This window comes from Cheilinus undulatus, linkage group 20 (assembly GCF_018320785.1).
Source record: "Cheilinus undulatus linkage group 20, ASM1832078v1, whole genome shotgun sequence".
NCBI lineage: Eukaryota > Metazoa > Chordata > Actinopteri > Labriformes > Labridae > Cheilinus > Cheilinus undulatus.
Genome location: NC_054884.1, coordinates 21,814,205 through 21,938,496, shown reverse-complemented (window position 1 = coordinate 21,938,496; position 124,292 = coordinate 21,814,205). Strand labels below are relative to the sequence as shown.

Here is a 124,292-nt window from a genome sequence, read left to right as displayed (position 1 = left end):
TTCAGGCCCAAGTCTTCAACTTTTAGTCCAAGTGGCTGAAATTAAAAAAAAAAACATTAAATAAAATGCAAAAATACAAAGAAGTTATTGCTAGAACAACCTCCTGGCGGTTTTATGCCTCCATAAGGCAAGGCTGCCCATAAGGGGGGATAAAGGGGAGAGCTTTCTGGGGCCCAGCCAAATGGGGGGCCCATGGAGGTCAGCAAAATCTCAATCCAAAGTTAAGCTGTGATAACCATATTTCATTTTTTTACCTGAAGAATAGCCACTCTTATTAAAGCAACAAATTCTTTATTTGTTTATTTATTTTTTTATTTATGTAATATATACGTATATCCTTCCAAAGTAAACCCCCATTCCAAAACAAAATAACCTTTCCTTGGTAATGTTAACAATGTGGATGGGCACATTAGATTAAACCATCTGGGGTAAAGTCAAGCTTCATAGCTAAGCCATAATGTACACAATTGTCAGGATGCAAGAAAATAAACAGGAGAAACTGAGTAAGCTTTAAGGGAAAAATACTAAATATTTGTGACAAAAAGGCAAAACTGGGTTAAATGGGGCAAAATGGCTTGAAAAAGGGTTACGAGTGGCATAGATGGGTTTAAAGTGGTAAAAACTGACATAACAAGAAGTGAAAAAAGTGGTAAAAATGAAATGAGCATTAAAATTGATAAAAAGGCTCAAGTGTCGGAAATGGTTTCGAAGTAGCAAAAATAGGTGGAAAATGTGGTGTGATTAGAGTTGAAATAGTCAAAAATCAACTGTATAGCATTAGTTCAGGTAAGCCAAGGAGTCAAGTGCTGTTATAAAATTGCTATCAGCTGATCTCACGCAAACTTGTCAGCTGATGGCCAGCTGGTTTGCTCTAAGCATGCTGTTGGCAAATTTCACTCATGCTACCATATTTAAACTGCTCTAGCCTGGCTACGCTTTGCGGCTCCCTCTGCAAGCCACTTTTGCAGCCCTCCTCCACCCCAGCTCCTCCCTTATTCTGCTTATCACTGAATTAGCTCTGCACTGGGTTTTTGCTGCTTCTCTCCCTGCCTCAGGCTTTTCTTTTTTACAGGAAAGGCTTGAACGTGTGCTGTCCCAGCTTGATTCTTTCCAGGTTGGCTCGTGGAAGGGCACAGGGCTCCCAGAACAGCAACACTGCCAAACATGAATAACAACAATTAGTGCAAATTAATAACTGAAAACATAATTCTTCAAGCTTCAGCTACTGCTAGCCAAGAAACATAAAAAGTTGAGTGTTGAACAGGTTAAATTGTCCAGAGACAGCATGTCATACCATGAGTGCAAAAATCTTTGAAATCCCATCATTCGTTGTTCTTCTATATTGAACTAGACTCAGTCTTTTGGCACATGAAACATAAAAAAATACACACAAAGCCTCCCACGTTAGGAGGAGCCATCAGTCAGCACACCTGAGGTGATGGAGTAAAAACACTTCATAGATAAAGCTGTCACTGATCTGCATTTCTCTTGCTGTCAGCAAACCCAATGAAACAGCAGAGCTATGTTATACCGTCCGTCAACATTGTCTTACCCTCATGCCCTGTCTGTAGCACTCAGCCCCGAGCTAATTCCTTTCCACTGAAGTAGTAAATGTTTTAAGGTAATGCATTTCAGTCTATAAATCCAACCATTACTAACCAAAGCCATTATTATCCTGCTGGAGGTTACAGGAAGGCTGGAGCTGGGGTATTATGTATATGTTGTTAAACAATTCCTTAGGACTTTCAGAAAATATCACACAGGAAGTCACTGTCTCACAAAATAATCTGTTTGTCACAATTATGTAACTTGTATGAGGCACAGCTCTATGGAACAGAAATAATACAAAAGAACACCAAAAGCTAAATTTCCAATTCAGTCCTGTATTATAATTTAATTCAACTTCGTGTTAAAGGGGCTTTGCTGAATTTAAAAATAAAAGCACAGTTTCAATCATAATGGGCCATTACAGTACTGCAGTCAACTTTCCTGTAAATAAATCTAGATGATTCTGTTCTCTATGAAGTAATTTGAATGTTGTACTTATTAATGGTGCTTTATATATCACATCAGCTAAACACCTAAGCTTGTTTTATTAGCAACAGCCAACATATTTAGGATGAAAGCAGCACCTCTTGTTAGCATCGTTAGTCGGTGTCAGTATTTCAAAGCTTCAGTTTGAAATGGTTTTGCTAGTTCCAAAAACTGACCTGACCAATCGGCATCATTTAAGGAGGTGATAGCTACAGGTGCGGTTTAGTTGTACTGGGAGCAAGTAGAGGGGATAAAGGAGGTCAGCAAAATCATGGTCAAAGTGAATCTGTGATAACCATATTTTATTTTTAACCCCCTGTCTTGTGTTTGTGTGTATGGACCCTGAGTCTGAAATAAAATATATCTATTTTTAACCTGAATGATTACCTCCCCTTTTGAATAAAAAATGAGTTTTATTTATTTATGCTGTAGTGCAATATAGCCTTTTTCAAAATATAAAGCCCCTTTCTTAAAACAGATTTTTTATTTGGTTTTATTGGTAATGTTAACAATGTGGATGGGCATAAACCTTTAGGAAAGCAATGTGCAGAATTCCTAGCTAGCTCCTAGCAACATTAGGATGCCAGGAAATAAAGTAGAAGAAACTAAGACAACTTTAATTGAAAGAATTGAATGACTGTGATAAAAGAACAAAAATGGATGAAAAGTAGCAAAAATGTGTTAAACTGGCACACAAGAAGTGTCAAAAAGGATCGCAAAAATGGGCAAAAAGAGGGGAGAAATGGTTTAAAGTGGCATAAAAGGGCAAGAGGTGGCAAAATGGGTTTCAAGTGAAGAAAAGTAGCAAAAGAAAGGGCAGATTCTTGGTTAGATGACTCTTCCCTGGCCCTTAGACAGTGCTGTAGGCAGGCAGAACGACGCTGGGAAAAGGACAAATTACATGTTTCCTTGGAGATGCTGAGGGACAGTCTTACTCAGTATAAGAGGGCCGTGAAAGAGGCAACATCTAAATATCCGTCCAATATTATTTCTAGCAATGGACATTGCCCATGTGTGCTGTTCAGTACTATTAATTCTGTCTTAAATCCTCACAGCTCTCTACTGACTGATGCCACTGTTTCCACCTGTGAGGATTTTCTGCACTTTTTTGTTGATAAGGTGGTGTTTGTGCAGCAACTCACCGGCTGCAGCATCAGCCCGGATCTGCCTGATGCTGCCGCACACTCTGCAGTGTTTGACCACTTGGAACCAGTCTCACTTCTGTTCCTCACGTATATGGTCAAACATATGAGAGCAACAAACTGCCCCTTGGACATTGTTCCCACAAAATTATTGAAACAAGTGTTTACCACAGTAGGGCCTTCGATCCTGGTTTTAATTAATGCTTCTTTAACCTCTGGACGTGTCCCAGATGCTTTTAAACATGCAGTAGTGAGAAAAACAAATCTTGATTTTACTGTTTTATCCAATTTTAGACCTGTTTCTTATTTGTCTTTTATTTCCAAAGTTCTTGAAAAAAATTGTTTTTACACAACTACAGGTGTTTTTAGAATATAACTCTTTTCTTGAGAAATTCCAGTCCGGGACATAGCACAGAGTCCGCACTGTTAAAGTCCACAATGATATTGCCCTATCTGTTGATGCCAAGCGCCCTATTCTTTTAGTGCTGCTAGACCTAACTGCGGCGTTTGATACAGTCGACGACTCTGTCCTTTCATCCCACCTAAGAGTCTATGTTGGCGTTTTTGGGACTGCACTTAAATGGCTTGAATCATATTTGAACAACAGAGCTTTCTCTGTGATGATTGGTGACCTCTCCTCTTCTGCTGCCTCGCTGTTCTGTGGAGTGCCCCAGGGCTCCATTCTGGGACCTATGTTGTTTTCTTTGTATATGTTGCCACTGGGATCAATCATTGCAAGGCACAACTTAGCATTTCACTGCAATGCAGACGATCTGCAGATTTATCTGTCATTCGGTCTTGACACATTACTCGTATTTGTTTTATTGTAGTTTTTATTGGTTTTATATTGTTTTATATTGTTTTATTATTCCTACTCATATGTTTTGATTTTATTGGAAAGCACTTTGGTCACTTCATGTGTTGTAAAGGGCTCTACAAATAAAAGTTGATTGATTGAAAATGGGCAAAAAGCAGCAACAATTGGTTTATAGTGGCAACAATTTGGCAGAAATTCACAAAAAATATGGCAACAATGGGGTAAATGTTGCAAAAAGAAGCGGCAAAAATGGCTAAAAGCAACAGAAATTGGTTAAAAGTTGAAAAAATTGGTTTAAGTGGCCAAATGAAGTGGCAATGATGGCAAACAAGTAGTAAAAATAGACAAAATGCATTGATCATTGCAAATAGAAGTGGCAAAGATGCGTGGCAAAGTTTTGAAACAGGTTAAAAAGTAGCAAGAACAAATAATTTCTTCATCAGAACCCAATAATAGCTTCACCTAATTTACAGCTGCAGAGTTACGAAACCATTAGCCAGGGTGCTAGCGTCAATGCTAATGATCCAACACACATGTATTGATATCATCAACAAATCACAACTGGGGAGGGCCACTTCTCTGGTTTCTTTAAGGACCCAGACAATTCTGTGGGCAGGCCTACTTGGAGAGGGTAGCAATGGCTGCCATTGGTCTTGTATAGCAGCAGTTTTATCAGAACTGGACCACAATTCTTTATTAAAGAGCAAAAAACTGAACTGAAAGCCATTCATGAAAGAAAAGATGTTTTCGCTCTTCTTCCGAAGAAGAGCTTCACCCATGCCGAAGCAGGCATCCCGCTTCTCCAAAGTGACCCGCTTTGGCATGGGTTTGTGATTTTACAAGCAGGTTTTAGTTTTACTGTAGGCCAGTGTATACAATGGCTGCCACTGGTTTAGCGATTAGCTAAAGAGCAGTAGCTTAATCAGAACCAGGACCCATTTCTTTATTTAAACAAGAGCAACACCAAAATCTTTTGGCACTTCTATTGACTGGCTTCGGCATGAGTTAATCAACAAGCTCCACTGTTCATAAACTACAGCAGCGCTTGTCTGAATAGGCCGAGGTATGAAATTTAGCCACCGACAAGCTTCCCCATTCAAACGCTGTGGTAGCGTTAGCCTGTCTGTTGAGCTCAGGTTACATCAAGAGACAGATTTTACTCATTATTTGAAAAATGTCTGCATAAAATTAGGGAAATATAAAATAAAACCATAGTCATTATGTGAGATTTATGCTGAAATCAAAGCAAAAGATTAAAAATTTTCTTAAAATATAAGTCTGCACATGATTAGTCTTGTCTGTGTGTAACTATGCTTAACTAACCTTCAGGGACAATGGGGGTCCTCAGTCTCTGAGATGGTTATTTTTAGGGTCATGGGCTGAAAAGTTTGGGAATACCTGCATTACAATCTCTCTTCAGTAGCAGCATAGGATATTGGCTAAGGAAATGGTAAATTCATAATGTTAGCATACCTTGAAATACGAGATTTTTGCTACCCATCTTCTTCGTAGTTATTGATCTATCAGGGTGCAGTGAAATGACTCTGAGATTCCTAACTGTTGCTGTGAATATAATGAGTTTTTTACTTCTCGAAGGCTTTATGCAATCTTGTGCATAGTACTGTGTATGAATCCAGAGCAGTACTTCCCAACTGCATCTCTATATCTTGGCATTTTTTTCACAAACTTTGATAAATTGTTAAAGTCTTCAACTTTGTGGCTAGGGATGAGATAATCAGTTTTTTAAGTCATTACTGGCTCACTCCTCTTTTTTCGTCTTGTATCTGTGCCTGCTGTCATTCCTCTGTCCTGTCCGCTGCTCCCCTCGCTGTCGCTCTGACGGCATCATTAACCCTGTGTGATTCTGGCTGCTGTCTTTGCTGCCATAGGCCATTCATGCACATAAACAAAGTCTCACTCAGCTGGAGCCCACTGAAGAAATCACAAGGGAGGTCTATACACCAGCAGATTTCTGTTAATTCACAGGTTAGGGCTGTTATCAGCTGGTATCCACCCCACCAGTCGACTCCTGTGGCGGCCTATAGTCATATGACACATTAAAGTAAGTCCAGGTTTAAAAGTTTGCAAACCTCTCAAGTTAGCCACGAGGATTTTTCGTCAGATTGATCTGATAAGAGCAACCATGGGTACACAGCTTGTTTTAGCAGCACAAAAAGGCTTATATAAGCTTTCTTGGGGGCTTTTATTACTCTTATGACACTCATATGATGCGTAAAAACTTGTTGGTTAATTGTTGCTGACCTCTAAAAAGTACCAGCACTAAGAGGTCTGCCTTTTGACTGGTTATGTAATGATGTAGCACAGGGCTGAATTCAGTTAAAATCATAAGGAGGTTTAGCAATGAGGAGAATCAGTTTTTACATGTTTAATTGAAGAAACATTTGTTCACTTTTACTCCGGCTGACAGGGCTCCATTTAGAGATAAATGATTAATCCCTTGTATTTCCAGCATGCATGACAGTGAGGTAGGAATGTTAAAAAGCTCATGAAGCAGGAACAAAAAGTTTTACTAGGTGTACCTTCCCCACTTAACCTGAACACAGCACGCTGGTATCTGGTGCTGTTTCTGCAGACACTTTTAAAAACGAACTTTGACTTTTGACTCAAAGCTGGTGTTGACACAAGAGGTCAAGCTGCTCAGTCAAGCCCAACCTGCTTTACTTCCCTTTATTCTGACACACGAAACTTGCATAAAGATATGTGGGAGGTAGCTGCTGTTCAGTGTTCAAGAGCTCTTTTGGTTCAAATCATTTTTCTGAAAGTGGGGGAGCAATTGTACAAAAATGTGGAAATTTGAAGAGGTGCACACGCTATAAATGTAGCCTGCAAGAGAAATCAATACACCAGGAGAGTTGAGAATGAGTTGTGAGGGTTTGAGAGCAATTTTTCTGAGGTTACAGCTTTTTAAAATGCAGTGCTTGACATCCATCAGCCAAAAAGAATCACCTGGTATCCGTCCCTGTCGGTAGTCTTTGGTATATTTGTATAGATTTTTAGATTTTTGCAGTTAAAATACACTTTACAGCAACCTATAACCTCACATTAAGAGTTTTTATTTGTACTTTTTATCTAGATAGACATCTGGCAGACATCAGCAGGGCAGGAGCCAGGGTTTTAGGAAAACTTATGTCACAAGACCAAGTACTCTCAGGCCAGACACAAAAATAAGGCTGTGATTAATTTCCCACAGAGCCAGGGACAAGCTGTGATAGGCAAACACAGAACCATGCTTAGTTACTTTTTTGAAAATTAACAATAAAAACCCACAGTATATACTGAACCTACTTAGACTCAGGCTGTTTCCGTAATCACACCATAGTATACTATGTAGTGCAGTGTAAAAGTCTTATGCCACTTTGTAGTTTTGTCTGAATTCTGAGTATTCTCTTACCTTACATAACGGCCCTAATGTATTCCAGAATATATTTCTACAAAAAGAAAAACGTCAAGTATCATATTGACATAAGCTTTCGCAACAACACTTGAAATTAGCTCAGCTGCCTCCCATTTCTCTTGATCTTCGCTGACATGTTTCTACACTTTGATTGGAGTCCACCTGTGCCGAATAAAAATGATTGGAAATGCAGAGCTGCAGAGCTCAAAGACAGGATTGTTGCAAGGCACAGATCTGGGGAAGACTATGAACAGCTCTGCTTCACTGAAGGTTCCCAAGAGCACAGTGGCTACCATAATTCTCCTATGGAAGAAGTTTGGCACAACCAGGACTCTTCCAAGAGCCGGTCGCCCGGCCAAACTGAGCAATCAGGGGAGCAGGGCCTCAGTAACAGTGGTGACCAAGAACCCAATGATCACTTAGACTGAGCTCCAGAGATCCTGTGCGAGGATGGGACAAAGTTCCAGAAGGACAACCATCACTGCAGCGATCCACTGATCTGGGCTTTGTGGCAGAGTGACTAGACGGAAGCCTTTCAGTGTAAAACACATTAAAGCCTGCTTGGAGTTTTCAAAAGAGCACCTGAAGGATTCTCTGACTGTAAGAAACTAGATTTTCTGGTCTGAGGAAACCAGATTGAACGGTTTGGCCTCAGTTCTAAACATTATGACCAGAGGAAACCAGGCACTGTTCATCACCTGCCCAGTACCATCCCATCACAGCACCATGCTGTGGGGGTGCTTTTCGGCAGCAGGGACTGTGAGACTTGTCAGGGTTGAGGAAAACTGAATGCCGCAAAGTACAGCGATATCCTCAATAAGAACATGTTCTGCAGTGCTCAGGCCCTCAGACTGGGTCAACAGTCCCCATTCAACCTGATTGAGCTAGAGAGGTTTTGCAAAGAAGGGCAAGGAATCCCCCAAACCAGGTGTGCAAAGTTAGCTGTGGATATAAAAATACTCGGGGTCTGAATACTTATGTCAATGTGATATTTCTTTTTTTTTTTCTTTTCAATAAATTTCCCAAAATATGTTCTAAAATTCCTTTTTCACTTTGCCATGATGTGGTTCTGAATGTAGATTAATGAGAGAAAAAATGAATTCAAAAGAATTGAAGAATCAGGCTGCAACACAACAAAACTGAAACAGGGGAAGGGGGTCTGAATACCTAGATAAATAAATTTGCCTTTTCAGACATTAATGTAGCCTTTTTTCTTTAATCATACAAAGCATCTTAACCTAGAGTGGATTGGTTTTACTAAAGGTGAGGTTTCATTGTAGCCCAGTCACCCTTATGTTTCTCAGTATGTGGCCCTCTGTGAGAATATTTTGGACTATACCTTTTATATTCTAGAAATATGCAAAAGGTACCAGCTCACATAGTATCTTAAGAAATGATAGCCCAGAGCACTGAGAATTGAGGATTAAAAACAATGTAATCAGTATTTAATACAAAATGCTCTTTGCTGATGAGTGGTTGTATTGCACAAAGTAATGCACATAAAGCTCAGTGAAGTTTTTATTATCCATTTTTCATCCCTGAAATATTGCACAAATTGTAACTCTACTATCTGCAATCCACGTTTTGAACAGTTTGCACATTTCAAGTCATATCAAACAGTGAAGAAGTGTTTGGTAGTTGCATGTGAAATAAAATCACAGTCACACTAAATTAATTTCAAAGGGAGATGTTGTAGAGTTTGATCGCCACAGGCAGGAACAGCCTCCTGTGGTGCTCGGTGCGCTCCTGTGTTTTGCCAGCATGCCATTGAAAGGGTGGGAAGTTAGTTTATTCAAAGTTTTCTAGTGTATAGAAGGCATTAGTTGTGCATCAGCAATAACTTCATTAATGGTAGCCAGGAATACAGCGAGTAGTGTCCAAGAGAAAACCCTATGTGGGAGGAAGAAGGAGGAATGAATGTGTTGTTTCAGGCACAACTTTGGACTCTTACATAATCAGACAGTGCTCAGTGTTCTCTTTTGCACAATGGAAATCTAGTCAGGTTGCTAAAACATGACTTTACTTTGCTGATGTTTTTAGAATATGTACAGTAAATTTACATACTGTTTCACTGTTAACCCTATCCATGACATTCAATGTATTTCACATTCATTTGGGTAACAGTCCGTACACTGGCAGAAAGCTTTAGAAGGCCTAGGCTGCCCAAGCCTTACATTCCTGCCAACCCTGAGTGTGGTTCTTTTGAAATACAGTACAGTTCCAGTAAAACTGCATCCAAGCTAATCTTTTCACAGGCCGTTGTTTACAGGCTTGCAAAACAACGAAACCAAACCCATAGCTAGTGCCACTCTCTTCAAATGACACAGATTGGCCTGTTCCATTTGACTAGGAATAATCATATCAGCTTGAAGCTCGGCAAGATGGATCCACTGAAAGTGGAAATGGAATCTTGCCAATTCATCAGCTTTGCATGGTTTGCATTTTTAGTCCAATTTAAAAACTCTGGTGTGGAGGGCTTTAAAAAAAATGAAAGGTAGAGCACCTTTATGATGTATGGGTTTCAGATGAGACTTTTTAAAAATGTCCCTGCCAAAGATTAATTGTGGGTTTTATGTTAGACATTTAAAAGAAACTGTCAGAAAACAAAATGGTAGTACTTTATTTTTTGGGGGGCTAGTTACCCAGTTATTTCATCAAGAATGAAGTGTAGTAACGAAGTAATAAGTTGACATTTGGGTAATTACTTCCAATATTGTGGCAATTCTCTGGTAATGAAGTGGTATTTTACCCTAACCCTTAATGGGGCTGTTTGCTATGACTTTTGCCTGCACCGATGAAAACCATGCTGTACTGATTTATTTTTCCATCAACACTTTGGCCATGCTGAGCTGCACAGAGCTGCGCCCAGAATGGTCCTGCTCTGGAGCAAGGTAAGATAATCTCACCAAATTCTTGAGAAATTATTAAATAATTCAACGTATTACTACAAAATTAAAAGGTAACTAGGACTAGATCAGCAAAGAAGTAAATTTTCCCGTTTCCACTGTGTTTACCTTGAGAGGAAGCTTCTTTTTTTTTTTTTAAATCTAGCAACAAAACATTAAGTATTAAAATTAGTCTTATTGATTATTAATTATTTACGGTTTGATTGCTTCAGATCAACAACCTTTTACCTCCACAAGTATGAGAGTGTTACAGAGAACTCCCTGAAGCTTGGTTATGAGGCAGCATCATCTTTTTTTAGTTGTTTGACTTGTAGGTGACTGACTCCCTGAGGTCTAACTCCATGTTACGCTGCTGTTTACACTGAGACTGGTTTTGTTATGTCGGGTCAGGTCGTGTCATGGCTGTTAGCGTTAGGTCATCAAGTTCAATAACAGGTTTGTTTATCGGCACAGAGAGAAAAAAACAAAGATATTTGGCTGTGACTGCGTATGCACTCTGTGTGTCACAAAGACGGTAAAAGCTCTTTCACTTAACTGACAATCAAGATTTGTGTCCTTGAGTTCAGATTTGAAAGGCTTGCATCTCACTCAGAGGGGCTTTTTGGAATTGATGTAGAAATGAAGGCAGCTGGCTTTTCAACATATTTTTTTAAATGAATGACTGAAAGGTCCATGTGCCCTTTTCTTTATACCTCATGTTCTTCCATCTCCCTCCCCGTTCTTTTTTTCTGTTTTGTAGAATTTGAAATGCCACATTTGGTGCTCTATACCTGTTAAAAGGACTTTGTCTTTCACAGTTACTTGGTGCTTTCTCAGCTTGGATTATTGTTGGGTTCCTAAAAATATATATATAACAAAGAATACTGTCCAGACCTGAGGTTGAGGTTTCTTTCCAGATAGTTTACGAAGAATTTAAAAATCCGCAGCTGACCTGATCTCTTTGTTCCTATAAAATTGCTCATAATGAATGCTTTGGCTGTCGATCAATAATTAATTTCAGATGTTTCATGTAATCCAGCAGCAGATCTGTGGTCTGCCCTGACCTCATGGCCCTGGAATGTATTCTTTGTGATAAAAATATAAAGCGGACAAGTGGAATAACAAATCTTGTTTGTGATGGCAAGTGATGAAAACTGGGAAATCCCTGTAGTTCATGATGCTATGGTGGTTTTTTGGATTTCCATATTTGGCCTGTCATGTTCTCAAAGACTGGCACAATAGACAATATCAACCATCAGATTCAGGAGGAAGCTGGATGTGTTGTTTTTGAGATGATATAAGGAGGGTAACTAATCTAAAAGTTGTCAACTAAAAGCAAAAGGCTTGCACACATGCTCCATGCATTACCAATATATTTAAAGGGCATTATGGTTTGACACCACCTAGGTCCTGAGATCCTCACGTGTTAATAACGGAGTGAGGCGCTACATAGGCTGATGTGCCCTCTACTCCCTGCCCAAAGAATGATCCATCTAGTGCATTTTGGCAACATTTCTCACAATTCATTGCCTACCAGTTCAAACAAGATGGCAGACTATCAAGCTGTCATGTAATTATTTATATTTATGCCTTTATTTTATAGAGGAGGACAGTGGATAGAGTTGGAAACAGGTATAAGGGAGCAGGGGAGAGACATGTGGGCAAGGAGCCACAGGCTGGAGCTGAACCTGGACTACCTTACATAGGGTGCAACCTAATCACTGGGCCATCTGTACAATTTTAAATGTAAGTCAAATTATATATGAAATAACTGGGTAAGTATGCTAGGTCTGATGCAACTTTTCAGGTTGCTTTGAGATGAAAGGGACAGCTGGTGTCACAACTGTAGACCGGGCTGTCTTATTTCAGGTGGGTATAAGGGGAACTGAGCAGGCTACAAAAGCTGGCTCCTTCAAAGGATGCTACCCCTGAATTGAGACACAGCAATGGATAACCATCTATATCAGGGAAATAAACTTCTGAACAAAATGTATTAATCACACTATACAATAAATGTACTACAGAAAATAGCAAACAAAAAAGTTTTAATAAAGAACCCCCAGCTTTTAACATCATTAAAAAACTAACACTACATGAAGAACTATGGAGTGTGAAAACTATTCTACATAAAAGAGAAAGTTTGGGAAGAGAAGCAGTCATCATATTAAATTGAGAACAAATACATCATTCTCAGCAGTCATAAAAGCTTATAAGACTGATGTTTTTTTAATGAGGCATTTTTCTTTTAATACTCCATAAATTTGTGTGTCAAAAGCAGACTTAATGAAATACCTGCCAAAGAGTTCTTTCAACTTTAATTGTTATTCATGTTTAACTTGTAAATCTTTGAAGTCCCAGGTGCAGTGTGCCTCATCAGCTTCATTGTTGGGACTTTGCTGAGCGGCGTTGATTGGTCCTGAGAGCTCTGATGTCACCGCCTGCTCTGATGTCCCAGCCAGTGCAGCAGCTCGCGCAGGCTTAGACAGAGATAGAGGAGCTCCAGGTGGAGTTGGAGCGCGAGAGCTGTGGCTCGTGCAGTCAGGAAAAAGGCTGCCTTGCACTTGCCTGGATGAACCCGACCTGGTCCTACACCCAGCGCAGCAGCCCGTCATGGGGGACGGTGGCGCGTCCTCTCCGGTGAACTTCCAGAATGACTCGTTGGACGCGTTGGACGCACCGGACTCTGCTTCCTCCGCGTCCGAGCAGTGGATGGTGGGGATGAGCCTGGTGATGGGTTTTATCGTCCTGTTCATCGTATTTGGGAATATTCTAGTGATTGTAGCCATAGCCAGGACGCAGAGGCTGCAGACGCTCACTAATGTCTTTATTGTGTCTCTGGCGAGCGCGGACCTCATCATGGGACTGCTCGTGGTGCCGTTTGGCGCCGCGCTCGAGGTGCGCGGCTCGTGGCAGTACGGCTCCTTTTTCTGTGAGTTCTGGATCTCTGTGGATGTCCTCTGCGTCACAGCCAGCATCGAGACCCTGTGCGTTATCGCAATAGACAGATACGTGGCCATCACGTCGCCTTTCCGCTACCAATGCTTGTTAACCAAAGCTCGCGCCAAAGCGGTGGTGTGCATAGTGTGGGCCATTTCTGCGCTCGTGTCATTTCTCCCCATTCTCATGCACTGGTCTCGGGACAGCGTGGACACAACCTGCTACGAGGACCCGGAATGTTGCGACTTTGTCACGAACAGAGCTTACGCCATCTCCTCATCCATCATTTCGTTTTACATTCCTCTTCTGGTCATGATTTTTGTTTACGCCCGCGTGTACAGGGAGGCGAAAAAGCAACTAAGGAAGATTGACAAGTGCGAAGGCAGGTTTCACAACACCTTAACGGGACTGACCTCCAAGTGCAAGAAGAAGCCGTCTAAAATCCTCGCGCTCAGGGAGCAGAAGGCGCTAAAAACCCTGGGCATCATTATGGGGACGTTCACTCTGTGCTGGCTGCCTTTCTTTATTGTGAACGTGGTGCGGGTGTTTAGCGCAGAGGTGGTGGACAAGAACCTTTTCGTGTTCTTAAACTGGTTGGGGTACGTGAACTCAGCCTTTAACCCCATTATATACTGCCGAAGCCCGGACTTCAGGAAAGCGTTTAAGAGGCTGCTGTGCTGTCCGAGGCAGGCAGACCGCAGGCTGCACATCAGCTCCTGCGACCTGTCCCGATGCTCCGGCGGGTTCGTCACGGCTCTGGAGCCCGGGGCGCTGGGGATGTGGTCGGACTGTGGAGTCTTGGACAACAGTGACAGCAGCCTGGTGGGGGGCGTAAAGCTATCTAACCCTGAATCACAGCTGTGAAGGAAAAAAAACAGAACTTTTTTTTTAAGGATTACTGAAGGAAGGGGCGCGCGAGCCGTACCTTGTAGTTTTATTGGTATTATTTTTGTCTTTTATTTTTTAAAGCCATATTTATTGATAAGGAGTCGGACAAATTGATTTAATCCCCCAAACTAGGCCATTAGATATTCCAAAATCTAATTCAGCAGAATTATTAAACAGCCCAAAATGGATGGGCTTAATGCACCAAAAGGACTCCTGCAGTTAGTTTTTCTTAAGTTCATGCTGCATTTAAAAGACAGTATATTTAAGCGATTTAAGTATCCTTAAACGAGCAATTTCCCCTAAAAATGACCCCTCAGGCGCACCGTAACAAACTATTCTATTTATTTATAAGCTTGGACGAGCGCGAGGCATTTGTCAGTGTACTCCTGTAATGTTAACTAAGTGTTTCACCGTTTTACCTCACGACCATCGACAAGTGCAATTCGTACGGCAGGTATTTGTTTATATTAAACATAAATGTAAAATAAAAATGTATTTATTTCGCGCTCTCCTTTTACAATCAAGAAAAGTGCGCGTGGGGCTGATATTCCTGCGCTCTTTGTACATATTTAAAACAAACAAACTGGTGTTTAGTACTGAAGTGAGGATTTGAGCCTTTCTCTTTGTCTTTCTCATTTTAGCTTTACATGCTGTTGTCAGGTGGTGTGTTTACTCCTGTGAAATAAAAGGAAGTACCATTGTTAATTAGGCTGTTCGAGCTTCATTTGAATTTAATTTGATCATTTATTTGAGCTTGACAAAACCCCTGAACAGACAAATATATTTTTTTGCATCACATTCATTTACATATAATGTCGAATGAAAGTAGAAGCAGAGGTAAACAAGTTTTATAGGATTCGTGCCAGTTGTAGTAAAGTTTAAAGGCCTGTGATTGCTGGACTGCTGAGAACAGCTGGAAACTGATTGGCCCCTGTGGAGGGATGAGTCACAAAAGTATGATTTTTTAACACTGGATATCATACACAGTCATTCGCCTGCTTTTTGGAGTGTTGACATATAAAATCTATTTTCAGCCATGGTTAGAAAGCAGCATTCACTCTGTATTTTTAAATAAAACAATTGTATTGTTGTTGGTGTTTGGTGAAAAACATTCAAATATTCACTGAAAAAACATGATTGTATCTTTAAAAATGTTTATTTTACCATTGCACATTGAGACTGGACTCTGAGTTGAATTAGTTTGTGTTTTAGCTGGTTATAAAAAAAGACTCAGATTAAAGCAGTGATCTCATTAAGACCTGCAAATGTGAATGAGTCCACCATCATAGAGACTGACTCTTTCTAAAGTTATTCTTTATGTCTGAAAGGCCAGGGGGTAGGTGTCAGCGGCATTTATCTGTATGTTTAAACATTTTTCCACTGTAAATATTGTGTCTAGAATTTGCAAAAGCCTTTTTAGTGTTGTGTACTTGCACTTGAGTTTAAGTAATTTAAAATATTTTGTAATTAAAACTTGATAAATTAAGTGAGATTTACAAATAACTAAGGAAGGAGCACAAGTAAATCCATTTCATAGTAGATGGCAATCTTTAAGTAAAATCATCTACTTGATGCCAGTAATTAGCACCTTCAAGTTATATCATCTCAATTTTACTCTTACATTTAAGTCAGTTTAAGGACTTTTTGGCTGACTGCTGAGGTCAGCCCTACATATGGCTCTGTCCGTATACTGACTGACTGTCTCAGTGACTGAGTGAGTGATGATTTTGTATGAGCCATATAATACAGAGATGCATTTGCTTGTACTGAATGCTGTCACTAATGGCTGCCTCCACTTTGTTAACTAGAGCCATACATACAGAGTTGCACTATGGGTGGGGTTTACTTGCACTGAAAGTCCTCTAATGGCTGCCTCCACTGCTTTAAGGCCCTGTTCACACGGAACCGAAAACGCTATACTGCCGTTTCGTTTTGGAAAAGTTTTCCGTAAAGACAGAAACATTTCAGGAAATATCCATGTAAAAGCGAAACCACCGAAAACGAATGAAAACAATGCAGTGCTTATGCCAAGCCAGTAAGTGGCGCTGTAACCCTGCCCCAGAAATGCACCAAAAGACAGAAGAAGAGTACAGAGCATGCGTATAAAGGTTGCACGAACACAACCATGTAATCAGCCATTATTGTTTTGGCCAGACCCGTCCAGCGTGTTAAGAGAGCTACAGGGCATAGCGTAGCGTGTGACGTAATCGTTTCAAGAAATATGCGGATACACACCCACACAGAGACGAAACGGCAGTCGTATACGGATTTATGCACTCTGGGACCCGGTTTTAAAAAGTATCGTTTACAGTCACCCGAAACGCTGTTTCCGAGTGGATGAAACGCCGATCCGACAAAAAACTTTTGTGTATACACCTGAATTCGGTTCCATGTGAATGGGGCCAAAATACTTTAGCCTTTATTTCACCAGAACTGGGCCACATTTATGTATGACAAAGAATAAAAACAACCCTATAAGCTTTTCATGTTGGGAAAGATGTTTTTTACTCCCCTGCTGACCTGCTTTGGTATGATTGCCATGTGATAGCTGAGGGGGAAAAGGTAACTTCTTGTGTCAATGCTTGTGGACAACGGCTGCTCATGTAGCGATTAGCTCTGACTAAGTCACAGCAGCACTTTGTCAAAACTGGACATTTCTTTATTTAAACAAGTGAAGACAGCAACACTAAAAGCTTTCTATAACAGAAAGGGTGTTTTTGCTCTTCTGCCAACCTGCTTCAACGTGAGTGTGTGATAACTAAAGGGGGAAAGGGGTACTTGTATTTACGGCTGCTAGCTGAATGTTAGCATGGCCTTAGCCAGGCCAACAGATTTCTTAATCACAGTCAGACCCCCCCCCCCCCCCCACACACACACACACACACACACACACACGTGATTACGAGAAAGTTACAGGAAGGGGGTAGTTTTTTCAAACAGCTAATGAGTTGTTGTGTCCCAACTAATGACTCTAGCAGTCCTGCTAGTCATTAGCTGGGATTGAGCCACAATGGTGCTTCTGTCTCAACCATACGTTGTGTCTCATCCAAAAAAGCACAGAGAGCAACACTGAAAGCTTTATGTGACAGAAAAAAATGTTCTTAGTCTACTCTCGGTCTGTTTCGGCATGGCTTTCCGATCGTGGCGATGGGCTTGTCCATGTTGTCCGCCGTTTGCTGCAGCTGTTAGCTTAGATGTTGCTGTAAGACCGCTGCTGTTTACTCTGACCTGGACCACTGTTGTTGAATCCAGAGCACAGCAGCACTCCTCTCCCCCTTGTCTGCTTTCAAGTGACACACACAAACGCACATGTTGGTAGTGTAGACTTCAGGATTCTATCTGTTGAGGGAAAAAGTTTCACAGTACTGGAGGATAAACTGCAGAACTTTCTCCTCTTAAAGCTCCTCTTTGACCATGGAGGACCAGCACGTCAGCGGTGTGTGTGTTCGCTTCAGCTGTGTGTATCTCTGTCGCCTGCGTGAGCCGTGTGTGCAGGAGTGTAAATATTTCGTAAATATTTCCTTAATACTATATGTTTATGGGGAACAAATAAATGTTAAAACCTCTTCATTTGCATTGTTAAGAGAACGTAACTTTAATGTTTGGCTCTTCTTTATTGGCAGGTAATATGATAAATGTGCTGTTTATAGATTACAAATATAAAAAAGGACAGGAACACTAAAGTAGAAATTCACCTTAATTTTACACATATTAAGACCCTTACACACCTGTCTGAGGAGAATTAGGAATGTTCATGAAACCTGCTGCAGTTTTCATTTCATTTTAGAATAAACACTTCAATAACAGTTAATGATTTAATTTCAGTATAAACTTACTAAAGACTTATATCTGACAAAAAAAATTAATGTTGAGTGACCAGGTCTCTATCAGTGAAGTCTGACATGTGTCTCTGTAGTGTTTCATATGTACACAGAGAAAAGCTTTCTTAAGAGGAGAAACAGAGAGAGAGAGGACATCATGTAGCTAGGTATATTTAGGTGGCCACAATAAATTTGGCTCAAAAAATAACAATGAGGACAAAATCACTCTGCCAGCCAGGCATTTCAACGGACATCCCAGATAGTTGCAGTCAGCCATATACTAGGTTTTTACCTGTCTTGTTTAAAGTTAAACTACACTGTTGAAATTTTACTACATTTTAAAAAATCAGTTTAATTCCATCTCCAATTGACAGTTTTTCTTTATAAAGCTACATGTTCCTCACTGCACTTACACAGCAGTTTTCCTTTATTTCTGTCATATAATTGAATCTTGATTACTTATGCCACTCAAGCTAGGCCAACGTATGTGACCAAGCAACAGCTGCAGAAAAGGGCACACTGAACCAAGAAGTCTTCTTCCATGATGCTCACTATCCTATTCAGTGGGTATGATAGTTGCTTTTCACAAACAGGAGTTATCTTACTGAGTCAGCAACTTCACTCATGGTGCAAAAGTGTCTATGTCCAAAGGCATTCTGGGAAAACGATGCAGATTGAGGGATGATTGTCAAAAAATTGTGTATAATCATCTCAGAAAAATAGAACTGAAATTGTCATTTCCAAATTTTAAGTTATTGCAACTGATTTTTTTCTTTTTAACAACCTTCAACTGTTTGGTCTTACAGTGTTTAAGCTTGCTAGCTAATGATAGCATCTGTAACTAGCTAACGCTAGCTACTTGCAACAGCAGCACATTTCAATAATCACCTATCATCAGTTAAAAGGGGCTGATAAACCATCATTGCAAGTAAATGCCCTCTTGCAAACCCTGAATGGAACAAGGGGTTTGGATAATGGTTGGATAGATCTACAGCAATCTTAATGTGCACTTTAACACTGGTGGTGACAGAAAAGATGGTAAAAATTTATGAAAGCTGAGTCATTCTTAATCTACATACTTAGAAAGCTTTAAAAAACTATGTAAATTAAACTTCAGTACAATGTCCTTGTCTTCTGCTCTTAAAATTGTAAATTTATGGCAGGCTTTCTTTAAAAGAAAATATCCACAAAAAGATGAAAAAATAGCAAGGCTTGCCCTCCATCACACACTGCACTGTATTGGCCTAGGTGTTTTCAAAGCTTATGAGGCATAAAAGTTGCACATTTTCACTTTTTGAGCTTTGAGTTTGGTCTCATCAGCGTATTAAGTCCTCTTGAGTTCTGTAGGCTCTTTGAATTTTTTTCATTTTCCACTGACCTTGCTCTAAAAGCATACAGAAAATGTTTCCATAAATATCATGGCAGCTGGTGTTATCAAGTAGCTCTTGCAAGAGTTTCTTCTCAGGAATATAAATTAGCTGTTAAGCCTGACATCTTTAAAATGCATAAGCATGATGTGCTGTGCTAATGATGCTCTCCCAGCGGGGCCAAGCTGCACATCCCGATTAGACAGAAAAAAAACTGAATGAAACTGAGCTCAGCTGTTTTGGATGATGAGAACAGTTTTGACGTGATTGGCTGAAGCAATGCGTATGAATGAGACTCAGTGTTTAAGAATAAAAACAACAGTGCAGAAAGAATCATGGATGGCCCCCTGCTGGCAGAGAGCATTCATTATTAAGCTTTGTTTGGTAGGATGTTTGTCTGAGATGATCAGCAGTATAAGCACAGATGGAGCAGCTTATCAGTAACTTTGAGATGTACTGCTGCAAAGTGCATGTATACGAGATAATATGGCTGCTCTGTGGCGAAGAAGATGAATGGATATTAACAGTATCTTTTCAGAAACAGATGTTATTGTGTCAGATAGTAACACTGGAGTATTTGACTATCAATATTATAAACCATTCTTTAAACTTAAATAGGCAAAGAAATGTCTCAAATGATGTTTTGACACTGAATTACATTCATACATGTTTTTATTTACTTTATTATTTTTGATATGAAATAAAATATATCATTTATTTTCTTAGGTAAAGGTAAAGGTTTTTTTCCCTGTCAGGGAAAAATATCAACAAATTCGTATTCTCAAAGTTAAAAGCAGGAACATAATACAGTTTACAGGAAAACAATTTTTGTGCCGTAGTACAACGCACTTAAAAATTGCTATATGCAGTTAAAAGCGTTTGTTTAAGATCTCTTTTGAAGGCAAAAATAGAAGTGTGACTGCGGAGTGAGGCAGAAAATCTGTTCCAAATTACTGGGCCTCTGAACCTGGTTGAAAACTGTCCAAGGCTGGTTCTATAGAATGGACTATGGAAAAGATCAATAGATCTGGTATCATACTGGTGGATATCAGACCTAGTCACAAAAAAGCCATTGAAAGATTCAGGAAGTAAATTATGAAGGTACTGAAAAACAATAGTGCCTATTTGCATAATATTTATATCAAATATATTTAATATTAGTAGGCTTTGAAATAATTGAGCAGTATGAGCATTCCACTCTGAGTAGGTGACGATTCTAACAAATTTTTTTTGCAATAGAAAAATGGAATGAAGATTAGTTTTGTATGTATTGGCCCATACTATATTACCATAAAAAAAGGAAAGGATGAACCATAGTATAATACAGATCCATTAGATTTTTCCTTGACAAGATGTGTCTTACACGCCGTAAAATCCCAATATTTTTTGCCAATTTATTGGATACAAATGATATATGATTTTTCCAATTTAGCTTGTCATCGATAAGATATATCTAAAATGATATCTAAAATGTAGGCCTGTGAAAAAGTGCATGTACCTCTAAAGCCAAGGGTTTAACCCCCTTTCTGAGTTCCCATATCTATCAATCTATCTAAACTTATTTTACCTTAAGAGCCCTTTCCTTGATTAAAATCTGCACATAAGTTAGCAAGCAGATGCTAATGTTAGCTTGCACACAAGCCTGCTAACCACATAATATCCACTACACAATCAATATGGCTTTCACTGAGGATGCAAATTCATGGACAGTTGTATATGTGCAAACATTTTTCTCTTTGTACTGTACACTTCACACACTTGCACTCAAAATGTTAAGTATTTAGTACTTAAATGTGATCTAAGACACACTGCAATATCTCAATAGCTTAGCGTACAGACTCCAATCTGGGCTAGCCTTGTTAGCTATCTATTGAAATGTAGTAAAAACAAATCAGCATTGCAGCATCTCTGAAGTCCAAACTCCATAAACATTTAATGTACAAAAACGTAAGCTAGGTTATTTCATCATGGTAGGCATATGCCTATGTTGTTTCTACTCTTTATGCTATGCTGATTACCTGCAAATGTTTTTTTCATATTAACCTTACAGACAAGGTTATAAGGCTATTATTTGTTCATCTTTAATATTTATAGAGGAGAAACCTTCAATTTAAACTTTAAATTCAATTTTGTATCAGCACTTTAAGAACCCACCGTGACACGGGTGTCACGCTACATTTAATGTTCTGTAATTTTCCTTGTAAATCTTCATCTTTAATTTTTAAGTCATGAAGTCCCTATGTGACACCTAATGAACATCCTGGTGAGTCATGTGACTGGTCATGTGATTTTATGTTTCCAAAGCACCACTTCCAAGATGTCTGTGTGCCAGGCTGACCCATTTGACAGAACTAGCAAATTTTTCAAAAGCTTCTTTTTCAATGCTGAAGGTAAGATTCAAGGTATTTAACAGTTCTAATCAAAACACGACATTTGACATCAGCATTCAAACCCTTTACTCAGTACTTAGTTGAAGCACCTCTGGTCTTTTTTGAATTTGACACAACAAGCTCTGCCATTCTTTATAAATCCTCTCAAGCTCAGCCGAATTGGACAGCCATTTTCAGGTCTCTTCAGAGATTGTTGATAGGGTTCAGGTCAGGGCTCTGGTTGGGCCCCTCTAGGACATTCATAGTGTCCGTAAGCCACTCCTGCTGCAAAAACATCCCCACAGCATGATGCTGCCACCACCATGCTTCACTGTTGGGACTGGGCAGGTGATGAGTGGTGCCTGGTTTCCTCTAGACATATCATTTAGAATTGAGGTCAAACAGTTCAGTCTTTGCTTCATCAAGCAAACTCAGAGTGGGCGTTCATGTGTTTTACACTGAGAAGAGGCCTCCGTCTTCCACTCTGCCATAAAGCCCAGATCAGAAAAAAGATTTTGTTATTAAACTATTAAACCTACCCTACCAGTCAAAAGTTTGGACAAAACCAGTTATTCAAAGGTTTTCTCTATTTTTATTATGTCTACATTGTAGATTAATACAAAAGACACCAAAACTATGAAAGAACACAGATGGAATTATGTAGTAAACAAAAAGTGTTAAACGAACCAGAATATGTTTTCTATTTTAGATTCTTCAAACTTTTGACTGGTACTGTAAGAGGTTAAGTTATAATTTTGTGGAATTTTATATTATATTATATATTATTTTATATTATATATTATATTTATTTATATTTAATTTTATTTATTTGTTACCAAACTGAAAAAGGCTATCAGTCTGATTTAGTTGCAGCTGAGGAATAAATTTACCAGTAACGGCCAATGTGACATATATGTAACTTCTCAGATCTTTAACACTTGGGTGTGGTATTTTGGAAAAAATGCCAGAAATGTGCTCCATGTGGTCTGTTTGGTCTGTTTCACTTCACTCATAATTTTTCTTTGAGGAGAAATGGGTTTGGGTTCTTATGGGTTAACATTTCAAATTAGCATGCCATATCCTCTCCGCTTTATCCATATAAAGTTGGAGGGAAAATCCATTTTATTGTTTTATAAAGAAGTTATGAACCAGACAAGAAGATACTTAATGTTCTTGAACATTAACAGAAAATGTAAAGTTTCTTACTTTTAACAAAGCTGTTTTCAGTCCTTTGTTCAGTTTAAAAACAAGTTAACTGGCTACAAGCTCTAACTTCATGATGACCAACTGGAACTCAAAAGTGCTACCACACCTCCCTTGAAATTTAATTTCCCCCTGCTTGAACTCCATCAAATATGTTTTATCCCTGATATATGACAAAAGCAAGCACAACTAAAAAAGGACTCATTCCCCAATCAAATTCCAGTAATTCAGATGTTAATGCCCTCATGAAACAGAGACCAAACATGGTTTTGTAGCAGAATGAAGTTAGGTACTGAAGCTTCACAGACGTGTCTCCAGTTTTCTCAGATCCTCCGAGCAGCAACAGGTGTGAGTTTTCATTCATGTGTTACACAAACTGAATCTCCTCTCGTCCAGACTGAATATTATTGTCTCTGCCAACCACCGCCTACTGCCATCTGCTCTAGATCAAAGACAACATAATCATGGAAAAGAGGGGAAAACATTCAGATTATGAGACCATTTCCTGTTTAAAATTTTAGAAATGCTATTTAAAAGTACTTCCAAATCCTTGACTGTATTTTAATGTCGACAAACCATCTCCTTCTCAATTTGCTGAACAAATATGGAGCCAAAATACTCCTGAAATGGCAGCAGACATGTTGCACTGGTGATGTAATTTGGAGCCAAAACATGCACAGAAGGGAGGTGAAAATGGGGAACTGATGTAACGTCCCTACCGCTAGCCAAAGTACACATTTGACTGAAAGCCAAAGATCCTTTAAATTCATACCATCCTCAGCACAATAGATTCTTGTTATTGGTTTGAGAAGAAACTTGTGGTTATGGTAGGTTTAATAACTATATTGTTTATCATCAAATAACAACTGAAAACAAAACAAGAAATTAACAGGTGATCATAAACCAGAGTGAAAATATCATGACAGTGTGATTTATGACCTATACTGCACCTAGTCAGCAGGGGGAGCGCAATTTATTTTTGCCTCACTCCCAGGCAGCTGTTGCCCTGTCCGTTTTGATTAACAGTCTACAGCTCAAGCACATTGTAAGTAGAAAAAACACTTTTGTGTCAGTGTTCACAATATGTTTTCTTGGACTCCTTTGGTGAGCTAAAAGGTCAAACAAAGGGCAAGTCGGATTTTCATAGCTGACATGAAAAAATATGCTAATTACAGCAGTGATCCAGCAGAAACATGATTATAAAAACATTATGAGGTAAAATATTATGCAAATAATGCCATTTCCTGCAGGAGGTAGATTTGAAGGGACACCAAGGAAAAGATAAACATAATAATCTAGGATAAAAAGAAATGTCAGCACCTGGGGATAATTATTGCTGATTGCTAATAAATGCAACCTCAGAGGTATGTGAAAAGGAACCCTGCATGATCAGACAAATTCATCTTGTTGGATAGATATTTGTATCTCTAGTATGTATATTGAACTAAAAAACTCACTAGATATCTGCATTTTGAGTAATTTGAGTTTATGAACTCACCAGGAGGCAGCCATGCTTCAGACTGCGCTGGCGCTGTGAAGTCACAGCCAGTGGTAGGGCTGCATCTCAGAAACGCAGCACATCTCACGCATGGAGAATTTCAATATTTGAGGTCTCTTCTTTTTTGTATTTGCACCACAAGCGGTTATCTGTCCATCTAGACAAAAAAAATGATAAATACAGAGCCATATTTACCTTGTATCAAATATTTAAATCCACATCTGTAGAATATGTTTAAAATCAGTTTCTTGATGAACCAGATAAAATGCGTCTGTTTGATAAAGTTGTTCCCCAAACGTCTACTCTTTATGAAGCTTTCTGTTCCCACTTGGTTGAGGTAAAGATGAACACAGTATGAAAGCACTTACGGTTTGCGCTTTTCAAAGTAAAAGTCCATTTCAGCATTTCTTTTGAGAAACTCTGTTCGTAGGTACATAATGCTATTATTTTGGAAAAGCCCTCGGCAAGCTTCCACTATACACTGAATCCAGTCACTTGTAGGGAGGTTTACTGATGTAAAACATAGGAGGAATGACAGAGCTTTGACAGCAGGGAGACAAAACAAGCACACTCGTGTCAGCAACAGCTACAAGCAGTAAAACCGTCTGAAAAACAGTTCCTCCTGGCAACGGTGAGGAGCTCATAGTGAGTGCTGCAGAACTGTGACCTCAAACTACCAGCGTGGACCAAAACATGGCGGCCTCCCGGTGAGTTTAAACTAGAAGTTTTGATTTTGATTGCAGTTTTATTGAAAGTTATACTGTTAGGAAAACTGATGCAAGTTAGAAAATGCAGTGTATCTTATCCTGTTTTCTTAACCTTTCACACAGCAAAGTGTCTCCTTTGTAAACTGTGTGGCAGGTCACACGAGAGGGGTCTAACTGCTGACCATAGATCTTAGATGCCCCCTCTTGCTGACCGCAGCGGCGAGACACTGCATCCGTCAGGACAGTACAATAGCTTTAGCAAAAGTGAACAAAGCAAAAGCAAGCCACTGTTCACATTATAACTTAAAAATGGATCTAGCTTTAGCAAATAAAGCTTATACTAATGTAGCTAATGTACCTTTATTTACTTTAGCTATGTTAGATATCAAGCTACATTAGATACCTAGCTTACATAACTAACGTAGCTCATATAGCTATAATAGCTTTAGCTACAAAGCTAAAGCAAACCACTGTTCACTTAAGTACTTAAAAACTGATCTAGCTTTAACAAACGTAGCATAAACGAATGTAGCTAACCTACCTTTTTTTGCTTTAACTTTAGCTAGGTTAGTTATGCAGCTACATTGGATACGTACCTTACATAGCTAACATAGCTTTGTTGACTTTAGGTTTGCTATGTTATCTATTTAGCTAATGCACTTTTGTTTGCTTTAGCCTTAGCTATGTTAGCTGTATTCGAGTGTTTTCATGGAGGACAAACATTTTTCCTGTAAGCAGGCCATTTACTCTGTTTTATTACGTTTTTAATCAGGTTTTGCTGGACAGATTTTTGACTTTTACCTTTTGGTAGCCTAGCCCTCACCTTGCCCTCACTGTAACCAGAAGTTTAATCAGATTTGATTTAGAAAGGGTTTTGCGTGTATTTCCCTTCTGACAGGTGTGGCGTCTGCAATCTGTGATCCATGGTCACACAGCCAACTCAGCATAAAGATCAACAAGGATGTCTACATTTGTTCTATGGTAATGTCTTAAAAGATATCAAACTTTTCTGCAAAGTGGCAAATACAACCTCAATCACTATGTCAATAACATCAGGCACAACATCACCTTGCTGCAAACTTTTCAACATAACGTTACCAGCTAAACAGCACTAACATTATAGCAACCCATGGCTTTACCTTAGCTTGCCCTATCACCAACATCAGTGTTTACTGTAGTGAAAAGTTGTAACTAAATTTCAAACAACTAAGAACATCAGCGGATATCTGAACAGCATGCCCGTTGTTCATCAGATTGAGTTTAGGGGACTGAGCTTATCCTTGGGACAGTCAGTTATTAGACAAACATATTGCTTTAGGCTGTTAAACAAACTTATTCCAAACATGGTCATAAGCTAAGAAGACATTTACAGAAATTTTTTCTGGCTACACAGAAGACAATTTTTCAATCTGAACCAATCTTAAAACTGTGGAAGACCATAAACTTAAGGACAGATTAACAATTTTTTGCCTTGAACTGGGCCTTACCCCCAGTTTAAAGAAGTGTTTAAATGAGAGCCATAACCCGGCCTGAATCTTGTGGTTGTACAGCCAGTGAGAAGGTAATAATAATAAGACTGATTTACATCTTCTTCTATGAGTTTGCAATATGTTTAAGTGATGAAGCTGAGGATGCTTTCAAGATTGCACACGTCTCTGATGTGAACCATTGATAAATCTTCCATTAATACACATAAATGTCATGTAACCGTGTAAGAGTAAATTCCCCTGTGATTTTTTCCACTCTCACTCACACTGTGAGCGTTGAAGCTCCATGCCAGAAGCAGGTGCTTCTCTTCGTGTGTCCATCTGTTTGGATTCCCATGTGAACCGGGTGCTCAGCGGCCTCCATCTGCTCTTCTTTGATTATTGCACATGTAAAGATGGGCAGTTGTGCTCTGTCATGTTCAGTATTTGATTATTGTAATGTAAATGGATATACTGATGAAATATATGAGTAAGAAACATGAGCCTGGAATCAACACTATAAGGCCTCTTTATGAAACAATTTCAGTCAGGATGCTGCACAGGAAAAAGCAGAATAGGATATAAATTGCATTATGAGGCTTAACCTTGGACTATATTGTATTAATGTATTTTTAAATGTGCCAATAGAAGAAGCATCATAAAGAAGCAGTCTGCTTTCATACTAGGGTTGTCAAAATGCTCCTACTTTCATGCTTTTCTATACTTTTCCACACCTTCTAAGACCATATTTGTGAAATAATGTATTATCCTTTACTTCAGTGATCAATAGTATTGCAAAGTATTTCTGAAAACTACATCTAATATTTTAAAAAATGCAACACTGAAATTAATCCCTTATAATTTGCAAGCAAACTTGGCAGAGCCTTCTACGCCAGGTAAAACTGTAGATCTATTTTCAATAAAATGGTAAAATATTCAACGAGAGGGTTTCTGACTGAACTTAAGTGTGCTGTTGCCCCACCACTACAGCAGGTGCCCTTTAAATAATTTTTGTCCCTGTCTCTCAAACATCATGAGCCCACCAATGATTGTTACAATCCTGTGCTGCATCTGAGATACCGTAGGCTTGCTTGGTAGTTCCCAAAGTGGGGGAAAACAAAGAAAAGTTTGAAATGATTTCAAATGGTATATTCTGCGTCCAGCCTTTCTTGCAGTAAATTCACTTACAAAATATTGTGTTTTAAGACTTTTGTGTTCTTTTGTAAAGTTCTGGAGAACCAACATTCAGAGATGTAAGGAGAAAAGAGTAACATGCTAGGATATTATCATGCCTTTCTTGATCAAAGGTTATCAGTGTTTCTCTCAGCTTGAAGAGATCTGACCACCATTCTCACACATGGAAGCATTTGAAAGTACAGATGTTTGGGGGTTAGTCTCTAATCATTTTAAAAGCCTCTTAGTTTTAAACAAACGTTTTCTTTTAGAGAAACAAAAACAACCATGAAGGAATGAACAGTCCTGGCATTGAGGAGGTGGACTTCACACACAGGATTAGTGGCTTTACGCGGCTTTAACAGTGTTCAAAGCTCTCAGAGGCCAACCTGAGTCTAAAAGGGGGAAATTGCCCTTTTGGAAGACTGCCAGCTGACATGGGTGCTGGGGGGTTTACCCCCTTACGGTACAGGCCAATATGTCATACCAGTAAAACAGCACAGTATTTCATCTGATCTGCAGCTCCTGAAATGTTATTCTGAACATCTGATGACCTCTGTAAAATCCTGAACATGGACCGGATTAAATGAAGTAGCAAAGGAAATACCTTTAAATTCCAGGGTGCAAGGCAGGGAGATGTACGGGAGGAGTTACAGGTCAATGCAGAATATTGATTTATAACCTCAAACATTTGCTGAACATTTGACCTGTGAGTACACGGTGAAATGGGAATTTTTACAGAGCACTTCAGACTGTGTGCTCCCCACGATTTCTGGCTGTATTGCAATGTTTGATACATATCCATCAGTACGGTGGCCTGGAAATGCAATAAAAATGGCTTTTTTTTGAAACACTTCCACAAAACTTGAAACAAATTGACACTGACAAAAACATTTTAAGATTTCATTAAACAAATACTTTTACAAAATAAAAAACAATTAATTACATTACATTTTACAAAAAACTTTTACAATGACAAAACAATTACATTTAACATAAAATGCCAACAAAGGACAAAAGAAATGTACAGGTTTAATAACACTTTCACAAACCAACAAATTAACAACTTACTAAACAAATGTGAAAACAAGAAACACTTTTAAAAACACATTTTGTAAAATGATGTGTTGTTTTATAAAATAAAAAAAATGCTTTTGTTGATGTTTAATTGTTTCAAGTTTTTAAAAGGGTTTCAGACTTTGTAATTTTGTATAACACTTCCAGGCCACCATACCACCAAGTACCATCAGCTAACAGAAAATCAGCAGAAACATAGAAAAAATGAATAAAGAGTGCTAACAGAAAGCTCTACCTGTATATTTATCAAACATAGATCCTAAATAAGCCACAACAATGTTTACTTTAAAGTCTGCACTTGAAAGTGAGCACTTTGAAGGGAACTTGTAATATAGAATACTTAAGCATAAGTGTTAAAACTTGAGTGTGCACTGTAAAAGATAATTTTGTACTTGTGCACCAAAAAAACTTGAAATTGAATTGAATAGTGTGTATTTAGTACATTTATGTACCTGCAGTGGGGAAATCTGAACTTAATAGTGTGCTCTCAAAAGTGTGCACCTGATGCTTACATACCAGGTGTACCTTTCCTTTGCTGCGGATTGGTTGCCCCTTCTTCTGTCACAGCCCTGTCTTTTTTTGTCTGTTTTACCTCAGTAAATCTCCCTACATGGACTTAAATCATTGGATAACTGAGTCAAGAAAAAATCTGAATTAAAGTATGCTGCACAAAAAAGGTGACACAGAAATGCAATATTGGGCTTTTACTTTGAAAAGCACAAACCAAAAGTGTAACCGAACTGTTTTTCTAAATCTTGCATTCTACTAATTTTGAAACTTCCCCGAAGGTTAAAGTTTAGAGAACAGCTTTATTAGACTGATGTGTTTTAACTTGTGGCCTACATCTAACCCGACACGCCAGACAGATTTGTTTCATACATCCATCAGGGAAAGCTTCAATAGGAAGCGTTTGAGAAAAGGCAGAGGATTTGAAAAAAGCTTGGAGTGTGATTGGGTGAACGTTCTGTCTATCACATCTCTATGGGCCAATAAGAGTAACAAAACAGGAGAAGTAGCTGCTATCGAGCTGCGCATGCACAGCTACTAAGGAATAACACGAAACATGGCAACTATAGATATGTAAGTACTCGACTTTTGTCGTTTTTGAAAAGAAAACAACTCACTGCTGTTCTTTGTTCTTCTTTTAACAAAGAAATGTCGTCAAGTTCTGATAAAACTGGCGCTTTAGCAGCATCCACGCCAATCTCTTCCTCCATAACTGCACCAGCTCTTGCTGCTGCTTGTTTACGTCATGACTCTGCTGTGTCTGAAAGTACTGCCCCTCATAGCTGATTGGTCCTGTCACTTTCTAACTGGGCCCAAACGGTTCAGATGGGAGCTTTGTAGCATGGAGTCGCCAGTGAAAAACAAGGAAACGGGCGTATCCATCTACTTTGCAAGGTTAGCCCACATCAGGGCAAGGCAGTTTAATTTACCCTTTTTTAAACCATTTAAATACATACATACATACATATATATATATATATATATATATATATATATATATATATATATATATATATATATGCACATATATATATATATATATATATATATACACACAGTCATGGACGAAAATGTTGGCACCCTGTTTTGGTATTCATGTGTTTATTGCCTTTATGTGCATTGGAACAACACAAAAAATCTGAAGGAAAAAGACAACACTGACATAATTTTACACAAAACTCAGAAAATGGGCCGGACAAAATTATTGGCACCTTCAACTTAATATTTGGTTGCACACCCTTGGGAAATAAAAACTGAAACCAATCACTTCCTATAACCATCAACAAGCTTCTTACACCTCTGAACTGGAATTTTGGACCACTCTTCTTTTGCAAACTGCTCCAGGTCTCTCAGATTTGAAGGGTTCCTTCTTGCAACAGCAGTTCTGAGATAGGTGTTCAATGGGATTTAGATCTGGACTCATTGTTGGCCACTTTAGAACTCTCCAGCTTTATCTCCAACCATTTCTTGGTGCTTTTTGAGGTATGTTTGGGGTCATTGTCCTGCTGGAACACCCATGACCTCTGACGCAGACCCAACTTTCTGACACTAGGCCCTACATTGCGGCCCAAAATTTTTTGATAGTCTCCAGATTTCATGATTCCTTGCAGACAGTCAAGGCACCAAGTGCCAGAGGCAGCAAAACAACCCCAAAACATCCTTGAACCTCCACCATGTTTGACTGTAGGTACTGTGTTCTTTTCTTTGTAGGGCTCATTCTGTTTTCTGTAAACAGTGGAATGACGTGCTTTTCCAAAAAGCTCTACCTTAGTCTCATCTGTCCACAAAATGTTCTCCCAAAAGGATTGAGGCTTACTCAGGTACATTTTTGCAAACTCCAGTCTGGCTTTTTAATGTCTCTTTGTCAGCAGTGGGGTTCTCCTTGGTCTCTTGCCTTAGTGCTTCATCTCATTCAGATTACGACGTATGGTTTGAGCCGACACTTTTGCACCCTGAGTCTGCAGGACAGCCTGAATTTGTGTGGAAGTTGACTGAGGATGTTTATCCACCTTTCTAACGATCCTGCGTTGCATTCTTTTGTCAATTTTTCTTTTTCGTCCACATCCAGGGAGATTAGCCACAGTTCCATGGGTTATAAACTTCTTGATCATATTACGCACAGTTGACAAAGGAATTTCTAGATCTCTGGAGATGGTCTTTAACCTTGAGATTGTTCATATTTTTCTACAATTTTGCTTCTCAAGTCCTCAGACAGTTCTCGGCTCCTCTTTCTCTTCTCCATGCTTGGTGGGACACACACAGAAAAACAACAAAAAGGTTGTGTCAACTTTTATACATTCTAACTGGCTTCAGGTGTGATTTCTAGATTGCCAGCACCTGTTACTTGGCACAGGTGAGCTTAAATGAGCATCACATGCTGGAAATAAAATGATTCACCCACAGTTTTAAAAGGGTGCCAACAATTTTGTCCGGCCCATTTTTTTAGTTTTGTGTAAAATTATGTCAATTTTTGCTTTTTTTTTTTTTTGAATTTTTTTCTATTGCTCTAATGCACATAAAGGCAATAAACATGTGTATACAAAAAACATTTGTAACTGCAACAATTTCTGGGAGAAATGGTGTATTTTCTGGAAAAATTCCAGGGGTGCCAACATTTTCGTCCATGACTGTATATATATATGTGCCAAGTAATCTGTACAATCTGTACATCATTTGGGCAAAAAATGATAGCTCCACTTCATTCATTTCTAATATCTTAAACTAATATATTTATCAGGCTTTAGAGGACTTCGGACTTTAGAGGAGCTCATTTTCAAATGCATGCATTAAAGTACATATTTTGTGAAGTGTGGGATGATAGTGAGCCCTAATAAGTGGGCACTTAAAATTGCATAACTGGAAGAGTATGCCTCAAAGTGCCTCAAAATGTCCACCTGTAGGTGTATTTCAAGGTGTGTCCTTGAAAGTCTGCACTTCAAAGTAAGGGCTTGAAAGTGTGCACTTGTGTCCTTGAAAGCGTGAACTTAAAAGTTTTCAAGAACTGGTCCTACTTTGCAACTATAACACTATAAACTCACATTTACAGAATCCCAAGAAGAAAAAACAAAAAAGTGAAGAGCTTTCTAAAGAGTCTTCAAAATACTGCAAGACAAAGTTATTAATTTTTCTTATCTTTCCGCCTGCTGATACCCTTTTTGTCATTTTGCCCCCTGCCCTTCAAACAGCCCTGGTACGTTGCTGTTTACAGGCATTGGAATTATAATGTAGCAGAGGCTTCAATGGAAATACTGAAACTCCAGCCTGTTAAAACGCTTTCATCACCCTCAAGGCCCTCTCTTGCTGACTCTGTGCACTCAGCACTGACCCAAGGCTGTGACTCGACTCTCTTGTGTCTGCCTACGGCATAAAGATAAAGAAGACGATGTCCAGACTCCTGCCATTAGTGCTTGTGTTATATAACTACAATGACTGCAAGTATGGGCATAGAAAAGATTTCATTTAATAATCCATTCACAAAGTGCCTCTTAAACCTGCTGCTATGAATAATGAAAAATATTCAAATAAGTTTGTTATGGTACCCATTAGTGTAATGCATTTTCTTATCCATGCGTCTTAAGAAGGGGCTGTAACACATCTGAGAGGGTCCACACATAAGAAGCAATAATTTTCCAATTAGTTGGACTTGATTGATACATAGATATTCCCTAATAGACACGTACACTTCTGTATAAGGGAATAAGGTGATTATATTAGTTATTATGGAGCCTCATTCATATTCAAATCTATTTATCTTACAGCTGCAGCTGTTGCAGTGCCTCTCTTATGCTATATAGAGATGAAAACAGGCCGACAAGGTCAGGCATGTTATCTCTCTACACCTCGAGAGCCACCCTCATGGTTTCTGCTGTGTCTAAAGGACGCAGGCGATGCTTTATGAATTCAAGGGTGGTCATCTCAGCTGATAGTAGAATCCATTATCAGAGACTAAAAATAGCCGCTCTGATCATTGGCCTGAATTGGATACTTGAACCTGCCGTGTACCACTGAGCCTGCAGAGAAAATGGGAAATTTCAGCCAAGCATGACAAGAATGTCCAAAACAGAAAATGTCTTATTCCCCACTAAGTGGTTTGTTATTTTGGATGACAGAAGGGATCAGTTGGTCTGTAGGAGTCTTTGAATGTCTGCACATGTGCACGCGTGGGAATAGAGAAATGTAATACATGATGATTTCTTGATTTTTTTATTGGACAGATGACAGGATGAGTAAAACATTTACATAACTACTTTGATAGTAGATACCGATTCAGCTGACAGGATGCAATGACAGGAGAAAATTCTGCATGTGCAAAAGAGCTGGAATCGATTGATTAATTTGACAGTGACTCATATTTGAGTGAAAAAAATCAAAGCAGCATTAATTTAACATTATAGTCCTATTAAACTGTCAAAAAACAGCAAATAATAATCAAACATGTCTTTTTAAAATATTGTTTCCTTTTCCAGTCAAATGCTGGCAATTTACTCACCCCAACATGCAATCTGCCTACATATTGTTTTGCCAGAAATTTAAGTGTGCTATGCCAGTGTGAGCCACAGCTCCATATCCTTCAATAAAAATGGAGACTTGTCTTCTACACAAAAAAGAAGAAACTACCAGTCAGTTATTTTCATTCAAAGGCTGACTAATGGCTAAACTAGCTCTTACTTGCAACACATTCCCAATAATGTGGATAATTATGAGTGGAGCCACATGTCAACCTCAAGCAGAGATCAGCAGCACACTAGAGGGCAACAAAAATGCCTTTTCACATTTTCCATGTGCATTCAGAGAGTTTTCATTAATCTAAGCTCAGTATCCATAATGACAAAGTGAAAACAGATTTTTTTTTTTTTTTTTTTTTGTGGACAGCCATTTTGAGGTCTCTCTGGAGATGTTTGCTAGGGTTTAAGTTAAATCTCTGGCTAGGCAACTCTCAGCTATGCCCACCCTCCCAGTCTCTGCTGCTGAAAAGCACCCCCACAGCATGATGCTGCAACCACCATGCTACACTTGTTGGGATTGTATGGGGCAGGTGAGTGGTGCCTGCTTTCCTACAGACATAACATTTAGAATTGAGGCCAAACATTTCAATCTTGGTTTCATCAGACCAGAGAATAGTGTTTTTCACAGTCTGAGTCCTTCAGGTGCTTTTTTACAAACTCCAAGCAGGTTTTCATGTGTTTTGCACTGAGAGGCTTTTGTCTATCCACTCTGCCATAAAGCCTAGATCAGAGGAGGGCTGGAGTGATGTTTGTCCTTGTGGAACTTTGTTCCATCTTTACACGGGTTTTCTGGAGCTCAGTCTAAGTTGCCATTGGGATCTTGGTCACCTCTCTTACTAAAGCCCTTCTTCCACGGTTGCTCTGTTTGGTCAGATGATCAGCTCTTGGAAGAGTCCTGCTTGTGCCACACTTATTCCATGTAAGAAATACGGATGTCACTGAGCTCTTGGGAAATTAGAGTGCAGCAGAACTCCTTGTAGCTTTTCCCAGAAGTTCCCAGGAGCACAGTGGCATCCAAAATTCTCACATGGAATAAGCCAGCACTCTTCCAAGAGCTGGTCATCTGACCAAACTGAGCAACTGGGGAAGAAGGGCCAAGTACCAGACGGTCACTCTGAGCTCCAGAGATCCTGTATGGAGGTGGGACAAAGTTCCAGAAGGACAACCATCACTGCAGCCCTCCTCTGATCTGGGCTTTATGGCAGAGTGGCTAAACCAGGGGTGTTAAACTCAGTCACAGCAGGGGCCGGATTCTGGATTTAGGTCTAACCTGAGGGCCCAACAGGGTCAACACAACCTTAAACTGTCAACCTCATTTTCACCAGTAATAAAATATGAAAAAACAACAACACTGATTATAAATAATTTGGAAATTCAAATAAAATAAATAAAAATAAATGTGATAAGTTTAAAGGCTCAAATCTGAGATCAAAATTCCAATTTATTTGTTAAAAAAAATCAGAACATAATATTAAAAATAGAAAAATAATGTTTTTAAAGAGAAAATATACTAGGAGAAAGATGAAATCTTAAGTTTGAAAGGTCAAAATAAGAGATCAAATTTGAAATCATGACTTTAAAAGTCAATTATGTCTAAACATTTTAAATTGTGAGTCCAAAATATGGTATTAAAAAGCCAAAATAAGGAGTTGAAAATGTCAAAATATGATTTAAATTAAAAATTGTGAATGTAAAAGGTCAAAATATGGTATAAAAAGTAAAAATTAAGAATTTAAAATGACAAAATATGAAAAAAATTGAAATCATGAGTTTAAAAGTCAAAATATGAGATTAAAAAGTCAAAGTAAGGAGTTGAAAAGGTCAAAATGTGACTTAAAATTTAAAATTGGGAATCTAAAAGATAAAAACGTGACATAGTAAGTCCAAATTATGAGTTGAAAAGGTCAAAACATGAAACGAAAACTCAAAATCATAAGTCTGAGTCATAATCTTGAGATGCAAAATTGAAAATATGAAATAAAACACAAATTAATTTCTTTCCTCACATTTTTGACTTTTGATGAAATCTTTCTTACTATTTACTTTTTCAAATTTTTATGGCTTAACAAGTATATTTTAAATAATCAAGTTGAAGTTTGCATTGTTATACTGGAAGAAATCTGCAGACCTCATACTGGTGGACCAGGCAGAATACAAATATGATCTTGTGGTCCAGATATAATCATTACATGGGCCGGATTTGGCCCCCGGGCCTTGAGTTTGACACCTGTGGGCTAGACAGAAGCCTCTCAGTGCAAAACACATAAAATCTCACTTGACTTTCACATGGTTTTTGCTGCAAACTAGGTTGACTTCTAAAAATGAAGTTTTCTTCTGTCTTATTTTAACAGTCAAATGTATTACTTCCTGTGAGTAGTCTTTCTCATCTGACACCTACCCCACCTTAGTACATTAAAAACAACTTGATGGAAATAATCAGTCCTCTTCTTGATTATCTGATTTTATTTTGTTGCTCTTTAAGAGTCATCAGTCTAAATTTCAATCTTTTTATAGCTAGATAAAATCTCCTCACAGGAGCTTTACGTTAGCCTCAGCCTTGTTGGAGCCTCTGTTTACTCTGCATTCATGCTTCAGCATATGTAACTCCAGTGTCCTTATAACAGGAGTTCACCTACGGAAGACGGATTCTTTCACTTGCACTGAAATGACAGGTTGTGGAAAATGTTCACCCTTGAGTATAACCGTGGCGCTGAGTTTTAAATCATGTGCTGAGTGACAGTGGTGCAGTGATGTTTCTGACCTCCAGCAGAGCTGACGCTGCTGCTTTTGAAGAGGGGACCTACAGCTGCAGCATACATCTTTACGAGGAGTCATTGTGTGAGAGGTCGTCCCTGTGCTAAAATTCTTCTTTCACCTTAAACACGCTTTGTTCCACTGTGGCTGAAAAACAGAAACCAGGCCAACAGATGTTAGTGTCAACCTCATAACCCACAGAAACAAAAATATGACACCAGACCAATGTGGAACATTGAAGAGAAAGTTAAGACTCATCTCCTTTTATTCCCTGGAAACACCATATATACAAACATCATCCAGATTCAGTTTTTTAAAAACATCTCAATGTAATTTTACAGTTTGACTTATTTACAAATCTATATTATAATCACAGTTGGAATATTCCACAAAACAGAGCAGGAGAGATCATTGCACAGGAGGAGGGAAACAGAAAAATGTCACATTTTGACACTCACACATACTACACACCATTTCTTCATATCCAAATAGTGAATCAGGTTTTTCTATTCATTCAAGCACAAAATGCTGCAGCATGGCTTTGCTTCAAGACTGTGGAAATGTGGGAAATCTTTGCATCAGCAGTCTTTCTCAAGGTGACTAAAACCGAGAGAAGCATATTAGCGTTCCTCAGAGAATTACAAAGAATTAATCAAGAAATCCGGTTTTGCATTGGTTGGATTTTACTCCTGAAAGAGACTGCAGAACAACACAAGCTGCTGGGAGTTTAACTTTTTTTTTTTTTTTTTACACTTATAAAGTTGCATGAAAGCATCCAGATCTGTGAAAAATTCTCATGAAACCCCTGAATGTAATGTGATAATGCTGCAGCCTTATTGAACTTTTCCTGGATTAAAAGGTGACAAAGTTTTAATATTAAGTAGCTAAAGATGTGATCTTCAAGTTTTCTGTCTCACATCGTTGAAAGGAGTCAGCTTGAATGAAATAAAAAGTGAAGGTACATCAAAAAGAAAGCACCCACTGCGGCAGCAGGGAACCTTTAAGGACTCAGTGACCTCAATCCAGGAAACTTTCATCTCTATTCACGTGGTGGGGCCATTTTAACAACGCCTCAGGGTGCACGGGAGGGGGATTGGCCCTGGAACCATTCATAACCCATTAAAGCTTGTCTCTGATTGGGGGGGGCTGGAAGCTTATCTTTTGTGATAGAAACTGAGGTCAAGATCAAATAAAGAGTGTGAAAAGTTCAGTTTTAAGTTGTCAGCTTTGCGTGTTTGTGTCTACTGTATGCAGGAGCCATTAAACAGCTGTTGCGTACCGAGCTGCAGGTGTGCTTGTGTGGCTGCAAACTCTGGTCTAAATGCAAATCATGTTTACCCCTCCAGATGTTACATGGTCCAACTGGTAAAAGCCTACAAGCCCTGACAGCTGAACCATGAGGTGTAAAGTCAAAAATACAAGGCACACAGCACACACATTCACACAATTATGGACACTTTTAAATATTCAGACAACGTCCAGTCACATGATGCATGTGCACAAGCATAAAAGCAGACATGTATGACAAACACAAAAACATTTAGAACAAAAAAGAAGACAAAAATCAAAAGGGGCAGGATTGCACTTTGTCCCTGGATATATTTCTGTAGGTTCCATCGGCATTTCTGAGCTACAGCTACAAATCGTCTTTCTCTTTACACTTGATTTACTTCAACCACTTCATTGGCACTACAAGAAAAATAAAAAGGAGTGTGATATGAACACCGTAGCATTATAGCTCTCACCATATGACAGGTCTGGTTTTGAGGGACTAGCTGGCATGTTGGTGCCCTCTGTTTTAATGAGGAATGATGCATATCTACTGTTAAGGAAGCTGGATCGTTGATATATTCATAATCAGGTCTGAGCAAATGAATTTTTGCCTGTAAAGAAGCATTTACACAGAATTAAAGGAATAAAAAAGTGCTTACACAAAAACTGATTTTAAATTAAGAGCTATAATCTACAGATGCCCAAAATGGACAAACATCCACACATTTCAGGCCAGCAATAGCTAAGGTTGAAGGTTATTACCTTTTAGGGTTGTCTGCCCATCCAACTGTATGGACCATTTCTGTAAATGTGATATTTCATTGAACAAATATTGCCCAAATGGCCAACCTGATTTAAAGATGAGCAGTTTGATTTTGGAGGTTAAAGATGAAATGTGAAGAGTGAAAGTAAAAAATATTAAGCAGATGTGATTAAAAACTCATGTGAATTGAATAATGATGTGATAAAAATGCATTTGTATTACAAAATAAAGCGATACATTCTAAATTAATTTGAATAATAAGAAGCTAATTTGATTAAAAAAAGGTTGCAATTTGAGGAAAATAGTGGAAAAAATGTATGATTTTGATTGTTTTACATTCATTATTTATAATTAAAACATTTTCATTTATCATTTAAGGAGAGAGGCCTCAAGTAACAAAAAAGTGGTGATAAAAATTACTGTACTGAAAATCATTGTGATTTGACTTATAAAGCATAAAAAATGCATGTCAATTAAACATTGTCTAAAAATATTTGTGAATTAAAAATAAAAGTGATCATATACAACATGTGTTTGATAAATGAATATTTTTGCATTGTTAATGATAAACATTGATTGAAAAACCATCAAAATGATGACAATTTGCCACATTTTTCATCAAATAAAATAATCTGTCCTGTCATTTCTTTCTTCAGATGCATTTTATAAAATTTTAATCACCTCCACTTTTATCATTTGTTATTACTTTCATCCTCCGTTGGCAAATGCTTACCTCTTTTTTTTATAAACACCTCAAGTACACCTATAGGGGTTTTCTTCAAACTGCATAAAACCACTTTGACTCAAGGATAAACTAAATAGATTTTAGAGTTCAAGGGTCAGGGTAACAGGGCTGATGTTCATCTCTTGCTTGTAACACATCTTTAGAAAACGTTGCAGGATTTTGTTCAAATCTAGCAGGAACATCCACTTTGACTCAAGAATGACCTCATTATATTTTGCAGATCATAAATGAATCTTAAGTAGCTAATGTTCATCCTTTGCTTTTTCACACAACATCTTAAGAACACCTTGTGTGATTTTCTTCAAAATTTGCACAGACGTCCACTTTGGTTCAAGGATGAACTGTTTCAGTTTTGGAGATCATCAATCAAAGGTAAACATCTTTGGACCTCATGTTGTTGCCCGCTTGTTAACGTGATATGTGGAGAACACTGTTAGGGATTCTTTTCAAACTATGCACAAAAGTCCACTCTGACTTTGCAGTTCAAAGTCTTATTTAACAACGCTTCAGTTCATCCCTTGTCGTTAATGCATTTTCTTAAGAACACTTCAAGGGATTTTCTCTAAACTTGGCACAAATGTCTACTCTGACCCATGGAATCAGTGGTAAGATTTTGAAAGTCAAAAAGTCAAATGGCCTATAAGACTACTGAGAATGAATTTTTTTTTTTCGGTAAGGCAAATACTTTTGAGTTTTTGCTGTGCTGTTTATCCTTGGTTATAAGTACTGATGTCATTACTTATTTGTGTTGTTATTTTAAGATTTGAGGGTAGGTTTTTCTGTGGTAATGATTTTATTTCCCAAGCAAAAATGAAATTAACTTATTTTCACAGGGAAAAAAGTGGTTTTATCCCAAGATAACTAGATAAGAGTCCATATTTTGAGAAATCCAACCAAAATGTACCTGTAATTGCTGGAAATGGAGTAAAAAACATGTATGGATGCATGTCCCCTAAAGGCTTCTGTAGGGATCAAAAATTCTAAATGCCCAAAAAAAGTAAAGAAAATTGATAATCTGACAAAATCTTAAATAAAAATTAAATTTCAAGCCAACTAAATGAAAAATATACATTCAAAACGGCCTAATTTCTACATTTCATCCTTTACATGATATTATAGTCGACACAGATTTTCTTCAGATTTATACCATAAGGAGACTTCCAGACAGATGGCGTTTGGACTGCACTGCAAAAACAGAAAGTTTGAGTCCTTTCATCGAGCTCGCATGTCACACAGATGGGTTGCTCTGCTGATATGAGGCACCTTTGATTCAGCAGCTTGCTCCCTAAGTGCTGTGAGGAGCAGAAGATGACGAGAAGGTGCAGGTGGCCCACACAGAGGTCCCTACACTTCCTTTTTCCTGACATATGGAGTGCTGCAAAGAAGGAGAAAATTCATTCTGGCAGATGGACATCAGGAGAGCATGCTGGGCGATGATCATCATGGCGATTATTTACTTTTTCTTGGAGCTGTGAGTCATTTCAAAGGAAACAAATGTAATTCCTTTCTATTTCTAGGATGAATTTTCTCTACATTCATGATTATGGCATCTTCAAGTCAATTTACAAGGTGGATAAGGTCCCAAGCTTGAGGAAAGTTGCCAAAAGAGTTTTGTTTTTAATCTTGGCAAGGCTCAGGAGAGGTGAATGTCAGCCAGAGGAAGATTTGTTGTGTAGTGTGAGGGAACAGTTGCATCAATGTGGATGGAATAATGAGAAGTTCAAGTAATTTCAGACGTGTTCGTCAAATATTCCCCTCCGAGAATTAATCCTGAGGCTCTACTGGCACTTACAACATTCATTTTTCTCCTTCATATGTTGGGACATTTTTCATGGCGAATACTCCCTGGTCCTTTATTGAATTGTGACAGCATTTTGTCACTTCCTCCTTGTTCCATCGTCAGGTTCTCTCTGCTGTTTGATGAGCCTCTCAATCTCAGCTCCTAGTGTTTGCAGATTCTCCTGTTAGAGAGGGGAGAGACTTTTAGACTCAAGTGAAAATAAACGAAAGGAACTGTTGTGTTAGAAATAATATTTATGTGAGGCTGCTAATTTGTTCAGAACATGGCACTAAAGAATCCATCAATCAGAGTGAATGTTGTCTTAATTCGTTTCTGTCACAGCGTTTTGTTTTATTGTCATTTTATTGTGCTCATGTCAGTGTTTTTTCAAAATAATTTCTTCCTGCTTAATGCCAATCATTTCTCATAAACAGATAAAATTGTTGCTGCCAGTAAAACTCCCACATCACGAGTTATTTTCTCATTATGGTTGTTATGGAGTGAATCTTTAAAGACACGTTTGACATAAAGACGACCAGGAGCTGCTTGTTTGCAGCATTATCAAAGAATCTAATGGGCCAGCATAAACAAGATGCAAATTAAAGACAAACTTCAAAAAAACTACAAGAAAACGTGAGACAAATGTCAGCCTCTCCTCAACGCAAAACTCATGAAAGCCCAATTGTAGAAAAATGTGGTATATTTTTATGTAAATGAGGTCTGTCATACCATAAATAACAAACACAAGTGTAAAATATATGTCCATGTGTTGGAAACAAGTTCACTAAAAAGATGAAACAACAACACTTGGTGACACATATACTGTATATGAGAAAATAAAATCAGAAAATACCTACATAAACATTGTGTTCCAATCTCAACACTGATAAATGATCAATACTCCAGCTGGGTGACCAATATAGTCTTTTAATTAGGAAATCACAGGAAATACTGTAGTTAAATTATAGGTCTATAAATTTATCTTCTGCTTAAACTACTTTCATTGTTCAAGAACTATTTAAAGCTGCTATCAGAAGTTCTTATCCTGTACATGAATAACTGATGTTTTCTGAATTGTATGGAGAATGTAAAATAAATGATTGTTTATTTAGCATAGAGTCTATCCATTTTTTGATACCTTCATTTTTGTCGCTCATGTTGGGGCGTCTGTTCAATAGCCACCTAGAAAATCCTCACAGGAACTCTAAAATACACAAAGACCCTCCATTGCAGAATCCTAACTAAACTCAGCCGAAGAGGCCAGATAAGGAGAAATAGTGTGAAAGTAGGTTTCAATCAACTATTTTAGGTCATGATCTAGTAAAAGAGAAAAACATGTGTCAGTGGGGCGCAGCGTCTTTACTTAGCAGTAACATCAATAATGCATTTTCTGTATTAGACCACAGTTTCCAACACGTCATCTCTGTTAGAAGTGAGCTTTCTGACACACAACCTGATGATCCCGCTGTCCTTACACGCCAGTAAAATTAAATGAAAAAGCGACTTCAGACGGTGTGATAGAAGCTTTGACTGGCTATAAAGGTTTGGGATCGACAACCAAAATGTCAGACAAACAATAACAGCTGGTTTGACATTTCCTGTGCCACTTTGATCCAAAACAACACTGTCACATTGTCAGGAGAGGATTTTATCAACTTCCCTTTGCTATTTTTGTCACAGTAAGGCTCATCAGGCAAAAATTTAACACATCATGAGTGCCTTGTTTCTTTTAACACAGATCTGCATTTGAACATTAAAGCAAAAATTAATAGTAAGACAATCACAAAAGTTCAGCAAAACAAAATGCTAATATATGCCTGTTTCCATCCAAAACTGTTATTCGAGTACTAGAAGTCAGCAGGTCAAGCAGGAGGTGGAGCCTCTCATGAAAAAAAAAAAAAAAAACAAAGAAAAAAAAAAAAGGAAACACACTGCAGAAGAAGGCAGCTTTGGTTATGTTGCATTTTGATCCACAGACTATATTTTGGAAGCCAGACAAGAAATAAACAGGATCTTATCTGAGGAAATGGAGAGTTTTAAACATTCTTTTTCTAAATGTCTGTGTTCTTGGAAGAGTTGGAAGCATGTTAATTTAGAAATGTCATTGTTTATTTGCCGAATGTGTTTCTGCTACAAAAATTTGTATGTTCCTTTTATCCTTGAACCTCACTTTAACTCCTTTGAATTTGCAGCGTGTAGAGCTAGAATTTTCATAACATGCAAATTGTAAACGCAGAGAGATGCATTGGATTGGAAAGGTTTCTTCACATTAAACCCTAAAACATCATGAAATACAATATAAAATAAAAATCTGTGACAAGAATTCATGCAGTGTTTCTTTGTTTTTCTTTTTCAAGAGAGAAACAGAAACAGTGCAGCATACAGATACAAAAGTAGTAGAGGGTTGTTTCAGATGAAGATGCAAGCAGCTGAAAAGATAGTATTGAAATATAGAAAGCCGACCACGGCAAGATCGGGATCCTGTTTGAGAGCCAGTTTGTATCATTATTACTAGTACTATTATTATTTCTATACATGTTGTGTGTTTGTGTTATGTGATTGATTAGTCGGGATGATCTTTTCTCCAGACTACTCTATGAGCACATGCATTCATGACTCATGATGGATGGTGTAACATTAATGCTTCAGATCAGGTGTGTCCAGCAGATTTCATCTGACCTGCAAGGTGTTTTAGGGAGACAGTATTGTTTGAAAAGTAATTAAGACATTTTCATTCATTTGAAAAAAAAAAAAAAAAATGGCATAATTGGAGTAAAATACCAGCAATACTATAAATCACATGGCATGACGTTGCTAAATTTAGCAGATAAAATAAAGCCAAACTCATACCCACATGAAGAGCTGTTTGGGAGTCAAATGAGCCGTCTCTTCTTGCTGAGCAGAGCTAAATAATTTGGATCACTGAAAGGAGCCTGAATTCCCATCACTAGTGGTTACAGAGATGTTTGCACAGCTTTCAAACTAAATCATCATGATTAAACTTGGGTATAGCACACTGCACAGAGCAGCTACAGTAAATATGGTACTCAGAAGGGCAATGAGAACATATATCACTCTGGTTAAATCAAATAGATATAAGAGAAATATTCCAGACGTATGAACAAAGTGTACTAATGAGAAGGGGACTTTGTGTCATGGTGTTTGGCAGTGTTGTAAAATCAAACAAATCTGGGAAGAGTTGAAAAAGAGAAGTAGAAAAAATAATTCTGAAAGATATGCCAATGGCTATTGTTCTGGTAATTTACAACCAAAGTCACAGCTTTATTAAAACGATCAGATAAAGATAATTATGTGCCTTACACATGCCAGAAGATCCACTACAATATTTTGGAAACAGACCACATGTTACACGTTGTGTTAGGCAAATGCTTGTAACATTTCTTTCAGAGAGTGGCATATATATAAGAAAGGGAAAACAAGATCTGTTTGAAAAAATGTCATTTTATTTCTTGCCATTTCTTTACTTACAGTTTTGATTTGTACATCAGTTTGTACAGAAGATGGCCCAAGTCTGAAGAGTAGTTTGTTTATAATGGAGTGCAGAAGAATGATTTTGTTAGGTGAAACTCGTGCTTGTTACTGTTCTGTTTTGTAACCTAAATATGCAAAAATCAATAAATATGTTGATAAAAAAATGTGGCACTCAGGGATACTGCATTCTCAGGTGGGAGTAGGTGTGAAGTTTCAGTATGAAAAAAATCCTTGTCATTAATAAAGCATAATATCAGGACACAGCTGCCTGCTAAATACCAGTTAAAGTGTGAATCACTCAGTTTCCTTGTGAGTGGGAATTTTACAGTTTAATGTATAACAGACTGAATTTGGATGTAAATGCCCAATGTTTTGTTTTTTTGTTGTCACCTGTGCTCTCATGGGTACCTGATAATAATTCATAGCCGCAGCATGCCACTGACAAGGCTGATTAATTATCCAATAATGTCGTTTACACTAAAACAATCATGCACAAACTGTAAAATTAGAGGTTTCTGAGGCAAACTGCACCCATCATCCACATGACCAAAGCATGCAAATCCCTTTTTTCAGCTTTTTTAGGTCAATGATTACAAAGTATGGTGCCCACTGCGTGAGCTTACCTTCAGAGTGATGTTCTTCAGCAGTGTGTCCTCCAATACTGCCTGCAGCTTCCTGTTTATCTCCAGCGACAGGTCCAGGGTCAGCCCGCTGTCTGCCGGGTGGGAGGTGTACAGCGATGCCATGATGCCTCCTCGCCGGCTCAGGTGGGCTTTGTTAATGTCTGATGCCTCCGACGAGAGGGCCCCTGACTCCTCTCTCAGCACATAGCTCTGGATTATTCTGTGGGGAAGGAAAGAGGAGGAGATGAGTCAAACAGCGTGCTCAAAAGAGGAGGAGGAAACCGAGTGGCATCGAGTGGAGAGCATCAAGCAAAGAAAATTGAGAAAGTGGGATTTACAGGTAGGAGCGTGAAGAGCTCCTATAGAGCAGGGAAACTGATTGTAGCAGAAAAAGCAGTGGACGTTTCTAGAGTATTAAATCAGGTAGTATGGCTGCTTGATCCTGCATGCACTGAAAACATTCAGGAATTGTTACGTAGACTGTTAATGAACCTGTCATAGAAGGAACATTAATGAAAAGAGCAGCATCAGCAGGATCTAAGAAAAGAGAGATAAATCTCATCGCATTATTATCTATTAGTTCAGACAGGTGCATAGGGCTGTGCACAGGTCTACAGTGAAGGTCAAAACCTTCCCTAAAATCCCCTGAGATGATTCAGTAATCAATATTTTCCACTGGACCCCAACCTGGCAGTACACCTGAAGGGCTTAAGCTTAAAATGACGACAATATTCAGGTCCATGCTGCTATTGTGTGGTTAACATTCAGCATGTGTCTGAGGGGGATGGTTTAGAAGAAAGAGGTGGGTATCTGCAGGATGAGCTCTGTGCAAAGGGACGGTCCTGACCGTGAGTGAGATTCTGCAGGAAGATTTCCACAGGGAGAAATCAGTGTTTTTCTTTTTTTTTTTTTACAAAGTCAGTGAATCCTTGCTTGGTGATGCAAACACCCAAAATGCTGCAACTACAAACACCAGGACCACAGCAACTACATTTTCTATTGTTACCACAACTATCACTTCTGCTTCAACTAAACCACAGTATTATCGAGCTTTGAGAACAGGAATAAAACAAGAGGATAAATAATACATATAAAAAAAGAGTAGGAAGGGGATACTATGCAACTATAAGAGCAGAGTTTTAGACCAAAACAAATGCTGTCTTTGGACAAGCCTCTTTCATCCCTCCCACCTTCACAGCAAAAGCATATGAGAAGGAGAGTGGCAACTAATGCCATTGTTTTTTTCATCAAATGACAAACTTTTCTTTAGTCTCGAAAGTCTGTTGGTTCTATTTCAGCACATTATTATTCAGACGGCATGACATCTCTTCCAGGAAATGAAATAAAAAAGATAATACAAAACATGTATGCCACATGTCTGAGCCTCGAAGTGATAGATATATAAAAAGTTTGTGAACACAGAGTTGAGAACAACAAACTTTGAACTCTCTTCTTAGAAAGTCATTGACAGAATTGATTTACTTGGCTGTGTTTGCGTACTGCTATACGATTATTTAGAACATTGCGTATTATGCCTGAAAGCATTCCATAATTCCTTGGTTCTCAAGTGGAGGGTCAGGCCTCAAAGGTGGGTTACAAAGCTCATTTCCAGGATAGTCTGCCTGCAGACCATTATTTCTGATGGCCACTCTCCCAGACCATTCATCTGAGACACTGTATACCTCAGAATGGAAAGATGAAACTATTGTTTGGAGTGAGGGTAAGGGTTGGGATACCAAAAGTTAAGTTAAAAACCAGACCTGCAAAATCCATTTACAAAATGTTTTAAAAAGCTGAGTAAAAAGTCTGTTTTCAGGAAAAAAGCTCGTCCTCCATAAAACATCCTTAAGCAGTAAGCGTAGTGTCTATGTTATCTATGTTAACTTCAGCCACATTTGCTAAATCTCACTTTGCAAAAGCTAACTTAGCTATACATAACGGAGTGTCGTTGCTATGTTGCTAAAGCTAATCTCACAAAGCAGCTATGTAGAGACGCTATCTTCATACAGTGCCATGAAAAAGTATTTGCCCCTTTCTGATTTCTGAGTTTTTTGCATATTTATCACACTTACATGTTTCGGCTCATCAAACCAATTTTTACATTTCACCCAACCCAAGTAAATAGAAAATGCAGTGTCTGAATGATTATTTAATTCTTTAAGGGGGGAAAAATCCAAACCTATCTGGCCCTATGTGAAAAAGTAATTGCCCCCCTTTGTTAAATCATGAGTGCCTGATTACCGCCAGATTTGTTGAATCAATAAATCACTTAAATAGAAGATGTCAAAATGGAGTAGGCTACAAGATCTCAAAATGTAACTGTCAGGCTTTGTCGATGAATAAAGTTGAATTAAAAAAAAAATCTAAAACTGGAAATATGTCGTACCAGCAAATGACAGCACTTCCTCTCCGAGATGTACAGTGTCAGAGATGTACGGTCTACAGCCAGACCCCTCTCCTAATTTCAGTGAGTTGTCTTTATCTCTTTATTATATCACATCTTCTGTTGTATTGAAATTCCAAACTGTCACATTTTCACTAAAAAATTTAATAGTGATTGAAAAAATTAAGAAATTTGGGTCACGAATCGTCAAAAAGGAGGTACTGGACCAGTAGAGAACCACTGTCCTAAAATTTGCCTTGTCTTTTTTCCCCTAACAGTGCTGTGAATAAAGATAATGTTCATTTCTCATATGACTGAGAAATATAACTATTACTATTCCTGTTTGAAGGGATTTTTTATTGTTGTGAGAGTACTAGGAATGGCTGAAACATGCAAGCTTTCTCAGAGAGAATTTGAACCATGCATTCATAGTGAAGTGAATAGTGTTGCACATGCTACTAGGCATGCAGCCTGTGCCTCAAACCTCCATATATTAAAGATATTAAATGTGCCAACTGAATGAGAAGGGAAAGAGGGCAGATAAAACCAACAGTAATGCATGCATTTTAACTACTCATACTGGGGATCTACCTCCTACTGTATTATTCAAAGTTAAAGGTGCTCTTTTTGCATATGTATTATACTCTTACATAAACATATCCTTGGACTACATAAACATAAAAGTGTATGTTGCAGTGTAAGCACTATAAACCAACAAAAAATACATATATGGTGCAAAAAAGGAATGAAATGACTTAGCAGCTATGTAAGCAAACGGTCCCCATCCACACACACAGACTAACACAGAACACCTGGGCTTGCACGGACACAAAATGAGACTTACCTCTGACTAGACTTGTAAGGGTCCATATTTAGACCCCCGTCCCATGACGCAAGTGGTTAGTAAAAACAAAACAGTGACAGAAATTAAAGATGTGGCCACATGGGGGGCTGTGTGGCATGCATGGGCCAGCGGGTGGAGAGGTTGAGGGAGCTGGGATGCGAGTGACAGGTTGGAATCAAGCAGGACAATGACTTACATTATACTGGTTACAATGGTGCTAGAATTATGTTTGGTTTTACATTTTTAATTCCTTAGGCTTTTAAAAAATTGTATTCTACTTTTTCTCTTGAGAGTACAAGTAATCTTATCTAGGTGCTTTCAATTTTATTTTCTACTTGTGCTCATTGGTTTTGCACTGATACTTGGACAACTGGCCCATGAACCTAATTCTGATTCTGGTTTGTTTTTTTGTGTAGGAAATAAAGGACAAGTGGGTGCAAGGCAATACAATAACAGCAAAATGAAGAGGAAGGTGTGCCCACATACTTGCTCATTGCTACAAAAGGTTATTAAATCACAACATTTCAACCTGAGGCCTTCCTCAGCTGAAGACCTGAAGACTTCTAGTCAAAACATGGGATTTATTACAGTTTTTGTAGTATTGAGCAGGTGTACAGGCATACCATTCTCTCCCTGCTTTTTTGTTTCGGTTTATTAATCTTTTTAAGTAAAATGTTATTTTCTTCGAAAAGGTTAAAGTAATGGGGCAGCAACTGAAGCATGCATGAAGTGAAGGAGAGCTCTGGGCTAGAGAAATGCTTGCTGTTTTACCTCTGTCTGTGTCATGAGAATAACTCACTTGCCTATACCAGCATGTTAGTGTGGGATGTAAACTACAAAAATGGTAACACTTGGGGTACCTACAATGTTAATTCAGAGATTAGCGCTAATATAATAATAACATTTATAATTAATAGTAACAGCAGATCAGCTCAGCCTGATGAATGATGGACCGACATAATGCTCCCAGTATATATCGATTTAATACGTGACCTTGTTAACTAGTGACTTTCAGCTGACTGCTGGCAGATGCCATTGTTGCAGCAGCTGATAAAAACAGGTGTAGTCCTCAGGAATGTCTCCTTGTTTGGGTTTACATTTTTTGCCAAAATATCTTCATTCGCTATGTTTTAAATCAAAACCCAGCCACAGAGGCACACAGCTGAAAGTCATCAATCTGCATGGTTACTTAACTGTTACACTGGTCGTAACGTTCACAGGTTTAAACATCAATATAAAACAGGACTTATCTGTCGCCAGCTGGATTGATGGACATGTTTGTCTCTGTATGCAGTGACAATGACACGTTGTGAAGTTGGTTTACTAATTTTTGTTTGAAACTATCAACCGTTGTTGTCTCTGCTGCTGAGTTGACTGACGCCTCCTTCGCCTCCACACTCCTCTGCCACACACGTGCACACTGTATCTCGCCTCAGCTGTGCACATCCTCAAAAATTCACACAACATGGACGGAAGATGAATTATTCACATGACAGAGGAGGTGTGACAGTCAACACAGCAGCAGGGAAATAATAGCAGAAAGACAAAACTGCTAAACCAACCAGGGGACATGCGGTAGCCATGATTCGTCCATGTATGCACAGTTAAAAGCTACCTTATCTCCAGCCTTAAAGGGGCAGTACAACTCTGCTGCAAGGTGTCAAAACACGAGACTGTATAAAGGATGGACTACACAGTAACCCTCAAGATTTGAAGGCAAAAAAGTTTGAGCTCCTTTTTCTTACTTGCTGCAGTATACAGCAGGTTGTAAACCCCACCTCTTACATGGTAATAGATAGTGGCACAGGGAACACTACAAAATTGGTACTTTAAATAAATTGCTCTAATCTGTCAACTTTTGTTCAGTAATTTTCTCACTGATTTGGCTTCTTTTTAATAAGTATTTGATGCTTTAAAGCAGGGGTGTCAAACACAAGGCCCAAATCCAGCCTGCAAGATCATGTTTCTATTATAACTGGCCCACTATTATGAGGTCTGCAGATTTCCTCCAGTTTAAAAGTGTAAACTCGACCTTGATGATTTTAAATTGCCTAGTTAAGTCTTAAAAATTTGAAAAGTAGAGAGTGAAAATAATAAGTTAAAAAGACAGGAATGTGGGAAAAGAGATTAATTTGTGTTTCCATATCATATTTTTTTAAATTTTCATATCACAATTACAACTTACTTACAGTTTGAACTTCTTATTTAATATTTTGACCTTCAAATTCATAATTTTGACTCTCTATCTCATATTTTTACCTTTTAGAATTTCAATTTCATTTGTTTTATTTTTTAAGATTTATTTTTGGGCCTTTTAGTGCCTTTATTAGATAGAGGAGGACAGTGGATAGACTCGGAAACAGGGAAGAGAGCGGGGAGAGACATGCAGGAAATGGTGCCACAGACTGGACTTGAACCTGGGTTGCCTGCGTACATGGTGCACGCCTTAACCGCTTGACTACCGGTGTGCCCAGAATTTCAAATTTTAAGTGATCATTTGACCTTATAAACTATTGATTTTGAATTTTACCACACATTTTTTAACCATTTAAACTCATGATTAGGCATTTTATCTCATATTTTGACCATTTAAACTCATGATATAGAATTTTATGTCCTATTTTGAACTTTTAAACTCCTAATTTTGATTTTTTTCTGATATTTTGACCTTAAAAATTCATGGTTTCAACTTTCTAGCTCATATATTTGCCTTTTTGACTTTTTCAATTATGTTTTAACCCTTTGAACTATCAAGTTTGACTTTTTATCTCAGATTTTGAGCTTTTAAACTCATAACGTTGTCATTTTTAATCTTAAAATCATTTATCATCTGTTTTGTCACCCCTTTAATTCATTACCAGTTAAAATGAGGTTGACAGTTTATAATATAATGTTGACCCTATTGGCCCCTAAGGTTGGACCTAAATTCAGAATCCAGCCCCTGCTGTGATTGAGTTTGACACTCCTGCTTTAAAGTGTAGAAAATACCATAATTGACTACTCTACTGATGAGGGAAGCGCCTGTGGTGCTGCGTACATCGAATTAAAAGAGGAGAGGGGGATCATTTGCCATGTCATCATTAAGTCACTACTGTAGCTCCACTAGTTAACATATTAGTAATAATTTGTCAACACCTGTGGTGGAACTGGGTCTCTTTTGTACACTTTTTACATCTTTGTATACTGTCAGTTTTCAAAACATTACACAAAGCCCTGGTTCTTAAAATAGCTAAATGTGGGAACCAAAAAACTTTCTTGGGCTGAAACTTTTCAGTCATCAAAATAATCATTTATCCATACAGAATATGTGGAAAGCCAAAGGTGATAAAGGCTTTTATACATCAGTCCATTCTTCTTGTCGCAGCTTAATTAACCTAAAATGCCCTTTTATGAAGGATCACAGGTGCTTGTTTGAGCTCCAAGTATCCCAAAAACCATCTGCTGGTGGGTCCAGACATCCTAGATAACCTTGAAAGGATCCATTATAGCATGTTTTAACTACATTTAGCAGATGTGGGTCCATAATAGGCTTCATGGGAGTCTATATCTCTCTGCTTAGCAGCTTCCATTGATTGCAACTCTAAGTGAGAATAAAAGAGATGCTTCACTGATAAAGAGTCAGCCACACATCCTCCTCCCCCTCCTCCTGCAGCTCTGTCCTCATGTGCTTTATATCAGCAGTGTTTTAATTCAAGTCACACAATGGCACATTAAGGCTTAATGGTCATTTTAACCATGTGTAGGGATTGAAGGACAGACATTGTTGCCCTTGTCGGATGATGTGTCTGTTTCTGCATGTTTTAGCTCATTCATAAGTCTTATACCTTATGTGAACATAATAATCACTGACCTGATTATGACTTTACAGCAGCATATGAATACGCTGCTTAAACACAGCATTATAGTATATCATTTTATCAAATAATGACCCAGAACTGAAATGTTAATGGAATTAAACTGCTGGTTTGATCATCAGTTTCTCTAATTGGGTGAACTTCAGGTTTTTACAAGAAGTTGGCAGTGGATGTTGCTGAATTTTGAGCGCTCTGATTGGATGTTTCCTACCTAAAGAGATTCATTTTCTAAACAAGAGTGCCTAAAATATTGCCTCCCACTTTATAACTCTTGATACTAGTACTTTGGTAAATTATCGATACACGAGAAATAAATAGTTCTGATCCTTTAAGATAAATGAGCTTAAAGATGTAAAACAGGAGTAGTATGGGTTTGGTGACATAAACCCAACATTAGCCTGTTGTTTTCTTTCCACTGAGTGTCTTTTTTTTAGAGCCCTTCTAAGCTTCTGTCCCACATCTGTGTCTCTTTCATTTATCTCCAGCTTCAGGCTTACAGTGAGCTCGTCACCAGCTCGTCCTGGAGGAAAAGGGACAGAAAGGCAAAAAGGACAAATTCACATCCACATTCTGGGTAATGAAACACCCCCCGCTTAGCTGAGATCTTTTACGGAGCTAAATTTAGTCCAGCAACCGTGGGATTCGTCCTCAATCCAAACTCTTGAATGTAGGTTGAGGCTAATGGATTCAATCTGAGCGAATGAGCGAGCTTGAGAAACAAATGAGAAGTGGGATGCAGAAGAATTAAAGTCATCTGACGTATCTGGAAATGAGAGCTGAGGTGTTGCAGGGCTTACACAGGGTGATCTCTATTGATCAAGTCAAAATATCTGTACTTTTTCCTTGAAGAGAAAAATGTTTTTACGTCTTAAGAGATTATCTTACATAAAAACCTCACACCTAAACCCATTTTATCTTGGCACTGGCCCACAATTCACATCAAGGCTAGTCTAGCCTTTTCAGGAAGTTATGATGTGATTATGATAGCTGTAGCGTCCTTCACACGGTCTCTTTAGTTTGGGAGATTGCCATGAATATGAATGTAACATTACAAAGGATCCATACCAGTGCACCGGATCTGCTGGACTATAAATAGTGCAAAGTGAAGTTTTCCCTGAATTAGAATTGCGGAATTTGCATGAGTTAGTAACTAAAGGCAAAACACGGTATGATGCGAGGGGCCGTAAAGTCTTAGCATAAGCAGATACTGTCTCACAAGGTCAGCTGTAGTGATGAGACACACAAGTGAGGTATGCTTAAATATTCAAAAAAATGTATCGCTGAATACATAAACTGCTGTGTTTTTTTTTTAACCTTATAAACCCCTAACCAAGTGTGAGTAACTTTTGTGCTACACTGGTGGCTTTATATGCTGTCATCTGTGGTGTTGGTCCTCTCTTTAGACAAAGTGAGTTAACACAGGTATCTTCAGGAGGTTACAGGGAGCAGAAAATTTGGGACTTTATAAGACTTGATAAAGGAGCTCCTTAGTTTTATCAAGAAAAAAACAAAGGACAGACTTTAAAAAACACTTCATCATTACTTGCACAAGAATCTGTAACACCTTGGTTGTGCCAAAAACACCAGCTGGAGATCAGTAATACCATAAAATACAGAATACAAGTTGCATTGTTTTAAAACACCATGTCCTAACTGCACATGATGCATGGTTTCTTTTGGTTTGCATGTATGGTCTGTCTCTCCTGTTCTCATCAGGATCAATTTGTCCCATGGCCGCAGTAAGACTGACCTAACCATCGCAGAAAATGTCGGTCAATTTCAGTGTTTTACAACTTCAAAAGCAAACACTTTCATTTGGTGCCACAATGAGCCAGCATGGGCCAATCAGATTTCAACAAAAACAAGAATAGGCCCAAATTAGGAGGGTCCACTCTTCCCTCTGCCTAACTATAAAGCATTTGGCCAGGGCTCACTGGCAGTGTTCTGCTCTGGCCCGCCATCAGAGCTGGGTCAGACTTGTTCACGTGACGGTAATGCAGAGAGTAGGCACATAAGCCAGTCGGTTCAGCCTGGAGTGGGTCTGCCATTTGGGAGTTGTCCCAAATCTCCCAATGATCAGCCAACCCCTGAGATTGGAGATAGCAGCCCATTTCTCTCTTTAATTTAAAAGCACTCAATGCCTTTTTCTTTTACAAGGAGAACTAAAATCCATAGGGCTAAGGATTTTATATGTAACAGGTCCAGTGTGGACAACGCATGTGCAATACAACTCATCATCTGAGGCTTGTATACAATTAGGACATGATGTAAGACACAGTCAAAGTAGAAGAGGCTTTAAACTGTCTTCCTGCATGACAATTTTCATTGCATTTTAGTGAAGTTCTTGTGTTTCATATACATGGGCCAGACGTGGCCATAGAACTGGCCAGGTCGATCTGGCCCCGTGTAGCTCCTAGAGCACCTCCTCTATTTGCATTCTTTGTATTAGATGGTAATAAAGTAACGTTGGTTCAGCACACAGGAATTTTCAGGAAATGTACAGGAATTTTGGGGATCTTCCTGGAAAATTTTGGAAATATCTTTCATCTGTGACGTTGTTTTGCCAGTAACTTTCAGAAATCTTGTGCAATACTTCCCAGTATATTATTGGCCTTATTTTCTCTAGTCTCTTTGTTCTGTCATAGTTCTCTCTAGGGTCCATTCAGCACCATCTTTAATTAAATACATCCGACTGATTGACAAATACTTCAGAAATCTGGAGCTTGTGGTGGGCCCCAAAGCTAGACCAGTTGAGAACCACTGTTCTAGTCCCATTTATTTTGACCATGTGGATTTTGCACTCCTGCTACCTACCTGTACAGCTGGTGAGCTCTCAGCCTTCAGTGACAGATGTTAAATAGGGAGCCTCAGCATACTACTGATGCTGCCCACCTCTGCTGGTCACTTGTTTTTCATTGAGAAGTATTAAACCTGCCCTCAAAAATGGTTTCTTCACTGATATCTTTTTTTTTTACAGCAGGATTATGACCTAATGAGGGAGAAAAGCTGTTAAAAGTGAATCTTTTAAACTGGAATTTTTAGTTATACTGATATCTTATTATTTTAGTTAGGGGTTTTGTCATTGCCTTTTTCTAGCATTTTATTATTTGCTTTATCAGATTCTAATTTAAGTTTTTCAACATTTCATTTGCATAATTTTGTCTTTGTCTTTCTTCTTTGTTTCCCTACGTGAAGCCTTTTGGGCCTATGTTTGTCGGAAAAGTGGCGCATACATAAAAATAAGTTGGGCAAAGATGCTGTCAAAATTTAACTATCCTTCTGTAAAGTTTGAAAGATTTAAAAAACCATTCCCCTGCTGAATTCCTTGCATAGAAGCAGTAAAGAAATGTGATGAAAGTGTCTCTCTCTCTGCTCTCCGTTTGTTGGCCTGTGCCACTCACTTTGTCTTTTTCCTGATTTCTTCCACCAGCTGCTTGATGTGATCCTCCATGAACTCAATTTTTTCCTGCTTGCGAGCCAGCGCCTTCTGCAGACGGACGATACGATCCACGAGCACGGTTTTGTCGACCTCAGGGAAGCTGTCCACAACCACAACTGAGGGGCCCGACTGGCTCTCTGGTGACCTCTCTTCCACCCCGCTGCTTCCACCATGGCGAGCATTCAGTGAGCCTTTGGGAAAAAAGGGAAGGAAGATTTATTGTCAACCTGATATGCTCTCCTTATTCTCTTGCATTTATATTTCTTGAACTTGTAAAAATGAACACCCACTTTTTGAAGGAAAATTTATCCCACCAAATAGAAAAGGAGGAAAACCAGGAAAGAGGTCTTTTATGTTGATACTTCTCTTGTGTTAAATACTAACCAAATCCCGGAGTAGTACCTGAGGAACTTGAGCGGCTGCCCATACTGCTGGCATCCCGGTCACAGCCTCCGTTCTCCATCTGCTCCAGTTTCTTTCGGGCTGCAAAAGAGGCAAAAAGGAGTTTTTATCATCAGCAGGGTGGCCAGTTCAGCTGTCAAACACAGATAATGAGACATTATCTCCAACAACTGTGTCATGAACATCATCTGAAAGTTATGATACACGCTTTGACATATTTAACGCAGGTGTCTTTTGCTGCTGCATATCAATTTAGAAAAAAAATCCTGTGAATTAAAAAAAAAAAGTATCTAATCTAATCCTCAAAGAAGGGCAGGCAATCACAATGTTGCATTAGATAAGCTATAATGAGTTAATATTTTGTTTTTCCATAAATGAATACCTTCAACAATCAGAGCATACTGAAAACCTTAGAGGTTGGAGTCCTTAGATGTACAAAGAAAACCTAAGTAAGCATGATTGTGTCTGAACTCTTAGTTTTCCTTTGTAAAGGTGCCTACCTGACATTATTTTACATAGGTTTGTGTTCGAAGAAGACTGCAAGCTCAGCAAACCTTCCATGCATAAACAAAGACTAATCTGACTGTTCTGTAGTCTGAACTGCAACTCTGAGGAGGATGAATAATCACAGGCTCTCTTCTAATAAAAATGTCCGCTGAGTTTAATTTAAAGTGAAAGGCTTGTGCATGGAAGATAATAGAGCTGAGCTTTATGCCTTCAGGTTACTGTGCATGTGCTCAGAGAACAAAGCACAGCAGCTCGATCACTCTATTTATGATGCTTAAAGAAAAACATGAGCTCTCAACATAGCTCTAATGCCTGCACTCTCATTTGTTTTTTATTAAGCAGCCTGTATGAAACCCCTGACATTAAACCCTGAGTGTGGACAGTCTCTGTACTGTCCTTTGCTGTTTAAGATCAATAATACAGTAAAGCGAAATTAAAGGTCTCTTTCGGCACCTTTCAGAAAATGTGTGCTGAAACAAGCCGTTCTCAGATTTTCCCTTCATGATGTCATTTGGGGAGTTGGCACTGCCCCCAGGTTTGGTTGGCTTTCCCCGCTCGGAGAAGGCTCCACCCTCCTCTCCTGCTCCTCCTCTCAGCTGCCAGCTGAGAAGAGGAGCAAGGGAGCCACATCCATTTCCTGAGAGTGGCAGAGTAAGACAGTTCAGTAACATTTAAAGCCACAGACACAGAAACAGCTTGTTCTGAGCAGGGCTGAAACAGAGGGGTTTTTAGACATGCAAAAATCCTATACTGGAGTTTTTTTGTTTTTTTTTAGCAGCAAACTTCACAGGCATGTTTTGGGGACCTCTGAGACCAATATAGACTTGTGTTAAACAGGTAAAATACATGACCTTTAAATAACAGACACAGCAGTAGGAGTGGGAATCTTAGGGTATCTCTCGATATGTGGCACAGTATAGCAACAATATATCAATACAGCAACTCTGCAAGAATTTATATAATTCTAAATAGGCTGAAGCTAAATATATTTTCATGTATTCTTTGTCCGTGCATCATTCATAAGTGTACTGATACAGATGTTGCACAACTGATATGGTTGCATATGATGATGGCAGTTATGAAAAACACATTGCTGCAGCAACCAACCATCTACACATGATGGGATATCAGCCTGAGCATTAGTAACAACAGCTAGGCTCACTACACCAGGCCAGTGTGTGTCTTCACATCCATCACTGAACGATGCTGTAGTCAAAATGTCCGTCAACTTCTATACAGGATCAGAATATCACAAGAAAGACTTGTTGCTTAAATAATGAACAGTGTAGCTGATAATGAAGGCTTCAGATGGCTGCCTACTGAGTATGACTCATTACTGTTTAGTCCTCACTCATTGGTTAACAGTGGTGCCTATGTTAAATGCAGACGAAAGGCAAAAAGGTATTCATGCAAATACAAGTGGATTTATAGTCAAGTGACACTGGAATGTTGTATAAAAACAAACGTAAGAAGAAAAACAGAGGGGGTTATTTCAAGTTAGAAAAAATCTCATTTGCATATTTGCAGCTCAGGGATTATGACGAGAGTATTTAAATTTACTTCCTGGATCTCTGAGGACCACAGTTTAAGTGTTTTAAGTTGTTGTATCCTTAGTATACCCCTTACCTTACTTATTCTCCACAATAAAGAACAGCTAAAGCCTAGCATTCACAATGTAATTGTGCCAATATTATTATTTATGATTAGAAATCAGGGTAAACAAAAGCTAGTTTGATGCAGGCTTCGCGCTCAGCTAGTGTGAATAAGCCTAGGATTAGAAAGGTTTTTAGGATTTGACTGTTTTTAGCATGTAATGGTGACCTGCTGGAGGTTTTACTCTCCAGACTATGAAGGTGGTTTTAATGCAAGAAATATTTTTCTAAATTAGAAACTAAATCACATGGTTTTACTAGTTTTAATGTTTTATGTAACGAAAGTGAAAGCGGAGGAATCTATCAAGGTACTACCAGGAAAACCAGCTATTTATAATGTGCAATCCTCCTCATCTGCTCAGTAAATTTAGATGGGTAGGATATGCCAAGATGTACCCTGTAAGGTTTTTCCTAACCTTGTGTTAGTTGTTTGGTCAAGTCCTTGATGTTCGCTGCTTGTTTCCTTTTCTGAGTCACCAGCTCATCCCTCAACTCTTCAACTTTGGTTTTCAGCTGGGTCACCTCATTCTGCAGCGCTGTCCGCTCCTCCTGCAGGCTCTGCACCTCCTGCTGCCTCAGCACCTCCTCCTGTTTCAGCTGCCGCGACTGCAGAATTAACAAGATGGGGGAAAAAATTGTATTACAAGTATGTGTTTACAGCCATTACAGTGCAATTAGATATCTTTTCACAAGCTCCTTGTTCAACAAAAAGATAGAAAATATCACAATTCAAGGACACTGGATGTTCTAGGTCAGAAAGCGCCATTGTCAAAAGTATGTCAGAGTCAAAAAGATCTCATTTGTTTCACTTTTTGACAACTTAAGTGAGGAAATAATCCTTAAGATGAACTGACATCAGAAAATGGTTACAAAACAATTTTTGTGATGCATTTCAGATTAAAGGTAGTAAATTAGTCATGTATCACTTCTAGATTTCACTTTTTAATCCCTTTAGGTTTATAGTTTACCCAACCTTGTCATCTAGAAGCCGATTTGTCTCCTCCAGCTTCGCCTGCAACTCAGCAAAGGTGCTGCTCAGGTGATCCAGCCGAGTCTGGAGAGCGTTGCTTTCTGACTGCAGCTGGGCGTTCTTGCTACTCAGCTTCTCGGTGAAGCCTAGTAACTCGGCCTCACGCTCCCTGCTGCCCTGGACGTCTCGCTGAAGGTCGGCCATCTGGTTCGTCAGGCTGTCTGCCTCCTCACGGAGAGACGTGATCTCTTGTTGATCACTGTTAGACACAAAAGGATTGACAATGGCATTTAACCATTTCATTAAGAATTACAAAATCATCTGACTTAATTCAGCCATGCATCCTGTGTCAGACTGACGGATGAATCTTCCTGGTACTTACACTGATTGTGGTCCAAAGTACTGCAGGAATCAACTATTTTTTCTTGCCAAAAACTAAAAATACAAGTTGTTAAGAAACTTCCCTGCTTTCTGCTCATTTGACAGCCAAAAAAAGAACTTTTCCACAAATCGATTTGGTTTGGCGCCACCTACTTATGGCACTCTGGCGCACACTGAAAGCAGCATTTCAGTAATTGGAAAAGTTTCTCTCTCTATCAAGTCATGTGCTCATAGCTGGTGGAGCCAAACACCCACAGAAGGACCTGAGTCACTCTCTGCCCTGTGTGCTATATCTGTCACTGTCCTACCTTTGAATCCTGTGAGAAAGGTACATGAGGAATTCAATAAAAAAGGGACAAGAACTTTATTACAATATGTTCAGTTCTATTCAAACTAATTATACCTGAAAGGAAAAGAAAAGAGTTTAGGTAGACCTGTGCAGCTGACACATTTTCAGCTGTGATGAGAAACTATCAGGACCTTCAAACAAGGGGCTCATTACATGCAACAATCCTTCCCTCCAGAATGTTACTGACAGCAGTCTTTAAAATGTTGTTTCATCAGCAAAGTCTAAAGCTTCAAATATATCACTGTCTGTCCTTTTAAAGTTTTATCTTACGTTTCTGTCACAAGATCCTACTGTCTCTGAAAATCTATAAGGAAAAAAAACAGAGTTGGATGCATCTCTGCATTTTGGAAGGCAACTCATTTTCTGCCCACACAAACAGCCCATTACATATTTGACAGAATTATATCACTTTTCTATAGCTGTTAACAAAATCAAACGAGGTCATTTGAAGAGCCAATAAAAATACGCCGTTGTCTCTTGTGCACATTAATATTTGTGTAAAAATGAAGTTCTATATCAATAACACTTAACCTCGTATTTACCAAGTTTACAGCAAGTAGCAACATCATTTCAATGTCAGAGCGTTACCCACAATCCTCTCAGCATTTTTGATATTTGTTTCAGAGCTGAAGATTTTATTCAGTGCTGAAATGATCCCCTGCCTATATCATCAATGTTGTATAATAAATGATCAATTCTTCTGCATATGAGGTTATCCAATGCACTGATGGTTCAGGTGATCACAGAATATTTGTGAATTATTTGCAGTGTCAACAAGGAAGGCCACTTTTAACCACTTTTCTCCCTCATTATGAGAAAAATCATCAGTGAGTCAAAAATAGTGGTTTACAGCTTTTGAAGTGCAGTTTTTTATTGAACAGAGTCCTCCATTCATAGCAGGATATAAGCAAGAAAGCTGTGCGGAGTGCTGACCAGTGTTTCCACTCAACCTGAAAATCCCTAATGGGGCTACAACTAGGGAGTACTTGCTGTGGCTTTCATTACTCAACTATGTTTATTTACTCACACACTGGCCTTGTGAACCCTCATTGGCCCATTGGCAAAAAAATGTGCCTGATGATAGTTACCGATGTATGTCAAATGTGGAAAACAGATAAATCTGAGTGCATGCTGTTGTGAGAGAAAGTGCTAAAATATGACAACAGCAATGATTGACTATTATAGACTATGATATGACAATATAGGATTATTTATATCACTGTCTTTTTAAATGAGATAAAGAATTTACCATGATTGTTTATAACTAATTTATATATAAGTCATGTTGAGGTTGATTTGGAAAAAGTAAGTAGTGATTCATTTCAACCTCTAGCAGCTATGCTGCAGCTATTAAGTAAAAAAAAAAAAAAAAACTCTCTTTCTTTGTCAAAAAAAGTTTAAATAAAAAGTTATATCGTGGATTTCTATGGTTGAGTTTGCCCCCTTTAAAGGAATAAAGGCTAGAATTATACCAGAGAATTATACTTCTGTTCAACAAAGAAAAATTATTTTGGTCCCTTGTCGAGATGAGGAAGTTTACAATATAAAAAGGTCACATAGAGCCAAACCCTTTCCAGCCACAGCTCTAGCTTTATTAGCACGACAACTGCTTTACAACAGCTACGATAACTTTCTAGGGACATTGGATTTGAAAGGCAAAAAAACCCCCAAAACATTAGCCCTGTTAGCATCAGTGAAAGAGTTGACGAGATGACCAAAAAGTTGTTACAGTCTCATTCATAATTCAGAACTCCGTGATGATGCTTTCTTTAGGTCTTGAAGGGGGGGGTTTGTCTTTATTTGAAAGGGCAGTCGAAGAGAGACAGGAGATGTGGGGAGAGAGTTTGGGGGAAGACCAGGAATTGATCCTGCAATTTGTACTATAGGACTACAGCCTCAATAAGTGGGCACCTGCTCTACCAACTGGGCTAACCTGGTGCCCTTAGATGTATACCTTTGCCCTCAGTTACATTATCATCCCATTTTTCTCATTCAGAGCTTGAATTTGAAGTACTGGCTGAAACTACAATAAAATCCCATCCCTAGACTCAAAGTCACAAGGGTCTGGGATTGGGTTAGGTGGTGGTGGTGGTGGTGGGTCCACATTACAGGCTGGACCAGGGCAACAGCTCAACAAACGCAAACCAATGGCAGAGAATAATCATGGTCCATCACAGGTAAGCACCAAAAAACAGAAAGGTAGCTGTTTACATTTCCTTGTGTTCATGTTCAGTTGCAGCTTTATCAGGAATAAAACAACTAGAAATAATCTTGTTGAATGTGGTGTCATTTTTACTTGTAGATCAGGAAGAGAAAGATTTAGCTCATGCCTCTCATAAGAATCAAGCTATTAAAAAAGGGGGAATTTTATATTTCCAGTAAGTAGGAAACTGATCCTATGGTGCATTAAATAGTTTTTTCACTGTGCCATGTGTTAGTGTGTACCATGAAACTTTCTGTTGCTGAGCATCTGTGGCTGTTTTTGTCTCAGTGTGGTTCCTACATAATCAGTATTAGCTGTGCAGTTGTGTGTAGTTTTGTACCGTTCATGCTGCTCCTCCAACGCAGTGATCTCCCCCAGCTTCTCTCTCTGCCGGCCAATCTCTGCTTTCTGCCGGTTGATTATTTCTCTGTACTTGCTTAGCTCATCCTCCCAGCGTGGACGTTCGTCTTCCAGACACTTCAACTGGAAAAAAAAAAAAAAAAAAAAAAAGGGGTTTAGACATGCTGACATTACTACGGATTTTCTAGCCATAATCTTCATAACAGACCTTGGTGCGTAAAGTGCCGAGCTCATCCATGGATTCCTTGTAGCTTCTTTTCAGGTCTTCCAGCTCCTTGGCCTTCACTCTGTGTACCTGACAGACATTTAATTTCCTATATTATATAGTTATCTGCCGTTATGTTATTTTTTTATGATGTGAGTCATCAAAAAAAGCCGTTTTTGTGTCAAGCCTCTAAAGCTTGGTTGTTAAAAGGCACCTTATTTTAAAAAGGATCCTCCTCTGCCATTCCTGATTAAAGATTTTCCCTCCATTACCATTTCTGTGCAATGGTTTTACCCATCCTCTTAATCCTAGTCACACCTAATAAAATGTTTTTCTTCCATCTTGGCATCAGCATCATTTCATCACAGTTGCATTTCCAGGCAATCAAAGCGCAGCATTCATTAACGTTATTTTGCTTTTGCCCTCATTACGTGTTTGAAAGCAAGGCTTATTAATGTTTCGTCTCATCTTTTTAACAAAGCCATTAATGGTGCCGATGCCAGTCAATTTTTCCAAGAAGCTATTAGCAGCCTGCAGTATCCACGACAACATGCCAGTAATAAATAGATGCCGACAAATTAACCACCCGTGTCCTAACATTCATCCCATTTTATTTACAACCAACACAGTAATGGAAAAAATCAGCTGTTATGCTTGCATTATTCATGGATGGGCTGCATCATATTTTGGGCATAACACACATATTAAAAATAACACAGGCCTGAACTACTTTCTACGTCAGTAGGGCAGAGAAATGTGTTTATTTATGTGTTTAAACTGTGCAGTATTAGACCACAAATGATGCTCTTGGCATTGGAAATGTCAAAAGATTCTTAATTTATAGCGTTTGTTGTCTTTTTATGATCACAATCAAGATAAAACATAATCGTGAGTAAAAATCTATGAATCAAAATGTAAACTTAAATCACTGTAATGACTCCTAGGGCTGGAGATTTTCATTCAAATGATCTGTAAACACACTGAATGAACTAAACCAGGCTATGAAATGATGAAAAGAAATGTGCATTTTTATTCAGGCTTGTTGTTGACAGGCACAGCTTTTCTATTGATTATTTCTAGGCCATTTATTTTTAAGTGTGATTCCCCTCAGATTGGGGCAGAGAGAAAAACAGGCCATTGTGTGTGGATTGAGTCCATGCCTGTCGCTGTCATGCTTGTGTGCCTGCAGAGCCTGTGTGCCAGTTACTCATTTCCTCTGAAGCAATTATAACACCTCTCAAAGTGATAAAAAAAAACAGCTGAAAGTAAATGTTTTTTACTTGCTGGACTGACATGAGAACCATCAGTAAAAAGCTGATAAATGGCCAGGTAGAGAAAAGAATGTATGTGAATTGAATAGATGGAAAATGCGCATTTATCTTTTATGTCTTTGGTGGATTGTCATGTAGACAGAAAAAAAGAGCATATAAATAAACCATTCAACTGGTAACACGGCTTAGTCTCACTTTCACCACTCCTTGGATTCTACATTTGTGCATGAAAGAAAGTGTTAAGTGTTTGCACAGCAGTATTTTACCTCTAATTGGTCTGTTTGTTCCTGCTTGTGTTTCTCTAGCTCTCCTTTAGTCTCCCTCAGTTTAGCATCCAACTCGTTTGACTTGAGCTCCTCTGACTCCTGCAGGGAAGAGGAAAAGGATGAGATTCAAAAACAAGATGAGAATCAAGAAGACAAAGAGAACCAAATGTCTGAAACTGTGGTGGCAGATGGGCTGGCGTAAAGACCAGGACAGATGGGGAGATTTGTGAAACATAAACATAAGGGAAAATGTAGAAACTTCTAAAGATAGTAGGTACAAAAAAAAAGAAAATGTTTGCTACACTGATGTCTGTTTGTTTAGTTTTTATTCAATCAGTTTATTTTATGGTTTAACTGTCGTTACTAGGGCATCAAATATGCTGCTTGTAGCTTTTCTAAGAACCAATTATTGTATCAAATTCACACTCGATAGAAGTGTGACAAATGAATAGCTCTTTAAATGTGTAGGCAAGTTGAATACTTGATACTTTGATATCATGTGCTTCAACAGATACAATATCTGTTATTTTTACATTCAATAGTACCAAATTTTTGAAGAAAAGACATATATACACTTGTATTTCAGCACACAGCAATTAGCAATCAAATGAGAGCATGTGCCGTGGGATGATATGGAGAGAAGCAGCTCCAGTTCCACAGCGGTAACACGGTAAAAAAAGTTCGAAACACACTAAAACTTCTTCACAGACACGAAGGAAGATTCAGGATTTTGTTTAACTGATGCAGAAGACGTGCCTTTTTCTTCACGCTGTGTGCCTCTCTGCTCCTCATTTTATCACAGCCTCTGTCTTATCTTATTAATTCACGGGGCAAATATCTTTTATTAAGTCCCTCAGCGTCTTTTAAAGACTCACATTCTAACCTTAGTGTCTCTTTCAGATGGATGGAGAAGAGAGGAGAGAGAGCGATGTCTCTTTGTCCCTAAAAGGTTTACTACATCCTGACCTGTGGACTGATGACAGCTTCACAGCCCTGACATCGATTAAAATAGGGATGCATATGGTTAGCTGGCTAAATGGTTAAATCTGTATATCAAATTAGTTGGCACAAGATTTACGAGTTGCCTTAACTAATTACCCAAAATTTTTTGTAAACACATGCCTGAAATGATGGTCAAATGCTCTTTAAAACTGTAATGAAGCCTCCTGCCTCTAGTAGCCGCTGTAGCTTCAATGAATGGCAGCTGCACTTTAGGAGCATAGCAGTTAGCATGTCATAGGAACAGGGCAGTATTGTAGACTTTTGAACAAGAAAATGGAAATCAGGTGGTGTGTAGGCTGTGGAGGGTTATTCTCATGTATAACTACTCAAGTGAGGTGACAAGTAACCACATTAAGCACAATATTGATTTGCACAGAGGAATAAAGGCTGCCTGAGCTAGCTGCCAATGTTAGCCATGCTATAGACCAGGGTTTCTTAAACTTTTTCTCTGGTGACTCACTTTTTACTAAGTACCATGTATTGCTTATCAAGTCTGCCAACCTTGGCTGGCTGGATGACCTGATGGCTGGAAACTGGTTCCAACAGCACTACAACTCAGGGTCCAAACCCAGACTTTGGGAATGAGTTATCTAGACAGCTTACCAGGCTTACATCATACCTGCCAGCACAATGGCTCTGTGAGGAATTTGACTGTTTTCTAAGCATTTTCTTCACTTGAATCTAGTCGGTTAAATAGAATTTAAATTGCTGTTTAGCCAAATAGGGAAACAGACGTCTGTGAACATCTTTACATAAAATGTCCTAAATACACATTACAGAGAGCGCAATCACGTCATAAACTTAAACCGGTTAATTAATGATGATCCAGAAGAAAATCTTTACAAAATGTTGCCATTTATCGCTATAAAAGGTATGTCAAATTTCTTAAGTCAACCTTTCTTATGTGTAGGTTGGAAATAAAAATAAAAACAACAACAAATTATTGAAATAGGAATTGATTTTGTCTGATCTGAATTAGTTTTGGATTCATATTCAGAATTCTGATATCGTGAACTACAAAGGACAAAACAGCTCTAGTTTTGAAAACTGGTGGAAATATTTGAGGTAGCAGTAAGGTATAAATGGTCATTTTTATAAAATAATGTAGAAATTTCAATGTGACAGTCTAACATATTGTACCTTTTAGAGACAGCCAAAGTAACATGATAACTTAAATATCTAAAATGCAGTTCAATTTATTCACCTGTAAATGAAAATGTATGTGATAATTTCTCATAACTTGCAGACTTCGATATAGAAATGCAGAAAATCAATATAGATGCTGACTGGAGTACCATACACGGACAGACATGACTTGATTTTAAATGCCGGCCAAGTATGAATTCAGATGAGCAGATAGAAGGAAATTTTTTTTATAAACACACATGTGTAGCTACAAGGTGAAAGTGTCTGTCACACCTCCTGCCGAACAATGACATCAATTTAAAACCAATAAAAAGTTTCACTGTATGCTTGTTTAAAGCCTGGTTTCATTCTGACTTCTTCCTCAGTTGTATGCTTTTACTCCTGTGAGTCCGCTCTGAGAGCTGATGAATGAACACAGGAGCTTCAACTAATCTTTCAAACACAGCTCTTTACCACCATCATAAGGTTTAAATGAAAACTACCATCTCCCCTCCACAACAATCAATCCTTTTCCACTTAGCTCATATAAAATGATTTTTTCTAAAGGTTAGATCAGTTTCAGTCACTTGATTCAGTGAGTTGGCTTATAAAACAAATTAAGTACAAGATATTGATAGAGACAAAATGTTGACAGAGCCAAGAACAATGTCCGTTCTGTCAAAATGAGTTTATGCAAACATATCCAACATTCAGTTACTCTGACACAGAAATGTAAGCTTCCTCAGGCACAAGAATGTGAGCAAACTTTCAGTATCTATGTGATAAATATCACAGACCTGATACGTTCGGATCATGTCCTGGCAGTTCTTGCGGATCTGTTCAGTCTCTTCTTTGGCCTGAGCCAGCTTGGATGTTGTCTCCCTCAGTTTATCTTTAGTTTCCTGCACACAGAGTCAATTAAACATATTTTTATGATTGCAACAGTGAAAAATGCTTTTCAGGAGCCTGTATTGGGAAAAAATGAACAGAATAAATTGTAAAAGGTTCCTGTTTTATGACCTTTTCCTTTAAAATGCAGACAAATGAGTGAAACACACACCCATCGACCACACAAACAGAAACATTAGTGACTCAGCTTCCATGGCCTGGAGCGCCCACACACTTTTTGCTTTTCCTTTTGTTTATAGCTTTGTATTTGCTCTGAGGCAGTTAAAAATAAAAGCAATATTTTTGTAATGGACATTTTCAAAAATAGCTACATTGTTAATGATGATTTCCTTGCAGGATCATTACTGCACCATTTTCAGTCCATTTCATTTTGCCTCTGAAATAAAAAAACAAGTCACATCTAATCATGTTTTGTGTGAAGTCTCTGCTGATAAAATGACTAAAGGGGGTCATTTATATCCTGAAAGCACTTAGAGGGAGGCACACAGCTTTGACAAACAACAGACAAGGTTTTTAGACAAAACAAGCAAATCAACCAGGAACTGAAGAGTGTTCTTTCACACTAATAAGGGCAAAGTGAACACTGAGAACGGCAACAACTTCATAAAGATTAATTTATTAGACATGAAAGTGTGTAAATTCAGCCATTTTAAAACTGCGGATCATGAGATTTTAATTTTCTGCAGTACATTTAGTCACGAAACACGACATGACTGCTTGATAAGTAACAGTTAAAACACAAAGCTAACATAGCAATAGCTCAAATGTTTTACCTTGTGTGCATCCGCTTCACTCTTTAGTTTGTTCTGGGCCCATTTGACCTTAATAAGATGTGAGTTGACCTCTTCCTTCAACTTTTCCACTTCACGGGTCAGCCTGCTAACCTCGCCTTCCTGTAAACACAAAACAAGACAGTTTCAGAGCATACTCTGGCAAAAAGATCTCTTTCTGAATAAAAAAAAAGCTTATGTTGTCCCAATCTTTGACCACTGTATATCATTGTCTATAATCATCTGATGACAATCTCTGAGTGGATGTCGACTTCTCATTAATTCTGGTGCAGTCAGCAGTTAGAGCTTAACAACCTCTGGCAAACACTTTATTTAATGTGTACTGCCTTGTTTATAGTCCAATTAGAACTGCAATTCCCATCTCCACACAGGATCTCTGGAGCTCAGTCAGAGTTACCATCAGGTTCTTGGTCACCTCTCTTACTCAGTTTGGCCGGGCGACCAGCTCCTGTAAGAGTCCTGGTTGTGCCAAACTTCCATTTAAGAATTATTAACTCTACCATGCTCTTGGGAAATTTTAGAGCAACAGATTTTTTGTAGCCTTCTCCAGATCTGTACCTTGCAACAATCCTGTCTCTGCAGCTCCTTTGACCTTATGGCTTTTTTCTCTGATGTGTATTGTCCACTGTGAGGCCTTCTGTAGAGGGGTGTGTGCCCATACACATGTCTGATCAATATACAATAACACTGTAGCATCAGGCTTCAACTTTACAGTTGAAAAGTATGTAAATATATATGTTGTTCATAACACAAAGCTTTGTAAGATTTAACGTATCTACGGGCAGATCATGACATTCAACGAATGGAACAAATTACGGACACTGGGGTAAGTTCAAATAAGAGAACATGAAGTTCACTTTCAAAGTATATGCAAATAAAACCTTAACCATTTACTCAAGCATTACGCCCACATTTTAAAGATTTTCACGACACATTTTCCCACTTGAATCTGACAAAGTATTTACCCTCGCATCATGCAGCTGCTGCAGTCGGCCTTTCTCCTGAGCCAGTTGGTTTCCTCGTAGTGCTTGACGATCTACCTCCTTTGTGGCTTCCCTCAGTTTCTTCTCTAAGCTCTCCTTTTCCCTCCTCAGATCAAGGGCTTCCTTCTCCCCTCGGACGTACTTCATCACCATGGCCTCCTTCTCTTGGCGTGCCTCGTCGGACTTCCTGTTCGCCTGAAATTAAAGTTTATGTCATGAAACTGGTTGATATGTCATTCCCAGTCTATGGGCTGCCTATTCTGTTAGATTCATTAAGGGATCAGAAGAAGAAGGTGATGTTTTCTTTGAAATGTGCAAAATCAAATGGTTGCCCTCTGTTATTTTGACCTGCTAAAGGATAAAGAACAGATACTCAAAGAACAAAAAATATCAATTACTTACAGAATCAAAAAGCTGGAGATTGATTTTCTTGAACAAGCAACCATTTTTAAAGATAAAAGGTTGGAAAATAATGGAAAATGTCAAAATTTCCCAGAGCTGACGTAAAATGATGTTCAAACTGCCCTATTTGTGAAAATACATAACATTTTTAAGCACCAATCTCTCACACAGTAGTAGCTAGAGGAGGTTCATTAACATTTTAACATAAAAGCGACTCTTATACTTAATATATAGCCAAATTAGTTGCTGTAAACGATCTGTTTATCTACCGATGTTTGATTCTGATTCATGTTTCTTTTTTACTAGTTTAAATTGAGCTTTCAGGATAATGACAATGCCCAGACTAACAGACAATCTGTTTCTACCAAAAGACTAAAATATCTAAAAGTCAGGATTCATTCAATACAGACACACATACAGGGATTTCTCTTCAGTTCTCACATTTGTGTGTTCATTCCTCATGCCAATGAAATGCTCATGTACCCTTTCTTTTGACTTTACAGTTTTATGTTCCCGTGATAAATCTTTGCTACTGGATCTACCAGGCTGACATTTAGAGAGTAGCAGGATAAGAGAGACACTATAAGGAATGCCATGTTTGCATTTTTGTTTTTCAAAATATGACTTGTTGGTAAAAAGAAAAGGAGTTTCTTTAAAATGACCTGTTTAAATTATTTAAGTTTAGATCTGGGCCACCATCATGTTTCAGGGCAGGACAGATATGACAGAAAGGACTTAAAGGAGCAGCTGAGTGCCAAATGTACCGTGTATTGTTCACTGAGCGGTGAAATTAAAAAATTGCGAAGTGTGACAAAACTGTCAAAAGAAAGGCACTCCAACATGATTTCAGCCAGGTGTGCAGAGCTCATGGATAAAAAAATGTGCTTTTACTGCACTGTTCGTTTAACATCTGATTTAATCTGCAATAACCAGAGATTTGAGTGCAAAGACCTCAACCACTCACCTGCTAGTTTTTTGCAAACACCTTAAAAAAGATAATTGGGATAATTCCCCTAAGGCTGTTTTTAGAAATCTTTATTTAGCTGTTTCAGCTTTATAATTAATCTATTTAATCTAAATAAGAAAGCATTTTTGCATCATAAGAGTTAATCACTGGCAGTTATATCTATATATTGGGAAACTGATTTTGTTGTAGCAGTACTTAAGATGCAGAAGGAGAGTGCAATGCAGAAACTGCCTTAAAAGACCAAGAAAATGAAATAAAACATGTGCAAGTTATTTCTTTATTTCAGTTTACTAAAGATGACTTTTTCTTGTTCCTTAATTTCTGAAATGAGATACAATATGATACAATTACAAAATTATTATGATATGATTTTCCATTTTGACATCTTCCAAAAGTTAATTTGCTGTAGCCAATCAATTTAAAACCAACATCTGAAATATCCAACTGCTGAGATTTCTTCCTTAGCTGACTCTTCAGTATCAGCACAAAATCAGAGGATAAAAACAGAAACCAGAAGCAGTATGCCAATGTAAACCCTAAACAACATACATACTCATATAGCACAAGATTAGTACAAAACACCATGAAGACGAGAAAAGGGTGAAAAAGAAAGTAAAAAAAACCAGATCTAAATTCTATTATTGTGGTGTATATACAGTCTTATAAATGTATTGATTTTTGTGTGTTGTGGAGGATTCAGAGCCTCAGCTGAGTGCTTTGATGTGGTTTGAAAGGTTGTCATTAATGCTTCAGTCTGCTACTGTTTTCATTTCTCTCTAGCAGGCTGCTGCCTCAGTGGGATACCTTTGACCACAAGGGCTGGGGACTCATTCATAAATGTTGGCTGAAACTGACACTTCAAAAGCAAAGTCTGTGTTCTATAAATCAAACTTGATAGAAAATTGTCCAATAGACAAACTCTGACCCCTGAGTTTAGATATTTGGAGGCAGGGTAGTATGGGGACATAGATGGTTAGGTAGAATCATCACTGACTGTAGAAACTTCACACTGGACTTCAGGCATCTTGGATTCTGTGCCTCTCCAGTCTTCCTCCAGACTCTGGGACCCTGATTTGCCCCTTGCCCACAAAGCCAAAACTACCAGAATAGATGTTTGCAAAAAGAGGAAGCAATGACTTTCCTGTAAACATCAATAAAAGTCCATAGTATAAAGGGCAGTCAGAAGTGAGGATCCGAGGCACTCTGATGTAATAAAAATCCTTCATTTAACCTGAGATATCTATGCGTTTCGACTCCGAGTCTTCATCAGGACATAAGGAGCAGATAGAAAACACATGTTTAAATACAAAAGAAGCACCATGTGACACAACCACGTGACCGAGGTCACCACAGAATTAAAACCACAATTACAAATAAATGACAGCAGACGTCATGGAGCACGGAGCTTGCATTCCTATAGTACTATAAATAGCTCATAATAAATACAGTATAATAGGGCTGTGTTAATGACTAAGGAAGGTCACCACAAAAACATCTAGATATATTCAATATGGGCTCAAGAAACATGACAACAAGGTTGCTAAAGTACTTAAGTTTAGCACACCGTAATTGTTTTACAAAGAAAAAAAAAGAATAGAGTTTGTTGACCATGGTATTACTGCGCTTGACTGGCCAGCAAACTTGCCTGACCTGAACCTCATAGATAATCTATAGAGTATGGTCAAGAGGAAGATAAGAGACAGCACACCCAACAATTCAAGCTGGAGGGTCATGAGCAGGTGCCTAGAAAAATATATAGCAAAAAAGCCATAATGTACGGATGCCCTAAGCAAACATACACATGTCACACGACATATTTTATTTCATTTCACTTAATTTTGCTGCAATGACAAGTAAGAATGCACAATACTGGAATTTTGTCAACATCCGATATGCCAATGTTTGGTTTTAGCCAACACAAACATTCAAATGTAGCACATGCCTAAAACTTAAGTCCTCAAAACACACAATTTAAAGTCTGTGGATGAATAAATCAACAAATATATTTCAGTCCTTAAAAGACACTTTAAAGTGTAAGAAATGAGGATGAATAAAGAAACAGACTTCAGAAGACATAGGTCCATTGGTCCAGTCTAAAACTCCACTACCATAATTGTTTGTACAGCCAATATTTACAGCTGATATAGGCAGATTATTACAGACAAAAATCTTCACATCTGCCGATACTGATAACTTTTTGAGATAATTTCTGCAGGCACTGATATCGTGGCGATAATATTGTGCATCACTATGTTATGTATGTTACTAGTGTGACTTATCCAGTTCGGTAACAAAGCTGGTTTTCCCAAGATAATGTGTTTATTTCTCAAAATTTTAAGAAAACAACCCAGATATGCATGTTATCATCAGAAATAGAGTAAAAGGAAATGCAAAAATATTGGCTTTTTAACATGGTCTGTCCTGTCTTTACGTTAAATCATATGTTTTATTCTAAGGTCCAAACTGAACTCATTCATTGATTAAATCTGAATCAGCTGAACAAGATGGAAACTTGGGTCCTGATTTCTCATTCAAGAGGTGCTGGTGGGTCCTGAGAATAGACCTCTAAACATGAGTATAGTATATGTTTTGCTTTTTTAACAGATTGATAGAAAAACACGAACTTTTCCATATTTTTTTATTTTTGAGATGTACCAGTACAGTAAGCTGCTTTCCATAAGTAGGCCTACCTTTCAATAATCAAAAAGAGATAGTCTATCTAATATTTAATCATTGCTGTCTCATCTTTACAGCCCCAAAGTGTAAAAGACTCAAGTATCCATCATCTATTCATTGTTAATTTTTTTTTAATTTATCTCCTCAATGTACATGCATATCTTAAAAATGTTGGAAGGGATCTTTTGCAGACAGTAATTCTTTTTTCATTTTATAAATCTAGTTATTTTGTTTATCAAATATGGCTGGGCAGTAATAAAGTAATACCATATCCCAGGGCATTCAAATATAAGCAAAGTATTCAAATTTCACACCTTTATTTATTCTCGAAAGGACATTTAGGTTTCCCTCATTTCCAATGTCATCGAGACAACAAGCACATTAGAATAAGCAATGAGAACGAAAGTCAAATACAATCAGTCAAAACCAGCAGAAATCAATCAAAACAACAGCAATTGGAAACAAAATGACTGGAAACCAAGGTCTTAAACTCTGCAAGAGAGGGTGGGACTTCAATCTTTAGAGTTTGTTGGAGTTTGTTCCATGAGCTTGGGGCATCAAAGGAAAATACAGTTTTACCAAGTTCAGGGCAAGCTCGAGGAACCAATCATGTGAGAGCTTGAACTCCACTCCAACAAATCTAAGATGTAAGGTGGTAGTTTTCCAATGAACGCCTTAAAAACGTATAAAAACCAGTGTCTGTTGCGCCTGTTTTCAAGAGAAGGCCAACCAACCTCCTCATATCGGACATAATGATGGGTGCTGTATCCATCACCAGTTATAAATCTAAGGGCGGAGTGACAGACAGTGTCCAAGAGCCTGAGCGTTGAAGCTGCTGCATGCCTATAATTTACATCTCCGTAATCAATAACTGAAAGGAGCACAGCTTCGACTGTTCTCTTCCTACAAGACAATGGAAAACTTGATTTATTTCTGTACAGGAAGCCAATTTTCTGTGCTTTTCCTTTAATTAATGCTATGAAAAATTACCAGTGTAATGTACGTATGTTTATAATACATACCTTAAGAATGCATGTCTATTTTCAGCAGCAGCACTGCCTAAATCATCTCTACAAGTGATGGCAGTAGGCCTGATTTTTCAACAAAGAACATGTCAAAAAAACCTTTTTAGATGCAGCCGTACTCAAGTATTCATGCTATGGTCTTCCCCGAAAAGACATAAAAAAGAAATGCCCTTGAACTGGGTGTGGTAATGATGCTTTAAAGTAAAAAATATGCTGATGGAATCAGCAAGTCCAGCGACCAAAGGGTGCTGTAGCAGCCTGGCATGCAGCAGGCCCAGACATGCAAATAAGGATCAGACTGGGGTGAAACTAAGCCGCTATGACCAGCTTATCAAACTCTCTAACAGCATTTGGCTTCCAGTTTTACCTGTTCTAGTCTGTGGGCCATCTCCTTCTGCATCTGCTGGAGGGCTGCCTTAGCTGCATGATCCTGGTGGGTCAGCCTGTCCCGCGACTCCTTCAGCTCTCGCAGAAGCTCCTCCACCCTGCCCTCCAACTGTAGACGCAGATAAAGGGAGTATACAGACAAACTGAGCAACTTGTTGGGCAACATGTACAGTACAGTAAGTCTGGGCCACACCTGGGATAACCTGCAGCACAGGATGACACCTGATGCAAAATTTGGAGGGAAATACATCTAGATGGCAAGAGAATGTGGTTTGTGTTGTTTTAATCTGAAAAAATCAGATACATGTCCTCAGAAATATGACTGAAATGCTCAGAGTAGTTAAGCCTTTTTTAATGAGTGAGAAGTTCTATTTTTGGTTTGTTTTTGTTTTTTGAAATCTGATCAGACCCTATTTGACTGGGTTTTAGGTATAAAGTTTGCTTTAGCTTTTTTGTTGTGAAATGCTGCAGGATGACCATCAGTAGTAGACATTTAATCCTTAACAGTGAAATGGTGGAAAACAAAGAAAGGGGAAATGCATACATTGGATGCATATAGTAAAAATCCCTTCAATACCCTTTTGCTTGCACAATGCTTGAACAAACACTGTTTCTTTAAAAAGCCAGACTCAATTACCGTTTCCTCCTCAGCAGTGATGAAGAGAACCAAATCAATAACTGAGATGTAATTATTTTAAAGAGCTATGTGACTGGTGGAGCTCTGTAAATCAAAGGGTCTGTCTCACAAACAAGAAGATGCTCTAAATCACACAGACCTCGCATAAGTGAATGGAGCCTTTCATGCATATGATGCATGTTGAATGCACATAATCAGAGCTCTGTGCCTCGCTTCTCCTCCGCTCTAGGCTGCTTTGTTTGACTTCCCTAATTACCAGTTGTACAGGGCTAGAATCCACATTTAATTGGAGCTTCATTGTGACACCATTTGTCCTCTGACTTGTCCACCAAAAAAGTAGCAAAGCCTTTAGATGCATGGAAAAACAGCCTTAGATTTTTAAACATATATAAGTTTTCTACATTGTTTATGTCAGGGGATTCAAATTAAATGAATTTCTCGTCAATCTTCTTTCAAACATGTTATTTAAAACAGTGGTTCCCAGCAATTTTTCCTTGGAGCCCCCCCTACTTGTTTAGAAGACAAGCTGACACCCCCAAGACCTGAACACAAAATTATACCATCATATTGTTGCCAAAAATCAACATAGATTTAAGTGTTTCAATGATAAAACTCTAAGGATATGGCTCTTCTCAGGTTTCTCTTAAGAAAAGACCATTGTATAAAACTGTTAATTAAGCGCTTCATAATGATTTTACTAATATTTGCGACTCTAAAATATTAGAGTCCCCCCAAGATCTTTGGCGCGCCACCGCCATAGAACACATTACCATGACTTGGTACCAGATTTAGGCAGGAAAATAAATACTTTGACTAAAATTAAAGACTAAAATGTGAGGACTTTGTGAGGATCCTCTGACTGCAAGGCTAAGCTCAATCACAGACCTAGACCCACGCATGGGACGATGGATTTGCTGAGCAAAGCAGTGTGGCGTTCCCTGTATCTGTGCATGTGGATGAAAGTCAGAGTCTTTCGGCCCCTGGTCCTTCTGGCCTTACTATACTCTTGTGAGGCCTGGACATTGATGACCAGAGGTGTCGACTGGACTCCTCTGTGATGACTTATGTTTGGCGCATCTTTTGGTATCGTTGCCAAGACTGTGTGTGTAATGCTGGATAGCTCAAGAGAAAGGTGATGGGAAGGGTCAGCTGCCTGATACTGAAACAGCAGCTGCACTTTTACAAGCACCTGGCACACTTTCTGGGGCCTGATCCTCCAAATACTGGGTGTCCAGAATCCGATGTGCTGGTCCACAGACGGGGGGCACGCTTTGTGAAGGGGTTCGCTGGGAGGATACCTGTAGAGATGAGGCATGGGCCTGACACAGGCCTGGAGGATGGCCATCACGAGGCAGAGGCAGTACAGGCCTAAGGTTGACACGGTGAAGTGCCTTACCAGCATGTGCTCTTAAACCTGACCTGACCTGAACCAATGTAGAGGACTATACACATAGCCTGATATGCACCTCCTAATAAATGTAACCTGGGTGACTGCCAGTCTCTACAAGCATATTGTGTATACTCTAATAAGAGATTAAAGGCTGCAAAAGAGACATCAATTCAGCAGATCTTGCAGTCACTGCTGTATCATCAAGGACTGCTCAATAATTGTCAGCTCCAACTCTGATACATACCTTAAATTTCAGTCAGTTATAGAAGGAAACAGAAGTAGAAACCAGGCTATTTTCTAGTGGCATCTGTCAAAATACTAGGACAGGATTACATCTACCCAACATTGTATCACATCTTCTTCAACAATGACCTACAAGTGTACTCACTCTAGATGATGGACTCCCCAAATTTTTTTCAAGTTTATATTTTACTTATTGAATTATTGCACTATTTCCCTGCTCAGTCTGATGCGGAGTGATGAACCCTTCCCCATATGTGTTTTAGAAAGACTCAGATTCTCTGGGATGCTCTTTTTTGTACCAAACCATGTAACTAACCAGTTTCCTATTAACTTTTCCAGTCTTCAGTTGCCACTGCCCCAACTTTTTTGAGAGGCTACACTAGCACAAAATTCAAAGTAGCCTATACTTTCTCCAGACAAAGAAACATCAAATTTTCAGCATCTAATATATAGTCTTTGAGCTATCTTAGCAACTTGGAGATTTAAATATCATCACATTCTGTTCTTAACGACATTTTACACTATGTTCCAACTTTTTAGGAAACGTGACTGTACTTGAAAGCGCATTTCAATGAATCCTACACATCTAGTTGCTGAACTGAATGAAGTAACACTTCCGGCTGGCAAGTGCGCAGAATAACAGTTTCTTAGCTCTGTTTGTTTTAATCTATCAGCTGTTTGGAAAAGCCTTTTTCTTTACAGCCCCTGAAAGATTTTAGAGGAAAAATAAATATTTACAAAAATGCATGTGCTAATACAATCATAAGAAGCAAAAGCCAATGTCTAGCCCACATGCAGGGAGTCAGACAATGCGTCTCAGTGGAGCACTTCCTTGTTGATGACAAACAAATGATAAATAGGCTGCCATTGTCTCCAGACTGCAGTTAAATATAGACCATTTTTTCAGAATATACTCTTAGAAGATAAAGTGAAAACTGTCCATGTCCTATGAGGGTGAATAACATGATAAGACCACAGAAAATGAAACAAACCTTTTTAATGGTGGCTGTGAGAAGCCTTTCTGTCTCTGCCTTTTTTTTCAGCTCCTCTCTCATGTTGTCCTTCTCGGAGCAGATCCCCAGGATCAGCTCCTGATGCCTCTTGTTCTCTTCAAGCAATCTGTACACATAAATGTAACAGTCACAAAGGCATACATATGCAGAGTATAGAAGAATTTAAACTGTCATTAAAGCAAGAGACCAAAGAAATATGAGAATATGTGCGGGATAGTTTGTATGACTTATAATGAGGAGGGATTACAAGCAACAAAGGTTAAATAACAACAATGCACTGATTATAATGATAAATCCGTTGGTAAGGTGGCACACTGCCCTGAATGCTCATAGCAGCAAAAACAAAAATACAGGGATGAAGGTAGCTTAATCAATCTATGAAACAACAGTTTACCTCTGTATAGCTTTCTCCTGCTGTGCATACTTGTACTGAACACACTTCTCAAAGTCCACCATGCAGCCCTCCTGGTCCAGAGGGAGCCCATTGACAGGAGGGCTTCCTTCTCTCTCCCCTCCACTCTCTGTTTCAGGCAGCTGACAAGACAACAGCCTTGACCCGAGCCCATCCAGCAGCGACTCCTGTGATGGCGTGCGCCCGATCTCTGATAGAAGCTTTCTGCTGCAATCAGTGTCAAATGGACTCAACAAGGCGTGTGAGGGAGCTGACGTGTTGGTTTGTGGGCTGGAAGCGAGTGAGGAGCTGACAGTGTCTGAACTGGGGGTAGACGGGCCGTTAGAGATCCCAGAGGTGGTTGTGGAGTCCGTGGGGGAGTTTTTGGAAGTGCTTTGGACGGAAGAGGACGATGGACTTTCTCTTTCATCGGCAGGCAATGGCTCTGAGGAACAATTTGTAGCTAAGACTGATGGCTGCTCCACACTGTTAGAAGAGACAGCACCAGCGTCCTGAACTTCATCAAAAGTCAATAAGGTTTCCATGGTCCCTTCAAGAACAGATGGAGAGCTTTCTACTACATTATTCATGGTGATCTCTCTGTCTGTCAATGCTCCATTGGCATCATTTAAAAGTAAAGGTATCCTACCTTTAACAGAACTGCTATCACAGCTGGTGTTAACATCCAGCTCACTCCCATCTATTCCTTCCTGACTGCATATTTGAGCCTCTCCCTTCTTCTTTGTGTCCATGTCAACATCCGTCTTAGTCCTGATTAATTCACCATCAAGCTGTGTTTCATCCTTTGCCTGACTGAGCTTTCTTGCCTCATCTGCACTGCTGGTAGAGATTTGCTGCTCATCTCCTATGCTAGGCGTGCTGTTGGGAAGCTGATTTGTAGGTTGTGGAGCCTCTGACGCAGACTCAGCCTCTGATCCTTCCATCATGTGTGTAGGGGAAGCAGGACCAGGCTTTTCCTTGGTCCCTCGCTTGTTTAAATCTGCCAGAGACAGGGGAAGACTGAGTCAGCAAAAAAATGCCAATAAACTTTTCATAAATCATGGGACTCAAGGGTTTTTTTTTCCCCTGTGAAAAGGCAAAAGTTCCAGGTTCCTGGAGTTCTTGTGTCGAGACAGGAAAAACCCTGATTATCCAAATAAGCCTCATATTTCCTCATATTAGTTCTGCCACAACTTACAAGTTTGTTACCTGAAGGAACGCATACCTGACATGCCTCACATTTACTCATTTCTTGTTTTAAAAACCACCAAGAGGTGTGTTCCTGTCAATGCCCATGAGATACAACAAAAGCATGCAGCGGAGAATGTCATACAACCCGTATAGGTATTCAAGATAACAACACATCCTTAATGAGATGTATTCATTTTAAAGGTGTATCAAAAATAGATAAAATGTTTGGCCGAAAACCTGTATAGTGTCAAAGCTAGGACTGTCACAATATCAGATTTTTTAACTTAGATATGATACTAGCAAAAATCAAAAGGTACAGATACCGTTTTCAATACCACAACAACAAATACTGGCATCATAGGAAACCCTATACTGCATATTTGGTTTTCAGGTACCAAAACTGCACACTAATTTCTGCACAAAAAATGTTTCACAGCAACTGTGTAGTAGCTTGCCTGCAATATTTGACTGATTGTGCATGTGTCTAATTAAAAGGGTGTTACATTTTACAGATTAAGCACATTTCAATACTAGATCATTACAATAAAAGGGACTTTATCTTTATTAGACATGAGTTTTGCTTGTATAATATTTTATATTTGGGATAATATTTCATTTTTTGTCAGCTTTGAGAATCAAAAATACAAAATATTTATGGATGAGCTTAATGGCACAGCCTTTGTCCACTTTATGTCAAAGTTATGAAAAAAATAATCCAGCCACTATGAAAAACATGAATGCACAAATCAGCCAGACCCTGTTTCAGTCAGACACTGTAAGTCTTGGCTTTGACCTAAGGATCTACTGTGATATAAAGGATAGGGATTATCTCAAACGCTGTGGCTGGAAGTTGTAAAGATTTAAAGAGCTCAATGAGTTTCTGTCCATAACAAATATTACATGTCAGGGATCGCTATTTCCTTGTCTTGAAAGTTCTTCGAAATCTAAACACAAACAATATAACCTGACAGACTTGTGTTAGCAATAATTCAAGCGTCTTATATGTATAGCTCATTTACAGCAACACGACCAAGTCATGTTAGGCAGAGAAAGCACAGCAGCTAGCATACACAAAGATGATGCCCTAGTGACAGGTGTCATACCATATCACTGTAAAAAGTAGTTAATGTTAGTACCCAGTCTGATTGAAACACACCCTCGGTTGTTAACTGTGTAGTTAGCGATTGCCAGGCCGATGCCATTCACACTAACTGCCGTTTCATCAACACTTTATTAAACGTTAGTCATGCTAAAGCTGACTTCAGCTCGCTAGCTGTTCATTTAGCCACGACAAGATATGAAAAAGAGCACATCACACAGCACGTTAAGGCACAGCAAGCTAACAATGGCTGGTTCAAACAGATATAACGCTAAATTAAAGGCTGGCATATTGTATAGAGTCACTGGTTGCTGTAGCTAGCTAGGCTAACGCTGATTAGATAGACGTTAGCTCGCTAGGGTACAAGTACAATCCGCTCACATATCAGCTAGCGAAGCTAACGCTAGCAGCTAACGTGAATGACGAATAAATAGTGTTATATTTTCACCCACCGAATACGAAAACCCCATGATTTGGCTCAATGCGGAGACAGTCGGAATAAAACTGAACTTTGAGCCCTCTGCCTCACCAGCTGATAGCCCCAACAAGTCACTTTGATATGACACATCAACAAATATGGCCACTACGAGTGGAACGGAGAGGCGATATAAACCAATGACAACCCATGAGAGATGACGTAGGTCTCACGTCAAAGCACGGCAGGTACACATAGAGCATAGATATTTTAGACTAAAATAATCAATATGACAAGAAAAAAAAACTTTTTTCACTTAAATGACAGAAAGAGTATAAATCAAACAAACACACACAAACTTAAGGAAAAAGAGATGACTGGTTGCTCAGTGTAGTCGAAAAAACGATGAAATGTCAAACAATTTAGAAAACAGGACAAATATTCACCCTAAAATGGAAGAAACTAGCCTGTTCATGCACAGAAACTGTGAAAATATGAAGAAAAATACTGAAAGTCTGTATTATTATGGCTACATAATTCAAAAAGCCAGCGCTGAGGTCCAGTGAGATCCTCATTAGGGTTTGCAAGCCCAAGACCTCAAATACCCAAACTTGACTTTTTGAATGATTTAGCCGTAGCACCCTGGAGTACCTTCTGACATATCATCAGGGGTGCCTTCAAATGCTTTAAATTGAACTAGGAATTACCATGAACATGGGAATTATTAACTATCCTGACATTAATGACCAAAATACTTTCACTGACCCTTTACCTGAAATCACGTCAGCGTATGATTAATTATTTCGATTAATTAATTGCAATTAAACACATCTATGGATTATCTGAGTAGGACTGCTGTTTGTAATTTGGTTTTGCTTTTTGTTGCCTCTACCATCCTAGGAGAGGGGATTTTGAAGGGTATATAGTCTATGGAGGCTGACATATACTTGTAATCCAGTGTATACCCTGCACTTTTCACCACTGGCTACCCTACAGTTATTGCTCAGTTTTTCAATAGACATATCAAAATTAAAGTTTCTCTGCTCTGACAACACAGCTACTGCACTGCCTGACATACTGTATAAAAATCATAGGCTAAGAATATGTTTATGATGGAAAAAAAAATGAATGGCATTTATTAAAATGTAAATTTATTTTAAAAAACAACATTAAACAATATAAATAAAAAAATAAAGAGAAACCAACTCAGAGATTAAATACATGGACTCGTGTATGAAAAGCAAAACAAAGTTGGTTTGGAAGAGGCTACTTTTCCATCCCTCGGTTTATTTGAAAATCCCTTTTATCTTAATTTGCCAGTCAGTGAGCCCAGTACGCATGCGTGCTTTTTATTCATCATTTGCACGTGCTTTCAGGTACAGTATTTTCTAAGCAAAGTAGAATAATAAATAATGGATTTATTATAGGCTTACAGTTGGTTATACATTTTAGGATAAAGTTTAACTTACTTTATTTGTAACTTTCGTTCAGTTAAAACAGTTTATATTAGCTTGTTAACAGATAACCTTGCTCGGCTAACTCGACTATCATCTAAAAATGCACATGGCGTTTAGCTAGCTGTGTCGCAGTTTGTTAGCTAAGGGTGCCGTATCTTTGATGGGTTTTCCTGGCATTTTAACAAACAGTCTCTGCGCTTTCGGGCTACCATCACTGAGTAATACATTGCCATTTCTGCTACGAGACAGCTGCCGAAATGCACCAGTTTACTCTCAGTGTTCGACCAAACCTGCCGTTGAGAAAACCGTCGACAAGCCCCATGGCTCTCTCCACCATAGCGCCTCCTCCGAGGTTCACCATCCCCGAGGCGACCCTCGCTCGTCAGGCTTCAGGAGCCACAGAAGACGGTAAACCAATGACACTAAAATCACCCAAAGTTTTTGATTAACGTTACAAGAAACACCTGCCTGGATTATCTGCAGTGTCTTCTTTGTTATTCAGATAGCTAAAATCAAACTGCCAGTGCTAAAATATCTTAAGTCCTAAATATCTTAATCTCAGTTATGTTTCAAACTGCGTTATAATTCATCAGATTAATTCTTGTATTCTTTCTTTGCAGGGCGGCTATCTGTGCCAGTTATCATGGATAAATCTGGAGTATGATGCATTTAACAAACTTAGATGCACTTAACACATTTTATTGCAAAAAGAAGCAATAAATGAATATAAATGAGTGAAAAACATAATCATGTAAATTATTTCATACAACAATGAATACTTTCATGGCCAAAATATCACAACAAACACTGAAAAATTTACCAAATGACAAAACATGGGGACAAAATACGTGTAACACTTTGTGGCACAGTAATTTTTTTATACAAGATTATCCTGTTTTCATTGATTGTGGGAGGGCAGTGTTGTCAGTGAAACTGAAACTTGATTAATTGGCAAGCATTATAGTACAGGCAAAAGAAAATGCTGATTGCACAGCCAGAATGCGGTAAAGTCCTTAAAGTTGGTTGTAATGGAATAAAGTCTAAAGTCTATACTAAAGCAAGTAGATTTTTTTGCACATATGAAGACTGCATTTTTTTCTAATATTTTAAGCATTTTTTTCAGGATTATTTCAGGGCACCACCTTGCTAACATGTTTCAAAAAGCTAACTAACTAACAAACTTACATACATATATATTCATTGCTTAAGCTAAGCAAGGTTTGGCATATTGGATATCAGCAAAAATAAAATCTTGTGCATCCCTATCATAATGTTTTTTATTGAAAGTCTTTTTCTGATACTTTCACGATTAATTTGTTGTTCTGCCTAGTTGTTAGGATCCAAGCCACCAGCTTTGACTGTATACTTCTGCAACTACTGTGGACAACAAGGTATGTGGGTTTCATCATTATTTCTATACCTTTATATTAACGAATATTTAGATATCTGTGGTGCTGGGGACATCTTCATTGAATCAATTTTATAATTGTTTAAATTTGCAACCATTTATTTAACATTGCGAAAGCGAGTTCCGAAATGTAGGTTTAGTGTTTTTTTTTAATTCAATTATACAATCAAACAGGTAAAAAATTGCAGTTAGCAACTTTAGAAACTGTATATTGATAACTCCTTACTAGCTTCTATGATGTTGCAACAACTCTTTATGATGTTTATTGCCACAGTTAATTTTCATAATCAGCACAGTGAGAGGAAATGTTGATGGAAAAGTGCAAGACTTATGATTAATGGCAAATGAGTCGAAAGTTCTCCAGTTACTGCGATCCATTTAATAAAATAGGTAGAATCCTAAACCCATTTATGTATGAATTAAAAAATTGGCATTGTAGTAAGAGATTCAGATTTTTATTTTTGGTAAAAATTGTTACTATTTTCTACACACATGTTGGTCTTTTGTTGCTCTGTTGTCAAAATTGTTCAGATTTTAATTAGCTAAAACTCTCCTTTCAGGAAATTTTAGGTGCAAGCGCTGCAAGAAGACACCTTACTGCTCTGTGGGGTGTCAGACTGAAGACTGGAAGGCACACAGACACATGTGCAAGGCTGTTGATCCAGAACCTGCAAAGTAAGCATGCAGCAGGAGCATGAACTGCGAACTGTGATAACGTTTTATTCATACAAAACAATGGTTTATAAATGACTTGTGATAGCTGGGATTATTATGACTTTAATGCATGGATGCACTTTTTCTTCATCAAAAGTGAGAAACCAAAAGAGATCACAGCTTCACCCGTGGCAGCAGACAGAGCCATCCCACTCAAGACTGAGGTAAAACAGAATAAATCAGAGATGTCATAATATCCTTAAAAAAGATTCAAGATTCACATTTAGTGATCCTATAAACCAAGAGTAAAGGACTTTTTACATATTGTATCTGTGCTTTACCCCTGTTTAGTTGAAGCATGGTGATGCCCCCAGCATCAAGAGAGTCTATTTGAGAGACTTGCACATGACTAAAATCATAAAAGGAACAGATATTCAGGTACAACAGACACACAGGGTCTCAACTGTAAAACTAGTCAATCAAGTCAATAATAAAACCTCAAAGCTGATGTATCTTTGCTGTTAACACATTATTTTAGGCATCTGTAGTAGAGTTCTACAGCCCTGGCAGGTTTTTCCTCCTCCCCCAAAGCCCTGAGTTGCTTGAAGCTTTGCAAAAGATCAGCACAGAGCTGCAGAAAACGTACAGCTGCCCCTCAGTCACAACATATGCACCCTGTGTTGGAGAGGTTTGCGCGGTGCAGTTCTCCACTGATATGGTGAGCAGTTTTTTTTAAGCATTCTAACAAAAACAGTGGTTCTATTGTGCACTTTTACTCAGTCTTGGAAAAATCTTAAATGAGACTCTATTTTGCATATTTAGAAATGGTACCGAGGCTTAGTCCAGAGTTTTGCTGCTGACCAGAAGACGGCTAATATCCTTTACATCGACTTTGGGAATGAAGAAGACGTTCCTGTGGAGAGGATCAAGCCGCTAGCTGACAACATCCAGCCATGTTGGCCATGTGTAAGTGAAAATGAATACTATGTAAATACAGTGCCTTGCATTGCTAATCAGCCCCCTTGGACTACAACTAAGGTTGTGTCTGTCAATTTGATGGACATTTAAATTCATATTAATCGTCTTCACTAAGGTAAGAAAATATTAAAAAGGTAAAAATTGAGCAAAATGTATTAAACACAACTAATCACTGTCCACAACTACACAGTGTGCAGCTTATTTCATTGCTACTTGAAACAGTTCTTCAGATTTTCTTCAACAACAAAATTGACAACTATTTTAAATCCTGCAAAAAATGTGTCACTTTGAAATGTGCAGTATTAATAAGACACATTCTCCCACAAGCAGGGCTCCTCTAGTACCTCTGGTGGGCCTCTAAATTTCAGAATAAAAGCTTGCATCTGGTTCATTAGCGTGATTGCATCCAATGTTGATTTAAAAAAATACTCCCTTGGAGTTAGGGAAAGGGTTTTATTTATGTTTGATTCATTCAATAAAACAACAAAAAAATTCACGTCCAACATAAAATCTTCCACTTTGAATGAAAAAGAGCAGAATGAAGAATAATCATATAATATCGGCCCTGGTTTAGAGTAGGGTTAGATGTAAATGCCCTGGCAATGTGCCAGGTGGGGGTACGAAAGGACAAGGTATGACACAAAAGGTCTCTAGGCTAAATCAATACCCATCTCATAATAAAGCAGGACAACAAATGCCATGTGGAATAAATAAATGACACTGAAAGTACATCATGAACAAGGCATATTATATCACAAAGGGAAAGCTGCTCTGAGAGGATGACGTGTCAGCAGTGCTGCCTTAAATCAGGACAGTAGAGTGATAAGAGAAGGCAGGTTTACCTGAGCTCTAGCATTGACTGATGCGTGGCTTTGCCACTGCTTAGACATGGTGACGTGGTCTTTTGCAGTGGCTAGAAGCTCTCTACTAATTGTCTTCTAATGTTTTTTGTTATAATGAGCTGCTGCAAGAGAGCTCTAAATGTTTTTGTTCTTATGCAGTGACAGTAAACTATATCTAGACAAGAGATTTAGCATAAGATTTGGTGCACAACTGGGCAGCTGTGATAACTTTTTCCCATTTATAAAGTAGGCTGTGTCCCTTATATTGGTACGACAAAAATGTCTGTATAAAGTGCTGAGACATGCAGCATTATGACCACAAGCTAGCGTAACTGCCACATCACCCACTACATTTTGTATTGCAAGTCACTTTGCTTTGCAAAATGTGTGGTGATGCACCATGATGTAGACCAGGCTTGTGGCACCACTTCTAAACAGCTTTTCTACCCCACTGTAAAAACAGCAGAATATTGTTATGTATCTGAATTTGTGGATGTTTGATTGAAAAGACTTGAAATCAAAGACAACTTGTGGCCAGTAGAATTTGTCCTGCTTTGGAATACTTTCAAAAAAAAGTTTTGTTATACCTCTATCAGACCCTCCCAAAACACCCTGCTTCCTATGTACAGATGCAACTATTATGCCATATTGTAGGATAATTATGAAAAGATGAAGATATTTAATCATTTAGTAGAATTACAGCACATACCCCCAGGTATAACTTGAAATACAATGGATTTGATTGGAGTGTAAATTATTGACCAGTGTAAAATATTGACCAGCACAAAATAGTTGAAATTATAAAGTTTGAGGGAAAAGCAGCTCTGGTCTACTTATCACCATTTAAGCATAAAAGCACAACATTTCTGTTTTAAATCTAGGTTGTAGCGAAACCTTTAAATATGGAGTCCACAGTGGGTGAATATTTATGCACTGCACTGAGCTGTGTCCATTATATCAGAGAACTGCTTGAATAACAGTACTGATTGCATTTATTCCCTCCAGGCGATGGAGTGCTGTGTTGCTGGTGTGGTGTCAGCAGGTGGCAAATGGTCAAGGGAGTGCTGTATGGCAGTGACACAGATGTTGGTGGGAAAGATAGTGAAAGTAAAGCTGGTGGAAACACTGGAGAATGGTCGCATCCACACAGTGGATATCATGCTTTCCATGGGTAGGTTAGAGACACTCTGTGGTATTTGCTGTGACATTTATGACAATAAAAACATTTTAAATGTTAACCCCATTTCTCTGTTTTTGTTTCAGGAATGCAGTTGAGCACATTTCTCATCGAGCATGGTTTTGCAACAGAGGAAACGCAGACCAAACCAACAGAGCAAGACATATGTACGCTTCCTCTATGGCATGATCTAGGATTTTTGCCGAAATGCTGATATTTACAAAATAATTTTAGCTGATAAAAATATTGGTACTGATATTTAAATGTTGTTCAGACCTAAAACTTTAGTCCTTGAAACACAATTTAAAGTTTGAGGATTAAGCAAAATTTTAGTCATGAAAGCAAACTTTAAAGTGTAAGAAATTATGTTAATTAGAAGAAGACCTAAAAATACTATTTACTTAATTGTTTGTATGGCAAATATTTACAGCTGACAGGCAGATTTTTAAAGCAACAATAGTAGTTTTAATATTGGCAGAAATTTCATCATACATCTCTAGTACAACAATATTGTGTCAATGAGTCTACACATCAGGGATGGGATATTTAAAGACAGATATAAGATGTCACACTTACACAGCACAGTTTTCTTAAAAATATATCGTTAGGCATCTTCATCCTGAACCATTGTCTTGGAGAGCAGCAGAGAAGAAATGGACTATCGGGTGATGAACATGTTGGTTTTATCATGCATTGCAGATGTTTAGAGAAATCAAATGTTGTGGACAAAGTTAGCCTTTAATTTTACCTCATATGAGAAAATCTAAATTTTTCATAGGTGCCATGTTGAATGCATCCTTTGAAAACTTCAAAAAATGCTCTGATGGGAAGGATGACAACACCTGGGCTAAGCCACCTGAGCCAATGACCCAGGCAGTGGGAGATGCCTTCTTCGTTGTGGTCACTCATATTGATTCACCCAGTGAAATTATTGTGCAGAAAGTTGAAAATGCTGGTAAGAACTCCTTTCCTCCTACATGCAGCTTTAAATCTGGACTTTGATACTTATGTTTGACTGTGGAGTGCTTGTTTTACAGGAGTGATTCAGCAGTTACAAATAGAGCTGAGGGAACACTGCGCTATTGTCCCTGCGCCTCAAAACTTCAGACCAGCCCCCAGCACAGTCTGCTGTGCCCAGTTTTCAGGTACAACATATATATAGAGACCTTAAACAGGTTTAACATTCAGATAGCCTGTTCTATGTGGATGTGTCAGATTTATTTATTAATTTGACCCAAATTGCACATAGTTTTCTTTTCCGGCTTTGGTCATTGCCACATTCAACACTGAAAAATCATGTCCTACATTATGATACAACATGAGTTATTAGTCCCAGTGGCCAAGTCATTCCCTCTGCCCCATGTGCAGAGGCTTTTGTCCTTGAGGCAAGTGTCATTCCTCTCTCTGTTTCTAAGGTTTCTACCATTCTTCTATCTGAATAAAGGCATGAAACCCCAAGGATAAATCTGACAAAAAAGGGTCTTTTTAGACATGTTTTGTGAACCTAACCTCTGTCTTCTGTGTTTCTTTCAGAAGACAAGCAGTGGTACAGAGCCCAAGTTTTGGCGTATTCATCAGAAGAGCGTGTCTGTATTGGTTACCTTGATTTTGGCAACTCTGAGGAAGTGGATTTAGCTTACCTAAGACCGATCAGCTCTTCACTGCTTGCCCTGCCCATGCAGGCTATGCCCTGTGGCCTAGCAGGTAGTACATCCTCTGTGATGCTCATTTACACTGGCTAGAATCATGTAATCCTACAACAAGTCACACCTTTATCTATGTTCATTTTATTCAGTGTTAATCAGGGTTGTCAAAAGAGAACTTACTAACTGCTACTTCCCCTGTAGATTATATGAGAAGGTCAGGGCTGGCAAGTGAATAAATTTTCCTAATAGTTATCTTTATGTCTTTGTTTTTATTTCACCTTTCAAAGGGTGAAATAGGAAGAATATGAACTCAGTCAAAAAATTAAACCCTAAATCCACCTCATGAGTTTAAAGCACATCCCAGAATTTGCACGAAAGTAAATACCTCTCTTTTTCTCCTCATTACACAGTATGTTCTTATGTATTTTTGTTGCGTCTTTGGTTTTTTTTTTTTTTTTTTTTTTTTCCTCCAGGAGTACAGCCTGTTGGGGAAAGCTGGTCAAAGGACTGCATCTTGGCATTGCAGAGAAGAGTATCAAACAGAATTCTGCGTGTTGAGATCCAAGGAGCGCATCAGGGCAAAGCTTTAGTGTCCATGATTGATGAGGCCAGTGATCCTCAGGGTAATGTGGCCGAGCTGCTGATCTCTGCTGGTTTTGCTGCATCTGCTCCTATTATCAGCTGCAGTGACCAGCAGGATGCAGGGAGTGCAAGTGCTACTGAAGAACCCCAGGGTGGGTAGTTTGAGATAAATCTCAATCAAATAAATATGATGTTGAGATGTATTTAAAACATAGTCAACATAATAATTGTAGCAAGGATTTCTCTGCTGGTTATAAGATAAAAACATTAAGTCATTAAATCTTTATATTTGTTCCCTTAGTGCCTCCTCCAGCCTGTGAGCCTCTGAAATGGTCTTGGACAGAACTCCCCAGTGATGGCAGAGCGATGGTGTTGCTAGCTAGTGTGGTGGAGAACCCTGGAAAGTTTTATTGTCACATCAACAATCCTACAGGTATTTTTGTACCCTGATGAAAAGTTTCAATATTTTGCTGTTTAAACCTATATCACCTCCCAAAAATTGTAAGATTGGATAAAAGTGTGTTGAGAGTTTGTATTTGTTGTTGTGAAGTCTTTCATACTTTTTATTTCAGAATGTAAGTTGTTTCTTTATATCGTGAAACATTCACATGTTTAAATATATTCACACAGCACAATGAGATTAGTCAATTTTGATGTCATAGTGTGATTTCCCTTGATAGAATATGTTTAAATTATATTTAACATGTTAAAAATAATACTTGTTCCACTCTATTAGTTTACTTAAAGTCCCTGTAAAGTGAAATCCAAAATGTATGTCTAAACACGTGTTTTTTTTTTTTTGTTTTGTTTTGTTTTTGTTTTATGCCTAAAAACACGCAAGATCTAAATTTTGGATTGAGACTGTTCCCCTGTCCTGACTTGGTTTAATTTGGGCAGGGGAAATATAGTGCCACACATGCTATAGGAAATCACCCCCCCAGTGCTTCAACAATATAAGAGCATTTAATCTTGATAGAATCTGTAGTTAGCCGATGTCACTGCCTTCATTTAAAGTTAACAGCCAGCTACATGCTGTGTTTTTGTTCATTGTGAGGCAAATTTCCCAAATCTATCAGCCACAGTGGCCTATGGATCCTTTAAAGCATCATAAAAGAGTAATTTGTGACAGAAATAGACTTCTGTTTCTGCTCTGGCACAGAGCCAGGCGGCTGTGCTCTGGCCAGAGTTCACCATAAGTTCAAGGGCCAGGTTAAATGCTGGAGTGCTTGTCTGTTTTTCACTTGAACCAGGAACAGACACCTTACCTGCTGAAGGTGTGTTTTAATCCATGTTTCACTTGTCTTCAATCCTGGATGATTAAAAGAAGCAGACTGTGGATTTGTCTCTCTCAAAGCAGCAACAATTCCATTCCTTCTGTCAGCGTGGCGGTGCTTAAGTTTAATAAAGCTTCCAATCATAGATGTGGTATTCCCACTAAGTCTGCACATAAAATTTTCCAATGCTAAACATGATTGAAGACTTTTATTTTGAAGAGCAGTGTGGGGAAATTGAGTGTTTTCAGCAGCAACTTTAACAACAAAGATGTCTCAAACAGGAGACATCATGCAACTCAGAAATTGAGATATAAGGAATGCCCGAAAAGTTGAATCCAAGATGAGAAAATGAAACAGACTTTTTAGCACTAAACTGTCTGCTTTTCTTTGGTGGCTTAAAAAAGAGTAGTAACATCACAGATGGATGATTCCTTCTGTCAGGTTGTTGCATTTTTTTTAATTTGAGAGGATCGTATTTCTCCTGAGAGGGCGTGGCTTTGGTACATTCAACTGACACGTCCGCAACATCAGATTTTATTGCCTCATTTTTCATGATTTTGAAGCTTAATTTTATATACAAAGAGATGTTTTTTGTGACTGAAATTTGGCCTGGTGGTTCATAAAACAGTGGTCTGTGACAAACCTAAAATACAGTAATTTTTTATACAAGGACTTGAATCTATTTTGTGTGTTTGTTTTTCAGACCATCAGCAGCTGATAGAGCTCAGTGCTGAGTTGAAGCAGCATTGTGAAGCAGGGACTGGCCCTTTTGAGGCCAAAGTAGGAGAGCCGTGCTGCGCCATGTTCCCTGGTGAGACGGTCCGATGTTCCTCTGGTAGTTTGAAGTTGTCTATAGTCATTGAAATGATTGCTTAAACAGGAAAGCCTGAAAGTCAGTTCATGTCTGGATATTTGATGCTATAAGGACTGAGTAGTGTTTGAAAATATTTTTAGTTTTGTCAAGTCTGCCAGTAAATTCTTATTCTTATAGACATCTATATATGTTTTAGGTATTTAGAAGTGTCTAATGCTGTTTTGCTCCCAAGGTGATGGAGCATGGTATCGGGCGATGGTAAACGGGCTGTCTGAAGACAAGGTGTCTGTAAACTTCGTGGACTATGGTTACAGCATGAAACTGGAAAAGAAACATCTTCGATCCATTACACCCAAACTCCTGGCTTTGCCATTTCAGGCTGTTCACTGCTGGCTTTCAGGTACACTGGTTTTGTGCAGGACAGGAAGGGAAAATTTAACTGAGTGTGTAAATAGCTTAATTGTTTTCTTAAAATCAGTGGGATTTCTAATTGAGGAACCACAAGGAGGCATTTTAACAATTCTGTTTCATTCTGTGGGATATGTTGTTGCTTCCAAAATGAACATATATATAATCAAAAATAATCTATACTATGTAGGACCATGTGAGCATGAATTAAAATATGCTTTGATTTCAACTGCCCAATAACCTATAGTATTTTGCTCAATTTTTTAAAGTGAGTTTGGAATTCCTCTCAAAAGCTGGTTGGAAATAAAGGCATGACATACTGTTTCTATATCAGTTTTTCCAAACTGAATATTTTGATTGCAGGTGTAGAGCCCCTGGGATCAGAGTGGAGCAGTGAAGCCCTTCTCTGGTTCCAGACTCGGGTCGACGGTGAGCATCTCACTGCACGCGTCCTCTCTGTCACTGATCATGGCTACGGTGTGGAGCTGGAGAGCAGAGGGCAAAATGTGGGGGCAGCTCTCATTTCTGAACAACTTGCCAAAGCTCCTGGAGAGCCTCCCACTGAGACACATCCAACCACGGGCCCTGTGGCCACACAGCAAGAGAAAATAGACAACAGCAAGAATGGAGCAACACAAGCACCAGCCTCCAACCAGACAGGAGCCAAAGAGCAAACATCTGAAGTGCAGACCGCAGAACTGCCAGAAGGTCAGCTGGGGTGTTAAGATGAACTCTAATGGGGCTTTTCCACTATGACTTTTGGCCATGCCGTGCAAGACCAAGCCGTGCTGATTTACTTTTCCATCACCAGTTTGGCCGCAACGAGCCATGCTCAAATGGTCCTGCTCAAGGAAGTGAGGCAGCCACACCTCCAAGCGCACCGCGCTGACATCACAGCAGTTCGCAGGGTCTGATTTACCCTTTCGACTACTAATACCTCTCCTCTCTGATTAATTTTCAGATAGATTTGTTTTATACATGCCACTGCTCCAGCTGTCTATAACCATGCTACAGTGGTGGTGTAATTTCAGCATTCACTGTACGATTGAAACATTTACGGCACAGGACTGAAACTCAAGATTTATGCGCTCATACTACGGTCTGAGAGTTGCGGAGGGCTGGAGTTCTTACGCTGATGAGGGAAATCAGGAAGGACCAAGCGCAGATCCAGAATTAATAACAGCTTTTCTGCACATACTAATGACAAAAGTTTGACCCTTTCCCCTTCTCACAGACAAATAAATTCTACACTTTTTAAAAGATGAAATTCTGGAGAAACATTTAGCCCATGATAGAGACAGTCTATGATTTAATAACTGGTGCTACTGCCATTCTCACTGCCCAATCCAAAAATAAAACAAGGTGATGCTCGTTTTCTGCTGTCTAGAGGCCCATAAATCAATAACCAGAAGGCTGGTCTTTAACTTATATGCAGGAAAATTCTCTTCTTTTAAAGATGAGTGTGAATTATTGTTTGTTTGTTTGTTGATTGCGGAAAGAGAGAGGGAGAGAGAGAATGTGAAAAGAGTGGCATGCAGCTCTGTTGGTCTACAGTTTGATTTTTGCTTTAAAATAATTAAAAGTCAATCAGATCAGACAGTGAGAGAGATTGGGGAGAGCCAAAAACACTGTCATCATCTCAGTTGTGATGGAAAAGCAAATCCCATGCCGTGCTGGGCTGCCGTGCTGAGTCAAACCAAGTAGAGCCGAACTGCGCCATGTAATGGAAAAGTCCTGTAGTAGTTTGATGACGTGAAGTTTGACTGAAGTTTTGTGTCTTGTTTCAGCTCCATCGTTTCCAGTGGACTGGAAGACAGTGGAGCTACCTCTCAATGAGACCTTTCAGCCCTACATTGCAGCCGTCATTAACCCAGCTCTCTACTACGTGCTTGTTCCCAAGCAAGGTCAGAACACTTTATGTTGTCCTTGTAAATTGGGCGTTTAAACCCAAGATCTGAAATGAAGCATCAAAATCTTTCTTGTAATCAAGTAAGGTAAGTATTGGATGTGTTGTTTCGAGATTTGGATACCCATCCCTACACTTCATCCAATGAGAATCACCCATTGAAAGTGATGAACATATAAATAACCACAAACATGTGAACATGTGTCCTCTCCTCTCTCTGTTTTCTTCCTGCATAAAACTGCAGTATTAAGTGCATTTGCTTGCTTGCAGAGCATCTCTGTTGGTCACTCTAGAGCTTAACAGGCTGGCTGGCTTGACTTGGTTTGTCTTGAGCACAGCGCCTAAACATTTTAGATCTCCATCCAAACAGCTGAAATAACTGCTTAAAGGTTTGTTTTGGCTGACTTGTCTTAAGTCCAGGATAATTAAAGAAGCAGACTGTGGCTCTTATCGTGGTCAAAGAAGCTGTAGTGTAAACTGTAACTCTATATGCTCAAAAATCTGATCTGAGTCACATTGAAGAAAGAAAAAAAGAATCAGATTGAGGTCACTTTGCCTACAGTGTAAATGCTGGGATGAAGTAGCAATGTGATCAGTCAAATTAGCAAGAAAATCTGTAAAGAGCATTGTATTCTGTTAAAATATTGCCATTTGGCACCAACATTTTTATACATTTATTACCCAAGTCAGGATGATGATGTGTATTTACTTTTTGTGATTTTTTTTGGTGAAGTGGACCAGAAGAAGCTTCAGGAGGTGATGATGGAGCTGGCAGTCTACTGCAGCAACAACCAAGCCTCTTTATCCTCCGCTGTCCTGAGCGTACCGGCTCCTGGGGCGGCCTGCTGTGCTCAGTTCTCTGGTGAGGGACCCCATTGTTTCTTTCTTAATATTTATTGTCCATTAAGAAACTAGTCTTGTGTGGGAGAAATGTGGTTTTCTGTCGTACAAGGAAGATTTGGCCTCTTTTAAACAATTTGAACTGTTAATATGTAAGCCAGTGAGAGTATGTCTAGCCTATTAGTGATAAGAGGTTCAAGCTTTCAGAGCTACAGTAGACATGAATAGAGATGACTGCTTCAGTTTGCTTTTGAGGACTGCTATGACCCTATACAGCCCCTAGGTGTCAGGCAAGTAAATCATGGATGAGAAACCCTGTAAGCAAGTGTTTGAATGCATCAGGGAGTTCATATTTTACACAGATAATTAAGTTTTTATGAAATATGGGAAAACCTGAAACGGGTAATAAAACACAGACCAAGAAAATACAAAATATATACAAAGTATATTTTTTTAACTTCATACATTTTTTTTCTTCATCATTCATCATTATCAGCTGTTTATTTATTTATTTAAATGCAATTGAAGTTTCCTTTGTTCTTAAGCATTTGCACACATTATAAGTTATGCAAGAATAAAGAGGGAAAAGGTTGATATTAAGACCAATTAAAATAAAAATAAATATATACTCAAAATATAAACAAAGGTGCCAGCTATCCTCTGAGGTAAGACTTCCTTAATTAGAAAACTAAAATAAATAAATAAATGAATAAACTATACCAAAGTTATTTTTGAAAGTTAGTGTATAGTTTGTGTTCAAAGAGAACAAAAGTGGAAGTAAGTAAAGAAGATGAAAGAACATTGTGTAACTAGAAAAGCACTCGGAGAGCGCAGACCTCCACCATTAGCCCTATCTCCCAATAGTGAGGAATCCTTCAAAAAATTCCTGGATCTGGACAGTGATCCGGATCACTCCCAAAATCTAATCAGTTCTTCCTTATGCCATATCTGACATGTCCTGAAAATTTCATCAAAATCTATCCACAGCTTTTTGAGTTATGTTGCTGACAAACTAACAAACAAACCCTGCTGATCACATAACCTCCTTGGCGGAGGTAATAAACTGTACTGCATTAATTAACCAATAACTGGACTTCATTTCAGGATAGGAACGGATGTTGCGGTCTTTATTAGTATATTTGCTTAGCCAAATAAAGGTCCCATCCTTAGAGATTTAGCATTTGGTCTTAAAAGGTACTTGTGCCCGAATCGTCAAATTCTGAGGCATCATTCCTTATGCAGAAAAAGTCTAATAGTGAATTCATGTACAAAAATGTATGATCTTTGGTGAGATCAGTTTGAAATCTTTGAGCCAATGTTCCCCGCTAATTCTCAAAACTCCTAAGCAGACATCCGACTCCCCTGAGTGCCTTCCTCATCAAGTGTGTGCAACATCTGACACATACGCTACATCCACATGGCAGCACCTTGGCATCACCTCTACAACCCCAAATAACATAAATGACTATAACTATAATGATTAAAAATCACTGTTCAAGTCATGAATTTTACCATTCATTCATTCAATTAACAAACCACTCTCAGATTTAGCTAGCCAAAATTTTGATGTTGGGAAATCCTGTTTAATATAATCAAGGTTTACATTTCAAGGATTTCCAATCTTCTGATATGTAAAAGTAAACTGTGTTTCTAACTCACAAGCATGTGTCCACAGGTGAAAGCAGACATTAACAAAGTTTGCAGTTTCATATAAAAAGGCAGAAAGCTTAATGATGAATGAGACAAAAGACATGCTCTGTTCTTATGCTTTATCAAATACAGTCAGGTCTCCTAAAGGACGTCCAGCTACAAAAATTAAACAGCACATTAAACAGAAATCACACTGTTATAAACATCAGGGCTTAAATCCTTTTGTTACAGGTCCATCATTTGAGATTCAACTCTTTCCTGGTCTTATTGTAGATCATTTTAGCCAGATTCATTCTTAAAAGCACTGTATTTACATGAAAATAGACATCTATTTAATGTTAAAATTATTTATTGTTTATTTCAATAATAGATTGTGTGAATATGTTCAATTAAGTAAACATGTGGGAAAGATGTAATCAGCTGATTTAACTCATTACTGTAATTAATAAAATGATAAAAACAAAAATTTACAGCTTTACTCTCTTCAGCTGAAGTCTTTTTAACTCCTGTAGAAGTTTTCTCTTCCTGGCTCCTGTCTGCCTGTTTCTCACTACCCTGCTGATCAATTATTAAGATTTAAGAGATTTTATGTTGTTCATCGGTTAATTAGCAATATACAGTAAATCTTTAATATTTTCTGAAATGTGACCCGTATCAAAGGTTTTGATAATGAGCTCATATATTGATGTTTTTGTTTTTTTTTCCATTTTTTTAAGATTTATATTTGGCCTTTTTGCCTTTATTAGATAGGACAGTGGATAGAGTCGGAAACAGGGAGGAGAACGGGGAGAGACATGCAGGAAATAGTGCCACGGGCCGGATTCGAACCCGGGTCGCCTGCATATATGGCGCATGCCTTAACCACTCGACTACCGGCGCGCATATATTGATGTTTTATCATCAGGGTGTATCATCATGATAAAATATAGAAGTGGAATGTTAATGAAACGATATTTTAACAGTCTGCAGCTCGCTAAGGAGAAAGAGAGAGAGGAAAGATAGAGCAGTTATTCATAGACAGTATTGACTCACGTTTGCGCCGTGGTCAGAGAGAAGCTGTAAAGCTGAAGAAAAGTTCACGTCTGCATTGAACCCTTTTCTCCTTTGCAGATAGAAGCCTCAGATCTACACCACCAACACGTTAGCTTGTGTTTATCTGTCTGTGAGTGGCGTTAGTGTTTGCGTCATTGTGTGAACGACATGAAGCCAAAAGTGTCTGCGTAAAGATGCACAATGGACGCATTAATAGACTCGGCCACATGGCTGTTATTTCTGGAAAAAAATCCTCCCTTGATGTGTAAATCAGCCATTAAAACAAGCATCCAATTCACACACACTGGCACTAAGAGCTAAATACAGTTAGAGGGAGGTGGAGTTTGTGACACTGATAAATTTAACTCACCAAAATGTGTCACTGAGGAACCCTCCTGGAATCTACCCACATTCAGCGGCTGTCAAATCAGGCCCTGCCATCAGTGTGTTGGCTGTTGCATTATATGATAGCCACACTTTAAATCTCTCATGTATGAGGCACGCATGGAGGTAGAAACCCTAGGCTACAGTACCAGCTTGCCTGCACATTAATGCGCCTTTTGATCACAGGACATATTAAACAAAATATCCAGTGAAAACTCGTCGGGGATATTTGAGTACACAACACTTTTTCTTCTGTGCAGAGAGGCGGAGAGCAGTGCGCAATTGCGTAGTAAAACCTTTTTGAGGGAACAGTGCTCTGAGCCCCTCTTGGCGAAATAGTAGTCACATCACATCATAACTTGAGAGGAAGTAGCATCCAGAGGTTAATAGATGCTCTCACCATGTGAAAATCCCATCGCCATATCATTCCCTCTCTTTTAATGATTACAGGCAGGAGGCCTTATGGGAGCAAACCTGCTCATCCTTCTTTAACTATTAAACACACAGTATCTTCCACCATAAATTATCCACATTCATTCCTTTATTCACTTTTTGTGTTTGCTCTTTGACTGGGCCTTGTACCCCACCTCCAGCTATTACCTTACACACCTAAGCTGGTAATTTGACGTCTGCTTGTAGAAATAATTACACAGAGCATGAGTAGCAGCGGCTCTTCTTTAAACACACAGTATGCAGGTATGAGACTGCAGCCCAGCATGCATTCCTCAGATAACAACAGGGTCTGTTTTAATAGAGTTTTCAGCACTCTGCATGTTCCTTGCAGGAAAAAGATCACCCATTTTGAAGGACAGATGTTTCGGTAGAGTAATCTTTGACACACGTGTGAAAGGCCTGAATGAAAACTAGAATCTTTATCAGCAAACAACCTAGTGTCTTGGTCTGCAAATATTGATCATTCCAAGTGTAATCTGAGTTTTTGCAATACAATTGTCGCTTGTTTAGACCCTAAAAATATCAAAACCCTTCAAAAATAGTCACAAGACTTGTCCAGGGTCTAAAAATCTTACATGTTTGATTCCATGACAGTAAACTAAAAGACTCTTCTAAACTGTCTAATACATCAAAGAAAATCAGTAAAGAAAATCACTTAAGAAACCTGAACCAGCAATTATGTTGCACTAGAACTTAAAACAGCTAAAAAAAAAATGTGTCAGTTGTCCAGCAATCTTAAAAGTTAGTATCAACTGCTGGTAATTGCTGCAACTCTGCTACCTACTTCTCCAGTACTTACCTAATAGCCTACCTGTTTAACCTACTTTCTGCTAGTCCTACTTTTGATTGATAATGCTGCAGATTGATGGGGAAAGCACTAATGCATCAGTTTAAAAGTGGAATCACAGTTACCAGTGTTTATTTTTGATGTCCAATCAGTTTATAATTTGGGATGTTTCACTGCTGAATAAAAAGAGATTTTAAGGCAGAAGAAGAAACCTATTTGACAAACTGATCATTTTGTGGTCAAACATGAAAGAAAATGTTGGCATACTTTGAGTCTTACACCTAAAGAAGTGACAAAAACTTTGATATCAGCATAAAAAACATCAGCAGCGGCCCTCATTTTTACAAACGATGCATCTCTAAATTTGATAGTTATTGCATTTCTTTTTTTTTTAGAAGTTATAATCCTAATCCCAACAAATATTCCTGTCAGAATACCTAACATTTTGTGTCAGTACTCACAGAACATAAAAACCTTGGTTTAAATTTTTGTTTTCAGCTGACAATAACTGGTACCGTGCAGTGGTCCTGGAGGTCGGTGAAAATGAGATGAGCATCATCTACGCAGATTACGGTAACACTGAGAAGGTGCCATTCTCCCGTATCTTGCCCATCTCTGCTCACCTGCTGCAGCTCCCCTTTCAGATCACTCGCTGCACCCTCTCTGGTAAGATTAAGTCTTTCTAGTTTTCTGAGATGATCCCACTCTTAAATCTTTCCTTTGTAATAACATCCAGCTGTACTCCCTCATACGCTGATGTATCAAGGTAAGGAGCACTTTCCTGCAGTGTGGACGCAGGATGTGCGGGAGATGTTTCGAAACCTGCTGCAGACTGAAGTTCTCGCCACCATTCAGTCCTTTGATGGGTCTGCTAATGTGCTCTCGCTCACTCTGCCCACTGAGAGTGGCGGGGGAAACATCGCTGCCATAATCTTGGGTGCTCTAGAGGAGCAGGCAAAAATGAATCCTACCCCCTGCATCACCACAAAGCCTGACCAAACTGACAGCAGCTTATCTGTGACTACCAGCACCTCAGCTGAACCAAACTGCCCTGAATCCAAGTCTGTGTCGGAAATCGAAGACACAACCAAGACACCAGAGCCAGCACCGAGGGTTACAGTTCAGGAGACTAACGGTCCCACCGTGTCTGTCTGCGGTAGGATAACAGCTGCTCACTCAAAATATTCACTATTTGTTGATATGACTAAAATGTATGGTAATTATAATACTGAATTGTTTAGGTGGCTCATTCAAACAGACTTGGAACAAGAAATAGTTAATTACATTTTTGATAGAATTCTAATTTTACTGTTTGAATGAATAAATTACTTTATTTTGAACCAAAATTTACAAAACATCAAATATAACTAACAAAATTAAATGTTTCTGAAAAGGAGTAGATAGAAGTAAAGCCTACACAGATACATCTCAAATAATAAGAATATCATGAAAAAGTCCAAAATTTTTTGTCTCTTGTTTCAGAAAGTGAAACCCATATATCATATAGACTCGTTATACAGAAAGTGAAATATTTTAAGCCTTTGTTTCTTGAAATGTTGATGATCATGGCTTACAGATAATGAAAACCCAAAATTCAGTGTCTCAGAAAATTAGAATATTGTGGAAAAAGTTCAATATTGGAAAGTCATAGTGTCACACCCAAATCAGCTCATTAACTCAAAATACCTGCTGTGTTCACACTGCAGTTAAAAGTGACCCGAGTCTGATTGTTTTGCTCACATGTGACTCGTGTCTGATTTTTTTCTGACAGTGTGAACAGCGCAAGTCACATTGAATCTGACCTTTTTGAATCAGATTTAAGCCACTATATGTGATTCTAAATCAAATACGTATCTGATCTTTTGGAAATTGACTGCAGTGTGAACAGGCAAACAAAAAAATCAGATCAGAGACAAGATCAGAATTGAGCATTAAGGCCTGAAGTTTGAACGTAGCCTAATATACGGGTCTCACTTTCTGAAATGAGTGACAAAAATTTATTTCATCATATTCTAATTTTTTGAGATGTACCAGTATATCCCTACGGCTTTCCCTTTTCTTTTCACTAAATATTATTTCAGCAGATCCCCAGATGTCTTTTCAACTAGTACACAAACAACTCTCCCCAGTTTATTTATACTTAATTTAATAAATAAGCCACAGTATTACCGGTATGTGTTTTACAATTATTCACCTGTTGCTATCAGAATAGAAAAGAAAAAAATAACCTTTCTTCTCTTATGTACCTGCTGCAAATGTTTTTTGACAATTGTAATAAATGTAAAAGCACCCTATTGGCTTTTGATGTAAAGAGAGCGCTGAATAGATGAACAGCAACTATGCTTGCTTTCCTAAAGATCCTGTTAAGAAGATTATTGGACAAATGGAGCCTCCCTGTGGATTTGAATCAAAAGGTAAAAGCTGCATGCAAACTCGTTGAAAACATTGTGACTGCTTTAATTTGATGGCTTGCATCTTTATTAGGCTGTTATACTACTCTTAGTTTTTGACTGTTTAGGAAAACATTCATTCTAGGGATCCACAATATTGGGTCTTTGCTGATATCAGACGTGTCAATATTTACAGATTCATTTTAGCCAATACCGATATCTACCAATAATTAAATATGCTTTTTGGAAAAAAAAATTCAGTCCTTTTGGACACTTTAAAGTTTAAGGATGACCAAGGAAACAAACTTTTGCCCATAAAAAAAGCTTTAAAGTTTAAAAAATGAGGATAAATAAAGAAAAGGCCTCACCTGACATAGATCTGTTGGTTCTGACTAAAACGGCACTGTTTTATTAGTATATATGGACAAAATTTACAGTCGATATATGCTGAAATACACAGGCAAAATATCGGATGTAAACAGATATTTTGGTATCTGCCGATACCAATACCAGACAGATAATATCAGGCATCCCTAGTTTATTCAGTTTTTTTTTCCATCTCAGATCCTGCGACATCAACCTGCTGCTGTTTGAGCCTGAAGTCTAAGGTCAGAGCTGCTGTCATTTTCTCATAATACAAACTTAAGCGGGTAAAGCTGTGAGTTAAATGAACTTTGAATGTTTAAGTTCTGTCAGCTGTACATGGGGATAATGTTCTGTTTTGTTTTTACAGATTGACCACATGGAAGAGATCATGCAGTTGCAGCTTTCTCTCATCAAACAGTTAGTGGGACAGACAAAATAAGAGGGTTCATGACTTCCTTTCAGCATATTGTTGAGTGTACTGTTTTCCAGGATTATGTTTCTTTAAAAAAAGTTAACTCTTAAGGATGTCTAAACAAGCAGCCACCCAACTGGTATTTTTATTTTGGTTATCGTATCCCAGCAGCTGCCATTTAGCATTAAATTTTATGACTGATTTTCAGCTCAGTTCCTGGCTTTTGTGTTTTTAACCTTTGCTTTCTTTCACATTTAAGGTTGTCAGTATCACGTCGAATGCACTTAGAATGATTGTTAAAAACAGCAGGAAAAGGGGCAGAAAAAAAGTTTAAACTTTATTGTTCATTGTTGTGTGTTTTCTATAAGTGTTTTATTGTGCTGTAGTGCCATCATTTCCTCTTTTCTGTTCTGGTTACCACGTCATGTGGGACCTCCAGCCTGAGTGATCTATGTTTGACATGTGTTTGAGTTCTACATAAAAGTTTGTGACAAAAAAACAAAAATAGAAAACAAATGCAGTAGAGTGATTTCTTTGGTAATCTTGAGTGTTTAGGTTTCTACATTGTTCTAACACTGTTTTGTTTAAACAAGTGTAAACATTGTTTATTCTTAGAATAATTAATTCAGGGATATACTTGAAGTTGTTTAATTCAGTAACCACAGCTGCCCATATATAGATAGATATATAATATAAGAAACTGAGACAACTGTAATGGGAAAAAATGTGTAATTGTGAAAATTGGCAAAATGTTGCTAAACATTGGCAAAATGGGTTAAAAGTGGCAAATATAAGTGGCAAAAATGGTTAAATGTGGCAAAACTGGGAAAGAGCAAAAAAGTTTTAAAGTGGAAACAATGGGCAACAAGCTCAAAATGGGCAAAAGTTGGTTAAAGTAGAACAGAAATGGCAAAAATGGGAAAAGAATGGTAAAAAGGTAAAAAAGTTTCTGGAAAAAAATGGTTGAAAGGAGCAAAAAATTGGGACAAGTGTCAAAATGGACAAAAAGCAGTAAAATCTGGTATAGAGGCAAAAGTGGGTTAAAAGTGGCTCAAAATATTTGTTAAAATGGCAAACTGGGACAGAGCAACAAAAATTAAGTTTGTAGTAATAAAAATGGCTTGAAAGTGGCAAAATAAATTAAGTTTAAAGTGGGTTAAAAGTGACAAAAATAGCTTTTCCATTAACAGTTAAAGTAAAATAATGTAATGGACGTATGTCCACTCAGAGCCTCCGTACATCTCAGACCTCTGGCCACGATTGAATTTCCAGGCACTCATTTAGGAACCACCAGTAGTGAACCACTGATCGACATACCCGTAAACACTTGCAGCGGAGTGATACACAGGTATGATTCTCCATACCAGCACTCATTGAACAGTTACTGTCAAACCAGATTACCTAGTCGACAGACTCTGTGGTTATCCTTCCACCATGCGAGTACTGTCGGGGAAAAGAAGAGGATGAGTTATGGACGATGAATTAGACCTCATCTCTACAGGTACATCGTAGGTGGGCATGGCGGGTGGGCTGGATCCTTTCTCTCCTCCTCCACGGCGCAGAAGTCAGCGGCAGACGAGCTCTGGTTCGGACGCGGCGTTGACGGGAGCCGGCGAGGACCGCTTTCTGGGAGAATAACGAGTCCGGGGTTATTGATAATAGCACATGGTAAGTGACAATATTTCTGTCGAAGATGGATACATCATTTTCTTCAGGGTGGAACCTGTCACAACGCAATATATTATTGCTTTGAGTGTAAGTGGCACTTATTTCGGCTATAGTTTGATTTAAACTAGATTCTGCCATAAAAGTAAAACCCTATGAGTTGCTCATCGCCGCGCACGTATACGGATAATCATACATGCAAATACCAACTTTACAAATGCATGAATTAAGATTGATTTTTCACTTTAGACAATTGCATCTACGCACAGACCTCTATAGTAGGAAGGATAACAGTTCTTGTCTGTCATAATGATTTCAACCAACTGGTAAAACTCAATTTTCTTGAGGGAAAAGGAGAAACTAGAGCAACAGCAGCAGCTCTTAAAGCATTTCTTAAGCACCCTGACAGCCTCACTTGTGTAGGCTTCTACACGTCAATCTGTTGAGCTTCTTGAGCAAACCTGAGCTAATGTTGCATGTTAGGGTCCTGACCTCTAATCCCATTTTAAACCTGCCAAGACCCTTGACACATTTAAGAGTGGCCAGATGTTGGAGGATAACAGGCTAGAAAAGCATGTCAAAGCATGACACAGGCTTTGCATGTCTTTGTCTCCAATGTCTGCACTCTGGTCTTTAAGTCTGGAGTATAAACACACGAAGTTGCAGCATTTAAACGTGTTTAATTCTGCGTATTTGTGGGTTTTAACATGTTATTTCCACTGGAGGCTGTTAAGTATGTGGTTTCCAGCTTGTTTGTGCAACACAGTCCCATAATCAAATGCATACCAAGGCTTTGTAGGTTATAATAACTTCAGTCTTTGATACACTGGGGTAAAAGTTTCTTTTGTTGCTTGTAGAGCGACTGTTTCAGGTGACTCATCCTGGAAGTTTGTCTAAGCTACACACCTCCAAGTACAGGTTAGGGGATTTCGGTATTTTTGGATGAAGTTAGTGCAAAAACTAGTACCTTTTCTAATTATAGACTACAGAGTGGGGACAATTTCCAACCTGCCTACAAAGTCAAAACAGACAGCACATCCATGTCCATATAAAAGGCTTTCCTTTTCAAGATGTGGAGTTCAGAGTTTTATCTTTCACCATGTTCCTTTAAGTTTAAATTAGTTAATATAGCTCAATTAGAAATCTCTGAAATTTTCTCTCAGAAAATGACCTTGCTTCAGTGTTGCTGATTTTGATTTTTTAGGATATTTTTGCCCTTAAAGACAGACATGTATGTATGGGACTTTAATTAGTGAGCACCTTTGGTTTAGCTGGGAACAGACAGAGCAGAGGGCTGTTTGCTGACAGAGGGAAAGTGAGGAAAACCAAAAGATGAGGGGTGAACAGATCCACAAGAATGCTTGTGAAGAGGGAGCCAATTTTGAGACAGGTGTGTGCAGCTCGTGTGTGTGTGTTTTATAAGTAGGCATGCATGACTGCTTCCTTCTTACGAGCCTGTGTTCAGGGCTCACATCTACCACCCTACCAGGCAGTAATGAAATCTCTTGTCTTCCCGACGTAGCAGTGAATGCACAAATAGAGCATCAGTAGCTCCTGGCGATGTTTATCTGCCCTGCGGCTTCTCACAGAGCCACTGCATGTCAGCCCTGCTGATCTGTATCTCAGACACACAGGCTCCTCTTAAAGTGAGGCTCCATCCTGCACACAAGTCTATCTCTGTCTCAGGAATACCCACAGCTTTACCTGAAGCCCACCCTTACACACACAGGATCTCATGGCCAGGCTTATCAGCAGGCAGACTTAATCAAACCTTATCTGTAGCTGCTGAAGCCATGAACATACAGCATAAACCATAAAGGGATGTTAATGTTTAATTTATCATTTAATAATGTCAAATTAATGACATTTATTATGAAAGCTTTGCATTAAGTCCTATTTGTTAGGACCTATGCTTGTTGTTTGTCAGAAGTTTTTCACTTTTTAAGACATTCTTTTAGGCTCTTGGTGCCTTTATTTAGAGGGAAGCACAGTGGATAGAGTTAGAAATAGGGATGAGAGAGAGGGGGAGAGACAAGCAGGAAAGGAGCCACAGGCCAGACTTCAACCTAGGCTGCCTATGTGTATGGGGTACGACCTAACCACTAGGCCATCTGCACCCTAGAAGTCTTTAACTTTCAAGGTTATAATATTCACTCTAATCAGTGGAAATTTACAGATCTCTTGCAATTTGTCTACTACTAGGAAAGGGCCAATATTAGCTTAGCTAAGCTGGTCTGTTTCTTTGTTGTTTCACTGTTAGCTTGGAAAGGGGTTGAATTCTAACATTTGCTGTTGCATGACCATGCTTATAGGTAACCATATATTCCTGCTTAAATGAAATGAGGCCTGATATCTTTACAGATTTTTATCTGTCTTTTAAGATGCTGGTGAAACTTCAGGTGGCAAATGGTAATATTTTGATATCTGACATTTCCTAAACTTTTCAACTTATAGCCTGAAAACAGGTCAATGTAAGAACATTTTAGATGCCACACTACTGCCCATAGTCTGTTTTTTAGAGGGGCAGAACCTTTAAAAAAAATTTCATGGAGGGCGATTGGACAGTTGGATGTTTGGTTCTGTCTGTTGCATTCATTACCAGCCTATCAAACTGACGAGACATGGTGCAGTGGGCATGTGCGGCTCCTGAAAGTAAACAACATACTGTGAGCTTTTTCATTAGCGGTGGAGACTGTTGGTGAATCAAGCTCATGACAAAGCTGGTTGAGAGAAGCAAAAAAATCTTTTCTGGGAAAAAATTTCTCTGATCTTCTTTCTGTAAAGAAATGTTATCTAGTTCTGATAAAAAAAAAAGCTTCTCTATACTTCTGAGCTTATCACATCACCAGTGACAGCCATTGTTACTGGCTTGCTGTACAACTTAACCACACCCCTAGCTACTGCCTTCTTCTCCTCAAATGATTGGTCCGGTCATTCTCTGACCAGGCACAGTTGTTTCAGATTAGAGCCTTGCAAGATGGATCTGCTTGATGACAGACATGGAATCTGGCCAATCCATCAGCTTTGCAAGGTTAGCCACGCTTTTCTGCAAGTCATTACCCTCTCTCTTATCCCTGTTCCGTAAATATCTGCTGTCCTTTACAAAAAGAGTAATTACAAACCAACAGTCCTGCTTTTTTCATCATGCAGACCTTTAAGCGAAATGAATTTCTTTCTCAGCAGATTTATCCACATTGCAGCATTGAGCATCTGCACTTGCAACCCAGTTCCCATGAGTGCACAGTTCTAATCCCAGTAGACAAACAGCAGAGAGCCCACTCTCTCATTCACACAGCCATTAATGCATACAGGTGGTCTGTCAGACTATCTTGATGTTGCTTATCTTTGTAGCCCAGACAAAATACAGAATGGTCCACATGCTGGTGTCAAGTGTTTGACATATTAGTGGGTGTACCTTTTGTTTAGTTAAGTGTGTTTTGTTACGCACCCACAGGCTAGGCTTATGGGAAGTTTTTTCCCCCTGTAGTCTTAAGACTCCTGCATTCTAAAATGTGTGAGACTAGATCAAACTAAGACACCTTTCTCCTCTTAATTTTTTAACGTGGAAGAAGGGCCAAAATCCTTGGCAGTTTTTTCTGATGTGCACCTTTGAACTTATAGAAACTGTTTTATTTAAGTGCTGTCGCTTGGAAATTAACATCCTTTTTTCTCCTCACACAGTGATGCTGTCAGTCATGAAGTGAGTACGAGTTCTTTTTGGAAGGTCAGGCCTCAGTCCACATTTAGCGTGGCGAATTTAAGATGCTACTAGGGCAATCTCACAGAGTCAAGAAGGAAATGTGGCCTTTACCTTTCCCACTGTAGTGCTCTCACCGATTTTTTAATCAGATTTTGTAATTAATCCTAACTTGATTTAAGTATTTGTATTTTAGTAATAAGCTTTCTCATCTTTTCTTATTGAGTCTTGACTTTGGCACATCTTTGCCTTTCCTCTGCTCATTTTTGTGTTTTGTTTCATTTTAGTGCTGTGTGCTTGTCTATTTGTGTCATTCCAGGTGTCCCAACATGCACCCTCTTATCCATCTGTCCTTGCTCTTCACGCTGCTGCTTCTTCAAGGTTGGTTGATTGATTTTATTACTGTTTTGCATTTTGTTTCAGCTTGGGAGTGTTCTTTCCGTTCCTCTCTGGTATTCAAACGCTTTGGATCAAGGACTGGTCAAATTACTGCTGTGGAATGTTTGTAGTGTGCCCATACCAACACAATGTTTGGTTCAACCCCTCAAAATATGTAAAAAAAACATTTTGACACAAACAACATTACCAAACACAGTGACTTGTCAGCTTTATAAAGGGATTTTAAGGAATTAAGTGAGAGAGTCAAGTTAATGTCGCAAAACTTTTTTGGCAAACTGGAGAAATCCCTTGGACTTCGATTCAGAGCCTGGTGCATGTTCATGTCTTTACCCAAAATATTAAAATTCAGTCAGCCCTAAGCCTGAGAAATATTGGTAACGACTAGCTTGATTTTAACACAGAGAAATAGTCCAAATACTTACACCTTTTAAAAAATATTTTCAGCTAAAAATTAAAATTTGGCAGGTTAACTCTTTTTGCATTAGCTTACATGACTTGCTTGTGATGCTTTAATGTCTATCAGTGTATCACAAATTGCATACTTCTGTCATAAATACTAAACCTTTTGAGAACATAAATGTACATTGTACATTCACTCAGAGAAGTATACTCAAATTCAGTACACTGCTGGCAAACTTAAAAACTGTCTACGAATTCAGTGTGGAACAATAGACACTTGGCACCTTCAACAAACACCATATTGTTGATGCAGCAGCTGTAGTACTGTTAGCATTAACATCTGCTAGCCAACATGGTATTAGCAACAGTTAAAAGCTTTTTTTTTTGGTTATATGATTAAATGAAAGGCATATAAACAAGATAAACATTTTATTTGAAAGCTTGATTTTAATTTTTCTTTGTGTTTGTGGAGAATATTTCTCTTATCCATGACTGATATATTTCCACTGTTAAGCTGTTTAACTACCAAAGCCTGGGAAATGTTGCTGGCTAGGTTCAGACACAAGTCTAAACTATTTTAATTTCTTTTAAAGTAAATAAATAAATTTAGATAAAACTTGAAATCTTTTTTACATTTTTTGCTTTGAGTTTGTGGACATTTCTCATTTTCAGTCACTGATAAGCTAGTAGTCCAACCTGAAGCCAGTTAGCTTAGCCTTTCAAAGTCCAAAAACGTTGCTAACTCAGACACAGCTCTAATTTTCTTTTTATTTAAATGGTTAAACGAAGATATAATTGAAAGCTTTTGTCATTTGTAATGGGTTTGTGGAGAAAATTTTTCATGTCCATGGCTAATATGCTTATTTTCAGCCTGAAACTGGTTTGCAACTAGCAAAGCCTCAAAAATGTCACTAGCTTGGCTCAAACATAGTTATAAACTTTATAAAGTCTTTTTTTTAGCTTAATGAACAAATAGAGATTAAATTTAAAATCTTGTTTTCATTTTTGTCTTTGTGTTTAAAGAAAATATCTCATATCTATGGCTAATATGCTTGGAGTCCAGCCTGCAGCCAGTTAGCTTAGAATAGCAAAGTCTGAAAATGTTGACAATAGCTTTCATCCATCATTAGGAGACTAAATCCTTAACCAGTTTGTATCAAAATAAAAAAAAACTTAAATTTGATCAGTAACTTGTCTTTGCCTGGATTTTTTAAAACAGTGCTTATGTTTTCAGTTCATCCAGCAGTCACTTAGCGTAGCCTAGCAAGCACCTGTAAATGGATAAGTAGCCTAGTCCAGAGGTAAAAAGGACACAAAATCTCCATAGGTCTATTCAAACCTCTTAAATTCACCTGCGCAAAATGTTTATCACTTTTTAAAGAAATTATTTCATGTTTGAATTCTATGATGTGATGCTGTTGCTTAGCCTTAAAAAGACTGGCAGCCGAAAAAACTGGTCACCTTGACTCTTTTAGAGCCATTTTTATTTTAATGAGATTCATAGCTGAAGAATAGGCTGTTTAATTCATAATAGTTCATTTTTATTCTGAAGTCAAGATTGATGTTAAAACCACACAAATATTTTCAATTCAAACAACAAGCAAGTAGTGCCTTAAGTTTTTTGGGTGCACACAGTGTGAGTTTCTTCCCTGCATTTTGTGAAATTTATGATGTGTGTCTAATGCTCTCCTGGTCAAACAGAGTTTGCGAGATACTTTACTGCTTAATGTCACCAAAGAATTCCCATTATCTTCTCTTCATAGTGATTTCCTTCCTGCTGAGCTTAAGCGCTGCTTGTTTCCAGGCAAGTCAGATTTTGCGTCGCTTTTATAGTGCAGCAATTTTCTGTTGGACCTGAGAGCGACGGAATTTGCCTGAGGGGAGAGGTGGGAGTCGTTGACCAATATAATCTTTGAGTTGTTTTCAAAAATGACAGCTTAAGCACCATCCCAAGTATTTATTAGTGGCCATTTAAGACTTTGAACTTGAGCAAACCAGACCATTTCACCCTTGTCAGGACGACCCTCTTTCCTGCTGTGTTGACAACACCGATGACATGTTACAAATTTAATCCAGGCCGTCACATTAAACTTCCCAGGAAGAAGGTAAAGCCAATCCTACTGTTAAACCCTGATGTAGGGGGAAATAGCTGTTTAATCTCCCAGCTTATATAGTCTCATACATTTTCATTTGCAGACATTAAAGACATGCAGTGTTTTATTTGAGGAATTCGGCTGAACAGACTTTTTGTTCAGAGCAGTGGGGCCCATCTGAACATGAGCAAGCAGTTTGCCAAAAAATTTTACTGTCAGGAGGATTTTTGGGGCTTGGCTGACATTGGAATTAGGGGCAGAGGAAAAGGTCATGGTTGGAAAAAAGTGAGAGCTGAGGCACTGGTACTTTTTCTAAAGGATTAGAGTTCTTTTGAAGATCATACTTGGTTTTATTATTTGTTTTATTAATATATATATTTTATTAGGTTTTACAAAACGAAGTATCAAGAAATTACACATACCCTTTGACAATTAGCAAGCAGCCAATATTAAAGAGGCAGTTAAAAAAAGTGATGATAATGATAATGATAAAAAGAGACCTTTTTTATTAAGAAACACCTCAAGTTTTTTAAGTTGTAGCAATGAAAAATGATGATTTCCTTCTCAACCAGTGTCATCTTGAGATTTCTAAATGGTATGCTTGTGTCTCTTCACTTGAAGAGGAGTTGAGGGGCAACACAGGGCATTCAAAACAAAGAGTGGTATACTTGTGTCTCGAAGGCAGCTGCAGAAATCACACTATTCCCTGCTTAGAGCAGTACATTTATTACTTGTGCGTCCCAGAATCCCTCGTTTTTAATCAAGGAAACATTGCAGATTGTGTCTCTTCAGTCATTGCACCAGGATTAACGCCAGTTTCTTTAACTGTATGAAAAACGGTTTAGTTAAATTTTTTAACCTGTTGTTAAAAAAAAAGAATATGTGAATTGTGGTATTATGATGCGCATTCATCGTCATCGTGCATACATAATTAGCCATGTGCTTGCCGTCTGAGGAGATAAACAACCCCTGCACCACAGGACAGAGGGTGTAGTAAGATTAGGTAATTTTTAGTCTATATCAAAGCATTCTCGCAACATATCTTCAAGGTTACACAAAATATAATATGCAAGTATTCAGTATTTACTTATCTGGTCATTTGCATGTTTTCTGCCGGACATTTTGACCGGTTATATTTTTATCTGCTGGACTTCCACCCTTTTACCGGCCAATGACCGGCAAATGCCGGCTAATGGAAACTCAGCTTGGATGATATAGATAATAGCGAGCTTTCTTGAGAAAATAAAGTTGTATAAAAATTAGTGATGTCCGAATTTTTAATTCATTTAGATTAATCACAGGAATGAAAATACGACAAAAAACTATATGCTGATTAACCACTTTCTGAAGCCATCAGAAACTGGCTAAAGTAGCTTTGTAACTTTGATTGGAACAGATGTAAAAATTCTCTGTGCTATTAATCTTTATCATTTTATGGATAAGATCCATATTCTGCAGATTAACCCCATCCTAGATTCACTAGTAAGTGGACAATCTACCTTTAGTCTACACTTCCTCTGTTTCAAAAACTAAAAATATAAACAATGTGTGCAATTCATTAATTGCAAAGCCTTTAATTAATTGGATCTTTCTAATCCACTGACAGCATTAATATTAAGTCGTCGATTAAGCAGTAGAGGATGTTTTAAAGAAAATATATTTTTATAGTGTTCATTTTACTTTTGTCACTATTGAATGTAGTTACATTTGCACTTTTCACCCTTCGCTTTTTCTTTACTGTGCAACTAAAAGTTGAGTTATCACTAAAATTCCTTGCACAAGTACTAAAATATCCTTATTATTCCTTTATTTGTTAATTATCTTTTCAAAATTTCTTATTCCCTTTTTATTCCATTTTTTCATTGATGATAAAACAAATGAAGAGAGACAGGACATATGTGAAAAAGGGAATTAGATGACATGCACCAAACTCTAACAGGCCGTGAGTCCACAGGGAATGTGACAGGGAGTGTTGCCTCTTCCTACTGAACTCCTGTTCATGAGAATAGTACTGTTTGGCTTCTGAAGTCAACTCTAGACAAATCATCTATTGAATGGATTAAAAGGAGCTAAATCACCATGAGGCAGACAGCCCAACCATAGCAGGCGGTTGTGAAGGAGAGGGCCTGAGCTACACAGAGAACAGAACCTTTTCTATATGAGGATCTATAAAATCCGCCTCTCTGCAGGACAAATACCTCTATGACCTAATGGGGTTACCAAGGACAACTGTTTATGTTCACATGGGTTTTTGAACAGGAAGTCACATGTCCCTCGCTCCTCTCCATGCTGTACGTGTGTCTGAATAGCGCAACGTCCTTTCACTGAATAGAGCGAGAGAATGGTGTTCTTCACTTGTCTGCTCACATTAGCTGTGAATACTTCATTACCCTTCACAGAGGGGTCAACAGAGAGCCGGTGAACTGTATTGGCTTCTGGAACAGTATCTCGTTTAGAGATATTATAATAAAACTCATTTGAAAATTTCTACAAATATTTCAAGAAGCAGCTAGAGCCTAAGTATAGAGAAAAAAAATGTGCATTAAAAGACAGCCTAGAAATAAAACAAGCATATGGTGCCTTTATAATAGTTTGAAGAGAATCCCTTAAAGTGCTCTGAGATATCATCAGGCCCAGTCGCCACAACCTTTTACATCATCAGTTAATATGTTAGAAAAAGTAATTTGTGAAATCTTGAGCAAGACAGGTTGAATTTGATGTCCAAAACATGCCATACTTGACTCAGAATGGACATTTGTGTAAAGTAAGGCTGGACATGCACTGTACGAGTTTCATCCAGTCAGGCCCGAATTTTGAGTTGCACAACTTGCCCGACGATAGCCGATCCAACTACTCAGATGGATTTCTGGCACTGATGATATTTTGCTCATGTAACTGCACATACTCCTTAGTGAGAGCAGAGCCCAGAGCAGAATCCTCAACTTTGAGGCATTTTTCTTTTGTATACTGTGGGACAACATTCTAAATCAACATGAAAACAGCCTGAATGACTCTCTAATGCCCCATAACAAAGGGAATAGATGGCCAGGAAATATGCCTACCCACGCACCTCCAGCTCACATGGATGGTCAAAGAGAGATAGAGAGGGTATGACTAGTTCCGACTTTAACCTCAGTATGTCAGACTTTTTCAATGGAATCTCTCTAGTTCATCCTGACTTCACTTGTTTTCAAGACTGTTCAAATCAGCTTGATATCACATTGACAAGCATAGGATGAACATAAGGCCAATGACCGTGACCCTGACCTGACCTTTGACTTAAGATCTCAAAGGCTGAACCTGTTATCCTTTGGTCATGGCTAACATATGCATTAAGTTGGAAGAAATTCCCTTCAGCAGATCTTCAAGTAATGCATTTTCAAGGAAGGGTTGAAAATGAAGCCAAATGATCTCGACCTATAATGACCAAAATAAAATCAGTGTATCAAAGAGTCATGCAAATTTCTGCAATTTTTAAAGAAAATCCTTCAAAGCGAGTTATTGTTGACAAGAATGAGCAGGATGGGCAAATGTGGAGGCGTAAAAATAAGACTTATGAGGGCTAAATAGACGGGAGCTGGACTGGACCCATCAAAATATGTCTGATTTTAAATAAGTACAAAACAATGCAGGAAAATTAAATATGAATGAAATGCTTTACCTCACATAAACCCCTGGTTAGTTAAGAAATAACTGCAAATAAAACCAAATTTTAAAAAATCAAGTGAAATACAATATTTTAACATTTCTGTATTGTGTAATTATTTTCTATGAAGGAAATAGAGATTAAGTTTACATTTGGATCATTTGTGTTTTTATTTAGAGACTACGTGAAAATGTCTTCTCTTGCAGATTTTTTCTACTCTATTTTTTTTTATTTTATTGGACAAAATCATCTATTCATATTATGTAGAGTGCTGTTGAGCATTGCTATCTGTATGTTATACTGTGCATTGACAACATTTATTTACATGATACCCTACAAATGCTATATGTGGATATTTGACCAAATACTGAAGTTTTTGTCTCTTTGTCTTTTAGTTCAGCCGGGCACCTCTGTGCAGGAGATCCAAACCAGCCATGAAAACATTCTAAAAATTAACTCAGCAGGAGAAAGTGAGTATTTTATCTTAAATATGACAGTAAAATACAGTCCAGTCAGAGACTCTGGAATGAGGAATTTATCTTAGCTACCACTGTAGCCTCACAGTAGCATTATAAAGTAGAATCTTATTGCTAATATCCGACTACATTGTATGGTTCAGGGGTAAATAGTGGAAGAATCCTTTGTGCTGTTGGGTGGTCTTAATAGCCTTGTATCTTTGCCACAAGGGAAAGTGTTTATAGGTGGCTTTCCCACACAAACAGACAGACAGACCGGCTAGCAGACAGGTGGCACGTTTCCCCGTCCCAAATGGCCCTCCTTATGATCAGCTGCACATTCTAACATGACAGCAACACTGCTGATTATTTACACCACCAGCAAGTACAAACATGCACAGAGGAAAAAAAGAGAGCTGTTGCTTGGTGATGGTTTTTTGGAGTGTACACCTTGGAAAAGAAAATTGGGCTCTGGCATGCTAAGCCTTTTTATCTCTTACTATATCCAGGTATTATTATGATGTTTAACAGCCTATTTAATGTCTGACAAGGATCATTCCAAAGTACCCACATACAGGAAGAGAAAGGCCAAAGAATGTTTGGATCAACAGTAAATCTTTATTTGATTCTGTGTGTTTCTATGGTAAGTGATGCAGTGTTCAGCAGCCATGGACATCCTCTTCCTCATGGATGGCTCTTACAGTGTGGGGAAAGGCAGCTTTGAAAGGTCCAAACACTACGCAATCAAACTCAGTCAAGCGCTAGACATCAGTCCTGACAAGGTTTGTATTCTGGTTGTCATTTTCTGTCTGCTTCTTCCATTTTTATTTCCATCTTTATTTATATGACCACATTTTATTTTAGGTACGGGTCGGTCTAATCCAATTTGGTTCCACTCCCCGGCTGGAGTTCGCCCTGGACTCTTATACGACCAAACAAGAGCTGAAGAAGCACATGAAAAAGGTTTCCTACAGGTTAGTTAAAACAGAAGTGTTTTGATATCTGTGAGCAGAATCATTAGTTTGGTACACAAACATTAGGAAACTGTCCATGTGAGAGTAAAAAGTGCAGGAAATCTGCATTTATGCAATCCCATAACTTATTGTTGGCTGTGTAATTTAGATGTAGCTATGGATACATCTTTGAACAGATATTGGCCTGCAAGTGTAGCTAACAGCTTTTTGACATTATGCCCGCCCCCCCGCCCCTCATAAAGACAACAAGGTGAATGCTCTGGAGTGGCCAAGTCAAAGGCCAGACCTCAATCCAATCGAGAATTGGTGGCTGGACCTGAAAAGGGCTGTTCACACCAGATCCCCATGCAGCCTGACAGAGCTTGAGCAGTTGTGCAAGGGGAATGGAGTTGAATTGCAGTGTCCAGATGTGCAAGCCTGATTGAGACCTATCCGCACAGATAGTGCTGTGATTGCAGCCAAAGGTACAAATACTTAATACCGACTTGAAGGGGGTGAATATTTATGCAGTCACTTGTTTTAACTTAAATGTTTTTATTTGATTGGCATTACTTTGTAGAAATCAGTTTTCACTTTAAAATCAAAGACTTTTTTGTGTTTTTTTTGTGTAGAAAAGCCATATGATATTAACCATGATTGATTTGAAAAAATCAGTTAAAGGGTTAAACATCCCAGTGGGTGAATCCTTTTTATAGGCACTGTAAGTCAAAGCCAATAGTCTTTTAGCTACCCTTTAGCTACATCTCCAAAAAATTTCTTTTAGTGTGTATAAGATCAGTTTTGTTCATTCTTAATATTACTGCATTTTAATCTCTTGTGCAGAGAAAAAGATTTCTCCTCCACCATTGTTTTAAACAAAGCTGATATCCTGCCTGGTTTTGATTGGTCACTGAGGATGAAGGGACATTGAAGAGTGTGGTAGTGCTCCAAAAGTTAAATTATCTTCAACTAAGACTGTTGTGAGTGCAGTAACAAAAACAGCTGATGCTGAATGTCTTTTATACTTAGGAAGCTTTGAGATGGAAATGCTGAACTGTGTTGTTTTTGTATAAAAATAGTTTCTGCAGCATGGAAAAGAAAAGCCTGTCAGTTGACACAGACTCTTTTCCATTCAGTAAAGAAAGCTGTGAGAAATGTGAACTCATGGACTTAGCATGAACTTAATGAACCCTTGAGCATATGATCAAAACGTAAATCCACAGGTAAAGAATGAGCTTTATTTTTGAATTTCTGTCCACCAAAAGACACCAGACTTCACCTCTCTAAGGTCAATGCATAGAGATAAGGTGAGGCGAGTGCTGGAGGGTGTTGTCATTGTGGAAGAAAGATTTTTTTTTTGTTTTTTTCAAGGTGGGTTCCACTTGCTAGGCACCATCTAAATGTTTGCTGTTAATTTGAATTGTATAAAGACTGGCACACTGGCGACAGAAACATGTTCTTGGAGTAACAAAGTCAGTTCCTACAAGCATTTTAAAGGTTGAGATGAAGTCTGATGAAAAATGTCCCAATCACAGCAGTTTTCTCTCTTAAGTTGTACATAATATACATCATAACAACTGGCTTTATAAAACTTGTCACACATTTTTAGAGGTAATGGGATTGAGCTTGACTTGAGCTTGTACAGTGCTTTTCTAGTCATCAGACTACTCTAAGCACTTTTACATCAGTGTTAACTAATCCCGTTCATACACAATCACACGGCAGCACTGAGATTATTTGGGGTTCAGTGTCTCGCCGAAGGACACTTTGACATGTGACTGCAGGACCCCTGACCTTCCAGTCAAGAGACGTCTGACTCGACTGCTGACCCACAGCCGTCCCCTGTGCAAAATGCGGATTAAACAAGTCAGCAGAATGTCAAAACAGGATGTTATATACATTAACAAAGACTCCTTTATATGTTGAACATGTTACATGATCTGAACAGGATTTAGCTCAAACTGAGGTTGACAGCAAAACACACACATACTCACTCTCAGAGGCCTGGTAAGAAAGGAAAACAAATTAATTTGAGATTAGAGGCTTCAACACAGGTGGACTCTGGATATTGGATCAGTGCTTGAGCTTAAGAGGAAGAGGGTAATTTGGCCTAGTATGTGAGTATCCATGTGTGTTTGTGTTCACAGTTTGGAGGAAACATTTTCACTGCTAGTGTCAAATGTCTACTCATGTTTTACACTGTCACATTTAACAAATATCCTAAAGAGTTAAGCCTGATGTATTCGTCTGGGTCTGTAGCATAGACTTCAGGTTTGTCAGCACTTATAACTCAGTGTGCATCCTCTCAAAAATACACAAGCAAAGTAGACCTTGGGCCTTCTGAATGGTCTGCTAGGTAGCATCACAGGACTGACAGTCTCTGAGTAATACCTGTAGGCATGTTGTGTGCACTCTTCTGTGAGATGATTCGCTATAATCAATGAAAAATTTGTAAAATCTACTTGCTGGTATCCCAAACAGGCAGGTACAGGTGCATCTTGAAAAATTAGAATATCATTTAAAAGTTTGAATTTTTCACTCGATTTACTACAAAAAATTAAACTTCCATAAATTATAGATTTAACTCTTACAAAATATGAAATTAGCCACCCCGGTCATTTGTTCATGGTTCCGCCTATGTCTGAAAACATGAAAAAACAAGGCCTATTAAATTTTTCTGTCCAAGATGTAAAGAAGCTTTGTTTGCTTTAACAGAGACAAAGCATAGTGCTAATTCATCCCTATTCTGAACTCTCAGGGGAGGCAGCACCCAGACCAGCCTTGCTCTAAAGTACATCCTGAGGAAAGGTTTCCCAGGTGGTCGTAACTCCTCCACAGCAGCTCAGATAGCCATCCTCTTATCGGACGGGAAGTCTCAGGGGAACGCTGTGCAGGCGGCTGCTCAGCTCAAAGAGACGGGTGTGGTCCTGTTTGCTGTGGGCCTCCGCTACCCCAGGTATGTCTGATAGTTTAGAACCATTGCCAATAATGGTAACATTTCTTCACATAAGGGAGTCACTGTTTTTGTTTTTCCAGGTGGGAGGAGCTTCATGCTATGGCCAGTGAGCCGATAGAGAGTCACGTCTTCTTTGCCGAGCATTTCTACGATGCTGTTAATGGCCTGTACACGACGCTGTCCACCTTCTCTGTCTGCAATGCCACACCTGCAGGTGCTCTATGTTTACTGCACCCTTGTGTCCATTTACGTAGACAGGAACTATTAGTGTAATGTTGCTGAAAAACAATAGGTTTTGTGTTGCTTCTTTTCTGAGGCAATTCTTCAAATCCTCATTTGCTACATTTTTCTCTGAAATCTTCCCAACCAAAACATCCTGTATTTTTCTCAGGTTGTCACGTTGAAGTGTTTCCCTGTGAGAGGAAGACGCTGGAGACAGTAAAAGAGCTGCTGGGGAATTTCATGTGTTGGAAAGGTGCCAAAGGTTATTCCCTGTACACATCGCTCTGTCCACACTACAGGCAAGTGTGCATGAATGTAACAATGGAAGTGTAGTCAGTGCAGTTGAAGGAAACTTCGCAACCAGTGACACCATGTTAGTAGCTAAAACTAGTCCATATTATTCTATAAAACTATCTTAATATCAAGCAGTCTGTCATATACTTAGAGATGCGTCTATTTATGGTAGATGGTAAATGAACTCAAGCTTGTGTAGGGTGTTTCTAGTTGTCTAACTACTCAAAATGCTTTACCCATTTATTACACACGACTGATGATGGAATAGGAGCAATTTAGGGTTAAGTCTGTTGTTGCCCAAGGACACATGGACATATGACTACAGGAGCTGGGGGGTCGACCCCCCAACCTGCCATGGAGCAACGGGCTCTAACTTCTGAGTTAAAGTTGCTCCAGTATGCCCATGACATTATCCAAATATTCACTAGACAAATAAGCTTTCCATTTATAGCAGAAAAAGAGAAAAACATCTGCAAAGATACGTTAAAGATGAAATAGAAAAAAAATATATTAAAAGAATAAAAAAAATAATTGTGTATCTTACAGGTACAACAAAGTGTACAAGAGACATCAGACAGTCTGCCATCGTACAGTCTGTCCAGGTGAAAACACTGTTCTGTCTCTTTCTGTTTCTTTTACATATAAATGTGTGCTAATTCATAATATTAACCTCTTCTGCTTACTTTCTGCCGTTATGTCTCTGCTCTGCTCTGCTCTGTAGATCCCTGTGACTCTCAGCCTTGTCTCAACGGTGGAACGTGTGTGTCAGAAGGACCAGAGGATTACCGCTGTGCATGTCCACCAGGCTACGGAGGAGATCCTCACTGTGGTTTGTGCCACTTTTCACTCTTACTGATGACTAAAAATCACTCCAGTTTGTCTGCTACCTCTTTCTAAACTAACGAGACCCTCCATCTCTCCTCAGCTCCTGCCCTTTCTCTGGACTGCTCAATCGACTTGCTCTTCCTGGTGGAAGGATCTACCACACTCACCTTAGAAGGCTTCCTCCGCCTCAAGTCCTTCTTGAAGCGCTTCCTGCAGACTGTGATTGGCTCAGACAGTCCCAGTAAAGTTGGCTTGGCTGTATTTGGAGGAGAAACCAGAGTTGAGGCCCCTGTGGGACAGTTTAAAGGCAACCTTAAAGCAATGCTGAAGGCTGTGGAGGCGCTCCAGCCAATCGGAGGAGAGACCCTGACGGGCCAGGCTCTCCGCTACGTTACACGCCACGGCTTTGTGAGTGCGCCGGTGTTTGCTGATGTCACAGATGATCTGCCCCGTGTGGTGGTGCTGCTAACTGCCACTCCCTCTGCTGATGATGTGGTGGAGCCTTCAAAATACGCTCGGGACAGAGAGATCTTCCTCATCGGGATGGGGCCTGACTTCTTAAAGGGACAGCTCAATAATGTGACAGGAAACCCTCAGAGGACCATCACCTACTCGTCTCCTGAGCTGAGCGCCAAAATCCCAGAACTGAAGGCAAAGATCTGCAGCGTGGACACACAAGGTACCGACTTAACTACTGAAAGCTTTTATTTTGAAAGGGCTCTGTAATCAAAGACAATTTTTACAAGTTTACTAGTTGTGTCACTCAAGAAAGCATGTCCATTAAAGCTCCTGTAAGGAGTTTTAATCTGATTATCAAACAGAATAAAAATTAATATCATTACCTCTTTAAAAGTTACAGAAAGCAACGTCATCAGCATGACAATTTGACCATTTCTGTATATCCGTTAGGTTCAGTCCCATTTCTAACTTTCACCCCTGACTCAACCCCTAATTCTCGAGTGCCCCCTTTGCCCCTTGAAACAGAGGTAGGGGTAGTAGGAATAGTAGAGTCCTGATATGCCATGAGTAGCCAGCCACATCCAGGGGTACTTTTTATAGGCTCTGTAGATCTGGACACAGAATTTTTTGTAACCCAATGTAATATTAAAACAGTATAATTAGCCAATATAAACTACATAATTCATCATTTTTCTTGTACAGGTTGTCTGGGACAAGCAGTGGACCTTGTCTTTGCTCTGGATGCCTCCGGTGGCGTCGGCCATGACAACTTCATCACCCTCCGCGACTTTGTGCGCAGCCTCACCGTCCAGTTCGACATTAACCGTGACGTGGCCCAAGTGGCTCTCGTTACTTACGGCCGCAGAGCTACCACCGTCTTCAACCTGGACACCCATGACAGCGGCTCGTCCATCCTCAAGGCTGCCGTTGAAGCGAACTACATGGGTGGGGTGGCCTCAACCGGTTCAGCGTTGCTTCACATCCACTCCAATGTCCTGACAGTGGCTAAAGGCGCCCGGCCTGGAGTTAACAAGGCTGTGGTGGTGTTGACAGATGGCTCAGGAGGGGATGATGCTGTTGTTCCTGCTCAGAAAATCAGAGATAACGGAGTCTCTCTGTTTGTGATCGGGATTGGAGACATACAGAAAGAAAGACTGCTGCAGATTGCTGGCTCAGAGGACCACATGATCTCTGTGCCATCTTACGAGGATCTGAAGTATTTTGAGGATGTGCTGGTGCAGATGGTGTGTTCAGGTGAGAATGCAGGGAAACATCTAAAACTTACAACTCCTTTTCTAGACTGACAAATTATGACCTCCTTGTTTTGTTCCACATTTCCACACACTAAAGCCTCCCTTAATATAGAAAGTAATTGGTTTGCCCTCAAAAGTGACTTTTTGTGCTGTCTCAATCAGAGGTGAAAAAGCCGGTAAACCTCTGCAGGCCCAACCCGTGTATGAATGACGGGACATGCATCCTGACTGGAGGAAGCTTCCGCTGTCAGTGCCAAGGCTTCGAAGGACCACACTGTGAAACAAGTATGTAGTTAATCCCTTTTGTTTTTGCAAAAAAGATCCTTTCTTATCTGGTTATTGACAAGAACTTTGTTTTCACAGCTATTCCTCTTATCTGCTGCCTTTCCTCAGTAATACTGGCTCACTAAATGTTAAATACCCAGCCTGTCCCCCTTACCAAGTCACATTTTTGTGTATGTTAGTCCTTCGTATCACATAAAACCACATAAGACGCAGTGAATCATCAAAAATGCAAGTGCTGTTGTTTAATGGTAGACTGTAGCTTTTCTCCCTAATTTAGTCAAAAACATTATTTCAAGCAAATTGTATATTCTGTTTAGCTAATAAACCTTGTGGATCTGGATGGATTGAAATGAAAACTCAGTTATTTTGTTTGTTGTAAGAGCCAGCTCTTCTTTCATGTAAACAATGGAGACCATTTCCTTTCTTTCCCTTTTTTTTTTTTTTTTTGTTTAATAGACCTAAAAAAAGCCCAAGTGGTACAAAGAGCAGTTTGGGAGCCGCTGTAATTATTGAGTCGAGCCAAATGATCACACTGAGAGAGGCTGGACAGACACTGGCTGTGAAATTGCAAACAAGATCAGGGTTTACTGCAATTAACCACAGAAAGGCACCATGACCAAAAAAGCAGTGTTTTCCACACGCATGAGTTGCTAAATGTTTTGACAGTGTCCAAGTTTGGTATCCTGTGGTGAGAAACGTCAATACACAGGAAGAATTTGTAGCAACAGCTGCATCACTTGCACTCAAAGACACTGGTGACTGTTTCTGTGCTTTTGTCCGTAGGAAGCAGCAGACCTTCTTCCAGAGGAGATCGCCCGAGGCCAGCTGGTCTGAGGAAGAAGAGCCGCCAGAAGAAGAGTCACCAGGAGCTGCTTCATCGTTACAAACTGCACCGCAGGAGACACAATGCCTGATGGGCAAGACAGAGAAGCCTACTATCTATTTCATTGTTTATTGGACATTTAAATCTAAGGATGTATGCGGGTATACACTGGAGTAAAGGGAAATTACTGTTAAATATATTTAAACTTGCACTCACTATCAACAAGTGCCTTAAATTGATTATTTTATACTTCAATGTTTGTTTGTGTCCTTCTTGTTGAATTTGTCAGCCATCATTGTGCTCATGTGATTTTCTCAACATGATTCTGTTGTCAGATGTAAACTTTCATATCAAATAAGTGTTTATCTTTGTCAAGGTGTTATTTTATTGTTTGGTCACTACAAACCTCATTCTTGCTTTATATTAGGGGTAAATGCAGATAGTTGTTATTATTAATATCCCTTTAACAATATAAAGGAGCCATAAGTGTTAGAAATTTCAATTTCATATTTACAACAAGTGATAGCTTACAAGTTTTTCATTCAAAAAGACCAGACTACTTTATTACTTATTACTAAAGGTGAGTATGGTTACTTCCTGTATAACATCTAGCTAATCAGATAAGGATGTGGGCGGGACATTAGGGAGACTGTAGAGAGTGAAAACAAGAGGGGAAGGTAAAACTCACAGTAGCTTTTTTTGAAAGTTGATTGTAGTGATGATTGTTAACAATCACACAGACAGATCAACAACAGATAGCCAAATGCTGAGTATCAGCCCCATTGACCCCTACTTAAATCAAGCTATCTATTATACATTTTTCTACATGTTTTCTGTTTCTGTTAAACATTCCTTTATGACTTTATAAATATGTGTAGATATGTTTAATGTTACCAGTAAAAAGAAATAATACAGACTTTTTTAAAAATATAACTTTGCCTGTACTTTATCTTTATGTTTGTGAAGAAAAATATAACACTTTTTTTTAAATTCTATTATCTTAATTTGATATTACAGCTTCAGTTAAGTATCTCGAATTCTGAAGTGTTAATAGAAAATTGCACATATTTTCTAAATGTTTCCGATAATCAAACCAATTTTTATATTAGACAAAGATTACATGAGTAAATACAAAATGCAGTTTTAAAATGATTATTAATTTATTATGGGGAAAAAACCTCCAAATCTACCTGGCCCTACCTGAAAAAGTAATTGCCTCCTAAACCTAGTAACTGGTTGTGTCTGCCTTGGTTGCAACAACTGCAGGAAAGTGTTTGCAATAACTGGCAGTGAGTCTCTAACCTCAATGTGGAGAAATTTTGGCCCACTTTTCTTTGTATAATTGTTTTAATTCAGCTACACAGGAGATTTTTTAAGCATGAAAGGCATGTGTAAGGTCATGACACAGCATCTCAATTGGATTTAAGTCCAGACTT

At 38.6% G+C, this 124,292-nt stretch overlaps 4 protein-coding genes across 10 annotated transcripts; 3 read left to right on the top strand and 1 right to left on the bottom strand.

Annotated features, from left to right (window-relative positions):
- The first annotated feature begins 12,587 nt into the window (after positions 1–12,587).
- On the top strand, positions 12,588–14,791 carry adrb1 (adrenoceptor beta 1). Its single transcript, XM_041815926.1, has one exon. The coding sequence runs from the start codon at positions 12,904–12,906 to the stop codon at positions 14,092–14,094; it is 1,191 nt and encodes a 396-aa protein (XP_041671860.1). The 5' UTR covers positions 12,588–12,903; the 3' UTR covers positions 14,095–14,791.
- Positions 14,792–36,791: 22,000 nt separating this feature from the next.
- On the bottom strand, positions 36,792–82,848 carry ccdc186 (coiled-coil domain-containing protein 186). 6 transcript variants are annotated; one of them, XM_041816557.1, is made up of 16 exons: positions 82,720–82,848; positions 78,271–79,267; positions 77,856–77,982; positions 74,574–74,702; positions 69,119–69,331; positions 68,136–68,255; positions 67,251–67,355; positions 64,327–64,425; positions 62,793–62,879; positions 62,565–62,707; positions 59,295–59,550; positions 58,738–58,927; positions 56,145–56,243; positions 55,723–55,951; positions 45,241–45,460; positions 36,792–41,306 (listed from the first exon to the last, which is right to left on the bottom strand). In XM_041816557.1, exons 2-16 carry the CDS (start codon positions 79,212–79,214, stop codon positions 41,223–41,225), a joined length of 3,045 nt encoding a protein of 1,014 aa, XP_041672491.1. In that variant the 5' UTR covers positions 79,215–79,267; positions 82,720–82,848; the 3' UTR covers positions 36,792–41,222. The 6 variants fall into 6 exon arrangements, 5 of the variants coding, with proteins under 5 accessions (XP_041672491.1, XP_041672493.1, XP_041672492.1 ...); XM_041816559.1 differs by having other exon boundaries at positions 56,163–56,243; XM_041816558.1 differs by lacking the exon at positions 82,720–82,848 and adding an exon at positions 81,010–81,147.
- On the top strand, positions 82,306–102,772 carry tdrd1 (tudor domain containing 1). Its single transcript, XM_041816556.1, has 26 exons — positions 82,306–82,348; positions 82,679–82,837; positions 83,050–83,087; positions 83,760–83,820; positions 84,398–84,512; positions 84,649–84,715; positions 84,843–84,929; positions 85,030–85,209; positions 85,314–85,457; positions 87,317–87,482; positions 87,575–87,655; positions 88,267–88,443; positions 88,526–88,633; positions 89,022–89,192; positions 89,608–89,868; positions 90,018–90,149; positions 91,694–91,801; positions 92,037–92,204; positions 92,576–92,920; positions 94,000–94,116; positions 94,852–94,980; positions 99,763–99,930; positions 100,031–100,420; positions 101,622–101,678; positions 102,219–102,262; positions 102,388–102,772. The coding sequence occupies exons 2-26, from the start codon at positions 82,687–82,689 to the stop codon at positions 102,457–102,459; spliced, it is 3,537 nt and encodes a 1,178-aa protein (XP_041672490.1). The 5' UTR covers positions 82,306–82,348; positions 82,679–82,686; the 3' UTR covers positions 102,460–102,772.
- Positions 102,773–103,744: 972 nt separating this feature from the next.
- On the top strand, positions 103,745–123,786 carry vwa2 (von Willebrand factor A domain containing 2). Of its 2 annotated transcripts, XM_041815930.1 has the most exons (16): positions 103,745–103,780; positions 103,934–104,100; positions 107,779–107,797; positions 108,114–108,175; positions 114,727–114,801; positions 115,435–115,568; positions 115,651–115,760; positions 118,498–118,695; positions 118,776–118,909; positions 119,087–119,216; positions 119,758–119,813; positions 119,933–120,040; positions 120,137–120,715; positions 121,198–121,749; positions 121,911–122,033; positions 122,817–123,786. In XM_041815930.1, exons 3-16 carry the CDS (start codon positions 107,781–107,783, stop codon positions 122,945–122,947), a joined length of 2,409 nt encoding a protein of 802 aa, XP_041671864.1. In that variant the 5' UTR covers positions 103,745–103,780; positions 103,934–104,100; positions 107,779–107,780; the 3' UTR covers positions 122,948–123,786. The 2 variants fall into 2 exon arrangements, with proteins under 2 accessions (XP_041671864.1, XP_041671865.1); XM_041815931.1 differs by lacking the exon at positions 107,779–107,797 and having other exon boundaries at positions 103,758–104,100.
- Positions 123,787–124,292: the final 506 nt, after the last annotated feature.

What these genes read in the sequence shown, in the direction of transcription:
- adrb1 (XM_041815926.1), top strand. Translation starts at nt 12,904, where the DNA reads ATGGGGGACGGTGGCGCGTCCTCTCCGGTGAACTTCCAGAATGACTCG.
- ccdc186 (XM_041816557.1), bottom strand. Translation starts at nt 79,214, where the DNA reads ATGATGGAAGGATCAGAGGCTGAGTCTGCGTCAGAGGCTCCACAACCT. An exon ending in ACATGATCCGAACGTATCAG is followed by an intron (nt 64,426 to 67,250) that starts GTCTGTGATATT and finishes TCTTCCCTGCAG; the next exon opens with GAGTCAGAGGAGCTCAAGTC. An exon ending in AGGTACTACTCCGGGATTTG is followed by an intron (nt 55,952 to 56,144) that starts GTTAGTATTTAA and finishes TTTTTCCCAAAG; the next exon opens with GCTCACTGAATGCTCGCCAT.
- tdrd1 (XM_041816556.1), top strand. Translation starts at nt 82,687, where the DNA reads ATGCACCAGTTTACTCTCAGTGTTCGACCAAACCTGCCGTTGAGAAAA. An exon ending in TGCAGTTCTCCACTGATATG is followed by an intron (nt 85,210 to 85,313) that starts GTGAGCAGTTTT and finishes TTGCATATTTAG; the next exon opens with AAATGGTACCGAGGCTTAGT. An exon ending in CTGCTGTGCTCAGTTCTCTG is followed by an intron (nt 94,981 to 99,762) that starts GTGAGGGACCCC and finishes TTTTGTTTTCAG; the next exon opens with CTGACAATAACTGGTACCGT.
- vwa2 (XM_041815930.1), top strand. An exon ending in CGGAGGAGATCCTCACTGTG is followed by an intron (nt 120,041 to 120,136) that starts GTTTGTGCCACT and finishes ATCTCTCCTCAG; the next exon opens with CTCCTGCCCTTTCTCTGGAC. An exon ending in CTGCAGCGTGGACACACAAG is followed by an intron (nt 120,716 to 121,197) that starts GTACCGACTTAA and finishes TTTCTTGTACAG; the next exon opens with GTTGTCTGGGACAAGCAGTG.